This window comes from Nymphalis io, chromosome 6 (assembly GCF_905147045.1).
Source record: "Nymphalis io chromosome 6, ilAglIoxx1.1, whole genome shotgun sequence".
NCBI classification, from domain to species: Eukaryota; Metazoa; Arthropoda; class Insecta; order Lepidoptera; family Nymphalidae; genus Nymphalis; species Nymphalis io.
In genome coordinates, this window is record NC_065893.1 from 7,511,383 (window position 1) to 7,655,561 (window position 144,179).

Consider the following 144,179-nt stretch of genomic DNA (forward strand, 5'->3'; position numbering starts at 1 on the left):
TTCAGTGAAATTAGATACATGCAGGTTTCCTTACGATGTTTTCCTTGACCGTCAAGCACGAGATGAATTACAAACACAAATTAAGCACATGAAAATTCAGTGGTGCTTGCCCGCGCTTGAACCCAGTGAAGTTTACACGTTCTTACCACTGGGCCATCTCGGCCGTTCATCGTTATTACAATTATGATACACTTAATATAAAGATTATGTACTTATATTAAAATAAACGAAATATTGATCCATTAAACAAACATTAAAAAATAATGTGACTCAGTTCTTTAAATATTTAACTTACCTTCGTAGTCGACGTGAATGTAAAGCAATCATTTATACATAAGGGTAGAAAAACGGCACTAAGATGACAAACTTACAAATATGCAGATAATTTATATATAAATAATCTTATTACTTACATAATAAGTAAGTTCAATATTAATTATTTTGCACAATATGGTTGGTAGTTTACTATAATTGTTGGTAGCGTTTTAATGTCAATTTTTGTATGCAATAAAAGGAAGCCACTAAAAGCACTGATTGTGACCATACGATGATGGCTTACAACTGCGAACTTGGTATAAGGAATAAGTAAATATAAATGTGAAGGCTGCACGCTTCAGGAATCGTTTCCATTGTCGTCGTTTCAATTAAGCGTAACGTCATCAAATGAATAATAAAAAGCCAAAAATGTTCTATTATTTTTTATGAAAAATCTATTGCTAATTTTTTTAATGTGCATATAGTGTAAGGTAAAATGTATCGAGTAATAAAAATTGATTGCTTTGAAAGTCACAAAATTATGTTAAACAAAATTAATTTATTTCATCATCGCACTAGAATAAATTATTATAATAATATGTCAGAGAGCAGTGGTTGGCCTCTATGAATCAACCTCATTTAGCATCGCAATACTTCTTAATACAGAGTTTGGTTTGTTAAACTATTTATTGAAATATCGATTCTTGTATTCATTTAGAGCACTGTACCGTCAGTGCTTCTTTTTCACTACAGTAGCAAAGCTATATTAGAAACATAAAATAGCGTAACCTTACATATGTTGATAAACGATTACAAACCTAATATATATATGGAATTATCAGTCTTACACATATTAATTGCTAATTTAAATTGAATATTTACGTAATTAAAACTTACATTAGCGTTGATGAAAATTACATTTAGTAATTAGCTCTCAGATCATTTCACAACACGTTCGGCTTGCAAGCAACCTCGAGTAATTTTGATTTGATAGGAACTATTAATGATTTTAGCAAATCATCATGGTATTTTAATAGTTTGAGCCGAAATGTTATTGCTGTAAGAAGTAGGTCAAAGCGCCTAGCAAAAAAATATAATATTTATTTGAAGTGGTAGGTTCCAATCATAATTTTAATTTCAGGCGCAATTAAAGTTCTTGGTAGATGACTTATTGAGTATAAAAATTGTTGTTTATTTTAGGAACTTATCTTGAAATAATTCAATATTTATACATTTGCCCCTATTGGCCATGACTTTGGCACCAATTTTAATAATTTTTACCTTTATGTATGTTTATTATAGATACCTACTTAATAAGTATGTATTAAAAATAATTTGTAAATTTGTATTTGTAAGTTCTGAAATGAGGTTTTCTTTCATTGAAAGTCAAAAGAAGAATATGGGCTGATAAGAATTAAAGAGAATGTGTTAAAACTCACACTAAAACGTCTCTGCTCAATAGTGAGACGTTTACAAGCGTGCCGGTGATTTACTTTACTGCATATAATCTAGTCTTGGATAATTTTTTTAAATTTTTTCATATATGACATATTAATAAAAATATATACAAATATTATACGAAATATTGGTGAAAATAAAAACGTAAATAAAATGTTGCAAAAGATTTTAACATCAAAATTTGTGATTTGCATACGGCGATGTCACGTAAGGTCTCAGAGAGTTGTCGAATATCTTTAGTGGATTTGCATGTTTTTTATATGTACTTACTCGTTATTGCTGTGCTCTTAGTATTTTATTTTATCATATTAATTTATAAAATGCGAGGAATATGTCAAACCAGTAAGAAGTAGTTAATTGTCTATGAGAAAATCTTAATTTTTAGTTTTAATGTTTTTAATAATATAATATCCTGGGGCATTTTTCACACACGTCCATCTGATCCCAAATTAAGCTTGTACATAGCTTGTACTATGGTAACTAGACAACTGATATACTACATATACTATCTTTCTTTTGTAAATACATACTTATATAGATAATTACACCCAGACTCAGGACAAACAGACATGTTCATGCACACAAATATCTGCCCTGGGTGGGAATCGAACCCACAACCTTCGGCGTGAAAGGCAAGCATCCACCAACCACGCCAACCGGCTCGCCAAGTACCGTATCTTTATCTATAAAATTTGATAGTACACTAGAATCCTATATATGAGTAGTGCATATTTCGGATACCTCTATTATAATTAATATGTATACAGCGAATTAATAGATAACAAAGATAACTAGATAAATAGAATAGATAATAAAGAAGACTAATAGTGATAACAAAACAGAATACAATTTCTCGTCAAAATAATATGATTCCACACATATCGCAAATTAAATATAAAAATAATAATAAACAAAAATATATCCTTCATGTGTAGATTGTCAAAGTTGCCTGTTCCTATTGAAAGGGTGATTAAAATTTTTCATGAAATTTTTCAGTAGGCATTCAGTTCGTCCTGGCGGTACCGGGCGCGGGTCGATCAATACCCGCAAACACGCCACATTTTGTTTTGTATTCATATAGTATGATGGAGTACAATGTCTTTTGAAATTATTTAAAATATAGGACATATCCTAGATTAAAAGAATAGTTAAGTGAAATTATCGAATTTATTTTAATAATCATGTTTAGCAATTGGCCTCTAATAATTAATGTTTTTTATAACCTATTTTATCTTATTCGTCATATTAGTCGTTAGAGTTCATCAATTCTTTTGCTATCTATGACTGGTATCCATCACGACTACCGTCTTACCCTCTAGCCCGTCTTGCTCTGCCCTATAGGTTCTTGCCTTGAACTTACATAAAATGTGTAGGTCAGGCAAATAAAAACTTTAGGTGTTTTTCTCTCAAGAAATTCTCAGTAGCGGTTTAGAGTACCTATAAAAATCAGGAGTGCTTCGGAATATACATCAAATATTTAGCTCTGCGTCTAAAACCTCCGATCTTGTGGGATTTTTGTTCCATTGTATCTGCGCTGCCTGAATCGCTTTTGCAATGTACTAAGCTATATCTCTTTCAAAGTTGGTTAGTCTCCGTTGAGAATGCCGAGGTCGAAATCAGTCAGGACTACCATCATCACGCACTTTCTGGAAAGTTTTGCATAGCTTTAAGGCAAGCCGATGCTTATGAAACTTAACATAATTAGGCAATGATAATGGCATTGTTCCTAATTCATAAAAAAACGTTACGTTCATAACAGTTGGAGTACAGGTACAAAAGGTTCTTTATTCCGTGAAAGCCTTTACCTGGTGGTAGGGCTTCGTGCAGTCCTGTCTGAGTGGATACCATCCACTCATCAGATATTCTGCCGCTAAGCAGCAATACTTAGAATTGTTGCGTTCCGGTTTGAAGGGTGAGTGAGCCAGTGTAACTATAGGCACAAGGGATATAACATCTCGGTTCCCAAGGTTGATTTTTTTTTTATAGAATAGGAAGGTGGACGAGTATATGGGCCACCTGATGGTAAGTGGTCACCAAAACGCCCTTAGACATTGGCATTGTAAGAAATGTCAACCATCGCTTATAGCCAGTGCGCCACCAACCTTGGGAACTAAGATTTCACCAGGTGATGGCGCATTGGCGATGTAAGGAATGATTATATTTCTTAATAATAATTATAATGTCCTCCAGACCGATTTCGGCCACGGCGGCCAATCTTAAGAGAGATTAGCCAACTACGCAGAAGATATTATAGTGTGTGGGACAACAATACGACACGACCGTTCAAGTCAAGAGTTCAGGCGCATGACCAACGGCGTTACGTGCTTTCCGAGGCACGGGAGTGAACACACTTCCAACTTCCAGACTCTGGGCTGCTACTGAAAATTTTCTGACAGAAAAACCCAATAACTTTTTATTGGCCCGACCTGGGAATTGAACCCAGGACCTCCGGTTCTGCGGCCTTACATCAAACCACTAGACCAACCAGGCAGTTATTTTCTTACCGTTCTCGCCAATGTCTATGGGCGGTGGCCACTTACCATCAGGTGGCCCAATTGCTCGTCCACCAGCGAATGATATATAAAAATAAAATAAAAAATATATCATTTTAAGAGATAGATTTATCGTTAACGGCGCTTTAAGGCTTTGTGTAGGCCCGTCTGAATGGAACCCACCGCCTCATTAATTATGCTATCGCCAAACATTCGTGCATATTCCATATTATAGTGTTCAAATTCAAAGTGTGATTAAGTCAGTGTAATTACGAGCACCAAGACTACAACATTTAAGATTCAAATATAATTTATTTTTATTTTGCAATATAATCATTGGTGAAGATGAAGTTCATAGTTTATCTACCTATCTATTCATGCCTTCTGCGCATTTCCAGATAAATGGAAAGAGGCGTTAATAGTTCCCATAATTAGTGGATACCAAAGTCAAATTGCAAGCTACCAGCCAATATCTATTGTTAATGGCATCTATTTGAAACAGTTGTCTGCAGACGTATATATCCAATCATCACCATCTACTTTATCCTACGAGCAGCACGGTTTTGTAATGAAGCGCCCCACCGTGACAAATTTGACTATATTCACTGATTTTTTATCCGTGCAGTGACAGAGAAAGAATACATTTCACTGCCCCTCTCTTTCCCATGGGTGTCGTAAGAGGCGACTAAGGGATATCTGAGCGACCATCTGCTCATCTGGTGGTAGGATGCTAACATCCGCCTGGCTTGTTACCACCGTACGCATGGTGAAAAACTCGTGAAGTGGCTTGCAGCCGCGTTTCGCATGGTGAAAAACTCGTGAAGTGGCTTGCAGCCGCGTTTCGAGGTCAGCCAGCGTACAGCCAGTGCCCGAGCGAGTATTGCCGCGATGGGTGTTGGTCCAGTGGAGACGGCTGTTGAACCAATGCCGGGGGAAACTGTATTGACCTGCCGGACAGGGAGACCCGAAGAAACGGCTGTTCCGCTGGCCGCCCGTGGCATAGTACAGGGGCCCGAGCGTGCCTAACCAGCTCGCGAGGCTGCCCCACCAGGCCACGCATAATCTCGGGGTGGACCGTCGTGCCGGTTGGTGACCGGAAGGTGGGGTCCCGGCGGCCACTTCCGGGGGGGTTCGGGGGCCCTTCCGTCCGGCGGATCAGTATATTTTCCTTTTTGGCAAACATTTGGGAAAACACGCCTCCATACTTTGCCCATCCCTATCGTGGCAATACGTCGCTCGCTTCACGTCTCTTTTCCTAATTTTTCCAAATGGTAGTGCAAATAAGAAATAACGGTCGTTCAGCGGTGCACACCCCCACCATACCCACGCTGTTTGAGGTCGAGTTCTCTAACATCCGAGGACTCCACGCTAACCTCAACGCTGTCCACCACCATCTCGAGACAGCACGGCCAGCAATGTTGTTTCTCACGGAGACGCAAATACTCCGCCCTGCCGACACCAGCTACCTTAACTATCCCGGCTACATGCTTGAAGAATCTTTTAAAGCGAAAGCCGGAGTATGCTTGTTCGTCAGGGCGGATGTTTGTTGTCACCGATTGCGCTGCTTGGAGGACCCCTCCTTCTCCATATTGGTGGTACGTGTGGACCTGGTTCGTCAGAGTCGATTCTACGTGTGCCTCTACAGATCCCACAATGGTGACTTGGAGACAAGCCGATTATTCGACCATCTTAGTCGGGTGGCAGATGCTGCGCAAGAGCAGTTTCCTAACGCGGAATTGGTGTTTTTGGGAGATTTTAATGATCACCATGAATCATGGTTGAAATCCCTCAAAACTGACCATGCTGAAAGAACTGCTCATGCTTTTGCTCTCACACACGACTTGACCCAACTGGTTGATCAGCCCACCAGGATCCCAGACATTGATGGGCAAGCGCCTTCTCTACTGACTTCTCACCCGGTGGAATATCAGGTTGTGGTTCAAGCTCCACTTGGTTCTTCAGATCACGGCCTTATATCTACCAAAGTGCCACAGGCCAAGCTGCCGCCATCAGCGGTATGCAAACGTCGCGTTTGGCACTATAAGTCGGCAGATTGGGACGGTATGCGCGATTACTATGCGTCAGTCCCTTGGAAGGAACGTTGCTTCAGTGGGAATGACCCGACAGCTAGTGTCGCTGCTGTTGCTGATGAGATCGAGTTAGGAATGGAATACTACATTCCTAGCTCAGATCTCATCAATAGGGGTACGCGTAACCGTTGGTTCACGCGTGAATGTGCCGACGCTGTATCATCTAAGCAGGCGGCATATCGCGCGTGGATCAACGGCTGCATTAACGGGGCATCTAACATTGACTCACTGAAAGCAAACTACAATAAAAATTCCAAATCCTGTAGGAAGGCATACACGAGAGCGGATGCACAGCGCATTGTACAGATTGGTCATGACCTTATTTCGCATCCTAGGGGCTCCCGTAGCTTCTGGCGTCTGACCAAGTCTGTGCAAAACAATTTCTGCCAACCTTCGCTGCCACCGCTCAGAAATCCGGACGGATCGCTAGCTCACAGTCCGCAGGAGAAAGCCGACCTCCTGGCTAAACTCTTTGCCGACAACTCTGTGATCGATGATTGTAGTGCGCAGCCACCAACAATACCTTCATGTGGCCACACGATGCCTGACATCAAAATCAGGCAACGTGATGTGCGTGCGGAGCTGCAATCACTCGATATACGGAAAGCTAGCGGTCCCGATGGAATACCAGCCATTGTGCTGAAGAAGTGCGCGGCGGAGCTGTCTCCTGTGTTAACGCGCCTGTTCCAACTTTCTCTCTCTTCGGGATGTGTGCCGGAGGCTTTTAGAAGAGCTAATGTGCAAGCGGTTCCCAAAAAAGGGGATCGGTCTGACCCGGCAAATTATCGGCCAATAGCTATCACCTCAGTACTTTGTAAGGTGATGGAACGGATTTTAAACAACCAACTGATCCATTACCTAGAAGATCACTGTCTAATTAATGATCGTCAGTACGGGTTTCGACCAAAACGGTCCACAGGTGATCTTCTAGCGTACGTAACGCACCTCTGGGGTGAAGCTATCGACAAGCATGGAGAATCGTTGGCTGTCAGCCTCGATATCTCCAAGGCTTTCGACAGGGTCTGGCACAGAAGTCTTCTCTCCAAGCTACCGGCATATGGTCTGCCTGCTCAGCTATGCACCTGGATTGCCAGCTTCCTACACAAGCGTAGCCTTCGTGTTTTAGTAGATGGTTGCGCTTCACAATTCTATGTAGTGAATGCTGGCGTCCCCCAGGGATCTGTGCTATCTCCCACACTCTTTCTTTTGCATATCAATGATATTCTCTCTCTTGGGAACATACATTGCTATGCAGATGATAGTACAGTGCATGGTGGATACCACGGACGCGCAGTGGCTGGGCGGGCGGAAACTGAGGAGAGGCGGGAGAATCTTGTTATTGAACTCGATAGGACATTAGAGCTCATCGCCAAATGGGGTTCTGATAATCTTGTTGAGTTTAATGCCAAGAAAACACAGGTGTGCGCTCTCACAGCGAAAAAGTCACAATTTTACCCTCATCCCTCCCTCTGTGGCACACCGCTGATGATACAAAGCAAAATCGCCATGCTGGGGATGGAGGTTCGCTGCGGCCTTAGTCCAAGGGATTACATCGAGGCTATTATAAAAACAGCTTCACGAAAACTCGGAGTTCTGAACAAGGTGCGGCGTTTTTTCACGCCACAACAACTGTGCCTGTTATACAAAACACAGGTACGGTCTTGCGTTGAATATTGTTCGCACCTTTGGGATGGCTCCGCTAAGTACTAAATGGACCTAATGGAGGCCTTGGACCGGTTGCAGCGACGTGCAGTACGCATTATTGGCGACGTAAAGGTCACAAACACCCTTGAACCTTTACAATTGCGTCGCGAGATAGCAGCACTGAGCGCTTTCTATCGTCTGTATCACGGCGAGTGCTCTGAGGAATTATTCTCTCTAATTCCTGCTTCCCTCTTCCTTCTTAAGTCCACGCGAGCTGGTTCTCGATGTCACCGCCTAACTGTGACATCAATTCCATCGCGCACAAAGAAATTTGGTAACTCCTTTCTTTGTCGCACTACCAAAAAATGGAATTCCTTACCAGCTCACGTGTTCCCCTCCTCTTACAACCCGGGTTCCTTCAAACGAGGCGTGAAGAGGCATCTTGCGGGCCGGCAAGGCGGGGACGGCTAGTACAGAACATTCTTCCCGACTGTACTGGCCGTCGTCGCGTTTGGACTCTACTACCACTTACCATCAGATGGAGTAGAGTCATTTGCCATCCCGGGGCATATAAAAAAAAAAAAAAAGATTACTTGTTAAAGGATGGATGAAAGATGCTCATACACCTAATTACACACGCATAAGCACACAAACACAGTCACACATCCTATTATTTATTTAGTTTTCATTTATCATTATCAAAAATGTAACTCCGTTCAATAATAAATAAATAAAATAAAAAAAATGAAATGAAATGGTTCTTGGCGCATTATTGACGTTATAAGTACACATACAAAGATTTACGCAGAGGATAAAATCACTCAAATGGAGCAATGGTGTGGTTCTAGTATTAAAGGTCTTTGACATCTAACGTTTATTTTTATTATTATTTTCACTGTGGACTAGAACAGAGGCCGTGTATGTCGTTAAGTCCAAGGGAATTATTGTTGTGTTGTCAAACTAGTCTACCAGAAAAAGTATTTCCATGACTTTGAAGCCGGCGGTCAGAAAAGCCTGTTAAATCCCTTCAATACACTTTTGACACTGCACCGCAAATTAATAGTCCAGGAGTTTTAGCTTCGATAGCTGCTTTTGTGGTGGTAAAAATAACGAAGACTTTGGAAATTGAATACTTGTATTAATGATAAATAATTATAAGATGAAGAACTGATGTGTGTCGCGCACGCGAGTCGAGACGACAAGTGAAGTTAAGTTGGTAGGCGCGTCCCCGCACCCCGCGATGATAGATAGTGAAGCGCCGCAACATACTCCCCGGGGTTGAAGGATTCTTCAACAGCTAGATGTCTCCGGAAGAGGGCATATGTTATTGTACGCTCTCCGAATAGTCCCTTTTTTGGTTAGAATCTCAGCGACCCTCTTCACCCCGTCTGGTCCAGGATGAAGTCCTGTTATCCTGCCCAAGACCCATAAGAGCGGTGGCTGAGTCCTGTCCCGGACGAGAACCATGGAACCCAGTTCCAGGTCCCTGTTGGAAGACCGCCACTTGACCTTCCGTTGCAGCGCAGTCACGTATTTGTGTGAGAAACGCAACAAAGGTAGTTCCATTGTCTGAGGAGATGGTTGCACGATGAAGAGCAGCTAGAAACGATTCTTTTGATAAATCTGTCACAAGCTCCAGATGTAAGGCTTTAAGAAGTCATGATGCACGGATTCGGTAGATGATGAGTCATATCTATGACGGATGTGATCTCGTTTCTGGCGCTCTGCATTCGTCAACGATGTGGCTTGAGCCACAAGCGAATAATATTTATTCTCAAATTGTATACGCTCGTCGAACTTCCCATCTCCCTCAGACAATATCTCGAACTCCGTTCGATTATTATTTTTTGTATCCGTGTTGCTCACAAGGGCCAATGTCCACTTCTCTGTTATATTTTTGTTTCTGTTAGTCAATCCCGTCAAAATATTTTGTAAATTTGTTTCCACTGGTGACTTGAATGTTGTTGTAAAATTACGTTGACTCCAAATTGTAGACGTCGCGACGTCGGCGACGACGGGTCTTAGGTAGGCCACGTTTTATATGCTTGAACTGGATTATCGTCAATATGAAATGATCTGCTTCGTCTTCCTTGAATATCGGACGATGAAAAGGTATCCTCGATGTAGAAAATTTGCCTTTCTGCACAGGTATCCTTTGTGTGACTTGTCCACGTGGGTGCGCGTGCGCGTGCGTCGATAAGATAAGATAATATTTCACGGGCGAAGGACCAATTTGTTAGCTTCGATAGCTGCTTTTGTGGTGGTAAAAATAACGAAGACTTTGGAAATTGAATACTTGTATTAATGATAAATAATTATAAGATGAAGAACTGATGTGTGTCGCGCACGCGAGTCGAGACGACAAGTGAAGTTGGTAGGCGCGTCCCCGCACTCCGCGATGATAGATAGTGAAGCGCCGCAACACCTACTACTCGAATTTTCGATTGGATTATATTACTGGGTACTCCCTAAGTATAAAACCGGTCATCCCAGACCGCGAGCGCTAGCCGCCTTCTTGAAAAACGTCTTTTTGCAAATATCTCGGAAACACTCAGTTTTACTTTAAAAACAGTAGAGACCTTTTTTGTAGAGGATTAAATTTCCCATCGTAACTTTTTTTAATTTTTTACTGTGTTGTTAATATTTTCCGAAATATAGTCAGTTAAAAATACCAAATTTCGTAAAATATCTTAATAATTTTATGAAATAAGAAAAAAAGTCCCGCTAATTTTATGCAGAACAAATTTTTAAAAATCTTGGACTGAAATAAGAGGAAGCGAATGACGAAATGTCATATTGAGGAAATTACAGTGCGTAAGTACGGCATTGTTTAATAGGAAATATCATAAAATAAATAAACAGGAATATTAAAATAAAACAATATTTTAAGTAATGTTTATAAAATTATTCGTGATTTACCATTTTACAAAGTTAATAAAATAATATTTACAATTAATAAAAGCTATGAATATGACTACACATACATATGTAAATAAAATTCATTGACTCCCTTTTAACATTACAATGTACATATTATATCATCTGTAGTACCTCAACTCCTAGCTGACGCAATGACTAAAATAAAAGAATACGTAATAACTAATAACATTATAATTATACATTTTTATAGAATATTTTATTAAATCGTAACAGGTATGTAATTATATATTCATTTGTCTTTTATTATATTTATTTTTAGTCATTAAGTCGGCTTATTTTCAAAATAGCTACTAATTATTTATGTAAAATGAAAATATTATTTTTATACAATGATCTTTAAATTTTCTATCGTAATATGAATAATTTTCTTCTCGTCGTATTATTTACAATCAACAGCTAAATAAAAACTGTTACTTATTTTCGTTACTTAAGCGTTATTGTCAACGTCGTCCCATCAACGTTGCGCACATTCGTACATCACTATCAAATTAATACTAGATAAGAACATACATGTAAACCTCTACTACGCGCGTGTAAACTAAAGAATTTGAGGTAATCGGTTTCGAAGAGAACGCGGGTAACTTATCCAATGACTCAGTATTTACAACGTGCAAATTATAATTTAATTGTAATGTCATTATGACATAGCCAAATAGTTGGAAAATGTAACGCTGTTTTAAATATGAAAATAATTCAAACACTGCGCACGCGCAGTTGTTTCATAACGCTATACTTAAAAAGAAGAATTGCACAAAAACGAAGAATAAAAACATGGACGTATATAACTAGTATATCTATATACAAATTCGTCTAGGTTATATAAGTAGACCTGCTATAAATTTAAAGTTGAGCATGATATTGTACACTTATGTACAGCGTTATTTGGTAACGAGTAGTCACAAACACGCTAGTCTAGTGGCTTGTATCGGTCGCAGGCAGTTTACGATGAACATGACATCCAAAGGAAACTTAAAGTAAATCAGGTCACATAAGTGAGGGAAAAATATATTTGTAACAAATAATAAGAAAATTACATATGAAATAAATAAGTCATTCATGTCGTGTGATGAACTCGGCGTCGAGTGTTCGATTTACATATGACCTTAAACTCGATTCGCCGTCTAGCACTCGACGAAGTATCTACTACGCCTCTATTAACACATCATCTCACACACTTGACACTCTACACACGCACACATCACCACAGTGTCCAAACACAACTAACTCACACACTCATATCTTATTCATATAACGTCATTTTACTTTCTAAAAGGTATCCAAAATTCTGTACTACGTCGTTCGAACTTTTAACCGATTAAAGGTCACGGGTAATACGTTTCCACTTCAAGAGCACTTAGAATTTCACGCGACGGTGACCGCACACGTGAGGAAAAGTACTCTGAAGTTATCGACAAAGGAGGTTCGATGGCGAACACGCAGGCGATACGATATATATACACGCCGGCTGAGAACCGTGGATGCCTTTCGGTGTCGCGTGGAGCGGAGACGCGGCGGCTACTTGATCCTGTTGAGCACAAGGTCGGTGGTGACCACGAGCCCCTTCTGGTAGGGCGAGTCGGCGAGCTCGGCCGCCAGCCGCGCCGCCTCCACGCCGTGCTTGCGCGCCAGGAAGCGCGTCTGCTCCAGCCCGCGCGACTTGTGCACGAGCTCGAACGCCTTCTCTACGTCGCCCGTCTCTTGGAACCGCCTCATTATCATCGGGTTCAGCTCTGGGTACTGAAAGTTTTAATTATTTCATATAGATGTATCATAATATATAATCGCGACATTGAAATTTATTTTTTAAGGTGCGAAGTCAAAACTGTTTTTGTTTCTTTTTGCTGTCTTATATAAAATAATTATCTTTAATTGTGAAAATGTATCGAATCCAAATGTATCGAAATTTATATGATTGAAGCGTTTAATGAGAAAATTGTTTAAGGTACAGACAAAACTTTTCGAACATAACTTTTAAAGTTTTTCCACGGATACAACAGTTATTCTGAAATAACCTTTAAATATGTTATGTTATTGCTATCTCAACAAACTAGTATGCATACCTAAAATCTTGCTCATTTTCACTTCATTTCATCACTTCACCCAGAGCACAGTGGCTCGTGCTAACATATCTTGCCTCGTCCATTTGCTTTTTATATGCGTTTATTATTAACGCTTATTAGAAAATTCGAGTATTCCTTTTCAACATTCGTTGTTGGTTTTGTTATTGAACAATATTTATAATTTTATTTTTCTGTTATCATGTAATAAAAATTATTTACATCATCGCGACTAAATTATGGGCAAAAACTATATTTCCTTGCGAAAATGATTGTCGAATGATTAATGATTTTAAAGGAATATATATTTTATACATAAACAAAGCAAACGTAAAAAATGTTTACGTGGTCGAATACATACTTGTACATATTATTATGCATAAAATATAACGAATCTAATTATTGTTACAAGCTAGCAATTAAATTAAATAACATCGTAAATACCTTTTCACATGCGAACAGGACAGGCGCAGTGGCCAATCCGAGCCTCAGATCGGCGGCGGTGGGTTTGCCCATAGCCTGCGCGGAGGAAACAAAGTCCAGCAAATCGTCTACCAGCTGGAAGGACAGGCCGAGGTTCCTTCCGTACTGGAATGCGAGCTCACAGGTATTTTCGTCGGCACCACTCAGGAGTGCCACCTAGAACAAAGACCATTAATTAAATATATGACACTGTTCAGTGTCAATTGCTTAACACACAACACGGTAAATAAAGGAAAGACATTCCTCCAGAACTGCCTTCTAATCTCGGACTCATGGCACTGGTAAAACCTGACGAAATACTCAAATGTGTTCGTACAATGAAGAACCGAAATACCGTAGGCCCTGACGACTTGCCGATTGTAGCGTGGATAGCGATGGGTTTTCATGGTGTGAACCTACTTACTGACCTTTTAACCGAATACTTACTAGCCGGAAGATGCCCAACTCTTGGTCATTGAGCATTATTACTCCAGTATATAAAGGCAAAGGTAGTGTACAGGACTGCGAAAGCTACCGCGGTATTAAGGTTATGTGCACACCATGAAGCTCTTCGAACGCGTAATCGATTTAAGGTTCCGGCCATAATGTGCTGTCGGAATGCCAATATGGGTTTCGTCCAGGCTATGGAATCATAGACCCCATCTTCGCTTTAAGAATACTGGCCGAGGCCCACAGGGAAAAGAAGAAGCCGCTGTACATGGCGTTTCTAGACCTGCCTAAGCCATTTGACTGCGTCACCCGCTAAATTATGGTGGGCTATGAAGATGAAGAACGTGCCACAAATCTATATTAACATTATTCGAGTAATGTTACATTATTGAGTAATTCGGAATCAATAGTATACCGCCGTTGGCGACACACACCCTTTCCCGATTACTGTTGGTGTCGACCAAGGCTCGGCGCTGAGGCCTTTTCTGTTTAGTGTAGTGCTTGACGTTGTCACAGCGGCAGCCCATGAGCCGTCTCCCTGGCTCATGATGTATGCTGATAACATTGCACTGATAAATTGGGACAAGTAGGTATTGGAGCAAAAGGTGAACTAATGGAAGGGTGCGCCAGAGAATGGCAGTCTGTAGCTAAATGTTGCGAAGACCGAGTATATGGTCTATGGTAGTACGGACCCCGAACCCATAAAGATAGGCGGAGAATCCGTTATCAAAACGGATTAGTTTAAATACATCGGTTCCGTAGTACCCGAATCCGGTACAATCGACGTCAGAGCTTAAGTTACAGGGAAACCGCCTACGTTGGTTTGGCCACATTAGCCGCAGAGCGCCGGACTATGTCGAAAACCGATGCCTGAACTTTGTTGTCGAAGGCCCTAGATCCCGCGGCAGGCCCAAGAAGCTGGCTCGATGTCGTGAGGAACGACACGAGAAAGCACGATCTCACTAAGGAGGATGTTTTAGATCGGACAAAGTGGAGGAATAGATGTAGAAAAGCTGACCCTGGCGCTACTAGGCCGGGAAAATACTAAGCAGAAGAGGAAGAAGACACTGTTAAGTGATCAGCTCATTACATTTTTTTTTTATTAATAAAGTTTCGAAAATTTTGAAATAAATTTGAATATTTACCGCTTTAACAGAATTAGCGATGAGCGATGCAGTTTTTCTATACGTTTTTGTTAAGTAATGCGCGAACCGTTCGTTCTCAGTCTCCTTGCTGCCGAGCTGCATGAACTCTCCTTGGACCAAATCTGTGACCACCTGAATTAAATGAAATATATATTGTTTTAAATAATTATTATCGTAAAATATATTCGGGTTTACACACCAAATGGAGTCTAAAAAAATGCTAGAAATGTCAAATCAAATCAAAATTAATTAATTTGCTTATATTTATTTTTTATCTGAATTATTTTATAATCATCACATTTAAATTACGAACTGAGCTCATTCTAGAATCTAGCTAATCCAAGTAGAGCCTGCACGCGTTCAAGTAAAAAAAATAACTATGTACAATAAAAAAGCGACGAATTTAATAGGTAAAGGCTAAAGTATATATGCATATATATACTATATGCTATATACGCAATATAATTTAATAAACAAAAAAAATAGGAATACTTCAAACTGTATTTAACATCAATTTGATAAAAATAACAAATAAAAGGTTGATTAAAATAACAAAAATATTTTAAGGTTTACTCAATCTAGATGAGTTAATTTATAACCTTTTTTGTATTTTAATAGTATGATGATTTATAAAGTAGAGATCTAATGATCGGCCTCGCAATGAACTATGTAATATTCATAGAAATGTTGTGTAAGTACCTGACTGAGTACAAGAGTAACCTCGTCACTTCGTAAGCGAGCTATCATCATCGACGCCACAGCGAGGATGAAGTCGCCAGCCATCGCCACCTATAATACAGAGAAAAATATATTAGTAATTAATCGTTTATTATGTAATTATTTTAAGGCACATACATGTGTGGACAGCACACGTTTACAATAAGTCATTATATAACGTTGATAGTAATAGTTATACAATTAGCAAAAAAAAATTGCTAAACTTATTTATAGTAATATTATAAATGCGATAGATGCGAAAGTAACACTGTCTGTCTGTCTGTTACGATTTAAAAAAAAATGTTAAGGAGCAAGCTTGAACCCCAAAGAAAGGGCATAGGCCATCTGCCCACCTCCCAAAACGAGGACGAAAACTAGTCAAATATAAATTCGAGGTAGATTTTTTTGAGTTCGAAACATAGACTAATTGTCTTACTTTTTTATTTAATCTTATACTATTTATTTAAATGCACAATATCCTAATGTACCAGTTATTCTATAATTAAAATGCGTTATTTTATAGTCGTAGGTAGTAAGAACTCCTTTAATAACATAGTAATATATAGCGGCGTTAGTTTACTGTCTGTATTTTAACGTTATCGTAAAAGTTAGTACCGTAACATATCTTGAGCTATTTTATCGCCGATTAGCAGTCAAATGTGTTAATTTTATGATAATTAACTATATATTTAAGTTCAACGACAATATGGAATGTATAGATTTAATTATATCATTATAAACACAGATTTATAATGATATAATTATGTTTATGTTATTTTAGATTAATAATATATTTCTTGTAAAAAAAATCATAAACTCAATCCAATTCGCAATTATTCATTATCTTATATAGCAAAAAAGGTAATATTTAACACCAATATTCGTTTATATATTACAATATAAAAAAATACAATCAAATAAAAATCACCACAGGACTAAATAGATACTGAAGTCAATAAATATTACATTAAATTATGCTATCAATGATTATTCTATACACCGGTGGCGCTCATTTCTCCGACTGCCACCAAGAATGTGTAGAAAGTCGTGATGCCGTCGCATACTAATACAGAGCGGGCGTTTCGCCGGACGCTCCGGCGGTGACTCGGCACCCGGCTTTCGGAAACACACACTGTCCATTAACAAACACTGGACACTGGTTAGCCTACATCCATTGACCGGCTTCGATACACCTATATATAAACCTGGGTGCGACCGTAAAGAAGTTTGGAAAGAAAACACGTTCATTTTATATTCCCATTTGATGTTTAAACCGCTTACCAGCTTAGACCGATTGTTTGTCCTTGGTTTTGCAGTTTACTATCTAAATATACAACGAGTAACAGAGTATAATAACCGCTTCAAATATTATGGTACGAAATAAGATTACGAAAAATAGTATAAATATTATATGTAGCGAGTGCCTATTAAATACTTTCTTATAATAAATACAAAAGGTGAAAGTCGAATAATGATTAACAAAGTTTGCACACAAATATCTAGGATTTAGACATTTTTATTGCATTCACATTTGTATAATGTTTATACAATGAATCTCAATTTATTTACATTTCAAATTCTCACTTCGAAGTATTTATCGTTGATTTCGAAGGAAGATCTTTTAAAATAAGTGCAAAATTTTGAAAACAGTAAAGGCTATCGTCTAGAGCAACATGGGCTAAAGTAAAATCGGTCTAATGTCCAAATTTCGTATTTTTTAAGAAAGTCTATGTACGTCAAGCAGCATGTTCATATGCACGTATTTTTGAGCACTTTTTTAAATCCCACATATCTTGAGTGCAAATGTAGATAATAATAAACTCGAAACTTATCCAACGACGTTTAATTGCGGCATAAATTGCATAAATGATCATTCGCTTGCCCTTTAGGGTCTGCGCAAAACACTGCAAGAAAATGAATTTAGCAGGCTTTTACAGCTATACAGATATTTTGAATGAATGCTTTAAGCAACGCAAAAAATGCTCTCATTCTCTTTCGATAACCATAGGTACGCAACTACATTATCTCTGAAGGCTCTCTGCGGACATCTAGTGGTTCAAATAAAAAAAAATGTTGCTAGAAGGTGAAGCTGTCAATCATAATTTTATAGGCGAGTTAAAAATATATATTTGTGTTTGGGCGGCGGATGAAAAGCTAAACTTTATGCAAGTCCGTCCACCCATCTTTATCAATAATTCTTTAACCAAACATAATAGTTCATTATACATCCCATGATTGGCCAAGCTGTACCAAAGGTAGCCGTTTACCATCACGTAGACGACGTAGATCGACGATATTTGCTAAAATAATTGCAATTCGAGCTCATATAATAAAAAAAAATTTCAGCATAACCACTAACCTATAGCCAACAAATAGAAAAAAATGAAGGTCATTGATGAAATTGTCGACTTTACTATCACCGCACCTATTTAACCTATAACGTCAGCGGTCAAAGAACGAAACAATATGTCCTTGAACCTTGTAACCTTTTGAGGTTTACCCAAGCACTCGTGGAACTCGGTTATTGGGAAACAAAAGCCACACGAACAGTACACTCAATATTACGTTCAACAATTTGCTCGTAGCTAATCTTTGTAGTTCATACATAATTTAGTTCTTTATTCGTACTCTTTCGGAATATTAGAGAGATGTCGGTTTTAGAAACGTATCTATATAAGTAATGTTTTCTGAGAAAATATGATATTAAAATATAAGTACGTGGAAAACGGGATTGTTGACGGGAACGGTCAGTGAGGCAGGTGACGGTGGCGGCGCGTGTCGTTCGTGCTTCGTCGAGTAAAACATGTACATACATATTAACACACTTTCAGCCGCTATCCGAGCTAAAAACATATCCGTTATACGTACGCTTCATCGCAGCTGACAGATACGCGAAACTTTTACAACAAAAAACAGTTTATTCAATTTCATCATACGAGTGTATTTCGTGAAATTACAGGAAACCTATAAAGGCTTGTACCGAGGTACTAGCCAATAATGTGGTACCTAATACAAATAAAACTCTATTCGATTGCAATTTTATATAATGATAATTAAAAAATAATTGTTGGCGATAGCTAATTTGCTCGTCATACGTGCTTACGGAAGAGACTACAGCTAAGAGTGAAAGGCTTTCTAGCGAAGTCTTGGAAAGTATACCCATCGCCACATGAATAATTTACCAGAAAAATCTCTACGATTTCACGCCAACTGTATTCCGTATGCGTTTGAGTTTCTATTAGCAACTCATTTACACCAACAAGCTCTTGTGCAACGTCTTATATGACTCAAAAAGTTACTTTAAAAGTCACAAAAATCTGTCTACTATGTTAAGCAAATTCTTGAACGACTTTAGTTCGTCGTCAAGCTTTCGACATTTATGAACATTGTGAGGTGTATTTAACTATACTCTATCATTTAAATATTTATGATTGCACCACAACGATTGTGAACTTGAAACCGATATTGACATGATGAGAATAATCTATCCAATGGTAAATTGCGAAATGAATTTTTCACAAGTGGGTCTCGCGTAAACCGAGTTCTTCGCGTGTGTATGTAGTCGAAGTGTTCTTTCGCAAGGCAGCCTTGACAGTGGTGGTGGGCAGGTGGCGGACGGAAGGTGAATGTAGTGGGATGAATGTATGTCACGCGGACGGCCTTGAATCCCCTCTTAATGGTCTACCACTAACCGACAACTTTTCTATTTAAAATAAACTCTTAAAAACATTACATTATATGCATTTGCCATTTATTATTATAGATATGCTCAGATTTCACACTACACTAACTACACGAGTAATTTGAACATACTAAAAATGCAACTTATTATTTGTGAAATAAAAAACAAAAATAGAATTCTAATTATGATTTATCTACGCGACCATATATATACGTATGCATATCACCATCGAGTGATGTTGTAATATGTGTTTTTTTTTTTAACATACGGTATTTTACTCCGAAATAGTGATATATTCATTATCTGGCCAAATTTTGTGACTGCCAAAAGATAAACATGAGTGAGTATTTATAACATTATATGAATTTTATTTATGTTTACAATATTCTTGATAATCTCTAAAACAAAACTTATTATCATATCACCTCTTAGAATTTACATTATTGCCAAAGATTCGTCTAGAAATTTTACTCATACCTCAAAAAAGTTCAATGAATTAATAATGTCTACAGGTTTAAATCTTAATTAATTTAAAAAAGTTTTATAACGAAAGCAAGTAAACTATATAAATTTTTAATTACGATTCATTGACTCGTATAATTTAAGAATATATCTTTATCTGAATACTTCTTATTCTTAGACTTAGTTTATTGTATGGTTCAGGTCTAATATTTAGTAGAACTGGTACTACACTGTAATTTTAAAACATGTTGTATCGGAATGGTCAAGATTTATTCGAATGAATGTCGATCGAAGTATTTCGCATCGAGTGAGTGGTCTGTCCAGTGGTTGCAACACATGCAGGCATGCTGTGGCGATTAGTAGCCAACGAGTGGGCCATCGTTTCAACACACCTGCATAAAGTGACGAAGTGGCACGTGTCTTGATAGAAATTTGGTTACTTTTTGCATTCATAATATTTATGTACAAAAAAACTGTATTATAATAAACCTATTAATATTTTAAAATTAACAATAAATACGACCAATACAAATATAGTAAACAGTGTTCTAGCAACCGCTTCGTACTCATAAAAATCATTATACAAATATTATTGACTTAAATTAATCTTTACAATCGTTCGCAGATGTCAAATGCAGATGTAAATGATGAAACTGTACTAACGTTTAGAAGTTTTCTATATTCGCAGAAAATGTTTTGGATATTAAAGATAGGAAAATGAGTGACGAAGATCGACCTACATCTTCGTTCGCCACGCGGTACTGTTATGAAGACCAGTTTAACTTCGCTCATAATTAAACACAGGCAGGTCAGATGAAAGTGTTGAACGAATTTTGCTTTCGACGAAAACTCATGTCACACGGTATTTTAATAGAAAGTGTTAGGTTTACGTTTTTATTTATTAAAAGAAACCTGTTCGAAAGACTTTTCTATCTTCCTTTCTCAGATCAAAGGAGAAAAGAATAAGATTTCTGAATTATATCTTATAATCAATGTAATGATATCATATAAATATTCATAGGTTACTACGTATTTGGATGCAATCTTTTGAACTTAAAAATTAAAGTTAAATTTTTGAACTTTAATATTTCGTTGCGAAATAATGTTGTAACATGCAAAAATAACACCGATATAAAGTAATTTGTATATTCGAGTACATATTTAGTGCAATTTATTTTTTCAAGGCTTACTTCTGCTTTTTTTTATATTTCTTTTAGTTATCAACCGTAACTTCGTCCGTGTGTGATGGTTGGAATAAGCACGTTTAAATAAACTCACTTCTCATTATTAATTATTTCTAATATTAGTCAGGACTAGTATGGATGTATTATTACCAAAATCAGTGAAGTAACGACAGTGTAAGAGCCGAGATAGGCTAGTGATTAGAACGCATGAATCTAAACCGATGGTTGAAGGTTCAAACCCGTGGTGCTTCACTGAATTTTCACGTGCTTGATTAGTGTTTATAATTCATCTCCATCCATGTCACCACCAACTCGCATTGAGCAACATCGTTGCGGAATAAGCTCAAAACATCCTTTCAAACTTAGATGAGCCTTTACCCAGCAGAACAACATTCAAAGGCTTGCTTGCTTGCTTTACTTTTAATTTAATGTGTTATTTTAAATAATACTTATAGATTTGTTTAATACAATTACAATATTTAATTTTTTCATAATGGTTTTTGAAAGTTATCAAGTTAAATATTGAAAACATATATTTATTTCTTAATTATGATAATTTTAAATGCAACATTCGTTTCATCCAATTTTTATTTAAAATACTGTGATTATATATAAGAAACTCAAAAGTTGAATCACACGAATTGTTATTATGAAATAAAGTGAGATGTGAAAATGTGACAGACTATAATTAGTAATGATTACTCAGTATTATTGGAGGAAAAATATAATTTATTTAAGCGGTTATAAGATAAAGGGCTGAAGAGAAAATACACTCGCCAAATTCTTCATGGTTGCAAAATATTAAAATGAATTAAGATAAATATAAAAAAACAAAATCATTATAATTGGACCATCTGTTAAAGTGCAAAATTAATTAAAATAAATGTTACTGTAGTGTTACAGTCGAGTGTCCGTTTGTAGGGTTCCGTAGGAAAGGTATACCTTTTTTTCATCTACTTGTATTTTTTGTTAAAAATTCAAAGCTTAAATTTAGTCGAATACATAATATTCAAATTTATGAAACAATTATTATAATAAATATTGATTTTATCAGATAAGAAATATAAGATTTAAGATTATTGTTTTTTCTATTTTTAAAAGTAAATCACACAATAGTAATGTTGCATTTGATGTAAAGTACATATGAGTAAAAATTGCAAATACGTTCATCCGTTTGCAATTTTTTTGATTATCTTTTTCATAACAGAATAAGATGCCTATAACAGATAATATATAACACGACATAAACACTAATATGAAATAAGTTCTTATATTAAATACACTTAGGTTATTTTACTTTTTAAATATTTATTTAATATTTAAAAAAAAAATCTATTTAACTTAGACGTGAAAACAATGTCGTAAGCGTCAAATTAAAACAGTCTGCCGGATAAAAAGAGGTGGTTTGATCAATATTAATCCTTACCACGACAGTGACAAAAATGTACAGCGTGTGTATTTAATGTCAAATTTACCTCTTTATGTAATGCCAACATACTCTAAGATATGTTTCAAAATGTAAGAAAACTAGTTTTTTTTTCTGCAGACACGATTCTCAGGAGTATCACACAATAGGTACTGTGATCGCCGCTATTCAATAATATAAAGAATATATAAATATTCCAGACGCGTACGGTCCTGATTAAAACTTGCAGTTCTACGGCGACGACTTCGAAGTCCAGCGAACAATAACTTACGAGACTTATTCTGAACAATGGTCGCAGAAATGATAGGAATCGCCAATTATTTGACGCTGACGTTGTATTTCGAATCCTTGAAGACCACTCCTATTGTCGCAGGCGATTATGCGCACGTAACAATGCATTTGTAGAACACATATTTACAACAAAACAAAAGAATGGGCGAAACAAAAAGCCGAAGTCAATAACCGTGGCTTTAAACTTGATAATATTTTCACGGTAACCATACAAAACATACGTATATATATACTAATAGCTTATATTAGATACATATATCAATAAGCTAAATATATTGAGTAGGTTATTTAGTACAAATGTATTATTGTAGTTAAATAATAAATATGTTTGATAATAAAAAAAAAAAACAAAATTATATGTTAGACGAGAGTAACTTTTTTTTGGCACACGATCTTCTTTTTGTACTAATACATTAAACATTGCGTTAGACGTATAATAATGCAAATTTAAAGTCATGAATCTCACAAATGTCGTTACGACACATACCCGTGTCCCATGTACGGTCATAGTAATACGATCATTAACGTTTAAATCAAACAGACACACCCTAATATACAAAGACATCACTAAGACAAAGCATATATACTTAACTTAAGTACATACATATATAATAAAATTCTTAATGTTATATGAATAATTCAAATTAAATAAACTATATATCTATTTGAAAAAAAAAATTAGGTACATTTGAACGTAATTGAGAATATTTTTTAAATTACACTTTATTATAAAATGTATACATTTTTATATAGTAATTTTGATGATGATTAACGGAGACGTTTTTATTTATTGTCTAGATATATAAGGTAATAATTTATTAATTTCATGTATTCCAAAAGTTACATAAGCAATAAAAATGTTGAAATCAATCCTTTTATATTTATATAAGTGACACTCGCGAGATGGTACTATGAAAAAAAATTAACAACAATTTAAGTACCAGCAGCTGAAGGTCGTATTTAATTGAAATGATGGTTTTATGTAATTACATATACTGCATACTAATAAAATATTAAATGTACTTAATGTTCAGCATCACATCGCCGGAAGATGTAATGGACATTTAGTGCTTTATATGTGAAGGACAGACAAAAACACGCAATGCATACTAGTAGTATTAATAACATAATAAGGTATGAATTTACAATCTCTCTGCGGGCTCTTGTTGCATAGGTTACGTTACTTGTTTTCAATTAATCTATATTTGTTTTTTAAAATATTTATCATGCTTATAAAAAAATACAAATTTTGATATGAACGATATATAATATAACGATAATTACTTACACTGAGTTAAGTGTATAATGATATTTTATTTTACTATACATATATATATATATATATATATATATATATATATATATATATATATATATATACGAACAAAGGACATAACTTATATTCGATATAAGACATAAGTTACTCGAATACTAACTTACCTATGTTCTTTACTGTTTTATGTGAATTCACTTTTCATCTTAGTCTTAAATATAAAAGTCATTACTAGTATTAACTTAATTACAATAATTTAAATAACAAACATTTCCCTTGAATAACACCCAATCTTATTTCCTCCACTAGTGTCAGGAGGGCTGATTCATATTTCGAATCGGAATTGCGAAGCAACGGGAAAATGCTGCTAACCTACACTGGCCGCCAAAAAAATCGACCCACCCGTATTTTTTTACTTACAAAGTTGTTATCTTAACTATGCGACGACCTAGGTGGATTGTTTTACTTATGGGACATACATTTAACATTTTATTACCCACTTGATATTGATTTGGAGGAGTTGTAAGTGTTATTGAGGATATTTGGAATATTTTTAAAGTATTGATAAGAAAACGTTACTTTGTGCACGAAGTGCATGGTTAGTTTATTTCCAGTTCTTAACGCGGAGTCATCTCGGTTCGATGTTTATTATTGATTAAGTGTATGAAACTTTGTTGAAACAATAATTTTAATAAGTTTAAACATAAAAAATGGATACTACTGAAGCAGAAGCTGCTCAAGTCTTAGCTCTTATTCATGAGGGGTTAAGTCAGCGAAATGTGGCTAGAACACTAAAATTAAGTCGTTCAGCGGTGCGAAGAGTGTACAAACGCTACTTGGAGACTGGGGAGTATCGCCGGAGACCAGGATCTGGCAGGGGGCGTGTCACGAACCCGACCGATGACCGTTTTATTGGTTTGACGTCTTTAAGAAACCGACATCTTTTGGCTGTTGACGTTCAAGGTAGACTCCGAGAAAGTCGTGGAGTGTCTGTGAGTGAAAATACTGTAAGAAGAAGACTTCGAGAGCAAAACTTAACCCCTCACAAGCCAGCAACAGGACCAAAACTCACAGCATCCCATCGACAAGCAAGACTACAATTTGCTAGGCAGCACGTCGATTGGACACTGGACCAATGGGAGACAGTATTGTTCAGTGATGAAAGCCGAATGTCTCTAGTAGGCTCTGATGGACGACGTAACGTCATGCGAAGGCCAGGAGAACGCTACTCTCAGTGTTGCATTCGAGAAACAGTCCGATTTGGTGGAGGCTCTACAATGTTTTGGGGAGGTATTTCTTTGACGGGACGCACAGAGCTGGTTTTTTCCGTAATCGTGCTGTTAATGCTGAAACTTACATAACGGACATTCTGGAGCCTCATGTGATGCCTTACGCTGGATATATTGGGGATAATTTCCAACTTATGCACGACAACGCACGACCTCACGTCGCTAGAATTGTTAAAGACTATCTCAGGGAAGTCGAAATTCCAGTTATGCAGTGGCCAGCCAATAGTCCGGACTTAAACCCGATAGAGCACCTCTGGGACCAGCTAAAACGTACGGTTCGAGCACGAAATCCAATTCCAGAAACCCTGAATCAACTGGAAGCTGCCCTAACTGAAGAATGGCAACGGACCCCACAGGAAGACATTAAAAAGCTAATCAGGTCACTTAATAGGCGTATGCAGGCAGTGATTAGGTCAAGAGGAGGAAACACTCCCTATTAAAGTAAGATTTAGGCACTCAAATTTAAAAACAAACGGCATAATCGTTTTGTACACAAAAAAATAAAATTGCGTAAAATTTTGTGTTTTCGTGTTTTGTCACATATTTACCTAAAAACCTATTTTTTGCGCACTATTTCTGTTTTTGTACAATCCTACAATTGCATTTTTTCATTATCAATCTTAAAAATATAAATATGTGGTAGTTTAAAACCATACGATAGCTTTTTTACAAAAAATGTAGGTGGGTCGATTTTTTTGGAGGCCAGTGTATTTATAATATGATATACGATAATATTGAAAGACGGTTCTGGGGTGAATTTAACCGAAAAATCACCGGTTCAAATTCGGGCAATAACTACTTCTCTGTATGATATCTGATGGTAAGTTGTCACTTTCGGTTTATATATATATATATATATATATATATATATATATATATATATATATATATATATGTATAGTAATAACACTATTTAATTGAATAAAATTCTTTTACGCGGCTTACAGCAGAGTGATATTATATATATATATATTACTATACTATATAAGTTTGATAAATGGTTTTATCATTTTTAACTAATTTCAATTTTCGCTATTTCATTATGCGACATTTTCTGCCATTTCACTCTACTGTAAGCCGCGTAAAAGAATTTCATTCAATTAAATAGTGTTATTGCAACCCAAATATAGTATGTATGATTATTTTACTAGTATTAAATCAAGTATACACAACATATCGTTGTATCTCGAGCGTTTTGGAAAGCTGTTAAATCAAACCTTTGCCCCGATGCGGTGGAGAGATACGATGAGAAGAAAAACCTGACAGTCAAAGGAAAATCACTTTGCTATAATAAATATAAACCATTCCTAAATTATCAATACTTTCAACCACAAGATCTAATGTTATATCCATTTGACTATACAATCCCTAACTCGCACATCAAACCGGAATAAAAAAGTTTAAGGTTGCTGTTTGGCAGCTGTTAATAGCGCAGTCAGCTTGGGCTTCCAAGGAGACAAGCAAAAGAGATAATATCGAAAGCTTCTTAATTAAGTATACATTTTATATGATAAAAACAATAACGGCGTTTGGAGAAAAGACACCGAAGTGTCTGCAATTTCGTTTTATTTTATATATAGAAAAAAAAGATAGGCTATATAAAAATATTGTTATTGCTATTAGCAAAATGTCCTTACAGTGATGTTATGTTATCAGAATAACATACCTAACATTGTGCAAAGACTTACGACAACTACCTTGGGAAAACTAATGACCATAATACGTTTGACAAATATATTCATATAAGGGGGAAATATTACACAATACATAATTTATAAATATATGCGTTGCTCTCGTATATATTTGTTTTTGATATATATTACAAAAAGAGCAGAAAAGTTTTGGGGTCACCTAGACCTCAAAACTTTTATGAATGATTTGTAATCATATTATATACACTGAAAATTTGTTTATTCGTTGTTCATAAACAACCGTCACTAAACTCCTTGAGATATAGTTTTATTATAATAGATATAAGAAAGAAAAACATATTGATAGATATAAATAATAACGATATTACTTCGAAAGTAAAATTGAGTTCAAGTAGCTATAAAAATATATTCTATAGTTTTATGAATTTATGTAAAGAGTATCTACTTATAATAATATCGTCAAGAGGCTTAGTAATATATTGTTATAATTCAGTACAATTATTTGAAGCGATTCAGCACTATATGATGAAGTATAAACGAGGCGAAATCAAAAATTATAAAACGTGAGGCCACGAGCCCGACTTGCTTGTCGCAGGGCACTTTCACCGGAGGTCGTCAGCTTTCGGCCCCTTGCTGGCATCTCGAAACTCAACTGACCACCACTCTCGCGGCTCACTACGTACCGCGTTGTTTACGTACGAAGCCACTATACTCCGGCACTATCTCTGTCTCGTTCTTATAAATGTGTTAGTGAAAGGTAGCATCGTCTGCCTGTATCGTTAGGTGTGAGCGATGCGGACTACTTCCCACAATTTTTATTATTCTTTTTTATGTAGGACAAGAACCTGAACGTGACTTAATGATCTAAATTCTTTAACTCTCTTAAATTTTGATACAACGATGCTATGACTATCGATTTTTAGTTTAATTTCTTTGGGTACTCAGAAATACCTTTGATAGCCTAGATCTTGAAATGATTTCCTCATTCCGATCTACAAATAACGTACTTACTTGATGTAAAAGTGCGCTTTCTACATTAAATTTAATTGGACATGACCACTCCAAAAATTTTAATATTTACTTGTTGTATGTAAACTTAAATATTGTTATGTCAATATATGTTCATGAGATTATAGCGAAATCGTAATACTTTTTCAATTCTTTTAGTTCTATCGTACCGAAATCTCGATTGAAGCGGATGTAGAAAACATTGTACCTTACAGAATAAGGACAAGTAAAACGGTTTTGAGATTATATACACTCATCGTAAAAGTATTCCGAGATGGCAAGGAATCGAGATATGAAAGTGTCCGAGCCATAAGAGATTAATCATCAGCTGTCATTTAAGAATTACAAGAGTATATACAAAAACTCAAAATTACATCAAAAATTTTAAGCTTAGAATATATTGTTACTGTTTATATTTTACATGTTAACAGTTTCATGAGTAATTTTAAAACGAATATCAACCTCATACATAATCGATCGTTGTAACAATAATCGTTTTTTTTAAATAATTGATATTTAAACTAATATGGTGTACTTAGTTATTATATAAATTAGGTTTGCCGAGCAATTGTTTAAAGATCTACCTTAGCAACTGCCTTAACATACATATCATTATATCGACGACGTCATTCATAGCATTTGATTCTTAATGGGAACGACGTTCTATACATACATAAATAGTAGGTATTTTGGGTTATTCCAAGACAAAGAACTATAACTAGGAATGTATCTCGAATGATCATATCATATTTAATGTTGTACGGGACACACAGATATATATAATTTATTATTGATTTATAATTAGAAAAAAAAATTTAAACCAATATTAAATCGGAAAACATCATTGCAATCTCATTTATTCTATATTGTTAGTAAAATCTTATTAGATAAAAACAAGTAAATTAAATAACTTGATCTGATTGGTTTTTAATTATTTTTAATTTTCAAACTATTACTTAGTTTACGAGAACATAAATCTCGGGAAAAGTTTTAAATCATATAAATTGTCTACTGAATGTTGTGAATTCTTTTTAGCGCTTTTAAATAGAAGCTTGTTTTAAAAGAGTTTTTTACTTTTAATTTATTATCTTTTTCAAAAAAAAAACAAGTTTAATTAAGGCGTTTGTTTAAATAAAAGTGAAGCTCACATCATTCATATGAATCAGATAAGTGTTGCATTAATCGTGTGGACGAACCTTAAGACAATATCGTTTCATTGTTGCAGCGGTGAGTGATGTAATTGCGCAATCGGCCGGTGAGATAATTGACACATACCTTTTTGTGGTTCCAGAGCACGTTGACGGAGGGCTTCCCGCGTCGGAAGTCGCTCTGATCGATGACGTCATCGTGGATCAATGAAGCAGAGTGGATCATCTCACTGATCATGGCCACATGCCGCTGAGAAGGCAGCAGAGCACTGGTGAAACAAACAAGTATTTAAATTACAAAACTAAGATACTCCAACAAATAATTTAATTGAACCAGACAATTATTTCAATAATAATTATTAATAAGGTAAATGCAAAGTAACAAAAGTATTGCACAATATTAATAAATTGTTGTATATATAGACATATTATTTTTATATTTGAAGCTTTATTTACCGCCCTTATGCTGTTGAAAAAAGTTACAAGAATATAATCAAAGAAGCATCCATTGATATATATTTAATAAAAAGCAATTTTATAATACATATAAAAAGGAAGAATTAGGTTATACATAATTAGCGATCAGAATCGATAGAAGAATTTAGCAAAAAATCGTTTTTAATTTTACATTTGACATTATCGCTGTAAGCTAGTTGTGAAAACATTACGTAATTGTATCAACATCCTTATGTAGCAATTTAACAGAATTTTAATGATATTTACATTTATAACAAATACAAATTTCAAATTAACAAATACATTACTATTTTTGAGTGTCGTAATAACTCGCCCATCTCGTTTATTTGGAACTTGTTATAGGGTAGAGGACTTGGGCACTATGCCTAGGAATAATTTTTGCCAACATAGTCGGTTCTTACGATACCAACAGTTTGTAATATTCTAATATGCGTATAGCTTTTAGTACTTGTCTTTTTCGAAGCCGAAAATTATTATCAAAGGTGGAATTAAGATATTAAGAGATAAATCAATGTACACCCATAAGCGAATAATCGAAATGATATTTAGTTTGCACCAAGTATGCTTAGCAACATTAGTTTAATGGTTGTACCATTAGTATGTAAATATCCGGATAATGAGTATACAAAGTATTAGACGAAGATAACAGCCTCCCTTATGTATTATGGAACACAATGGTGATATTATTTATACGATTATAAATAATTCTACACGCAGCTAGTGCGCACGCATCGCACTTATCATGTTCCTTACATATTCTTAAAGTGTATAGGGCAGTCAGCGGCGAATCATAGGGGCGACGTGAATATACTGCATAATTAGAAGATTTATTATCTCTGTACTGAATTCCTTAAGTCTTATCTTTAGGGAATTCCAGAGAAGTAACTAATCGTGAAGGATGATGTACTTTATATGCTTAACAATTTAAAGCAAAGCAAAAATTCTTAACTGCACTAAGATATGCAATCAAGGAAATCATTGACATATTTAACGTTTAGTACAAGTAAAACGGTAAGAAAAATGAATTCTGAATGTGTAACCGGTAACGACTTATTTTTAAGGTTATTTGAAGAAAACAAACATAACTTTAATATGTCCAATTTCAATTTTGCATATTACTGTTTCACTAGCAAACTAGTGTTTTCTATAATTTTTAATATTTTTTGTTAAAATTACTGAAGAAATAAATAACAAAAACGCTAAAATACTTGATAAAATAATATAAAATATCAGGTATTTTAGCGTTTTTGTTATTTTTTTTTTATTTTATTACATCTAATAAAAGAAATAATAATATGAGATTTGTTTCAGATTGGAATAGAATAGAATACGCTTTATTATACAACAAAATAGTCACAGAAAAATAAAGTAATTAAAGTAAAATTAAACGCATTATCTGCCAACAACAAAACTTTTTGAGAAGATATCAGCTGACGTTTAAAACCACAAGATTGTCTAATGCGTAAATGGGACAAACAATTTTGTCCCCTTTTCACCTTCAAAGTCTGGGTTGAGACATTGAACTCTTGACATCAATTTGAGAATTCAATCGTATAGTTTTGCAACGAACATTAGAGCGAACGGAGCGCTGAGCCTTAGCTGCTAAAAAGGCCAAACGATAAGCAATTAAATAAAACATAAATACAAAAAGTTACATATTCAAGTATTCTTACTTGGATTATTAACTTACAATCGTTTACTACGAACGAGTATTATAACTGACTTTTAATTGATACTTTGATGCAGACTTATAGTATCGGCCTCAATCCACTTGACAAATAGTGGGGGATATCTCGTCTACAATATAAAATCGGGTGGTCGTACCTAGCTCACTCGACAAGAACCTGCAGTGTAACTAGTGAGATTATATATTACATTTAATTATTTTTATTACTACTTTATGAACTGTAAACAAATATAATATTATTTGTACAGTCTACCTACATTTTGAAATTTCGTATAAAGGTTGCCCTTTCTAAAAGTAAGCACGCCACGCCAGTGGCTTGTATTCAAATTGATAAGATATATAATACATATTTTTTTATAGAATAGGAAGGCGGACGAGCATATGAGCCACCTGATGGTAAGTGGTCACCAACGCCCATAGACATTGGCATTGTAAGAAATGTTAATCATCGCTTACATCACCAATGCGCCACCAACCTTGGCAACTAATATGTTATGTACCTTGTGTCTGTAATTACACTGGCTCACCCACCCTTCAAACCGGAACATAACAATATCAAATACTGCTGTTTTGCGGTAGAATATGTGATGAGTGGGTGGTACCTACCCAGACGAGCTTGCACAAAGCTCTACCACCAGTATGCAATCGTACATATCATGTCAAATGCCGTAACCTTACCTATTTTCTCCGTATACGTGATAGTTGACAGCTCTTGCCATAAGTGTAGTCACCATCGGCCTGAGTGCTTTGCCCTGTCCGTCGAAGTAGTATGTAGCTATAGTGTTTAGCTCGGGCTGGTTTGTGTTTCGTTCCAATTCCTGTTGACCAAAAATATTACAGTCGAGTTTGTAACATATTATGAATAAAAAAAAAAAAAATTAAATAACTTTTATTTTTAACATTAATCCATATTGTTATTTTATACATTCATTGCTAATACTATTACATTTGTCATTTTAACTAAGAATAATAAAATAAAGATAGTGATTCTGGCCAATCTCAGTTTGTCTAGTCGTAATTGCTTCATTAATTTTAATTCACATTCAATTATAAATTTCAAAATTTTCTCACGCAATTAATTTAAAAAAATGAATTATGCATATCAAAATATACATTTCAACAGTAAATATTAACCAATATGATTTATTTATGTTTCGAACACGATATGTCAAAAGGTCAGTCGTTCATCTAATTTATGATAATCTTTTTTTCTATTTTATGAAGTAATAAAAATCCGCCTCTTAATATCATACATTTAATTACAATTTTATAGTACATACCACTACCAGTATATGAGATAATAGTAATAATTATACGCCCTTAGTAGAGATTTACTTAAAATATCTTTATTATATAACGCTACTACATAGAAAAGAAAGTCGGAATTGTTGTATATTTATAGTCTACACTTATATACGTTGTATATACGAAGGACTATTATGTAATGTATATATCTATACAGAAAAATATGTTGTTTCTCGTTGTAAGTAGTTTTTATTATATTCATTGCATTTAAAACATAAGATTAAAAATAATTAAAAAATTATGTTATAGTCACTAAAATCCTATCATTTTTAATAACAGCATCGATTCATACTAGAATACTAAATGAACACGCAGTCGTCACCTAAGGTTGTAAAGACGTGTCCTTGTACATGATGGTTTCGGTGTGATGATGTTTGATGCCTTAATGATAATATCGGTAACATAATTTTACATGTTAAAAGATCTTTTATGTTGTATTTATTGGATCTTAAAAATTGAGTCTTTTAGCATTACATTTATAAATATTGTGTTTTCGTCAAATATAATTTGAATAAAACCTACAGCTAAGTGCTGAGACCTTAATCTCAAGTGTTTTATCACTGCAAACAGGATCACCCAATTGTTTCAACAATCATTACTAAATATTGGATTATTTTTAGGAAACCAATATTATTAACGATAAAAACAGTCTCCGATGTTTTGTGTAGGAATATCCCTTATATGTACATTGTGAGAATGAATAAATTCTGGTTCTCTACCAGTATCATGTTTTTTCTTTTTAAATTCATAATTGGATCTACAAACAAAATATTGTAGATATTTTTATTGTCTTTGGTGAATCTATTATTTGGATTTATTTTATTTAATGAGCCTGTATGTTATTATTGTAATGTAAATCGAATTGACGACGACATTTTCTAATAAGTCTTATTTCAAATATAATATTGTGTAATTCTTATAAATCTTTTGTAAAAAATTATGAACAACCCGAAGAAAAAATATATACATTATTATAATATTCGATGTTGTGAAACCTTACATCGTGGATGTGTGGAGATGTGTTTAATTATCACAATTATGGATCTCCTTAGTATAGTAACGAGTAGTTTTAGTAATAATATAACGTCGGTAATTATCCGATATAAATCATATAAAATAAAAATACAACGTGACATTAACAGTATAGTAAGTATTAGTTCTAATTAGATTCCGAAAAGAACATCTTAATGTCAAGTTGCAACATTATTTGTTTAGCATGTAAATGTGTTGATTAGTTGTCGCACTGGCCGCATCACAACTGATCGAAAATTAGACGAGAAGGTTAAGTTTGGCTGGGTTAAGGAAATGTACTGTATGTAAATGTACTAACATTAACATTAGTTTTTGCCATTTCCATTGAATTTATTTAAGTGTTATATGTTAACTCATTCATAAATTCGTAAATAATGCCAGTCATAGTCAGCATTTTTCGTAATTTATCTATACAAACGCGCTGAATAAAGAAAGTGTTGTTCTTGGTGGTTTTCTTCATAGCATTTAGCCCCGAAAGAAGGTCAAACGCTCAAGTTTCGCGTGGTTTCACACTCCGCACTTTCCATCGTTCGTTCTATCGCAATTCCATCCATTACTGGGATATAATTGACGGAACTAATATTCATCTCTCAAGGTTTTGTTTTTAAACTTGATTTGTCACGTTAAAAAAAAGTAATAAACTGTTTTAAAGCCTCAAAAACTTCACTGGTTAACGGATGTTGGAAATATGAAATGTTTTTTTGATATTAACAATATAAAAACCTAACACACTTGGTATATAACCACGATATGTATACATAAGTTTCCTTGAGGTGTTAGGTACCCTATATCCTTTTCTGTACAACCCTATATCCCCTGACAACGTATATGTAACATTTCATAATGGTCGGTCAAACAAACGTAATCTCACATTTATAATATTAGTAAGGATTTATATCTACATGGTTGGTTGGGTTATATATATAACAAATATATAATGATACTTGGCGTGCTATAAAAACTGAGGATAATATTACGTTTAAAGTTACCTTTGAAGTTAAAAAATATTCAAAAGACTATCACGATTTACTACCACGTCATTATTTACTGAACATCTAACATTTATTATCGGTATTCGTCATTTATAACAGCTCAACTATAAATTAACGCATTGCATTTAGAATCCTTAATATTGTATACAAGACACAAGTAGAAGCATATTGTATAGAATTTTATTAGGTTATTTATCTTCTTTATAAACTGTTTACTGTCAAAGAACATTTGAGTCAAGGACTACAAAATCAACATCCGAAACGGATTTTCGCAACCGTGTTATTGCAATAACATGTATGTTCATTACAAAACGACAAAACATCTCATATACGAACTTATCTAAATAATATGTCAAATCTTTATTTCACTACTCTGACTCTTTGACTGTTTCAAAATAGTAAATCCTCAAGATGTTTTTGTAAGCAAGGCATTGATGATATATGCAAATGGCGGTATAGTATTCCAGTTATAGGCTTATCAACACAAAAATAGGTAAGTTAGATACTACTGTTTATGGGCCGAGGACGAACTTTGAACGATTAATGATAGAATGATAATGAACGATAACATATTTTTGGTGTCTTCTATCAGTCGCGGATTCAATAATCAATCGAGATTAATATAACAGTAGATGTGTTATAAATATAACTAATATTTTATTTAAGGCGAACGAAGCGCATAATCTGTACTTAGAGTTAAATATTATATTATATGCTGATTTGGTTCACAATTACTATACGATATCTATAAACAATCACCAGTGATGAGCGCGTTGCTCAACCCTCATCTGCTCGCGTGTTGGCACGTCATGACTTTGACACACTTAGCGATCAATGGACACCAATACCGACGATCGAGAGTAATTTAACTGACATAAAAATCCACGTAGTAAATGCAATTACGTGGCCTAATAAATAATTATACATTTCAAATATGTCCTTTAAAATTTATATTCAACTTCTTTAGAAAGTTTATTTAAAAAAAAAAAGTGGTTTTTATCAAGCATTTCTGCCTGTACATGTAACCATAATACATCTATTATGGAAGTTCTACATTAATATACTTTTGTCTATTTTGATTTATCAATACGGAAAAAATCTAAAGATACTCTTGATGTATGTTGACAGTTCATTATAAATATGTAGAATATTTTATTTTACTTAGGTCATTTTATCTTTTATAAACTCGTGGTCAATAAAAGATGCATCTATTCTATATATATAATGTATTTAAAAAAAAATTAAAAGTGTAAATAATTACTTGCGGGTTTTGTTATATATTTACGCCACTTAAAAGGGATACATTGCTTTTACATGGTATATTTAGTGGTATATTTTCTATTTTTATCAATTTCATCATTTCCTGAGTCCGATCCGGCAGCGACATAGATTGACGAATAAAACGAGAAAGCTAATTTTATCGCTAACATTTTTATTACTGCATTTGTTTGTATTTTATACTAATAAAACATTAATATAAGATTCATTTTAATACGCATTCAATCATTGTTCATACAACTTACTGATCGTATATCTTCATATATTCCGTTAAGGTCGTCTTCTAGCAAGCGGTAGGGGTCCACTATTTGTGTTCCATAGTCTGGTAGGGATCCTGTGCTTGTGCTTTGTAGGCTTGACGCGAGTCGCCGCGCAGCGCCGGCCATTGCACCACTGCCTGCTGACCCGCAAGCAGGACCGCATGTTGTTACTCGCTGAAAAATACATTAAAGATTATTTATCTCATTAACGTATATGACGCTACCAAAGAAAAATTAAAAAAAATGGAAGTGAAGTCGTTTATTGGATTTCTTTTAGTGTATTTTTTAAGGAAACAATGTGTTTTTCTAAATGTAAAGATTTAAAAAATAGATGTGCAATAATAGCTGTATACATTTTTTTAGAACAATTTCACAACATCAGTGAACGTAGTCATTTTAAGGTGGATTAAAATATCTATAATTAACTGTACTTGTAATCGTAGTAAATCATAGCTTAAAAATGTACTTATTTAAAAATGCTTGAAATCAAGACCAGACGCTACAGTAAAACTTATGATTAAAACAGTTCGTTATATAAAAATTAATAATATTATTATAATAAAATACTTCTAATAAAAACCACTAAGCATTGCTAAAAGTTTGCACAACCTAAATTATTTACGATACCTGTCTAAAGTTATTACAAATTATTAACAAAACATAACAATTTTTCATTTTAAATTCAAATGTTAATAAATCTATTAGATAATTGCATCGGTAATATGTTCGCCTTCATAACAGTGCATACAATGCTTTATGAATCTGTTATGAAACAAACAAGCGTTATGTCTATCCAGAGACGCTGAGTAGTAAACTGGCGAATATATTCATTGTTAAACCCCTATTATTTTCTATATATCGTAAATCATCATTAATAATTTATATAATCACGTCGTCAATCACTATCATTATAATGTTTTAAAAGTCACCTGGTTACCCATAAAAGGTAAAAGTTATTAACTGTTTTTATATTTTATAAACAGACGAATAATGGTTTAATTAAACGGTCGCAGATCTACTCAGTTTTAACACGTAATTTTTTTTTGTGTTTTGTAAGTTTTTCATTATAATGTTTTTATGAATGTAAGTCCAGTTACTCTATTTTAGCTATCATTTATTCAGATAGTTTACTCAATAAAAGTTTAGTCTAAATTAATATATACAATTTATTATAAGAAATGATATCACATTTATTACTCACGTTTGTCATATGTTGTCGATTATTAGAGAAATTATAAAAACGATAATATTCCTCATGTGACAAATATTTGAATGATTCAGTTACGCCTGATAGTGAGGGTGCGGCAGGTGCCCTTAGCTCAAAAGCGGCAGTGACCGAGATCCGTGTTTCGCAACTGTTTATGCAACTACATGCGAGTGGAGTCCACACCTGATGGGCTACGACCGGCCGTTGCAAAACTCGCGAGCTACGACCGATGCTCGATGCACATTCGTATGTGCAGCGCGTATTTTACATACCTACAAAGTGTTTTTATACCTTTTAAATACGAAAAATAAATTTATTTTATAAATAGGCATATTTTTTTATAAATCAGATTGACAACAAGTGAATACAAAATGTTTTAACGTGCTGCATTTATAGATACACGAGAGGCTGAACTATGTGTAAGCAAAAGTAAAACGGTCATATTTACATCAACATACAAAACATATTAGGAAGATAATTATTTCTACACGAACACTAAATCTCCTAATGGTCTACAATTAACAAGTTAATCAGAAAATTTGCATGTCACGTATCAGTTTTCTGAAAACAATAGTGAAAATTGTTTAAGGCTCCAGATACATTAAAAGTATTAAGACGAAGTCAGTTTTGTACGTTCCAAACTATAAGTGACAAATTGCGTGTTCTACTTTTCAAATTGTTTAATTTGTAATGGTATTACCGTGTACCTTTACTTTACAAACACTACAGGCCATGTCAGCTCATAATGGTTAATACAACAAATATTTGTGCGATTTTCAAATAAGAAAAAAGATTTTTCATTATTTATTAATTTCTATAAATGATCAGAAAACCCCTTTTTCCCTATATTTATATTTTTAATCATCTATATTCGTATATTTTTTTTTATATTTCATTATAATAGTAAAAGTTTATTAAAGTAAGAAGCTGTTAATATCCAACTGCTAAGGTAAGGCCTCTCATAAGGAGAACGGTTTCAGCTTATTCCAAAACGCTGTAATAATGCTGGTTCGTAGATATATCTGGATGAATTTTGTCCAAGACAAAAGTTTCATCATGATTTTTTCCTTCAATACAGAGGACACTATACTACTAGAGGACATAATATCGCTCAGGCGTTATTCCGTAATTTTCGGTTGAGAATAACATAGAATACGTTCACAATCAAAATCACAAGGCCATCTCTGGCCTCTAATAAAATAAAATAACTCATTTGTTTCACACTGATATTCGAATTCAATTGAAACAAAACTTCCGTTATTTAATATGCAACGTATGACTCGTAACACCATTCATAAGACACCGCAGTCAAAACTGGCACATGTGTAACGTCATTCATACACTAGTCGGATGATACTTAACCATAGAATTGATTTATTTTCTTTCAAATAAAACAATTAAAATACGACTTACTGTTAATGTTAAGTAACACACCTAATTCAAAGTGACGCCCACGCGTAGCATAATAATTACTTCCATTTGATTTCACGCACGTCATTACGATGTTTAAAGAAAATTTGATTCAATTATAGTAAAGCCGAGATACGATACACGACATTTTTTTTTTCAACAAAATAATTACGAATAATATAATCATTTTGTTTATTTTTATATCAATAACAATATAACAAGTCATAATTCGAATACTGCTAGATATGTAAAAGAATTTAAAAATAAAATAATCTTGTTTTAAATTGCAATATTGTTACGATGTGTTATACAACGTTATAAACGGGAATATAACAGACGGAGTTCTAGTAATAGACGTAACTTAGTTGCATTTCATCGAATATTTAATAACGAGATTATATTTTTTTCTACCTAACAAATCGTTGGAGATTTCCAGATAAAATTTAAGATATATCTGAAAAATAAAATTAAATAGCTTAAGTGAATTTAAGACACAACGATTTTCTTAATTAGACACTTCTTAATTAACCTAACCTATAGGTTGTAATACAAAAGTAAACCTATACTATAAAGTTAAGTTGTTACAACAATAGGACAACAAATACTCTTGTACTCATACACTCCATGAGAACAAGGTTAAGCGTAAATATTAGGTCCTTACATATGAAATTGGCGTTTTGTACGGGAGGAATATAAAGTCAATTTTTTTTTGTAAAATATATTTAATTAATCAAAGTATGCACCGTTGTTATTTATGCACTTTTGCCATCTCATAGGTAGTTCATTGATCCCTTTACTAAAAAAACCATGGGGGCGAGAATCAATAAACTCATTGAAGGCGGGTTGGACTGACGCATCGGAGTTGATTTTTTTTTTCTTGTAAGAAGTTGTCTAAATTCCGGAAAAAATGGTAATCTGTTGGAGCAAGGTCCGGGCAGTACGGTGGATGTCACAGACATTCCAATTATAGCTATCTAACTTAGTGGTCGTTTGTTGTGCAGTGTGTGGTCTTGCGTTGTCGTGAAGCAGCAGTGGTCTAGAGCGATTGACCAATCTCGGTTGTTTAACAGCAAGTTCTTCCTTCATGGTTTGCAGTTGCTGACAATAGATATCTGCCCTAATCGTTTGGCCAGATTTTAGAAAGCTGTTGTGAACGAAACCGGCGCTAGTCCACCAAACACTCACAAGTAACTTTTTCTGAGTCAATTTTCGTTTAGGGCAAATTTGGCTGGGCCTCCAGGGTTCAGCCATTGCGACGAGCGCTTCTGATTATCGTACAGTATCCACTTTTCATCACAAGTAATGATTCGATTTAAAATCCCTTCATTATTGTGTCGGTTGAGCAGTGACATAGCAGTCGACGCGTGTTTGCAAGTTCGATTCACTCAATTCATGAGGTACCCATCGTTCAAGTTTTTTTTACTTTCCCGATTTGCTTCAAATGGATTAATACAGTTTTATCAATTACCCCGAAGCCTGCAGTTATTTCCGAAGTGCTTTGTAATGGATCTAGTACCACAATAGCCTGTAATTCTTCATTTTCCACTTTGGTCTCCGGCCGTCCACGGGGTAAGTTCTAAATTTCGAAATTTCTAGAACGAAAACGTTGAAACCAAAAACGTACTGTGCTTTCTTTTGCGACACCAGCACCAGCGCCGTACACATCATTAATCCTTCGAGCTGTTCTTGCAGCACTGGTGCCACGGTAGAACTCGTACTCGTAAATATATTTCATGTTTTCCATTGTGCGGTAATAAGCGACGCCAAAGAAAAATATAATGAGAAAAAAAACAAATGAATAACTGTTTTCAAAACTCAAATGTATCAGCTAAATGAATTTATAAATTTGAATATGGAATTCTTAACCAAAGAGGAGATATTTCAGATCAATTGGTCAGTACGACAACACGCTAATTTCATAAGGACCTAATAGTTGTACGTTGATATCGTTTTCAAAATGAAAACTATGCTCTATTTCACTCTTCTGGTCTTTTTGCAATCCCGCCTGAGTAGATACAACACTCACAATTTATTCGACTGCTAAACAACACTACTTAGTATTGTTGTGTTCCGGTTTGAAAGAGGAGTTTAATTTCAGGCACGAGGGCATAACATTGTAGTACCCGTGTTGGGTGGCGTATAATTATTTCTTTCAGCACCAATGTATGGTGCATTAATTTCAAATTCAAAATCTGCTAAATATATATATATGTATAATATTTTCTTTTAATTGGTAATTTTATCTGTATATATATTACATTGTCTGTTTATATTTGGTACATGAAATATATATATATTTCATGTATGTATAAATATATATATATATATATTTAATGTAACATTTTTATATCATGGTAGAAATGCTTACGTACTCGTATATATACAAGTAAATAAAGTTAATCAAAATTCGTAAACCGTTATTTACATATTTTTTATAATCTGTTATTAAGCTTGCAAGTTGTATGATTGTATCAAACACGCAGTTTGTTGCCGAGTTGCATTCATAATTATCTTCCTATGCCGACTAATGTATGAATAAATTTCCTATTCATTTATTAATTACTAGGTGTGCGGAACAACGCGATTTTAGCTACGTTGTATTATGTACATGTTTAAATATTAAATCTCTAAACTCCTAATTCGAAAAATATGTTTCACTTAAACAAATATGTACGTAAATTTACAGTTGTTATAATTTTTTATAGATTCAACTAATTTTAATTAATTAAAGAGTAACGGTATCGTATTTCAATACTCCCTATTATTCATTATATAAATATATCAAATATAGATAAACAATAGTTTAATAAAAGGTAAACGGACGGCAAGTGGGCCACCTGATAGGAAATGGTGATCACTGCCCAATAGATGTCAGCATTGTAAGAAATATTAACCATTCCTTACGCCACCAAACTTGGGATCTAAGATGTTAAGTCCTGTAGTTAAGCTGGCTCATGCACCTTTTAAACCGGAACTCGAACAATACTAAATATTGCTGTTTGACGGTAGAATATCTTATGAATGTGAGGTACTAACATGGACGGGCTTGCACAAGGCAAGGACCGCCACCAAGCACCCAAACGGATGTACACAAAGCCCCACCTCCTAAAGCTAAACTGTTCTTTTAGCATCAATACTTATAAACGAGGAGACGTTCTTTTTGTAATTTCTAACTAACGAAAAAACTAATATACATACTATTTAAACCAAAAGATGCAGCACGTTCTCGATAAGATTTATGTACATAATATCATTATATAAGTGGCTGCGCTTGTTAGTTTCACTCGATTTAATTTTAGACTGTTGACGTGACGTCATATGCTTGAAATAAAAATACCAGCAATTATATTTTTCCTATGTGAAAACTGAAACTTTTGTAGTCCCAGTTTTCACAAGCACCAAACAATTTATGATTTATATGGTAATAAATAACGATATATAAATTAACGATAAGTTAATCGAATATTGCAACTTTACTTTGAGTACTGCCCTATAATAAAACGTGTTAAACCAAAGGTAGTATTTGGAAATAGCAAAACGCTAATAACGTAAATGACGGTGAGCATTGCCGCACGTAAAATTGCATGTGTCAGCCTCGACCGCACATAACAATTATTAATACGAGGTAGAAAGTGAGCGTACCAAATGCCCTGTGTGTCTAAAAATAGAAGTCAGAACAATTGACACGTTCGATTGATTGAATTATATACTGCCACGGCGTAATCACGCCAATTAGGACGTTGGTAATTAATTTTCAAGACCTGATGTATCCATCTACTTACGGAATCGTAAAACCTGAACATTGAAACTTAGGTACTCACTTCTAAATACAAATCACATCGTTTACATACTGTTTCAGTGAAATAAAATAATTATAGGATTACATCTTAGACAGGAACGTGTCGTATTTTTTTGCTTCAATTCTTCTTAAAACTACACCTAAACTAAAAAAAAAAAAACAATTTTTCTTACATCATTAATGCTAAATTATAAATAATAAAAAAAGAAAGAAAACCCTAGAGAAAGAAATGGGGTTTTTAAATATATTTTTTTATTATTTCGCGAAAGATATTTACAGATACATTGTTACAATGTTGCACGCGACCTGAGCCGCAAGAAAAAGATTTAAACGAGCGCATGCGCCAGCGCAAGTTACAGATTATAAAAAAAATTTGGTGTCATAAAATTTTTGTTTACCTAAAAACATTGAATTACTATTTACAAACACAAGCGTTATTAACTATAATTTAATAATAAAAGGCAGTGTTGTAATCGCATAACTAGAGACAAACTTGCATGCAGGATTAGATACTTACAAAAATATCATGATTAATGGTCGAAGGCCTTCAAGAATTAGAAACAAAGTTCAATGTACTTTGTCACTTTATACTTTAACTGGAAACTCTTGGACACCTTGTTATTAAAAAGAAAAATAGGGATATACAAATTCGTATAAAATGCAGAATGTTTGTACCAAACGTCTTGATTATGAATCATTCATAATAAAAAGACAAATAAGTTAAGGCGCTAAGTTTTATGGAAAGACGACATTAACTCCATTAAGAATTTTATTTTTCTATTTTTTTAATTAGCCTTGAAACTCTTCTCCGATAGTAATTATTTATGCAGGTCCCATCACTTTATAATAATGCATCAAAAATAATTGTTGATCCATAAAAGGATGTGAGATTTTTTTTACTTCGTTTGCTCTGTCATTATTTTGCATACTTGAAATAAAATATTAATTTCACCGTGTAAAAATCTCTACAAAGACAGGTTCCGGGTAGGATCATGAGTTGACATTTAAAAACATTCTTGTAGAGAAAAACCCCCGCATGTTTTTTTAAAAATAACCGCACTGGCGAATGCTTTACTTAATAGGCATTAATATTAAGTATTGAATTTGTATTCTTTTAAAGAAAGAGAATAATAAAAATTCTCATATTCATTAAATTATTTACATGTACGATAAATTATTTACCAGAGTGACGTGACATATAATATATTTCTTCTTTTTATTCCTTTACATATTACACTGATTTTATTATTTCATGAGCTTTTTGGCACTTCCTTGAATTTAAAACAAAATTTAATGTTAAATGCTTTAAATTTACGATATGCGACAGATACCGTAAACAAGACCCACACTAATTCCTGCTCGGAGCCGGCAAGAAAATTACAACTTATCCAAATTTAATGGTAATTCCAAATTTGAGTATCAGAAAGTAATGTATCAAACTGTAATGCTTCTTGCTTCTAGAATTTTGATATGATTTGACACTGATCATCTCAAGTACTGAACGTATTTCTTCAAATGGATGCAGCATCAGCTTATAAATAAATTTATTAGGACATCAACACTACAACAACACTAATACATTTTAAAATTATACTAATATCATAACGAGGTAAGCTTTGCATCCTGAAACTATATCAGATCGATCATATTTTATAGGTTATAGTTTCAGGACGGAAATAAGTATGTGATTATATTTATAGATAAAGCTTCGTTCGTTTGATAAAAAATAGATGTGTTACGAGCGTTTTTTAATTTATTTGTTTAATTTATTTTTAACTTATGATTTGAAGATTACCGAAGTATCTACTTAAAGATCCATAAATAGACATCATATATCTTTCTTTTGTAGAGTAATTAACTGAAACCGTTTCTTTGTTATATATTTTATTGTCAGTTTAAAAAATAGTAAAATAATAACTTTAGTTAAAGTCATTTTTACGTAGTATTATAGCAAAGTTAATTAATTTTATCCGCTGTTTCCTTATTATCATAAAAATCTTTAGAAAATTAAGTTAATGTACAATTGAATAAAACAAATAAGGAGGACAAAGTTCTACCAACACCGAGGGTCAAAAATCAAGGCCGCTATGAATAAACCAACGAGTTAAAGGCATAGTATTTTTTCGAAAGTCGCAAATAATTTTGTAAAACCAACTTGAAGTCTCCTTCGATTCTTTACATTCCTTACAAAATATATATGTTTGACTTTATGTATTTATAATATTTATATGATAAATAAAACCGTTTGTTTACTAAATTTTTACATGTTTTTCAACACTAACATCCTACATTACACATTACATTAAACAATTTTAAAATATTTATTATTTACACAAATAATATTTATTTTTTTGCCGAATAATGCAATATTTTTTAGTCAGTGAAATATATTTAATTCTTATTTAATATAATGAAAATGAAATATGTACAACGCATTACGTAAGTTATCCCATATAAGGATTTAAGGAGAAAATATATATTACAAATATACATTTCATATATTTACGATTCATTTTATATTAAGCATCTTATCGCGAGGGTGTTTTGGTTGCCAACTTAATTCACTAGAATAATTGAAATTATATTATATATTATATAAAACAAAAACGACAACAATGTTAGTAAAAACGAATGGTAAAAACGAATGAAACAGGCTTAAAGGATTTGTACTGTAAACCTTAAATTTTAATTTTTATTTTTTACGATGGTATATATCACTAAAAACTGTTTCTTGCGTTTTATAAAATATAAAAAAATATATGTTTATATTTTATATGACCCGTCAGCATGAATCTGAATCAACAAATGCAGCTAACTATCAAAGCCAGTTCGTTACAGTGATAATATACATTACAAAACATGGAACGGTCACGCTCTCAAAATCCTAAATACCTCGTTATTACCTTTAACTTATATGTTAGAGCTACAAATATAATTATCTTCCAATATTAAATTACCCTAAATTATCTTAATAATAAACTCGAACTATACCAATTTCATACAACAAAACATTGTATAATAGCGTAAAACCTTATGGGAAATTGCCACAACTGTATCACCCGCTCTGAAGCAGCGCCTTTAAATAAGCTTTGTTTTATCAAAAAAGAAAGTACTAGCTCTAGGACATTAACGTGGTATTACTGTATTGCATTGTAAAGAACATACCGAAAAAAATGCTATCACAAACATAAAAAAACAATTCTTGCAAATATGAGAGACTAGTAGAGTTTATCTAAAACTGGCATCATAAGACCTGTAAACAGCAATTAATATTGTTTCTACTGACACTGATGAGTTCATTGTTTGCAAGAGTCGACCGAAACACTGGCTTGCTCAATAATTATACCAGACTGAACATTCTTGATTTCAATGATGTTAAGTAACAAGGGAATTGGTGACCGCTTCCAAAGTAAATGAGTATATTTATAATCAAATTATATTATGAATGAGGTTTTTCAATTGCATCAGTGGATGTTTAATGACAAATTAAAAACATATCGAGATTTTATTTTTATTATGCATATTTTCTATTACTTATTCAGCTATTTCATAAACTACCAAATAACTACCAATTTCGAGACAATCACTTGAAATTGGAATAATTAATAAATCATACAAACATAACCAGCTGTTATTTGCTCTGTAAAATTTACGTAAGTTATATTTAATCTATTCTTGGTCGCGATTAACAAACTGAATAATGTGATGAGTTATTACGAAAATCATTTAAAATTTTGATTCATGTGGCAATAGAGAAACGTATAGACTCGCATATATATAAGGATTCATTTGCATATCACAAAATTATGTCTATAGAATTATACAAAGTAATTTTCTATTAGCGGCGTTACTTTTACATTGTAAGCACGTAATTTGGGATCGAAAAGAGTGTTGTAATTTCAAAATAACATATGCTACGACGTGTATATTGCTACAAACTCTTATACAATGATGTCGACTGGACAAATAGTTATGTGTTCCGCATTTCTAGTAAGCATCATTTACGCAGGATGTTACGTGCTATACGATTTACTCGACCAATTCAAGTACTTCAATAATAAACATGTATTGTATGTACATGTATGTATTACTCGTACAGATATTTCTTCGAACATTTAAACTATAACTCATTGCTTCAGCGTATTTAAGTAATTATTATTACGAACCGTATAGTCTTAGGTTCTTAGACTTTTTATGATTATAGCAAACAACCAGCCGCTCTAGCCCACTTATAAAATTTACCAACATACTCTTCTGGTTTCAGCTATAGCACACCCTAACCACAGTAAGCTCTCCGTTAAAAAATCTGTTTGTAAAAAATGTTAACTTAAACTATGTTTGTCACATATTTGTATAAAATCGATTTTATGATATAATATAATGATATAAATTTACTAGGTAAATCAGATAATATACGAGATCGATTTTAACGACTTGAATGAGCAATGTAATAAAACAAGTTATTAGTTTAGCCCATTGCTATTTTTAAATTTGATACTAATTGAACTATTGATACTAACCAACTTTCACTAACAACATATTTGTAGTGAGAACTGCATAATTTTTAATTAGCAAATAGGTGGTTTCACTAATTTCAAACTATCATTGAATTTAAGTGCAAAAGTCCTGGTTTTAAACATTAATTAATAAAAAAAGAGGGAATTAAATCATTTGCAGATTTTTATTCCCAGCAATTACTTTAATGTATAAAAAATATTTATTTGACATATAAAACAATTTGCTATTTGTTGAATATGTATAATCTGAAACTTAAAATTTTGATAGTTTACAGGAAAACTTTCATAATGGAATGGTGCTTAAAGTAGCGAAATTAAATATTAATGTCATACCCACATAATTGTTGCTTAGAAAGTTTTGTGTGACTCGTCAAGATTTTACATTGCATGCTCGCACGCTGCGCGAGAAAGCACGACGCGCTGCGCGGCTCATGACCGCGCCGTTGAATCTTACGGCGCGGCCGCCTTCCAATAAACTCGTAATTCATATCAATTATGTACTTTGACTCATATATTTTACAACCGTTCAGGAAATTGTAACAATTATTGACTTAAATTGTCTCACACTACAAATTGATTTCAAAATAATCCAGTTCATAAGAATTCTTATCAATTATATTTATTTGACGAAAGTAAGAGTTATTGGACAAGTGAAATTCACAGGGTAAACTCAACAAACCTGTGTCGCGGAATGACCTACTAGCCTCAGACTTGTGATGATTTCACTTTTAGTATTTTATTTATCGTATAAGATATCGATGTTTTTTTCATTTATTTAATAAATAAAAAATATATTTAATTCAACTACATATGCGAAACAGATCAGCTGACTTATAGGTTAATGTCATGCTGTTATGTAAAAAGGATTTTTGATGTTGTCAATTCAGAAGTTATTTAGCTTGAAGAAATATTCATATTTATTAACTTTTATTAAATTTACTATCTTAGTAAATATTAAAAGCGGAATAAGGATAAATAATAATTTAAAAAAATATCTAACCTGGCAGGTTTTTCCAAATATTCGCAGTGGAGATGGTCCGGGAGGTTTCAGTTTCACAAATACAGTCTGCCTTCGAACTTTAGGTCCGAATTGACACATTAACTTATCCTGTACACGAGCACAAAGCCTACTCGAACTTAAACACGCCATAGCTACAACTGCAACGAATCGCTTGAAGACACGAACTACATAACATACTTAGCACATAGTGATCGGCCTTTTCCTCCCCACTTTCGACAGCTGATTGTCAATCTTAGAAATAAATTGATGTTGCCATTTTATTTAATTCTCTTGTAGTAAATTTTTTTAGAAGAAACTGTGTTTCAACTAAATCATAACATACAATTGAAATGAAAGCTTGAAATAAGATGTGAAATTAATAGGTCTATTTTGTACAAAACTATTTTGTTTTTTGGACTACATTATTAGTAGTTAGTTAGTAAGTGATTGTTAATAATTATTAATCTAGACAGTCAAAAACATCTATTGTCTACTATGAAAAAAATATTTTAGTAGTAATTAGTAATGGTAATTGCAAATTAAATAGCAACACCGTTCTTCATAGAGCATAGACCGAAGTCACTTCAGAATAAAAGATAGGTTAGGTGTAACCCTTGCAAGTATTAACTGCTTATTTATATTAAAAAGCCATTTCCTACGAGGTAATAAAAAACAACAACTTTGACTTCTTGTTTAAATTATTACTATAATCGGTTTTTGTGATTAGATTATTAAGTTCCTTATTTATTTGTACAGCAATTTTGTAGTCATGAGCAAATTCTGTAGTTCTTTTTAATGATAAATTAGTGATCAAATAAATAAATTTATTTACACAGTTTACAGTCTTTTAAAAAATATGTTCTTACGTAAAAAAATATATCAGCTTACTTTAAACCATAAATTACACTTTCAGGCCAATATGATTCCTCGTCTCACATATGTAATAAACATTCTGAAAAATTTGGAAAAAAACATCATACAATCATTTGGTTATCCCCCAAGAGGTACCTTAAATCATATTCATTTAAATGATTATCATTGGTTTCTGATAATTATTATACATTTTTGAAAACTTTTCTTTTTTAGATTTGGCCTTAGCTTATGTTCATGAGAAGCAAGTACCTCGACAATCAACAAAATTTAGACTTAATGATCTTGTTGGAGATGGTATTCTTCTAGCTGTACCAAAGTTTAGACGGACTATAGAAAAAAGGTGGAAAAGAAAGTTTGGAAGCCCAGAATATGTTTGGAAAATGCTTGTACCAAAAACAAATATTGCAGTATGTAATGAATGCGGACATCATCATGAGCGTGGACGTCTTTGTGGTATATCTATGAAATATAACTTAACAAGCCTATAAGCTTAGTTATAAACATTAACAAAAAATCTTTTATCCTCATCACAAATATATTATTATTGTAATATGTGACTAAAGATGTGTGTATATGTATGTAAAGAATGATTATTGTATTATTAGTTAAAGTTCTGTGAAATCGTTACCAAACAAAATATTTGACATATATGTGTATATATTATATTTTCCAGGGAATTGCTATAAAAGAATAGAAACTGAAACAAAAGAAATTCAAGCAAAAATTGAAGAAAAACTGGGAAATAACAATCCTATTGAAAATGATGTTATTGTATTATACAATGGAGAGAATCTTCCTGATGTGGTAATCATAAAATAAATAGTTATTTATTTCGGTAAAAGTTTTGAAACAAAATTAAAGCAAAGTAAATTATCAAAGAGCATTTGTCCCAATGGTTAAAGAATGTGTGAATTCTAAGGGAAGACTTCTGGTTCAAACCTGGGCAAACAGTACTGAATTTTCATGTGTTTATAATAATTAGTTTGTATTACTGTTAGGAACAAAAACATTGTTAGTAAATTTGCATGAATTGCATAGAATTGTTTTGCATGATATTCCAACTCATGTGCATTTGTTCACTGCATTGGAGCATTGTGATCCAGTAAGTTCCAATCCTTCTCTTTAAAAAGAGAGATCTTTGCCAAGCAAAGTGGGATATTTACAACAAAGACAAAATATTTAATGTAGAAACATATCACTTGCTTATTTGTCATATTATATTATAAAAAAAATGATTGTTTAATTATGGACGGGCCGATGGCGTGGTTGGTAGATACTTACTTGCTTTTCACGCCGAAGGTTGTGTGTTCAATTCCCACCCAGGTCAGACATTTGTGAACATTTCAATTTGTCCTGAGTCTTGGTGTAAATATATATATAAGTATGTTTTTTTTTTTAAATCTGCAATCAACCCCTTAGGTTTTAATCAGATTTGTTGAGTATGCTTTTCTCAATTTTGAGAGTGCACATCTAATGATGTGTCATCTCTTACTTTATTCACTTCTAAGAGTGATCAGATCGAAGCCAGTTGCTTTCTCTTTAATCGAAATGTGCAGTGCAGCATGTTGTTTGTATTTAAAAGGTTCGTAGCCAGTTGATTGATATGTCCTTCGAGTCTTTGCTTATAGGCCAAAGAAGACTTTTCTACTTCTTCTTTAACTATAGGTATTTGCAGATACTTATGTACTTCCTTGTTTAGTATGAACCATGGTGCATTGCTTAAGACCTTTAGCACTTTGTTCTGGTAGCGCTGGAGGATTTCTATATTTGAGTGACTTGCAGATGCCCGGAGTTCTATGCCGTACGTCCAGACTGGTTTTATAATACATTTGTATATAATAAGTTTATTTTCGAGACTCAGTGTTGATTTCCTGCCTAGTAGCCAGTACATATTTTTGAACTTTTTGTTTGCTTGTTCCTTTTTTGCTTTTTTGTGATCTCGCCAGGTAAGTTTTCTGTCTAGATGCATACCTAGGTATTTAACAGTCGTATGTTTTAGCAAAATGTTTCCATCGAGTCTCACAGGTGGACAGTCTCCTCTTTTTAAAGTGAACGTTATGTGAACTGATTTTGCTGGGCTGGCTCGGATTCTCCACTTCTTTAGCCATGCTTCTATTTTGTCTAGGTGTTCTTGCAGTTTTAAAGAGGCTATGTTCGAGTTTTTATTACAGGAGAGAACTGCAGTGTCATCTGCATAGGTTGCGGTCATCGATTCTTCAGAGGTAGGTAGATCGTATATAGAATGGAACCCAAGACGGATCCCTGGGGCACTCCTGATTCTATTTGGTGAATAGATGAGAAAGAATCCTCGCATTTAACCTGGAACATTCTGTTTTGTAGGTAAGACTTTATAAGCGTATACGCACTATTTAGTAGGTGTAACTTTAGCTTACAGAGGAGGCCCTTGTGCCACACGCGATCAAAGGCCTGTTGTATGTCAAGGAACAAAGCTGAGCAGTATTCTTTTCTCTCCATCGCTTGCCGTATTGTATGTGCTACTCGGTGTATTTGTTCAGTCGTTCCATGGTGTGCACGAAAACCAAATTGGTGGTCTGGTATCACTTTTTGCTCCTTTAATACTGGAAGAAGACGTCTTAAGACCACTTTATCGAAAACTTTTGAAAGTATGGGGAGGAGACTTATTGGCCTATATGATGTGACTTTTGTAGGAGGCTTACCCGGTTTGGCAACCATATTTATGATGGACACTTTCCATAGCTTTGGGAAATATTGTAATCTCAATATTGCGTTGAAGAGGATTGTCAGCAGGACGATGCCTTTTTTTGGTAATTGTTGAAGAACTTTTGCTGTTATCAATCAAATCATGGTGCCTTTCGTTGTTTTAAATTTTTGATAGTTTTGAATTTCTTCTTCTGAGTGCGCAATGTCATTTGACGAGCCGGTTGGCGTGGTTGGTAGAACAATTGCCTTTCACGCCGAAGGTTGTGGGTTCGATTCCCACCCAGGACAGACGTTTGTGTGCATGAACATGAATGTTTGTCCTGAGTCTGGGTGTAATTATCTATATAAGTATGTATTTACAAAAAAAAAGTAGTATATGTAGTATATCAGTTGTCTGGTTTCCATAGCACAAGCTTTGTACAAGCTTAATTTGGGATCAGATGGCCGTGTGTGAAAAATGTCTCAGGATATTATTATTATTATTAATGTCAGGTTCTTTAGGTTTAAATACATCTTTGAGAAAGTTAGCAAATAACTCAGCTTTGTCTTGGGGTTTTCGTGACCAGTTGCCGTTAGTTTGTCTTAGCGGGGGAGAGTGTTCCTTTGGCCTTTTCAATGATTTTGTCATTTTCCAGAGTGAATAGTCATCTGCTTTATACGGAGATAGGGTCTTTAGTTTGTCTTGCAAGGTGCTATTTTCATTTTCGCTAAGCTGTTTCGTTAAGCTGTTAGGTTTCGCTGAATCTGTTAGGTCTTTTTGTGCTTTGTTGAGTGCCTTTTATCTTGTCTATTTCTACTGGCATGCCATTGACGTCTTAGCCTTCTCTTCATAACTATCAGCTCCCTTATCTTCAGGAGGATATTCTGACTTTGTGTTTTGGATTCTACGTAAGGGGTTGATAGCCACGCTGCTTTTTGTATTAGTTTAGTGGTAAACCACGCAGTGTCTTCTATGTCATCTTCCATTTTAAGATGTATATACAAATTAGCATTCTCTTCAATGTAATCTCGAAAGGCCTCCCAGTCAGTTTTATGATTGTAGAGGGTTTCGCGTGGTTCTTTCCAGATGACTGTGGAGCTTAATGTAACAATCACAGGTGTGTGGTCTGAGATGCCATCTAGACATGATTCCACATCTGTGTAGAGTCCAGACATCCCCTTGAAAACAAAAAAGTCAATGAGGTCCGGAGTTTTGTTGGGGTCCGATGGCCAATAAGTTGGTTCTCTTGTTGATATTACATTCAGGGTATTGCTATCTATTGCCTTTTTCAGTTCTCGGCCTCTTGTGGTCGTTAGTCGGGAACCCCAATATGTGTTTTTGGAGTTCCAGTCTCCTGCAATGTATTTACCACCAAGTGTATGAAAAAAGTCACTAAACATATGTTCATCTGTACGATGTTTTGGGGGATAGCACACTGCTGCCACATTGAGTGATCCCTGCCAGTCGACGGCGGCCTGTATGTGTACATATCTATAGCTTGGTAAAATGTGGTGTCTTATATTTTCTTTGACTATCACAGCGGCTCCAGCATGTGACGTCCCGTCTGGATGATTAGCGTAATATATACTGTATCCTTTAATTTTAATTACTCTATGGTCAATCATATGTGTTTCAGAGATTAACAGAATATCTATTTTGTTGTGATTTATGAATAGCTCGACTTCTTGCTTATTCGGGGATAAGCCATTTATATTCCATGCGGCAATCCGCAGGAATTTCATTTTTTCTGCTGGGCTATAAGCGTCGTTAGGAGACCCATCAAGGTACCTATTTGTTGTATGAGGATGTCTATTTTCTCATTGTTTTATTATAATTTGTTCTAGTGAACTTGTTGATTGAGATTGTGTATTCTCTGTTTTTCTATTCCAGTAGTCTTTGTTTGCGGTGTTGATTATGTTATCATTTGTATACCCATTGTCTCTTTCCTGGTTGTTGGTAGATTGCTGTCTATTGTATCTGCGGGGTTTTAGTGGAGGGAAATCGCTTATTTTAGGTGGTGGTGTAAATTTATTTATGGGCTTCTTATTATCTGGTGGGATTTTCCTGTATATTACATGTGCCATTTTTCGGGCACGAATCTCCTTGTATACTTGACAGTCTTTGTAATTAGCTAGATGATCGCCCTGACAAAGAGTACAGGTGGCTGGCGTTGTCTTATCCTTTTTTGGGCAGTCCGTAGTTTTATGTCCTTTTGCACATTTGACACACCTGTATGGGCGCATACAGTTGTTTTTGGTGTGCCCATATTGTTGGCACCTGGTGCATTGAGGAATTTCAGTAGATTTCCTTGGGTCTTCAATCTTTACTCTCGTGTAATATATGTATTCTATATTTTTTATTTCTATGTTATTGGGACTAGGTTCTATGTTTGCAAAGAACATGTTTAGAGGCTTTTTGTTTTTTCTGGATATTGCGTAGACTATTTCACCTCGTACCTTGTTCCCTGATTTTTCAATTTCTTGTATTATGGCCGATTTAGGAGTGGTGTGATGTAAATTTTTAATTACAATTCGGTAACATTTGTTTTGCTTCGGGGTGAAAGTGTGACCGATGAGACCATTAGTACGGATGAGTTCTATTAGATCTTTGTATGTTTCGGTTGATTGTGTCATCACTCTTAGCTGGTCTCTATTTATGATTTTATAGAAGTATTTGCTACTAGGTATAGTCTTATTTAATAAGTCTGTTAATTTAAATAGGTCTTCTATTCTATACAATATAATAGGTGGTGGTTTGCTAGTTTTATTTGGGATGAGTGGGTGTATCTTCCGTTGACTCCTCAGTTGGATCGACAGGTAATTCACTGTATCTGTTAGAAGTGTTGACTCCTATTTGTGTTCTTTGATCTGGTGCGATCTAGTTATTGAGTGTGTGGCGGGCTATTAGATAATCTTTTCCTTTTGAGGTGACGGTTTGTGGGTATTCTTTGCCAGAGGCCTCCCCTCCGACTCAGCAAACATTGCTGGAGTCGTCAGCTGTAGTATTTTTGGCTGGAGACGCGATAAGCAAATTCTTTGAGTCACTAGTGCTGGTATTTCCCATTGATGACGATCTCGGTCTTGTGATGAATAGGCTTGGATGGAATGCCTGCTGTGTGAGTTTTTTATTCGTGCTGCTGCCAGTAGCATTAACTGTCACGGGGGCCTGGTCGCCCACTCCCGCGCAGTTTTCAGCATATTTCACACTCGCAGGCCCGGGTACTTGCGAGCGCCAGGTGTTAGCCGGGTCGCATGACAAATCAAAATTCTTATCACTCATATTTCCATTGTTTTAAGAAGTGGGACATACTCATGACGCTTTCCCAAGGCGACATGGCCACACTATTAGAAGGTTTAAAATATGCTATAAGGTTTAATAGGTAATTTAATCCTCCTTGGCCTGTGGTACGCCAGTGGACAGGTTAATTAACCGCCGCCTATTGCTCGGCGTTGTTGCTCATTTGGCACCACCCAGGGGGCACGTGTAAGTTGGGCCTAGGAGAAGGTGGTAAATCCTACGGACGCGAGCAACATTGCCCCTCTAAGTATGTTTTAACAAAAGAAAAGTAATATATAATAATAGTATATCAGTTGTCTGGTTTCCAAGCTCTGCTTAGTTGGGGATCAGATAACCATGTATGAATAATGTCCCAGGATATTATTAATCTTCACACATAAGATTATTTATCTTAAATTATGTAACAGTAACAGCCTGTTAATGTCCCACTGCTGGGCTAAGGCCTCCTTTCCCTTTTGAGGAGAAGGTTTGGAGCTTATTCCACCACGCTGCTCCAATGCGGGTTGGTAGAATACACATGTGGCAGAATTTCAATGAAATTAGACACATGCAGGTTTCCTCACGATGTTTTCCTTCACCGTTAAGCACGAGATGAATTATAAACACAAATTATATATATAAATATAAATTATGTATTAACAGCAATTATCAAGCATATAAAGTTTCAGGACAGATTTATGGAACAATACAAATAAAAAAAACCTATTGTGTAAAATAAAATATTTACATTTTTTTACAGACTAAAGAATTCTGGCAAGGAAAGAGAATTGTAGAAATGAAAAAAGAAAGACCACAATGGTTTAGTAAGAATCTTTTGCAGAAAACAACCCAACAACCTTCAGAGTCAAAAGATGTGAAACCGACAGACTTAGCTTAGTTTTTTCTTTTACTATAAGTTATAGAAAGTCAATAAATAATGTATATTAGCATCAGATAAAATGTAGTCTTTATTTAATTTTTATTCCATTCAAACATATGGGTATTTTCGAATATATAAGCTTATACATGTTTTATTTTTTAAAGAAAAAGCCAATACATATCTGTTATTAAAAATAATGCTTATTACAAATTCATCTGCTAAAATAGTTTATAAATATAATAATAATGTGTAATTTTTTATAAAAAATATAAATTAAACATTTTATGGAATTTTTATATAATGTTGTCTAAAGAATTAGGCAAAGTATCTAAGTTATCAATAGAATCAGCTTCATTTTCATTACCAATAAAATGACTCTCTACATGTGATTGAAAATCTGTAAAAACTGTTTCCTTTTGAAATGTTTCTCCACACATAGGACACATTTTATCATATGGTTCCGAATGGATTTCTTGTGCTGAACTTATTTTATTAACTGACATATTGTTATCTTCGAAATCATTGTTATATGAAATTGAATTCAATTGATTTTCATCATAAATGAGGCTATCACTGGTGTCTGTTTCTTTATGTGCGTAAGTTATTTTTGATTTATTTTCCAGACATGTTGGGCAATTGCGGCCTTCTAAAACAAAATCAAGATTTAATACTATTAAAACTGTATATTATTATTCTATCAATGTTCTAATCAAATTATCATATCAAGTTGGCATACAAGTAAAAAGTGATACATAAGTATTTTAAAAAAAATATTAATATTATGCATTAAATTTATTTTGGTATAATAATATAATTTTGCATTTACATTCATTTAAGTACTATATATACCTTACCTTTCATTAGAGTTTCTATTCTTGAAATAACAATTTTTAAATCTTTTTCTTGTTGGGATAATTCCTTTTTTAGAGATTGTAATTTTTCAGTTTGGCTATGAATTTCCTTTAGTGAATCTGTAACAGGATCTTCCATGTAAGTAAATCCTATAGAGTCCACATTCAAAATATTATCATCTTCATCTTGAAGCTGAGCCATCTGTTCATATTGCTCTACTAATTGTGACTTTTCTTGAATGTAACTGTTTATTAATTTTAAAGATATTTCTTCTAAGCTTGAATCGGAATATTTTTCTTGTGATTGAGAATTATATTTTGGGGTACTATGTATATAGGTGTTTGTACGCACTAGAGGTTGTTTTGTATGTTCTTGTATTGCTCTATCAGATCCTTTTAAAGAGGATAATTTATTCCACAAGTTTTTGTTTTCACAAGAAACCATAAATACATGATGAAGTAGTTGAGACTTTTGCTTGTTAAGTTCTGCAATTTTTTGCTGTAGAGATAGTTTTTCATCTTCTTGCAAAGGATTATAGGGTGACTTTTCGTTGGTTTTAGTTGTGTCAAGTTTTAATCGCATGTTGTCAGTTTCGAGAGTATTTATTCTACGTTGAAGCAGCAAGCATCTATCTCGCATAGCATGAAGCGCCAACTCATGAACACTAACATTATTATAATCGGCTTTTATTGTTGTCTGGTATGTTGAATCGTTGTTAAAACTGACTATTGATGAAGAGTCCATGGCAATATTTTATACAATGTTTAGCTTTAGACTAGTATAAATAAGATCCAATCATTCCATAGAAGGAAACTGACAGTTTCATTTGAGTGCTGACACTGACAGTTGAGAGTGACAGATCCGTAGTGCAACTTAAATAAGAAATCGGTACATAAAACCGTATTTCACGTACCGTATTTTTGCAGGATACCCTTACAATCTAAGATATTGTACATGCAAAAAGAAGCAGATGTATTAACATCATTATATTCAGACTTGGAAAAAATTTAATCAGCTTACTTTATTGTTTACTTTCGTACACTTCAAAATTTTAAGCCGATAGATCTTATTTGTGTCATGTCTTTTATACTTGACATTGGCATTATGTTATGCTCTCATGCTTGTTAGTTGAACTAGCATTAAAATAAATATGTTAAGGATGAATACAATTTTTTCCCAGTTCTAGTTATTAATTGAGTTGAATTGAACACGTTTAAATGTTATCACAAGGTCGTCAAAAGGTTCATAAACTCGATTTGGAAATGTAATGTGCTTGTAATAATCAACCAAATATGTCATTTACAATTCCACTTTTAAAATTTATGGCTTTTTTGGTATGTATGTTTTCCATATTTCTTAAAATAATTAACTTGGAAAAAATGTACAAAACAGAATAAGATATTAATAAATTTTTAGAAACAATCTCTCAAACTCTTCATTCAAAGTTTTAACACCTAATATAAATATAAAATTAAATTAATTACTAAATTTAACTCTTAAAATGATTGATGTTATGGTAATTCGGTTATCACCCCTCCCGATTTCAACGGCGTCCTAAGCCGAGGTCCGGCCTCACAGGAGGCACCCTTAGGACGTCCGACTACATATAATATCCTCTCTAGTTGTTTTTTTTTTTACAAAAGTTGTTGCACAAACATTTTATTTTTGAATAGTTATATATTATAATTAATAAATTAATTTTCAGGACTTGCTTGCAGTAGGCCTTATAGTGCCTTTAATTCCTAACCATGTAAGGCAAATGGGTGGTAATCATATTAACATTGGTCTTCTTGGTTCAATTTATGCAGGTTTTCAGCTGGGGTCAGGCCCCTTCATTGTAAGTATTGACAAATTTTAATAAATAACACATACAAATATATGTATAGCTTTAAAATAATTTATATAAAAATTAAATTAACATGTCTAAAGCAGCTTTTTCTGTTGTATATAACATAATATCTGTTGAAGTTAATATTATAGTACTTAGTGGTATGCACAAAGTCAATAGACAATTGTATCATGTAAGCTCATTTTGCTTTTTTTTGACCCAACATAAAAATAACATAATATTATTTATTTACTAGTGTTCGCAACTTTGTCAATGTTAAAGTAGATAATATTATGTACCTGTATTACTTTAATTGGTAATTTTTTTCACTGTTGTCCAATTTCAATGAAACAAAACACAAATTTTGCTCCAAGCTGAACTTTTTTGGCCAGACACGGTTTCTACTGCTTTATTATATTATTAGCTAATCACCCCAGCTTTGCATGGGTAGATAAGACGAAAAATGTATTTTCGATAAGATTTGCATAAAATCCATTCTTAGTGAGCATCTACGTTGGAGGAGTAACTGTGACAAATTTCAAGCCAATCAGGCGGATATATATACTATATGTATAAATAATTTAATAAGGAGCATAATATATTGTTATATATAAATATATTTTCATAACATTCATTATTTTTCCATGTTTTTTGCTTTCAGGGTAGTCTTAGTGATATAAGAGGTCGCAAAGAAATACTAATCTTAACATTGTTAGTATGTAGTGTTGCTTATATGATACTAGGATTTACAAATTCAATTGCAATAATTTTTATAGTAAGAGCAGTTTTGGGTGAGCATATATACAAATGTAGGTAAAATTTAAAAATAACATCCCAGCTTTTATCTGTGTAATGATATATTTTAGGTTTATTTAAACAAACACAACTATTGACAAAAGCACTAGTACCAGATTATGAGAAAAATGAAAAAAAGCAGTCTAATATTTATGGAAAAATGGCTGCTATATCTGGTATGGGAATAACCCTAGGGCCTATAATTGGTGGACATATTGTTGAAGATTATCCTATTCATGGATTCAGTTTTATTGGTGGAGCTGTAAGCGTATGTTTTATAATTAATGCAGGTGAGTGTTTTAAGTTCTTAATTTCTAGTATATGTATTCAATTATTTTTTTAATTAAACTGTTGTTCCAGGTCTTGCAATGTTACTACCAAATGTGAATACACCTGTTAAAAGGAAAGTTGACAAAAACTCTTCACAAAATGTTTTCTTAAAATTGTTATCATGTACAAAACAATCATTTGTGGAATTGTCAAAAGTAAAATGGTCAAAATATTGGACCATATTTATGTTTCAAGCTTCTAATAGTTTTGCTATGGGATTGTACTATTCGAGTTATGGACTTTACTTAAAAACTCAATTTGGTCTTACTCCTAAACACATTGGTTATGTGGTTTCAGTACAAGGAGTGATAGGTGCTGTGTCAAGCTTTCTTATTGGCTATATAAATAGTTTTTATGGTCATGATGAGGGCTATACATTAAGAAATTATCATGTATTTCTCCTTACTACTTCATCATTGTTAGGAATATGTTTATCATTGAATGTTATTATGTATTCTGTTTTATTAATTCCATTAGCTATAGGAAATGCAGTAGGCAGACTGGTAACTTTAGAAATGGTATTAAAGAGAAGTCAAGGAGATCACAGAGGAACTTTAATAGGTGCCTCAAACAGTGTTAGGTCTTTGTCAGGAGTGATTGCACCAATGATTGCAGGGATGGTTGGTGAGTTTTTGGGCGTGGAGTATGTTTTATATCCATCATTCCTATCTTTATTAGTTGGATTAATAATGAGTTATAAGTACAAAAACAGACATATGAAATTAGATTAATAATTATTTAAACATATATTTTGTTTTATGTTATTAAAATGTTTATAAAATGTTGTTGATATTTTTATTTAATTATTTCCACTTATTACAGCCTCACTATGTGTACATATTTTTATGACAAAGATCATTGTAAAGCACTTTTTTAAAATAATATCAATAACAGTTATAATCTCAAGGTTATATTTTTACATTATAAGTGTAACTTAGTGGATTAATTTTAATACACTCCTAACACACTAATTCATTCTTAATACAATACTTTGTATGGTTATTCTAATCCTAGAAAATTTCTAATACTAGAAAGTTTAAGTAAAAATTGCACACAAATACAAAAAGAACACAACTCTTTTTTCTATATGTTTAAACAAACATATTTGTTAATTAAAATAAGTAAAGGAAATGCTTTTAATCGTAAATCAAAAGAAAGTATTTTCTATTAACTATATTTAAATATTTACAAAGTTACTTATTTTAACACAATCTTGTCGATTTTACTCTCTTTCAACTGCTCTCAACTGTTTCTTCCTCATATCTTGAATTAACTTCTGTATAGCTTCTCGATCCTGCTTATTTTCTGGTGGAAATATTTGACGCTTAGTATTAGTTACCCATTCCTCAAAATAGGTTGGTTGGTTAAAGAAAAAAAAAAGTGCAACGGGGAATGATGTGTACATAGCCATTCTGCCGACTTCTAACTTCCAATTGCCCATTGTAATTTAATTCTTTAAATTGTACTTTTTATCGTATTGATAGTCTTACTGTAAGTACCCTACCTAACTAAAAAGATAAAAAGTCAAAGTGACATTTTCGAAGTTTTTACTGTCTATTTGACAAGCAATAAATAACTTTTTAATTTATTAGCGGCTTTGGATTCAGAACGTAGACAGAGAAACAAATAGACCAAGGGGCCGTAAAACCGCGATTGAGAGAGAGATAGTTTGTCAATGTTGCGTATAATGCTGCCATAGTAAATGTATTCTCCTTTTGGGAGATAAATAATTTTCAGGATTTAATTAAAATAAAATAAGGTTATTAAATTTTACTCTTTAGTATTTATTATTAATATTTTTTTGTTTTCCAACTACACCCAAAAACCGTTGCATTGTTTGTTTTTGTTTCCGTTATCAATAGTATTTCAGCATCTTTATATGGTACTGGATTAGCATTTTCCTCAGATGTTGAAATCTAAAACACTCAATTAAATTATTAATAAAGAATGGTTGCCACATACATTTCTATGTTAACCTCTTGACTTAGAAACTATTAATATTATAAATTCATGAAGAATGTTAAATAATGTAGTCGTTATGAAATTATAAATAGGAGAACGAATAAATTAAAATAACATATTTACATATAACGAAGCACTTTAGGTTATTATTGGACTCCGTATTTATTTGTTTACAATGTCGACGAGTCGATACTTTTTATCAAAAATCGGGACATTTTCTTTAGCCGACGCCTGTAAGTGCTGCCAGCACTTACATAATAAATAATTATAGTTTATGAATGATAAAAACTGAAAAATCCTATTATCTTCAGGATTTTAATGCAATATAAGGTTCCGTCATGCTATGGCATAAATAAACATCACTGAGAAACTATATTTAGGGACAAAATAGTCGTACTTACGCGTGAAAACACACGCCGGCAATTTTCTTCTTGATATCGCTTTAACATGAAATAATACGACAATGCACCATTGTATAACCTTCGATATTATATAAGGATTGTTTCTCGGCCTTTTCACTGAATAAGAATCGTTTTCTAACATAAAAATAAGCGAAAATTGAACAAAAACCACAACGAACGCACCAACTGTCAAGTTGGTTTTAGTGTTTGTTTCGCTACTCAAGTAGCGAAACAAACACTAAAAATGGTTACGCGATAAGGGACAAAATATTTGATAATTCTATCTCTGTCTAAACCATTTGTAACGTAATTTTCGTTCTCTTTCTTGTGTAAGTGAGAAGGAAGTCGTCATTGCGTCTATTAGTTTCTCTGTCTACAATACAGAACAACAAGCACAAAGTTTTCTATGCTTAAAGACAATTTGACTATTGATATCGCCGGCATCGACAAAATTATTGTACCTATACGATGACGCATCCGCTCTTAAAATATAGGTATCATAAAATTTGATAAATATTAAGTTGGGTTCTGATGAATAAATAATCTTGCAGTTAGTACTTATATAATCATTATTAGCCTATTAATTAATTGTATTTTTATGTTATTGATCCACAGATTAAATTAAATATTTTTAAGCTTCAAGTATTTACATTTAACATAAACATAAAAAAAGAACTTAATATAAGTTTTTCAGGAGATATCAAGCACACATTCATACAAATCGACTGAGGGAAAATAAAATTTTAGCCTGTATGATTGTCGTGTTTTCTTTTGGTTGATAATAGAAAACTACTAATTTGTTTACAGTATGCAATAATAATAAATTATCTCTGAAAACGTATAACAGATATACGTAGTTCAAATAAATGCTTTCATCGTTCCTATTTTATCATATATATATATATATTAAATTACTGAATACCTTTACTTTGCATAAAAACTATTTTCGTTCGCTGCTTCGTCCGCATGTAAAGGTGTAGTGTCCTCCTTTGTAATCCTGCCAACGTGTATGCAAAGTTTTACAGATCGTTTGGGTAGTGAGGATGTGAAAACGTATCAAGACAAACAATATCACTTTTGCATTTATAATATTAGAAGAAACCTATCCATAAGTTTACAGAAATATATAGTAATGTATGGATTATGTACAGTAGCATATTAACTTATTAGAATATCATGTTTAAAATTATTAGAATGTGTCAAGTTTTAAGTCGGATGTATGGAAAAGGTTATATGACCGTTAGTACGACGTTGAGAGATGACTAGTCTACCACCAAGTTCATGCATACATACAACCGTTATCAGCGGACACATAAAGATGTCCTTGTAAGTACGGAATTAATTGATCATGGGCTAGGGTAGTGGTTTTAAGACCGGTCCAGCCTTCGGAAGCCATGTTAAGCTCGATCGTAAATTGTTATAAATATTAAGTAGTTCTTACAATCTTCGTAGTTAAGATTGATAGCCTATGAAGTAATTTAAAGAAAAATAGTTGTTAATATTAAATAATTAGCAAGTCAATGACATCGATTGCTTTTTAATTTCCATTAGACATTACAAACTATTCTGATAGGTAACTAAGTAATACAACATTTGAAAGTTATTCGATGAATAATATTGTTACCTAATTTTTTTCACTTTATTTAACAATTTAGGTTAAACAACTTCATAAAAATATTTAAAAAATAAAAAACTTAAAAACCAAACTTAATCAATGACTTAAACTTTGAAACTGAAATAAAAATACATACACCTATAAGCTTATTGGGTACATGGGACGTGTAGCCTATTCCAACCACAAGAGGAGTAAACCCAAACAAACAACTTTGACACCGAATTGTTGCAATATCATTGGTTGAGATCTCGAATAATCTATGATAATGATATTCACTATGGATTCGTGAAAAAATTGGCGTTTAAAGTTAAATTAAGGTGGTTACAACTAGTTATGTGGAATAGTGTTATATTATAAATAAAGGTAAATTAATAATAAAGAACTGTTGTAGTGCATAATACAGTAGAACAATTAGCAAATCACATAATTTTTTTAGAGCCGATGGCCCAGTGGTTATAACGCGTGAATCTTAACCGATGATCGTGGGTTCAAGGCCGGGCAAGCACCACTGAATTTTCATGTGCTTAATTTGTATTTATAATTCATCTCGTGCTTGGCGGTGCAGGTGAAGGAAAAAATCGTGAGGAAACCTGCATGTGTCAAATTTCACTGAAATTCTGCCACATGTGTATTCCACCAACCCGCATTGGAGCAGCGTGGTGGAATAAGCTCCAAACCTCCTCAAAAAAGGAGAGGAGGCTAAGGCCCAGCTGTGGGACATACACAGGCTGTTACTGTTACCTTTACTCCTCCGATTGGAAAAGGGTATACGTCTTTTCATCTTTACATAGTTCGGAAGGAACGATTTGCGATGTTAGTGATATCTCTTGTCTACGCCAAGAATACTACTAAACAGTAATAACATGAAATACTGAGAGGGCATTATGGCTGCATTACAAGGATATCAGATGCCGTGCGACCGGAACGTGCCGCCTGCTAATGTGAGTCCGGCACGATTTTGATTCGTTATCATCACCATTGAAACTTAAAATGTATAGATGCTTTTATGGTTGTCCATGTATTAAATTGTAATTGCATTTGCAAACTTTTACCCTCAGTGGCGCAGACTGTAGTTTTACTGTAATACATCTATAGATATTTTAATGTATTTACTATGTCAATATAATATGTTTAAAGTTTTTTGTGTGTAGACTGAGTTATTAATCGTATGTAGTGTATAAATTATACGTGTATGTTAGTATATTTTTGCCAAAAAAATATGGTTTGTTGTTGATCAGATTAATTGCAAAATGCAAACTATATCCAAATTCCCTTACTGGCTTGGAATAAACTTTTTGTACGAGATAACTCATTCGGGAAAACTGCAATATCTCTGACGACTCAATTTGACGAATGTATGATGCACCCTTGTCGAACTTAAGCAAATTGTACGAGAGCTAGCAATAAAACAATATTTTAGATTTTCTGGTTTTTAGTATATATTTTTCTTCTTATTTTAGAAGAATCTAATAAATATTGAAGAAAGTTTATTGTTTTTAGCATTATACATTAAACTGAAAATAAATTTATTAAATTGTGAAAAATATGAAAGAAGAGGTACTTTCTGTGCTTATAATGTAGGTAACAATGCCTAATAGGTAACAGATTAGAAAAGAAAAGAAAGAAAGGCAGCTGGAGCAGTTTCATTGTATTATTTTATAATATTAAAAATTAATAATTTTGTAAACAGTTTAAATTTGTATTTTGTTGACAAATCTTACATTAAGCTTTTAAAATTTACGAATATTCCTTATTTTATTTATTTAAAAATGGCAATAATTATCTAAATATAATAGATTTAAACAAAAAAGAAAAGCAAGTTTACTGTTAGGAAGAGTAAAATAAAGTTATAATTAAATTACTTACATATTAACGACAAAAAGTGACAAATTTAGCTGTTTTCACAGACAATGTGTAAAGATCATGAATAAGAGATGTTAGTTTAATGTGATCTGTGGAAGAATTCGAAAAAGTATTTTATCGTGTATATCACATAATCTTAATCCAGAAATTAAACACACTAGGAATAAGCGGAACACAACAATATTTCATATCATACATGGACTATTGATATTTGCAGATGATAACAAATCTTCCTCAGAATACTTAACATGAGGTTTGTTTTACGTTGCAAGAAGATTTGATCGGCTCAAAAGAATACTAAGCTAACAAAAAGATTAAAAAATGCCACCATATAATTTTGACTCGTAAATTAAAATCAATAGTATTCGGCTACAAGATTAACGGTGTATACACAATTAAAGTAAATACTTGCACAATTTGACATTAATGACAATATTGATATACTCACGCATACTATTTTTTTTTTAATATAATATAATACATTTTTATCACATTTTTATAAGATTTTGTATTGTGTAACCTGTATGGGATTATTTAATAATTAGGGAACCAACATTGTCCAAAAATAAATTGTTACACTAAATATATGATACTAAATACTATATCCGCATAAAAGTAGAGCTTTATAAAATAATGTTTACATTTAACGACAGCTAAAGATTCTTATTTTTGTAGGTGTTCAATCTAAAGAATGATGATAATAAATTATAACTTTATAGGGCCTCTTTTTAATTCTAAAACTCGGTTTAATTTTTAAAATAATATGTACTCTAATCCTAAATTCCATCAATAAGACAAAACTCGATAATAATCGTTGATGTATTATTATTCCTTAAAAGTAAAAAAATAATAATCGGTAACCATTAAGTTACAACTTTAACAGCTTCCTATGATGCAAAATTTGATAATTACACTAAGTAATAACAATTACAACTAGTCGCTACTGTTTGCCAATCGGCGAACGATATCGATATCTTGGTTTGATGCGTAATGTTGGCAGTTACTGTCTTTTTGAATTTGATCATATTTGCGCATATATTGCGAATTTTTGTTTGTTGTGTATATATCGTAGACAGAGAAACTAATAGACGCAATGACGATTTCCATCTCACTTTGACAAGAAAGAGAACGAAAATTACGTTACAAATGGTTTAGACAGAGATAGAATTATCAAATCTTTTGTCCCGTATCGCGTAACCAGTCTTGGTGTTTGTGTCGCTATTTAAGTACTTGACAGTTGGTGCGTTCATTGTGTTTTTTGTTCAATTTTCGCTTATTTTTATGTTAGAAAACGACTCTAATTCAGTGAAAAGGCCGAGAAACAATCCTTATATAATATCGAAGGTTTTACAATACAACTTCAACAAGTTGTAAGTTTGTAATGGTGCATTGTCGTATTATTTCACGTTAAAGCGATATCAAGAAGAAAATTGCCGGCATATATTTTCACGCGTAAGTACGTAGTCGTACCTAAATATAGTTTCTCAGTGATGTTTATTTATGCCATAGCATGATGGAACCTTATATTGCATTAAAATCCTAAAGATAATAGGAATTTCCAGTTTTTATCATTCATAATCTATAATTATTTATCATGTAAGTCCTGCCAGCGTCAGCTAAAAAAAGTCCCGATTTTCGATAAAAAATATCGACTCATCGAGAATGTAAACAAATAAAAACGGAGTCCAATAATAATATTAGATTCCGAGTCAAGAGGTTAACATAGAAATATATATGGTAACCATTCTTTATTAATAATTTAATTGTGTGTTTTAGATTTCAACATCTGAGGAGAATGTTAATCCAGTACCATATAAAGATGCTGAAGTACTATTGATAACGGAAATAAAAACAAACAATGCAACGGTTTTTGGGTGTAGTTGGAAGACGAAAAAATATTTTAATTAAAAAAATGTATAATAAATATAAAAAAGTAATATTTAATAATCTTATTGTTTTAATTAAATCATGAAAATTATTTATCTCCCAAAACAGGGAATGCAGTCACTATGGCTACATTATACGCAACATTGACAAACTATCTCTGTCTCATTCGCGATTTCACGGCCCCTTGGTCTGTTTGTTTCTCTGTCTACGGGTTGTGAACACTGCTTGCAACTGTCAAATTGACATTTGACATTTGCTTGCATTAGGCTTTTGCTAGGTATGTAGGTACCTATTACCTGTTTTTGTCTTAGCGGGTAGCTATACCGAAATTCATCATAATATAAGACCTAAGATGACTAACTTTTGTATCGATACCATTGCTGAAAAATGCATAAACTTGTATGATAGTCTTCCAAAATCAGGTAAACCTTTAAAAAATGAGTGGACTGTATTGTCTTGTGTATTACAATATGATAAAGTAACATCTTCTTACGACGTGGTCTCATTAGGCACTGGTTCTAAATGCATTGGAGCCTCCAAAATGTCTTCTGCCGGCAATATCTTAAACGATTCGCATGCCGAAGTTTTTGCACGACGCGGCTTTTTGATTTATTTGTATGAAAATATAATGAACACATTAGAAAACAAACAATCCATATTCCATAAAGAAAAAGAAAAATTCAGATTAAGAGATAACATAGAGTTTATTTTTTATTCATCACAGACGCCATGTGGGGATGCATCAATAATGCCCAAAGTCGAACAAGAAGATAATGTTGGATATACGATTCTATCTCATAAAAGAGGAGCTCAGGATGACAATTGTCAAATAGTAATTAAAAGACAAAAACTGGACATTCATAGGACAGGAGCAAAATGTTTACCTAACATGAAACAAGATCTACAATTGCTAGGAGAACATTATCATTTATTAGGACAAGTAAGAACAAAACCTGGCAGAGGTGACAGAACTCTCTCTGTGTCATGCAGTGATAAAATGGCTCGTTGGATACAAGTTGGAATACAAGGAGCTTTACTGGACATGCTCTTATGTGAACCAATCTTTATAAAGTATTTCATATTTGGTGCAGGTGTTCCGTACTGTGAAATATCATTAAATAGAGCTCTCTTAAAGAGAAATTCTGATGATGTTATTGATAGAAAACTTGCATGTTTTCCTGAATTCTATAAATGTTCAAAAATATTTCCTCAGATTAAAAGTGGAGATGAAATGAAGCCAACTCCTGCAAGTATTGTTTGGATTAAAACAAGACAAAAGTAAGTTCAAAACTCAGGCTCATTTGTTCTGTGTCATGTCAAATAGTATAACAAAAAAAATTGTCATGCATTGTATGCCTTAAAGTTAAACTTTTTATAATGCGATTTAAAAAAATATGTTTCTAATTTCAGATTAATAGAAGTTGCTATTCAAGGTAAAAAACAAGGAGCAACAAAAAAGAATGCTAATTATCTTAATAGTTCTTTGTGTATCAGTAAATACAACATTTATAATAAATTTCAAGAAGTTTTACTTAAACACAAAGATTTATGTAGAAGTATCTGTGGTGAGGAATTGTTGTGTAACATTGAATACAACAAAATGAAGAAAAAGGCTGACAGGTATCAAAAAAATTGGTGTGAAACAAAAGATAATTTCTTCAAAATATGGACAGTGAAACCAGATTTATGGAATTTTTGTATAAATAATAAATCAATTTAAAATCTTTAATTTTCTTTATCTAAAATACAGGCCTATGTTTTCGAAATAAATTAATATTGATAAGTAATATGTAGTTCTTATAAGATGAAGTAAATTTGTGTAGATCAACTATGTTATTGTAGCAATAAAAAAAGGGTTGGATGTAAATGGTAGTAACTGTTAATTAGGTAAATTAAAGAAGCAGTATTGTAAATCTTAACCAAAGAGTGTTCAATGTCTTTGTTTTCATTAGGAATCATAGCTTTTATTTGGCAGGCAGATTTTTGCTTAAGCCACTCTAAAATCTAGTGATTATTTATTGGTCCTGTGTTGTAGTTTTAGCATAAAATGCACCAAAGCTGTGCAAAATAAGATTGCAAAAGAACAATCTTTATTATTTTTTTTTTTAAACTATTATACCTATTTTTGTTTTTATTTACAGTGTTATGTATTCAATATAATATTTTTATGAGAATTGAAATGAAGGCCTGTTTAAGTAAATCAGCCTCAGCTGCACTTCCACCAAATAAATTCAATTGAAAATAAATTGAATACATATGCATCATCAACATGCATTGGTGACAAAAGTCTTTTTAATTAGCTTAGTATTTATTTATTTAATAATGTGGTACTCCAACAGAAGTACATATAAAAATACGTGTTTAGTGTTTAATTATGGTACAATTTTAATTACTGAAGAAAACAATAATATGCACCAAAATAGTGTTGTAACAAAATTAAAATTCATTAATAAAAATAAAACTATATTCATAAAGAATCCAAATGCTGCAAAAATATTTGATCGCTTGTCGAGTGCATCGGGCGCGATGCACGTGTGTCGGTCACCTGATGTGGTATCAGCCATGAGCCGGATTCACGCACCCGCGAGAGGGTTGTCAAAATTACTTTATTATGTTCTGTTGTTTATAAATGTATCGGCAACATATTATATTACATTGAACTTTGGCTAACTATTTAATCTACAATGCTGGACACAAGTAATAGATATTTAGTGTTAGGTTTATTTGATTACTATTTTAATCGTAAAAATATACGGTAACTTCTTTTAAAAAACGTCTGCAAATAATATAATTATTTGCAACCAAAGAAATAATAATTAATTATGTTAATATTTTTTGCATGCTGTGTTTGTATCTAGTAGGAAACAATTAATTATGTTATTTTTATTTATTGTGTAAACGGATGTTCCATCTAATCGTATCCAATTTTGAGAAAGAAATAACTTGTTCTACTTATAGTCGTTTTGACAAATGGACACAATTTAAGGTGGTGTGTTTCGTTACATTAACTTCGTGTCACATTAACTTTTTCGAACAAATGTCTACTGTTGACTTCATAAAAGAAAAGTTTTTCAAAGTTATATTAAAAAATACCTTATACAAATTCTCGACTTTCTTATCATGCCCGTCAATGTCTTATTTCCTTTACAGGAGAGTTAACTGAGAGTTGAAGGTTTTGTGATTTTTAGCGATTGTCAACTTTTTCTATAGCACTAACTGGTGGTGCAACTCTACCAGTCCGCTAATTCAGAATTATGTCGCAATGATCTAGAAGTAAAGAATAGAATTACTTTGGGTGAACGTCATTACGGAAAGGTTTTCTCTGCGATCTTGTGACTCCAACGTTTATCTTAAGCTGCACGAGGAAGATTATAAAATATCTAATAACAAGCTTGATGTTGTTATGTATGAAATAATTGTTGAGTTTCGATGGTATCAGAGGAAAGGCGAATACATTTAAGTAACATTGCTGAGAGGTGGAGTGGACAAGGACGGATTGAATATGAAAACAGTATGCAAGAGTAGGTTTAAAATTGACCCCAGGTTCAGGAACATTACAAGAAGCCGGTTATCATAGTATCACTAATGCGGATAAAATTAGTGTTAATAATTAATTATTTTTATCTACTAACAAGTATACTTATTATTAAATATAATTATTTATTAGATCAGTAGGTTTTTTTTGTAAACGGGATTTGTTTATCATAAATACCTTTGAGACTGGGTTCATAAGTTTATATTTGCTGTTCGCTGTGACAGTACAATGCCTATTCTAGGGCATAAATCATAGCAGGTGAGCGCATGCGCAGGTCGTCCGTAATCTTTGTGGGTATCATATGTTATTTGTATAGCCGATATAACATTATAAACTCACCTAAGTAATCAGGTTATGTAGTGGTATTGAGATTGTTTTCAGCATTTTATAAGTAACAAATTTTGTTTCAATTTACAGCGATTTTTTACTTTGTAATGTTTCAAAGCTTCTTTCGTTAAGTAGGAAGAAAATCGCTATTTTGAATCACCTTAATATTCAAATATAAGCTTAAATTTATTTTTAGATTATGTAACTCGTATGACAATATGATGAAGATATTTGTATTGTTACAATAAGTAGGTTCAGGAAATATTGGTAATTTTGTTACATTTACATTTTTTGTATACAATACTTTATATATTATCAATTTATGTTTTTTTTTAATTAGTAAACTATAACTACATATTATACAACCATATATACCTAACTGTTGATGGTACAATAGATGATAATAATATTAGAATATATTATATTGAATTATTGCTATTATTTTATATTTAAATAGGTTATCTCCTAGATCTGATCCTTGAAAAACACAATTGAAATCGTAATTATTATTTTTAATTTTTTTTTTATTTAATACAAGGTAAATTTATGTAACTATTTTTATTTATTACAAACTATAGGTTATTTGCAAATCAATTTTCTTCAATTCGTTGTTAATCTTAATGCAGATAAATATGTGAGTTACCTTAGGCATTAAATATAGATTAAATGTATCTTGTACACCATACCTATTTATTCATTAGATGATATCATAGATTCTTAACTACGAGCAACCGAAAAAATCGTTCGCTGCAATGTTCGTTGCGGATAAAATTTTGACAAATAAACTTATTTTTCCTTAGTACGTAGTAATTGGAAATTTAGAAAAAATTAAGTTCACAATTTTTATGTAAAAGTAAAGAAGTCCAGTCGATCTCCAGTCCATGTAAGTTATTTACAGTTAGTTACCTTAGTGGCTTTTGCTCAACGGTTAAGGAGGATCAATATTCAATACTATCAGGCATTTCAACTTGAAGGAGAAATTTAAAATATGACTGGGTGTAGTCATCTGTTTCGTTCGTGTACGGTTTGGCACTTATAGGTCAATGTATACTTAGCAGATAAAAGAAACGTGTCCATATTTGCGATTAAATTTTTCACGATAACCACAAGAAAGGACGTAAAATAAATGTAAATACTTAATGGTAATTTTCACAGATTTTTCTAGTAACATTTAAGATAAAGTATCAAAAATAATAGATACCTATATAGGTGTAATGTTATGACAGTTCTTATTTGTAACTTTTCCTTTATTCTTCTTATTGAAGTTTAGTCTTTTATAATATTTAATATTTATGACGACGGTTTTTATATGAATTGTTTTAATTTTTGAAAATATTCTATACAGATTTATGATATAGTAAAATTAAATTTACGTATTTTATCTTAAGTAGTCATTCTTATGAGGACAATAAAATGTTTTTCATATATTCATAAATAATATGGTAAGTTAGGTACATTTATAAAAATTTTATTAACCGGGGTGAAAACAATAAAACAAACCACACAATGAATGTTTGTATTGCATTTACACTTTATATAACAAAGAGAAAAACAATGTGTTTGGCGCTCGGCTCAATCACCGACAGTAAGTTATTGACGATTTCAAAATAAAAAAACATTCGTTACATCAAGGATATTGCCATTATAATAATTATTTTACGATTTTATATTTCCAATAAAAGTATGTTTATTAATAACTGATATTAATTGAACAATTTTAAAGCACACGAATATCGTAATAACGCTTAAGAACCCCATATTAGGTGCTGTTGTTTTCCATATAAAACTCTGATTGTCACTTGATACATTCACAATTTTGAAATTAGACTGAGAGTTACATGATTTCGTTAAATAAATTATATTACTTATGAGTTAAAAACATTGTAAAATTTCCGTGTATTTTGAATTTAATTTAACAACTTTCAAATGAGATTTAGACATTTTGAATGTATTTTTATCAAAGGTTATTCTTATGATAACTATCACTTACCGGTCTGCAAAAAGGCTCTACGTCAGATTCGCGTATGTAAAACAATAGAAAACATAATTTTCTATTTACTATATTGTAACAACCCCCTATATAAATACCTGTATACGTTTCCGCATCTCAAGCCAGAAGTACCTATCGCCGGCAATCCAAGGTCGGATCCAGTCTGGAGATTAACATAGTCGTAGTCGAGTCAAGCTCCAATTCGATGGTAATAATAAATCTAAATTATGATTTTAATTTAGATTAATTGTGATGAATGATGAATGAATGATGAAAATGAATGATGAATGAATGATGAAAATGAATGTAAATGAATAGTATTTTATCTCTTTACTTAAATGAATATGTTTTTGTGAACTATTTGGACTTCTATTGACACTTCGCCAGTCCACAGGCGTTCTCCAGCCATGCTCTAAGAATAAACCCATGAATAAAATATTGCATCATATAATTATATGTATTTAATAGTAGCAAACAGTCGTATCATGCGCATACAACGCATTTAGTCTACAAAACGTCATTCTGCGCAAGCATTCGTGGATAATTTCGCAAATGTATTTCATATTTATTATTGTTGCAGTATTAAAATTTTCATTTGTCATTTTATAATTGCATATATGATTATATTACCTTTCTAGAGTAGAAAGACATGACCAAAGTAATCGGAAGATAATGCGTTTCGATTTGCTTTTGATACGATAATGATCATTTGGTATAATAAAATAAATTACCTTACACAGCCTTGATGAGCTTTCGATCAAAGTAATTTAAAAATAAGCAATGCTTTTTTGTAATCATCTTTCATTTGTTTATGGAAAATAAATCACAATGCTCGTTGCAAAATATTTAATGTAGATAATTAAGTGGGACAAAGAATAGTAGAAATCAATGTTGTAATATTTGATAGGCAGTTTTATTAAAATTATAAATTGATATTAATTTAATGTGAAAATTAATTTTAACTTATGAAATTAAAATTTAATAATTTTTATTATGTATACCTAACGTTATTTCAGTCTTCTTTTTCAGAAAAATAGCACATTGATTTTGTTTTTATTTATTATTGTTAAAGTTGGAAATTTAAACGCTAATTCGTTCACGTATTTCAATGAACTTGATTGGAATTTTGAAAAGAATCGTAAATAACGTCCGAAGGCTATCAAGTGACCCAATCTCATTCGTTTTAACAACTACGTTCCCATCTCCTTGCGACCCTGTGAACTTTACGAACTGTTATGACAAGTACCTACTGAAATCATTAAGTTTTAGTAATGCTTTCAAAAGCATATGTTAATTAATTAGCATAAAGTTGACTTTTGACTTAAGTAAGAAATTGATATTCAAAATTATAATATAAAAAATATGCAAAATCTCAAAACAGTTTCGTCGTAAAAAGTCTTACTGAGATAAGTAAATCTATTAAATACTAGTCGTAGTAAAATAAGAATCCTAGTGTAATTTTTAGGTTTTTGCTTAAACATAGAAATTAAGAAAAAGAAAAAGTTTAGTTGCTTACACGACCATATGATCCCAAATTAAGCCTGTACAAAGCTTGTGCTGTGGAAACCAGACAACTGATATACTACATATATTATTTTTCTTTTGTAAATACATACTTATATAGATAATTACACCCAGCCTCAGGACAAACATGTTCATGCACATATATGAGTATGTACTCCATTTCAGAGTACTCTATGTGCCATGATTATAATTATAATATCTGATTATTGTTATGTTTAATATGCACAGAATATAGTACTAGAGCTAGTGTTGCTTAGGCAGAAGAGCATAACACCAGATCATGTCTTAATCAACAAATTCCCTTGAGAATGAAATAAAAACATCTTTATGTATCTTTATGTGTTATAACGCCAACATGATAAAATAAACACAATTTATGGCTTATTGATACATAATGAATTCAATCTGTCTCCAGAATACCACATAAGGGCATCACCGCTGTGTTTAACTGTTAAATAAAATTTTTGTAACAGGTTTCTTAATAGTGACATAGTACAGATGCCGGTGCATGTTCTAACTGAAATAACGCCCCTTAAAAGGTTGAAAGATGGATAGATATGTATTGTTTAATGGGTGAGTGTGAACGTTGCCATTGTTAAGTCAAATAAACGAGTTTTGACACGCGATTGTATTTGCGAAATGTTTAACTCACGACTAAAATAAATAGCCGCTTATTAACATTGTTATCTTAGTTTGTGATATGTAATTAAATTAGAATGATTATGATGGAATATTAAATTTGTTGAGATTATATGTCTAAATTTCAAAAATAATTAAACAAGATTTGCACTTTCATTGCTTATGAATGATAATTGGTCTTACGAAAGAATACAAAACATGTTAATAAAGGTTGTAAATAGCGATAAACGAAGGTAATAAGGCCAAAGTTTACATTCAATCGTGTTATAAATGTTTCTGTTATCGTAAAATAGTCAGTTTGTTGAAAACTTTATTTATTCTTAAAATTTGGAGGCCATGTAAAGCGATTTCTAATAAAGTAGATAAAATATAATTCAATTTAAGTAACTAAAAAAATTAAATAAGTTTATATTTCGTTTATGCTACTATAACTAACTATTATAAGCTATTGATATTGCCAAAATCGTAAACATTTATTTCAAAGTTTGTACTTTATTAGTTAGCATTACTAATATGAAAACAACTAAGAGATGTCAATTCATAAGCGTAAAAAAATATTACGTCGTTCTATGACGAAACAAGAAGAAGGCAAGGTCGTAAAAATAATATGAGTACTGTAGCTATAAATATCCGAGACGGCTCAAAAGCCAGTTCATCGCTATGGCGACGATTGCATAAATACAGCGTAGCCTGTTCGAGGAAGTCTTAGTAATGAGCAAATTGCGCCGGGAAGCCGCCACGACGCATTTTTCCAATTCAACTTTCCGTAATGAGCTGTGAAACTATGTACTAACCTTTTATGCAAGTCTTATGTGGAATACGTTTAGGCAATAATTATGAAATCATTATTTACATATATATATTTTTAGATTGCATGCATTTTAAGATATCTTTTAACTATATTAAACGTATAGTATGAAATATTAAGTTCTCTCATTTAAAGTTAGACAGTTTAAAGATGACAGTTGAGAGATAGAGGCTGTTATTTTTTGTTATATGAATTCGTATTAACATTTTTCTTTGTCACGACTTAACTGCTCAACAAATCGTAAGTAACGTCACCTTAAGAAAGACCACGCGTGTACGTCTTAATACGTGCCTTTTGTGGAATGTAGAGGAGCTAGTGTGGGTGGAGCGGACAGATCCAATTACATGGCATGGCGCGAATTAATTTACAGCAGAAGGCGCCGCGGCGTCGCTCTTACCTTGACATGTAGACGCGCCCAATCTGAAGCCCGGACCCTACGACAGGTTTGCGCAAGCCCTTAACGCGGCTTAAGGATTAGCACTCGCGCTTTCGCTCGCTTTCATTTTCATCAACCTCGTAAACTATTTATTATATTTAATTTGTAAAGTATAGCAAGTACACGAGCAAAAAACCTAAAATAAATTTATAATAACGATGGAGCGTTACAATTCTTTAATTAGAAATTGGTACGTATTTAAGTAATATATAAGTTCATATTATCAGTAATATCTTAAATACTACTACTATTTCACGTATGTGTTTTATTAACGTTGAATACGGGGAGAATGATATGATTAAATTTGATAAAGCGTGGTGATATTTATATGAGATAATGATAATGGAATTCCGCACAACATACGCATTCGTGAAACTAGAACGGAGGCTGTATAATCGGAGGCTGCGCACGCGCTTTTGATGCAGCGTGCGCGCAGATGCCGGCAGTCGCACAGGTAACGTTGCGGCAGATAGTCGAGTTAATGGTGCGCTCACCACCGCTATCGGACGCTTTCTCGAACGCATTTACGATATTTTTACGAGATTAATCCAAATTTTATATATGAATTAATCAGTGTTACGTGAAGAAAGTGATTACAAACTGATGTGTTAAATGATACGGGTATAATAATCATGTCCGTTTGATTTTTTTGTTTTATTTGTTACTCAAAAAGTCAGTCCAAATGAAGATGACTGTAAATCGCATAAGGGTAGTCGTGCTTGGGAGTCCTCGGAGTGGGAAATCGGGTCAGTATATTGTAATTATTTTTATTTTGTTATTTAAGTAATTTAAAGATAAGGTTTGAGGAGACAAACATAATTTAAAACGATAAGAAATAATTTCTTTAATATTTCCTAATAATAATGAATGGTGGTTCTATAAGCGAATAATTTTATGATTTTTTGATGTATTGATTACTTATCGATACCTAACTTTAATAATGAGTTTTTTCTATTCCTTATAAATATAATAAAAGAATATTCATAAAATGTATGTATCTATACACAAATATCTACTTTTGTATTTATTTAAGTAATTCTAAGTACGACTTTTTTAAAAAACTTAAATATATTACTAATCTTAATTTTGACACTAAATATGAGATTTCTTTTTCTTTCAAAAATGTTTTTAAAATTATAATTATATATACTTAGATATTAGCTAAATTCTTGTACATCATTTCATTCACCTCTATATACGTACAAAAGTACTTAAAAAATATATGCCTTAGTAATCTATTCAGTGTTTATTTATTTTATATTCAAAAACACTGTAAATTTATTAGATACATTATTAAAAACACATTACTTATATTTTAAAAATTCTTCGTCTTGCAATTTTATTATAAATATGTTATATTACTTAAATAATACTTAATTGTACAACACACACACACACAATATATTATACAAAGGGTGACAAGTATTCTTAACAAACCAAGTTGTAATCTTTATCATTTTGTCTTAAACTTTTGTGTAATTACATCCTTTATTACTTGTCAATACGAGAAAATGTAAAAAAGTTATAGTAATTTCTATTGTATTGTATAAGAAAATATAATAACATATCTTAAGATCATGGCTTAGATTTGCATTGTCTTGCTGTTGATATGAATAAATGTTTATTGAAGTTATCATTGCATTCCATTCGGAGGCAGACTGTATTGTCATAACCAAACATAATTTGATCATGACGCATTGTAAGAATATTTTACTCTTAGCATCTTAGCACTCTTAATTTTATAATTAATGTTTATTGATTTAAAATTAACATTAATTATTGATACAAAAAATAATAGTGAAATACTAACATTTATTTTAAAATAATATTTGGTCTATTAAAGAAGAAGAAAGAATTTTCAGAAGTCCTTGGCGACATTTTATTTATTTTATTATGTATAAACATTTCACTATTATTATTTCATACTTAATATGAATTTTATTTATTTATTTTATTATGTATAAACATTTCACTATTATTATTTCATACTTAATATGAAATAATAATAGTGAAATGTTTATACATAATAATATAAATAAAATGTCGCCAAATAGAATGTGACAACTATTATATTGCAAAAATAGTGCTGAATAATGTATGAATGAATATATAAATTGACATACATTCCAGTCAGTCAAGGTTAATTTCTAAGATTAAAGAAATTTGTCCATACCGAGTAACACTAAGATAAGAGCTTTACTCACAAAACCAATATTTAAAAAGTACTAACTAGTGCCTATTTAAAATTAAAATTTGCCATAAACACTTTTCTTAGTCTATTTCATATTATAAAATTTAAATAGCAATAGCTATAGATTAAATTATCTTTCAAACGTATTGCAAACAACTTATTTATCAAGCGCTCAATTTAATGTGTAGGTTTGAAATTACTTCTACGTATTACGCAGTTGAAATTTATATAAAAACGAACTTTGAACATATACATTATAATGTAGATCGGTATTTACTTATTTTATAGTATAGCTAATCGGACGAGCATATGGGCCACTTGATGGTAAGTGGTCACTAACGCATATAAACATTGACTTTGTAAGAAATTTTAACTATCGCTTACATCGTTAATTCGCCACCAACCTTGGGGACTAAGATGTTACGTTCCTTTTTGTGCCTCTAATTACACTGGCTCACTCACCCTTCAAATCGGAACACAACAATACCAAGTACTGCTGTTTTGCGGTAGAATATCTGATGAGTGGGTGGTACCTACCCACACGAGCTTGCACACCCATCACCAGTAAAAATAATAATAATAATAAATGAATAATAGGCAAACTTTACATATAGTATAGTGACCGTGTAGGTCTAAAATCTTTGACGTAAGCTAATATTTCAAAAGTGAGAATAAATTCAACATGTCTCTTACATAGAACATGACGACGATTTTGATGCTTGTTGGATAAGGAAGTAATAAATAAAGTGATCACGGCGCCTACCGATGTTACTTAACGGATACTTTACTGCATATGTTTACGCTTATCTTGTTATTTATATTATATCTTTTTAATTTTATCGGTATCGTTATTAACGATTGGTTTCTATCAATTAAATATATAAGTTTAATATTAAATCAGTCCTTACTAATATTATAAATGCAAAAGTAATTTTATTTGTAACGCGTTGTGAGGAGGTAGTATAAAGGGGATAAAGGCAAATAGACAAACGCAGAGATTTGGGGCTTAATTTAAATATATATAATACTATAACACACTTCCATGTATGTATGTGATGTACACACTCGCACATAAGTTTGTATGGAAGCTGTTGAATTATCAAATAAATGATTAACAATACTTAAAGGTTAAAGTTAATTTCGATGGCACGATGATATTTTTTAAAGGATTTGTGTTTCAAATCGTATTTTTATCGCTCCTGTAGGCAAAATTTGTAAAAATTATGTTACTGTATATGTCAAAATTTAATTACAGCAAATAAAGCAATGAAGCATAAAGTTTTAAGTTAAACGAGAACAAATATATTTCGTATTTGTATTTAAACGACGGTCTCTTCTTAGGTCTTATTAAGTCTTAAGGCGAACAGTAGTACTAGAATATCTACGCGCGATCTGCAAATTCTATGCATACATGTAGATCAACGACCTCGACTGTTAACGGCTGAACGGACGTTTAAGTTACACAACGTGGTCTGCTGGCGCCAGGCGTTGCTGCCGTCGGGAAATCGCTTCTTGACCCAGCGGCCGAGTCGCCGGCGACTGGTTGTAATTGCGCCGCCCTAATTGTACCCGACTGACGGACCGGCCTCAAGAAGCATGCGTTTGCTATTCATTACAACCGTAGATCCGACATGCAAAATTGTTTTTAAAATAGATCCTGTCTATGTCTCCGGGTAGGAGTGGCGGCCTTTTCACATATGCGGCCGAGTAACATCGTTAATCTTGTTTAAAGTACGTACGCCATTTAAATGTATCTTCTTTTTTACTAAATAATCTACAATTTCCATTATCTTTTTAGTTCATTAAATTAATACCTTTAGAATTTACTACTCATTTGTGACGTTGTTTTTCATACGCAGTAGTTACATATATTTTTGTTATGTTCATTCAAATTTCAAAAATATCTATATAATAAAAATTACGAAAAAAATTGAAAAATACAAACCATTTATTTAATTATTTGCACAAATTATGCATAGGCAGGCATAATTACAAACAGCATTTATACTAATTAACCATGAGAACAAAAAATAAATATTATAAATAAAGGTAACAATAAATGCATGTACACACAAAACTCAAACTTAAATATAATGATGACAAAATTGAACATACGTTTTTGTTATAATAAAAAACCATATAAACAAATGGACTTTTAAACTCGAAGGCTAAAACTAAACGAGGGCAGAAATTGTGTACAAGGATATTGTCACGTATACATGTTAACTACTCAAGAGATTCTCTGAAAAGGATCCTTAACTATGAAACTATAAAAAATTGGATTTACACTAAAATTAAATGTCATGCCTTTGCGAACATCAATTTATTTTGTTGTTATTTATTGCAAGACGAGCGATAATAATGGTTACAAGCACGGTTACAAGCATAGCATGACAAGTCCGCTCGTTAAAATAAGAAAAATACTTATATCAGTTATAATTTCATTGATAAATAACATAGTTTCTAGGCCCATTTTCTCCTTTAAATTATCTATTTATTATTATGATTATCAATTGAATTATAGAAAATAATTATAGAAAAACACGGTGTGAATATTCCATTATGTAGGTCAAGTAATACGATATGCATCACAGTAGGCGCTCTGTGGTTAAATATTGATCGTGAATTTTATTAAGCACGAAAGCTTTTGACAATAATTGAGTCTGTACACAATATTTTTTAATTGTCGAGTCCTTTGGAGGTCGTTTTTGTCGCAATACAAACCGTCCCTTTAAAGTGAAACGGAAGATCAATTTACACGTTTTCACAAGCGTTAAATTGATTTTACAAATATTATGGGACATTTTATCGTCGTTCAAGATTTTGTGATAACAACTTAAAAATAAATTACACAAATTGCTCATACAAGGTATATTTCATTTGAATAATAGTATCGATTAATAGTAAAGGATTTGTTTTAATGGTGAATAAATTAGACAATTTTTTTATTTATGAACGAGCACTCGATACTTCTTTAAATGAAGCGATAGTTGATCGATGATACCCTTAATCAATTAATTACTTATAGATTCCTGGAGCTCCGACACCTATTGTTTCTTTTCAAGGCGGATCATTCATCACCTTGTGAAGTGCCATGTTACTTAACCACGTTAATTTGTCTTCTGCCTCAGTGATCATAAACTTTGATGATTAATTTAGAAAAATATTAAACCAGATGATAAACTTTGCTGTACAATATCAATTATGTAATATAACAAAAAAGCTTGCTATATTTCCATGAAATTATTTTATTATAATATATAATGTTCGCATGAAATGAGTTTTGAATTATAAAGAATACATGCGTAATCTGATCACAGAGAAAGTATAAAATGTTTACATTTTAATACCTACTTATCGGAGGCGGAAAAAAGGAATGAATCGAAAACGAGAGTGTGGAATTTGACATGCATTTCATAAATAACGATTACAGTGTTGTAACGTAAAGGTATTTTATAAATTACCATTAAGATTCAAATTTTATAACGACCGTCCGTACATTCAATTTTGTTTAGACGATAAGAAACTTCTGAGTAGGTGTTACGGCTACTGATCTTTAAATTATAGTATGCTTTCACTAAACGAGATGATAAATATATTTATAGAACTTTACATTAACCACTATATGCAAGGGAGTAGACTGGAATTCGTACAAATACATTGATCAAAACGATGACATTATTGTAGCGAACAACAATATTTTGTAAGGTTTATAGGACTATAAACCTTCCGAGATTTCTGTTCGTATCTATTATGTCTAAATAGATAATTTTTAAAATCTATAAAAAAAATGTATTCAAATAAGGGGTAAGTAACGATAGAGGTTTTATTTTAAACGTACATGTCATTTTCATAAAATGTCGGTAATATTATAAACGCGATTTTTGTTTTGTAATTGTAACTTTTATTTGTGTCACGCTTAAACGGCTTCAATGTTTAAAGATTCAAATATCATATAAAGCATAATCTTATAAGATATGACATTTAATTATTATGAAATAAAGTAATCTCAAGTAATAAAAAAGTTTAAATAATGCTTAGTAGTCTAGAAAAAGTTGTTTAATTCATATTTTTGTGTTTCTTTTAAATTAGTCTTCTTTTATTACAAGTTTGTCTCTTATAATTTTTCCAGCGATCGATACGAATGGGTTCAAATCGGTTGCTTATAGATTCTCCCAATACTTTGACAAACTCGATCGTTTCATTTAATGTACAAAATAAATATAACATATGGTAAACGGGAAATTATCTAGATAATTGATATTGGATAAATTTTATAATTAATTATAGTAATTCGTTTTGTATTTTAAAACAAATAAAATTCTTTTCTGTTCGAATACCTACTCTTTAATAAATTTTCCTTTAACATATTTTTTGTTTTATTATCTTGTTAAATTATCTTATAACGTGTTCGTACGTACCGATTGAGATTTAAACATTACGTTTGCGTATGGAAACCATTTCAAGTCCATTGTCATGCGGTGATTGGCCTCTGTTGCATAACATAAATAATATTGTTATGGCATTAGTTTGATGTAGGCCCGATTTAGCTCGTGGTTCGATTGTCAACTTGAAAGCTGAACGCTAACAACGGCTCCCTCAGGAAATATTCCTAGTGACAGTTCATGATTCATAATAATGCTTATATAACCGACCAATGTTCCACCAATCGCCAGTGTAATGAATTAACGTGCAATGGCTTTGAAATTTATTATTATGTTTTGCGTTGACTGTTATAATAATACAGGATTTATGTGTATCTCTAACCTATCTACGAACTTGTATACGTGCACAACCACAGATGTCTTTATATATACTCATGTATAAGTAGTGCTTTGTGTTATTGTAAATTTAGACTTCGATTTAGTATGTAAATATTAATGCCATACTAAAATATTATTAAGAGATAAGGGTTGTTTGTTATTAATGCAAAACTACTAGCGCGATTGTCCTTGATCTTTCATATTATGATAGGTTATATTTTCAAGACAAACACATATAACTACCCTATAGGTAACACCCTATGTTATGTGATATGTAGGTTTTAAAGTAATTATAGCTTATTATGCCAACGTAGTCGTAGACATAATTGTCGATCTGTAAAAAACTATAAATTTTACACGAAAACTTTATATACAAAGTTTATAGATCTCTTATACATATATCTGTTGAAAAACGACAGTACACGATTACAACAATTATTTTATAATATGTAATAGATAAGTAACAGTAACGACTCCTTTTATTAAAAAAAATAAATAACTACGTTAGCTAAATGTATTTGTCACACAGTATTAATCCTTATCGAAATGAATAACATAAACATTTAAAGCGGTTTTGTAAATTAAAATACCTTGTAAATTGGACCAGTAGTATTCAATATGTATTTTGCCTTTTATTTAAAAGAATTAGCTTTCCTAATACACAGTACGGAGGAAATTGCATAAATTGATATTGGTGTAAGATATACAAATATGTTCTTATATATAAAAATATAATGTCCCGTAGCTTCAACCTTATCCGTATGAAATTAGATATTAATTATAATATAAAATTGTAAGCGAAAAAACATTCATTTATTTGTAAAATATATACTGGGTGATACATAATAACATTTCAATTGTATTCAAAATGCATGTTCCTCATAATGAAAGTACGTTACCTCCACGTAATCTAACACAAAGTCGACAACATTTCTCAAGGTGCTCAAGGCATTGTCAGAGAAGTAATCACCGTCTCTAATACACTGGGTCCTTTTGATGTTGCTAGGATTCTACACTTCGTTTTGTCGGTAGCCTACGCGGCTATTCATGTAACTTGCTTCGTCATCAATGTTGATTGTGTATACCCTTAAATGGGAATTCCAGGAGTGAAATACACTACGTGAAAAGACTAATCTATGATACTCCAGTAGAAAGTTCGGAGTATTGACCTTTTGATGACTTCTTACCAACAAAAGGCTGACAGGACGTACTATTGATTAAAACTTAGCCCGTTTTGTACATATTATACTTATACTCTTTTTTATAAATAATATGATGGACATTAATTATTATTTAGTATTATTATTTTTTAAATATAATATTTAAATTTTGCTTCTTTTTTGCAGCGGTGGTTGTGCGTTACCTTACAAAACGCTATATTGGCGAATATAGCTCGACTGGAGGTGAGTTTTTGATATAAATATTATTTAATTAAAAAAAAAAATTAACTACGAATCGAGTATAAGACAACGTGGTTTTAATAGCCAGATCGTAATTTTGCCGTCGTTTGCTTTCCACGTTACATTATTATTGAAAGTATTTCAGAAATGTAAACAATAATACAACTTAATTGACGTCACTTTACGTAAGAGTTTTTCATTATTTCTTTCTTTTTATTTGTAAAAGGTAATCATTTCCTTCCGACCTTAAGAAACTATAAGATTTTACGTAAATGCAATGACGTATTAATTTATTTATTAAAAACAGTAGCTCTTAGATGCAAAATTGTTTCCGTACAAGTGAATGCACGAAGGTTGACATTTTCAGTTGTTATCTTTTACAACGCTAATTGTTATAAGGTCGGACTTGACGTAAAAAAGTTAAGACGGAAAAAAGTATTCTAAATATTCGGAAACACGAATTAATAAAATATATTTTAAAAAACTTAGAAATGAAAGTGCCAAGTGCATAGAACACGTTGGTTTTAACCGAAGTTGGCGAGCTCAAATCCCGTCCAGCTTTTCAAATTTTTTATGTCTAATTTGTGTTTATTATTTATTCGTGTTCGGCAGTGAAGGAAAACATCACGTGGAGACTTTGCATATGTCAGATGACTTTTTGTAACATGTGTTGCCATCAAACCGTAATGGATTAACTTATTAAGCTTATCTTTAAGAGGAGAGTAGACCTTTCGTGACATTAAGCATTTTTTAGTTATAGTTTTTATTGCTCAAACTAAAAATATCTTTATACTGATTTATTTATTCTTATTAATTCTTGACGCAATTTTAACGTTCTGCTTGTATGTTTTAGATTTCCTCTACCAACATAGAGTGGCGTTCGATGGAGCTGTGTCGGAAGTAGAAATATTGGATACTTCAAATTGCGCAGTAAGTTCTCTTTTATTTAAAATATACAATTATTCTAATTAGATTAAAGAATTAAATATTTATGTTAGATAATAATTATAATGATTTAGGATATAAAGTAACCTCGGTATATAGATCCTAAGAAAATAAAAATAAAAACATTTAAATAGAAAGTAAGTAACAGTTGCAATATTTTTTTTTATGTTAAATATTTGTAAAGAGAACATAAATAAATTGAGATGAAATATAATTGCAATAAATCGCAACCTCTAAATTAACTTAGTAGGGGAATATAATAATCTCATAAAGTAATATCTATATTAAACTGGACATTACGTAGTTAAGAGAGATTTTATTACTTCAGATAGGAAGTGCATAATCAAGAGATAGATGGGATAGAACTTAATTAAACAGCAAACAATGAAGATGTTAATCTGACAGCCTCGGCTCGCGGCGCCGCTTGAAGTACTGCGTACGATTTAATTGCACCAAATTTATTACACGGCCCAAGTAGTGAGTAGTTGTATGATAAATTCTATGACAGTATAAGCCGTAATTTAAAACAGATTAGTAAGCGCTGCATTGGTTAAATTATTAGCTGAGAACAATACACGTGGTATTTTTCGTTGTTGTTGTACGTTAATCATAAAAAAGATAATTTAGCGTCAAAGTTTGGTACTTTTACTTTTACAAAAAAAGCTTATTCGCATTTTCAGTCATTTATTCTTTTGATTTTGTTTTTATTAGTATGTTTTGTAATTTTAACATTCCTGGGATTAAAACACGTTTCAATTTATCTGAGTGAAATCATTTGACAGTCGGTCAAATATGATTGCGAGTTTGTTTTCAAATATTAATATATTACTAATTTGTAAAATCAGTTTCAAATTATTGTATATACATTTCATATACCGTTGTTGTCTATAATTTCATATACCGTTGTTGTAAATATGTGTTAAATTATATTTGCGTTTACTTTTTGCTGTATACATTTCCGAAGCTATGGTAATAGTGACGTTAAAGAATTATTGATGTCTATATAACAATTCATGTTTTGCCTGTATATACCTAATATAATGTTTTAGGCCTAGGTCAAATTTTAAGTTAAATGACATAAAAGCAATAAAGGTACTTAAGTTATTTTTTCCGTAGATACGCGGCTGTCTTGGTGATCATGTGCGATGGGGCGACGCGTTTGCGGTGGTGTACTCGGTGTGTGAACGTCGCTCCTTCCTGGCGGCTGCTGAGCTCCTCTCACTCCTCGAGCGGACTCGGCTGCCAAGTTGTGCAGCCATTACTCTCTTGGGCAACAAACGTGACCTCGAACACGCCAGGTAAACAGACGTGTTATATAAAATAAACATAATATTCGATATATTTTTAAATCTTAAGTAATAATCTGAGTATGGCAACAACAATGTAACATTGCGTTCATTATTTGCTGTGGTTGTATGTAGGGAGGTCCACGCAGAGGAGGGTCAAGAGTTGTCGCTGCGGTTCGGCTGTCAGTTCTATGAGGTATCCGCTGCGGAGTCGTGCGCGGGCGCCGCGCTCGCATTCCACGCGCTGCTACGAGAGGCGCGTGCTCTCGCTTTGTTATTGCCCGCGCCTCGTCGCAAGCTTGCCGCCTACTCCGTTTCAAAGGTATTTTTTCTACTATCTATATATGTGTTTAATCAAGTAAATAATTTGAAATGTTTTTAAGCAAAATCATTCTACGCGCGATTTTACTAGCTTCGATTAAAATACTTTCTATATTAATAAAAAAAAACTATTATTTACTTTAATAATTATTTCCAGGTAATTGGTACGATATTCGGCAAAAACAGCAAAAGTGTTCGAAAGAAACGACCATCGCTTAGTATTTAGGATTTAATATATTTATTGTATAATTAATTTAAATTGATAGACTGCTATATGATATAAAAATAAAGTAAGAAAAATCTCTATATTATATGTTTTCAAATAAGATAAAATGTAAATACTTTGAATGAATTTTAAATGACTTCTTTAAAATAATACGATAGGTCCTACGATTATCTTTTGTCTTTAATATAAATATCTACTTATGAATAGTAAAAACACATCAGTATTAAATAAATTACAAGCCGTCCAACGATGTTCTTAAATTTACAGTGATTACAATGGTAGTTTTGAATGTTTTTAATTTAAAACGTAATCAATAGTATTCCGACTTAAACGTTGTTGAAAGATGTTTAATTAAACAAAGTGTTTAATAAAATAAAGTATATAATATTACATACATAAGTGTAAATTATAATAATATTGACTGTAAATATAATGATATATTTTATATGAAGCCTCGCATTAAAGTTGTTAAGATTATGTATTAATTTCTGATAATAAATCATTATTATCTTGTAAATATTAATTTTATGAAACGTTAGCTATAAAATTTAATAAAGTTAAGCCTAATAAAACGGTTTATTATTAAATTTATTGTTTTATTTCAATTTTCACTTTAATAATATTTAAAGAAATTTCAAAGTATATGATAAGTAAGAATTTACTTTAAATATATATAATACAAATATATTTATAATAAGTAGTACTAGATATCTCGGCTTAGAAAAAGTAAAATTAAGGTTTTACCCTCCGGAACATCAAAATTATTGTACAAGTGAATGATGATGATGTCCTCCTGACCGATTTTGGCCGCAGCGGCCAATTTATAGAGATATTAGCCAACTGCGCAGAACATATTATATTGCATAAGAGTGTGCGCTAAAAAAAGTGCACTCTCTATTCCTTATCAGTCTCATTTTTCGACGGGACGGCAATCCGACACGACCGGAAAGAGTTCAGGCGCAGAACAACAGCTTTACGTGCTTTCCGAGGCATAGGATTGTGCACGCTACCAACTTCGACAGAAAAACAATAACTTTTTATTCGACCTGGGGTTTGAACCCAGTATCCTGGGATCTTCGACAAGTCCAAAAAGGCAGTCAACAAATATCATAATATACACAAAATTATATAACCTATCACATATTTAGTATGTAGAATATATGTAGTAGTGCTTACAATATATATCGATACCTAATGAAACGTGTTCGGAGACTGTATCAAATGACACAGTCTTCCACATCTTAAAGCACGCTCTTCGTCTTTTTTATTCATGTGATAGTTAAAATTTTTTGTGATATATCTAAAACTGCTATTATCGCTAATTTTACCTTAAAAATAACATATTTTGATATAATGAATTAGCGACGTCACACAGAAAAGGTGAATACCTACTATTTAGTATGCTAGTCTTATTAGGTACTTTTTTAATATTTTGACGCGGTGTATTATTTTTAATACAAGACGGATTTGGAATACGAAAGTAATGAAACTTTTCAACTACGTTTTTGTGGAAGCTCGTCTATAGGCATCACTAAGGTATTCCACACCTATAACTTAATTGCAGTTTAAACACAATATTTTTTACTGCTGTATTCCAGTTCAAAGAGTAAGGTGAGTCACAGTAATTATGGCCACAAAATACATTGCATCTGAGTTTTAACGATTGGTGCAGCATTTGTTACATAATTATAATTTATATTACATTTTATAGGTGGAGTTGAATTGAATTTAAACTTATTTCGTCTCAAATAGGCACCTATTTTGAAACTTTACGTACCTATTTAAAGACTTGCGTGGAATACATATCATGTGCTTACTTGAACATATAATGTATACGCTAATGAAACTATTATCAACAATATATGCTGCTTTAGTTTGAATAGCGTTCATTGGATGAGCGTTCACATCGATTGTTTTCTCTCCTCTTTCGGGAACTCGTAACAATGGACACAAATATAATTAGAATGTAAGGTGAAAGAAATTTAACTGACCCGCTGTTTGTTTCGATTTCCCGCAAATACTTGATTAATTCGTTTCATTAAACAACTTATACAAAAACATATTGAAAATTAAGACTAAACTTCAACAGCATTTTTTATTATTTACGTGTGCGCTAGCGTTGCATCCAATACAATTGATTTTTTTCCTTACTTTTTTACAAGCGGCATTTATATTGGATTGGGACCATTTATGCATCTTACTGCTCTGTATTGATTATGCATTACCAATTAATTATATTAAAATTTATTGTATCTAATAACAATCGATAATGACTTCGGTAGATAATTGATATATCCTAATATGTTGTTGGTCTATCGTGTATGGCTTGTGGAGGCTAGATAGAAATCAGTTATTTATGAGAACCGAGCTATATAAAAATTGTTTCGAAACGAAGGTAGGTATTTGTACTTAATCGCATTAAACGGCACTGCAATTTAGTATTAAGAATCCCGCAAAGTACTTATAATTTAATTATAATGATCATTTCGCCTTTATGAAAAGCGTCAACATATCTTAGATAGCACTAGTGAAGAGGGCACAACTTGCAAGTACCAAGGAGATTCTTGATTACAACCTAAAATGGCGAGTAATAAAAATTAAAGCATATTCAAATATATAAATGATAAGATACACCCAAGGCACTGATGACACGTGGAGATACGAATACAAAAAAAACATGTAGTACTAGGCCCGACGTATTTAAAAAATCAGTCTGTAAATGACCTACTGTTGAATACACATGTGGCAGACTTCCTACTATACATGAAGGATTACTCACAATGATTTTTTTACCGTAGAACGAGAGACGAATTATAAATACAAATTAACCATTGATCTAAACATGTGTATTATCAATAGGCGTAATATAATAAAAACAAATCAGTCAGGTAAGCAAAAAAAAAATCGATTATCACGTTATTGATATATGAAACAAAATCCATTTCTCCTCCTTTTAGTTGGTTAAAAATGATAACTCTGTAAGTAAAGAGTTAAATAAGTTAGGAGTAACGATTTGTAAAACTAACGATATGGTTTTAAACAAAGCGAGAAACGGACAACTATGTATTTGCCATCGTTAAGTTGAAATACGATAGGAACCGGTGACCCACAGCGCCCCCGAGATTAGCGCCCCGAGCGTGGGCAATTCGCCCCAGATACTACCCAGTACATCTTTCAAAATAGACACTAACAAGGTGCAAGTAGACAATAAAACGGTGCAATACTTCTAAGCTTTGATAAACGGTTGTTTTCATAGGCGTGTCGCCGAATGGCTAAATTTGTTGAATGTAATGATTCAATTCTTGCAGGTTCTTTCTTGACATGGTATTTCCCCCAGATTTTAAGGTGAGCTTATTATTTATAGTTTATGGCTATTGTGTGCACATGATTATAGAATAGGCAGAGGGCTGGGTAAATGGGCCACCTGATGCTAAGTGATCATCGCCCCTCATAGGTATAGGTTTTGTTAGAAATATGAACCATTCCTTACATCCCCAATGCACCACTAACTTTGGAAACTAAGATGTTATGTTCCTCGTGCCTGTAGTTACACTGGCTCACTCACCCTTCAAGCCGGAACACAACAATATTAAGTAATTCTGTTTTGCCGTAGAATATCTGATGAGTGGTATCTACCCAGACGAGATTGCACAAAGCTTTATCACAAAGCAAAGATTGTATTGTGTTATAATTCTCATGAAAGAGTGTAAAGGAGCATTACTCTGAAAACATAATTATTACTGAAACAAAATCCATTATCACCACTCAATATTCATGCGTAATAAACAACACTTATAATTAAATTATACACAAATGATCTTAGCACATACGAATAATATAAGCGGATATATTATTTGCATAATGTAGTATTATACATAGTACTTTATTATTTTTATCAATTATGAGGTCAATGACATTTTTTTAACGTACCTTTCGTTTAAATATATCTCTAGTAATTTGTAATAGATCATTAGTTCTGAGAATTAAAGATACAATTATAGTTTCCAATAATAGTTAAGTATATAGTTAGCTATTCCTTTTCTGAAGCTAGTTTTGTATGGCTTCAAGCACCCACACCCACTCGCCATGCGATCCGCTGATAACTTCCCACTACAAACAGAATGTGACGGTACTAGTTCACAACATGTGAAAGCTAGCGACAGGTGCAAATTTTAAGGCGTATCAGAGAAATTTCGCAATATAATAAATTGTTTGTTCGTAAAAATCGACTTTATTGGATAGCAAAAGGACATATTTAGAATGTTGTTTGAATGTTGGTAATTTGTTGAAAACAGCGGCAAGTTCAAGAGCAGGTCGATAAATTAACTGGAGCCTTCCGGATGAATGGCAACACGAAAGCAGTCATTAATTAGCGACTGCAGCTATTATATAAAACATTTGAAATTAATGTTCAAGAAGCAGAGAATAAATAACTCACATAATTTGTTAAATTATTCCATTTTTACATGATATATTAATTAATGCAAATTTGGCTTGTCCCTTTTTACGACGAAGCAAATCGACAATGGCGTAAATCAATAGTTGCAATAAGACAACACAATACTGAAGCTCACTTTCGAGCACCCACGCGAACAACAAATTTGTTCAGATAAATTCACGTTTACCAAAGATGAGTTATTTTTGTTACCATAATTTATATAATAATATCCTGGGACATTATTCACATACGGCCATCTGATCCCAAATTAAGCAGAGCTTGTGCTATGGAAACCAGACAACTGATATACTACATACACTACTTTTGTAAATACATACTTATATAGATAATTACACCCAGGCTCAGGACAAACAAACATGTTCATACATACGAATGTCTGTCCTGGGTAGGAATCGAACCTTATGGGAATCTTCGGCGTGAAAAGCAAGTATCTACCAACCACGCCAACTGGCTCGTCAGATATGAAACTTAAAAGATATGAAACTTAAATGACGGCTTTCTTTGTATCCAAATGATATTATCCAAAAAAGTCTGTGTGCAAATTGTGTTTTGTGTAGTCGCCATCTTCTTTAATCGGATTCAATACAGGTGTATCAATAATAAGTAAGTAACTAACACTCGTAAATCCAATACTGTGATCGCGATAGCGGCGCCAGAGTTCCGTTCGTTCTTATGTCAGGCCGTGAAATGGTGCGCAGGAAGAGAAAATAAATCTAGTTTTCTTGCTTTTATATAGCAACTTGACATCGATTAAGGTAGTAACGGTATAACTCAACAGTAAGTTACGAACCAAATGGCTCTAACAAGGTATGTAAGCGATACGTTAATTTGTAAAAAAACATACTAAACAGACCATTATTTGTCAATTGTCAGTTCCAGTTTATAAAAAATATGACTGGAGACTATAATGTACATATAATAAAAACAATTACTAAGCTAAAACATCAAAATGAAATTATCATATTCAAGTCTCGCTAATTGAATTAAAAGAGGTCAAAAGTCTTATGACCTTTTCCGGTATTCGCGAATTTAGTGTCAATTATAGAATATAATGAATCTTTATCGATTGCTCAGTGAAAGCACTTAACATTTAACCAGGCAGGATACATCGTTTAATTATGAAGTCTTTTTGATGAACAAACACGATTTAACAATCAATAGATAATCAGAGAAAAGATAAAGCTATTGAAACGATATTTGAGTGCTTTTGTATCTCGTGATGGCTGGCTGTGATGGCGTGGTTCTGATATCATTCGCCTTTAAGGTCTGTCAACAAAACACATCCGATGACCTGAAGGATTTTGCATTGCATTCATATAAAATAGCCTTCGTATCTTTAACGATAAGAATACCCTTTAAGGAAATCAAAATACGTTCATAGAGTCATAGAATGTAATACGTCGAAATGGCAGTTTAGATGTGGTGCAACGCAGTGACAGGAATATGACATGCGGAGATAGATTTCGGTGTTCGTGGCGCGTTCTTGATGGATCTGATACAGTCTCTTATCGGTCACTTTCATCTCTCGTTCAGATCAATGATTACCAGTGTCGTCTAATTGCTCGTGTTTGTCTCGGACGGATGAAGGCTTGCGCATGACTGGACGTAACGCACACCCGAACGATTATCTAATACAATGTCTTCTAATGTTTAGTGACAATTCATTTTGTCTAAATTTAGGTTCCAACACATGGGAATTTTAAATTCTCATGCAAAACCAAACCAACAATGTCATACATTCAAAATATATTTTCAAAAATTTTTACTCATAAATTTATTTCTTTTTTCTTCATTTATTATTCTAATAGGTTGAAACTTTTTAAAGTGTTTATAAATGCACCATTGACAATACTATTACGGAGTTCCTGTAATTTAAGTATACCTACGAAATATATCATAATAAAGCTATAAATAGAATGTTAAGTATTGATAGCTTGAAGGGCGCACTATTAAAATAGCATTCCATATAATACGATCATGTGGTCAATTGGTTGAATCCGATAGCTGAGGTAACCGCAGCGCGCCCTCGCGCCCATCTTGTCCGCATCTTTATGTTCAGTTACGTAAAATAATAAAAGTATCAGGTTTATGTAAAACAAAGTATTTTTTTTAATATAATGATATTTAATAATACAACGTTTATTTATTTATGTGGATTGGTGGCAAGAATGCTAGTAGCGTTTCCCCTTTGATTTTGTAAAATGACGTTTATTAAATATTTTATTTTTATGTTCATTTATTAACAACATAGGTAAAATAAGTATTTTAACTCGTGATATTTCTTAACCAAAAAGATATAAACATTCGCTAAACGATCTGTGCTAATGCGTTTATACCTTACAATATTCCTTTTTACGCTGTTATTTCGTAATATTTCTACAACTATCGGTTCGAATATCTTCCAATTCCAAAACGATTAAAATTAATATATTTAGTAGGTACATTTTGTTGTTGTATAAAGGCTTATATAATCTACTTATAACCAGACCAGACTGCACTTCATGGCGTCGCTGTTGGTGTCATTTCAATGACTTTAGTTTGGTGTAAAAATAATGGGTTTTTGAGGGAATCGATTGTTCGAAGCTCGAAGAAGATTGAGTTGCTGTAACGCTACCCATTAAACCATAGTAAGCTAACATTACAACACCAAAGTTGCCACTACATTTTAGAGTTTAAGAGATTCGTTGATAAATAATAATAATTGGTCAGTCAGTTAGTAAGGTCATTGTCATTTGTATGTGTAACTTATTAAGTAGTTAGTAGATGGTCGACACGAAACAGTTTAAAAAAAAAGTCACAAATTGAATTATTTTATCTATTTACAAAACTCTATTCTCAAAGCTCAACTCAAAGCTTATATTAATGTTCCTTTTCAATAATAAAAAAAAAAAAACAAATAAAAACAATTGTTTTAATGTCAATAAATATATAAGTATATATATTCCTCACCAGTCCTGCAATGTAATTGTATATCTGCAGACAGGTGAGTTAAATAGTATCGAGTTAAACACTAATGGAGCTTAATGTAGATAATCAAAGATCACCTTGTCTAATGGTTGACGAATGAGAAGTTGTGGGACAGACTCATCGGGGAAAGTGAAATAATGATTGAGTTAGAGTATCTAGAAATGTTACCGCATCGTGACTTTGTGTGCAGGAAAATAATTACAGACAATTTCGATCTTCTAACACGGGTCTCTTTAATATCACTATAGACGATAATTAAGAAGCGCCCCAGGTGTTATATAGTAGAAAACTTGTTACGCTTGTATTCAAGTGATGTCTAAAAATGTTTTAATTGCTTATATATTGCATTGATTACGTTGATTTATTTGTTTTAAGGCTATTTGGTTTTTTATATGTCCGATAATCTAATTAAATAACAACATGATTTCTACATATCACGAAGTCTGAGTAATAAATTAGTGGTGTGTCTAGCTATATAGCTTAATGATAATGTTTAATGTCTTTTCTAGATATGTTGAATTATATATCTTTAATTATATAAATAGCATGTCCATCACTTACAGTAAGCTCGCTGATAACACTAAATGGCTAATTTGTATTTGTAAGCCACATATTGCGTAAATCATGTCAAGTTACGTGCCTACGTACGAGAGTGATCGGTAGACGGTAGATATGATAGAACCCGCTATTTTTTATGTATTCATTACAGGTGACTGTCTATAATAAATTACGGTAAATATAAATGACGTATGTTATATACTTTCCATATTGATCGCTCTTCTACTGTTGCTGTTATTTTAGAAATCATAATATTTATAATTGGAATTTTGATATTTGTAGTACTAGAATAGTATTTTGATATTTGTAGTACTGGAATAGTACTACAAATATCAAAATTAAGTAAGATTTTACTTCATTACTCAAATACTCACCCGTGAAATGTTGACAATCGACTTATTATTATATTCTATTTCGATGCATGTATTCGTGAAATGTTATGATTATTATGATCAATTTATCATATAAATTTTTGACATTTGACGACCTTTTTCTGTTATGTGTTTTTTTTACGTTTCGAGTTTGTATATACAGAATAGTACACTGTACCTAATGCTCGCGATTCTTCGCCTGCCGTGACTTTTTATTGAAAATATTCATTGTAAAATTATTACATTTGTTTATATTGACAATTTATATATAATAACTGTTAAATTTTATAAAAACAATTCAGTTCACAAATTTGTTTATATCGTAATTTGTATATGGATATAAACAAAATCGAAGTGTCTGTCTGCGATTTCAAAATAACTACCTCTTTTCAAATTATGCGAGTTACCAAAACAACTTTTTTTATTTAATTTTAGACCGCTGCTACGCTATCTTATAATTAAATAAAAATATATCTATGGATCAAATATGATTTGACAAAGATGAATATACATTAAAATGACAGATTTTAAAGAATTTTTGTCACAGCCAATTTTACACTGGCAACCAGCTACGTTTATAATATACGCAAGTTTTATAGTTTCTCAATGAATACAGGTAGTATCAATACTTTACAATTGTCGATCATCAGCATAAAGCTGAAATTTGGAACAAATAACCAATGTAAAATGTTACTAAGAATTTATAAAAACTGAGGGAAAAGCACACTCCCTTGAACAGCACCCGAGCTTACAGTACCTCGATGTATTTGAATGAAGTTTACTTAGAACTTTATTTATTTACACAATAATTACGTTCTTTAAGAAAGTTTTATTGTAATATGAAGTCTGTTTGCTAGTAATACATTTATTGATCATACCTAAAAAGTTTGAGTTATTTGAGTCCAAAGTTATCTATGATATATTGTATAGAGGTAAGCTATTTGAAGAAAGAACGGACTGATTAATAAAAAGACGAGAGAACCAATAGTTTGAAATTATCTGTGATGATATTGACTAAGTTTAGCTAAGAAGCAAGAACTTCTCTCTTTTTCAAGAAAGTTTTTTTTTGAAGCGGCGTGGTATAATTTATAATGCATCAATGGAATTTTCTTTAAATATTGTGCACCTGGTATTGGTTGTCTATACTCATTTGGTTGGTGAGCGGGTGAAATGAAATAAGCTAGTCCTTGGTGGCCTGGGTGAAATGAAATAAGCTAGTCCTTGGTGGCCTGGGTGAAATGAAATAAGCTAGTCCTTGGTGGCCTGGGTGAAATGAAATAAGCTAGTCCTTGGTGGCCTGGGTGAAGTGACTTACCACTACCACCACGTTAACTTAATTTAAATAGAAACTTTTTTTAGATTCACGCGAGCGATTTGTTATTAACAGGAAGCAATAAATCGCCAGAAACATTGAAATGTATGATATAAGATAAACCGGATCTGCATTCGATAGCGATAAAATATGAACTCAAGTGCCATACAATTTCTCGTCGACACCGTCGTCGTTGTTCAACGTTATGATTTCTTTCGAAAGTTCTCTTAATAATGAAAAAAATAATTTCAGTTTATAGTATAGCGTAACTTGTTTTGTAAGTTTAGGTTAATTAGTTCGCCCCAAGTTCTAACTCACAACAAGGATTATTGTAGTGTTATTCTAATTAAATGTTAATAATATGAATTAATGCTGTCTGTTTTGACATAACTAAATTAAATGTTGAAATTAATAGCAAATTTCCCTAAATATCACAATAAACAAATACTGTATGGTATGTTATTGAGTAAAGTAAAGTAAAAGTAAAGTAACAGCCTGTGAATGTCCCACTGCTGAGCTAAGGCCTCCTCACTCGTTATGAGGAGAAGGTAATATTTATCATATTATAATAATACGTTTATTACACAAAACCACGTTTGTACGTTAAATTTTTTTAGAGATAATTGTGGAATATATTCTACACACGCCATGAAAATTTGTTCTCTCTTTGTCAGCATTCATGGAGAAAGAGAATGCGTTACCATTAAACTATGAGCGTACACTATCCGGATTTTGTTATCGTTTTCTCATTTTAAGTGATTTTGTTACATTTTATACAACGTCTATCATTATTTTATAGATACAAATATTTACAAGTTATTACTCTCAACGTCACCCATTATATTTAATATATTGAGAGCCATATTAGAATTTATAGTATTAACTATTCTAAATTTCTAAAAGAGATCCACCCACGTGTAACGCCTACAAGGCATTGAATAAACGTATAAAAACGTAATTAATTAAGTATCGGAAGTAGATGGAAAAAAAATTATTTGAAATCTAATTTGAATTCAAAGATAAAGCTAAGTATAAAATTGGGCGCCAATTTAATATTGAAAATATAAATAACCTATACTTTTCGCTTTAAAATATATTATCTTCTTTGCGTGACGAGAAAATGCACTCAGTTGAGTGGCCTTGAGTTGAAATAAATCCTTGGAAGACGGCTTAAAACAGCTCTTTCCTTAGTATGTTTGACTTCTTAATGGAACTATAATGTTTAACGCAAATTATTATAAAAGCCATACAATACAAGACTACAAGAAAAAAAATCATTGCGTTTCAAAATTATGTTGGTCGAAATTTATATTCTATGACGGAATTATAGATAACTAGCGAATTTATCTCTAATCATTTTGTGCTTTTTCGAATTAGCTTTCCAACTATGTACATAGACGCACCTTCGACTTTGATTCATATTGTGTGATAACGAGTCGCATTTTACAATGCTTATCGCGAATGAAGCAAGTTATCTGCAAAGATAAATAATATATACGTGCAGCTAAAGATCGTACGCAGGATTCATGTCAGCTGTGACGCTATTTTCAGGCATAAATTATATTTTAATAGATGGGGCCACAATTTGTCATATCAAATAGGATTAGAGGATTATTATTGAGCATAATTTAAAATAGCCGCAGTCCGTTGACTAGACTTAGATCTTATCGAGTGTGCGTTTAAAATGGCTGGCGCCAACTTCTATTACCTGTATTTATTGCATGTCTCTTCTGAAGAAGATGTAAATTCAGCTTCTATTTCAAAGTTTATAAAGGCTTATTTTGACGCAACTTTGTACCTTATAGATTTCTCTCGTTTTGATAAAATGTATTTGATACTTCCCTAAAATGAACCTTGCTCTTACGATGTAAAGCTCATTTAAGGACGACCTAATATAATATTATAAATTATGCTCACAATTTTGCTATCGATTCCCGACATCCGCTCATTACAAGGTGCTGGAATGTTGTCCATCGTATTTTACGATATTCATTCCTCATGAGGCAATATAAAAATAACGGACGAGTATAAATGACTACCGTCCGGTGCATGAAGAGTTACTTTATTAAGAAAGGCTCAAGGATTGACGTAGGATATTATGAAAATATTCATAAAAACAACTAAAAAAAAAACAATTTTCTTATAAATCAAATCCCAAGAGCCAATGACAGAAATTTTGAATCTTTTAAAATTACAGGTTCAAAACTGGGCAACCATTAGTATGCTTAGTTTGTGTTTAAAAAAAAATTCGTGCCGTTGAAAGAAAACATCGTGAAGAAACCTGCATCTATCTGATGAAATTTTGCTACATTTGTATCCACCGACCTGCTTCGGAGCGGCATTTAAGTTCGAGAATTTATCTTCAAGAAGAGACGAGGCCTTACTTATTATTCATATTTTTTTAATTAAAATGGATTTTATTTATTGCATTGATAAATAAAGCTAAAGCACATATTTTGAATGTTTGAAAAAACACTACAGACACTTCCTTAGTTTGTAAATATATAAATGAGTGGTGCAAAAAAAGCATTACATAAATAAGTAACTTGGGCATCGAAACATTATAGCCAACAAACGATTTAATGATACAGACTTTTTTAAATCAATATTTGAATGTCTCACATATAATATTACGTAATTTCATTTAATATATATGTAATAAATATATCCGTGTTAGTGACTGTGTAATTAGAACGTGATTTATGAGCCGCCGAACAAACTCGGTCTTAGCGAATGTGTAATTAACATTTCGTTCATTAAGTAATACGTCGCAATTTGTTACTCAATTACTAGAAATTATTTTCATATTATTTACAAAAGCTTAAGAAATATTTCTTAAAATATTGTACGCTATAATTCGCGTTCATTCAGGCGGATAAAAATCAGGGTTTTTTACTCATACATATGTGCTAATACAAATATTTACAGCTTACAACCTTTAGTGGTAGGATTTCGTGTGATAATTGGGTGGGTAGATATCACTCAGATATAATACAAATGTACTTCTTGAAACTAAAACACAATTTTATGATTTTCAAATAGTGGTAATGTGTATAGTAACGGAATTCTTAGACAAATATTAATAATCCATCTTATCGCAGTCAACGTCTGGACAAAGGTTGGCGCTCCAATTTGTACATTTACTTGATTTAAGTCATGGGATTTAATTATTTAAAGGTAAAAATAATAACGATGATTGCTTGCGAGTGGTGGGCTAAGCTGCGTGCTTAAACAAGTTACATATGAAATTAAATAATGTTAAAATGTTAAACGAAACAAAGACGATAGAATGGAACATGTTAATACGTTAGAATTGATTTTTTTTTGCTTGCTGTTTCTGAGTAATTGGATAAAATACATAAAACAACATACGCATCTAATATACAACCGAATGAAGTTGTGTAAAAATAGAAGCAGATTCATGAGAAAATAAGAATTGACAATAAAAAGGGCAATGAATAGAATAAATAAACTCGCTACCAACATTTATAAGAAAATACCATTTACAAACCTTTCGCTTATTTTTCTTTTTTAAAGGAAGAGGATATTACACGGAAACCTCTATAAAACATATAGATTGCATTCAATAAAATATCTCATAAGATAGAAGATGCATATCCCGATGAACCGATACGGTTGCCGCGGGGCAGTAAATATAGATCCGTATCATTTGGTTATCTGATAGGCCGTTTTATATTTTTTATTGATAAAGTACATGTACTAGGTGTCTAAATATGGCATGTAGACTGTAGGCGTATTAACTAATGGAAAAAGTTTTCGAACATTTAGGAAAATCATTGTAAAGTGATTTTTATACAGTAACAGTAACTGTGAATGTCCTACTGCTGAGCTAAGGCCTCCTCTACCTTTTTGAGGAGAAGGTTTTAGAGCTTATTCCACTAAGCTGCTCCAATGCGGGTTGGTGGAATACAAATGTGGCAGAATTTCAGAGAAAATTAGACACTTGCAGGTTTTCCTTCAACGTCAAGCACGAGATGAATTATAATTACAAATTGAGCACATGAAAATTCAGTGGTACTTGCCCGGGTTTGAACCCACGGCATCACGGCTATTTTTATCTTTTGAAAAATTATACAATTCTATACATTTAAAATCATACGAACATTTAATGTATTTTGTTTTGTTTATTTCTTTGATTTCCACATAAAACCTTTTATTCGATTGATATTTTTATAATGATAGTTTAGAGTTTTAAGACGGACGTTGGTTATATTTATATGTTTGCTATATCTTTATAGCACCACTGAATTTTCATGTGCTTAATTTGTCATTATTATTCATCTTGTGCTTTACGGCGAAGGAAAACAATCGTGAGGAAACATGAATGTGTCTAATTTCACTGAAATTCTGCCACATGTGTATTCCACCAACCCGCATTGGAGCAGCGAGGTGGAACAAGCTCTATACCTTCTCCTCAAAAAGGGAGAGGAGGCCTTAGCCCAGCAGTGGGACATTCACAGGCTGTTACTTTACTTTATATCTTTATAATATGTCGACGTAGTCGGAGATAAGTTTGACAGTCCGGTGATTTTCAAGTAAACTTTGTCGAAGCCATAATAAAATAGCCGAATAACGAAAACTTAAAATTTAAGAGAATGAGAAAATATTGACAGAAAACTATTATTACACTAGTAGTACTAGTTTGTATATGGAGAATAAGTAATACAACTTTAGCTTAGTTTTTTTTATCGTTGGGATATATTATCAATAAGAAACAAAATAAATTTAAAAGCGCTATCTCTATATAAAGATTGCTGTTCACACTAAGCACTTTCGTTCAGTAATATTCGACTTCTTTTAAGACTATCGGTTTTACCTCGCATTGAGATGGTGTGATTCCAAAATATTAGGAATATAAGTAAGTAAAAATAACCGTATTAAATTTCAATCAATTTAAAAAAAAGATTTGATATCTTATAAGATTTTAAGTAAATTATTTATGCATATCTTCTCACGGTCATCAAAAACAGTACATTCAGAAAGGTCTAGTCGGCGAGTGAACGGTCAAGGTTTTGTTTGTACGTGAAAACGTAACATGTTTTCTGCAAAATATAATTCAACAGCTACGAATCTAGTTGTGAAATTATCTTTTTATGGAGTTGAGTAAAAAAGTATAACAACGGCAAAATACGATTTGTATGTGAGGTTTTTCCAATGATGTAAATCCGGCCATTGACAGCATTTGACTAAATGCGTTAAAATGACAATTAAGAAAACGGAAAATCCATTCAAAAATCATATTTATATTTTTCCTAAGCTGTAATTTGATATATGTATGAAACGGTTGGAACGACCAAAGTTTGAAGTTTGATTTATTAGAATTTATAATAACTTTTCTAGAATATTATAATCAACCGGAGATGCAAGGCAACCAGCAATTCCAATATGAATGTAGCACTAGATTTTTTCTCCTGATGCTATAGTGATTATAATATAGAAATTTGGTAAATATTTAAATAAGATAGCTTCCATTTCCGTAGCCTATTAAATTTCATTAAAATCGGTTCAATGATGTAGCAGTAAATATACTAAAAGAACTGATAGCGTTGGCATTTATATAAATAGTAATAGTAATAGATTATACCTTGTAACCCCTAATAAATGGAATATCTAACTCCAAAAGATTTTTTCAAATGAGTGTGAGATTAGTGCTTCCAATTATTTATTTTTTTACTCTTCATTGTATAAATTTCGAAAAAATAACAAATGAATATAAAAATATGATATTTAAATAAATTGAATATGGCTTTAGCTCTTATACAAATTGTTCAGCTTTAAAATATATAAATATAGATGAATCTGATGAATGTGTGCGCAATTACGAATGTTTGATATTATATTAATGTTAAATTACACTAATGAATAAAAGCCTCTCAGTCATAACTCGTAAGTTGCGACAAGCATATAGAACGCTGATGAGCTTCAATATCGCAATGCTGAATCGTAGACCTTGTACCCATTAAAGTATTGTCTATTACTAGGGTCCGTAATAAAAACAAAGTTCTTACAATGTACTGTTTTGTAAGTGTTGATGTAGATGACAAGAATAAATTGAAAATTCTATTAAGCAACTTATATAAATGTTCAGCATAAGACAGCGGCTTTGATAAAGCTTTAAATGTTAGATTTACACAGCAACTTCTGTAATATTTCAAAATATCTCAAACGGTTTAAATGATATTAAAACAAAAATAATACATAATACAATCGTATCGTCGTATCGTATCGTAACAGCCTGTGAATGTCCCACTGCTGGGCTAAGGCCTCCTCTCCCTTTTTGAGGAGAAGGGTTGGAGCTTATTCCACCACGCTGCTCCAGTGCGGGTTGGTGGAATACACATGTGGCAGAATTTCAGTGAAATTAGACACATGCAGTGCATTTCCTCACGATGTTTTCCTTCACCGTAAAGCACGAGATGAATTATAATTACAAATTAAGCACATGAAAATTCAGTGGTGCTTGCCCGGGTTTGAACCCACGATCATCGGTTAAGATTCACGCGTTCGTACCACTGGGCCACCTCGGCTTTTTTTATTTTTGGGCCATAATACAAACATTATGATATTCACATAATATGAATGTTTATGATTTTCATATTTCTCTTTTAAATATTTTCGATCTTAATTAAATTATTTTATCATTGGTGTTAGAACTTTTATTTAGATTGCATCATTGTTGTGATGAATCTGAAAGCAATAAAGTTTGAACAGTGAATAGCGTCTGATCATTGCGCAATTTTCTCATTACGTTATTGATTTCACTAAGTTTTGTTCGAAGGCGCCCCGCTGGGAGCCGGCGAGGTGGTCTTCAACACTCGAGGAGCTGTTAATGCATCATTATTATTCGGAGAATTTACTAACGTATTTTAAATGCGAGCCTTTGCAAAACATTGTTGTAGACAAAGACCATTTATGCTAGTATTGTTTAGTTTAATAGCCATATTTTATGTTTGTGGCTTCTAAAAGGAACAAAGTGCATTTTATAAAATATGAACATGTACTTCGTCGTACTAAATTATTATTATTAAAGCGACCAATGAACATTAAACGTTTTTGCTTCGATATTTACAGCAGTTGTTGTACTTATGAGAAGGCTTTTATTTTAACGGAAGTTATATTTGCATAAAGTGTACACAACGCAACTACACTCCTGAACCTACTAGACTTCAATAACAAACAACAAAGGCTAATAAATATTATAATACTTTAACTTTATACTTATATATTTTTACAATATGAATATAATATTATGTGCTTATAGGAAATGTTCGAATAGAGGTTAAGCAATAAAAAATATAAATAATAGTAACGAGTATGATATGTTTGCGTTGGCGCTTATAAATATCCTGTGAAGGAGGCCATCGCCAGCTCCGCATGTAATCTTCTGAGATTTTTATATAATTACAGCTCCAAGGCGTCGAGAGGCAACCATTTAATAAAAAAGGGATCAAGCATGTATGTCGAGACGATATTTATTATTGTTGCAAGCGTTAAGGCGTCTACAGTTATTGTATTCAAGTTTAATTATTTCAATAAACTGCATACAAATCGTTAAAATTATAATAATTATATAAACGCTAATAAATATTAGAAAATGAGTTAGTTAATTTGATAAAGATGAAAATAGACAAAAATAGGCATTGTGCACTGATAACCTTTAATACTGGAACAATAAGTGGCGAAATTGTGAGAGAACTAGTCCGTGAGTAATATTTCAGTAAGTATTCCAGATAAGAAATCACAAAAAGGCAGTGTCACAACGTGAACTCTCTATGCGGAAAGTTTTGCAAGTATCAAGATTAAGTTACTTCATTGTTTGAGATGCCAGGGGTCGTATTCCTTTCCTTTAATGAAAGGTGAAGGACGGGTGTGGAATGTGGAATATCTGAGAAACAGAACATTGTTTATTATGCAAATCAATCTCTTTTAACAACAAAGACTGAAGGATAAGGTGACAAAGATAAGGTTTCTTTCTTTGGCTTGGATATTTATTCTGAGGAGAACGTATCCACGAATACCGATAAAGAACCAGTCAATGTAGCACGAGCCATAATTTTACGATCTTCTGTATGCAATATATTTTGTTATATAAATATACTTAAGCGACATTTTATTATTCAGAATGTAGAGAGCGTGCATATTCAAGGCTTGTGTGAGTTTAGGTTTTTATCTATGGAAGTTGACGTTATCAGGCCATGTTCAACAATGTTTTAGGAATCAAAGACCATATTAAAAAGTAATTTATTAAATAATCGATCACAAAATTTATATTTAGATTCTCTTTAAGATCTATTTAATAGCAATTTTAAAAGCTTAAAATAGTTATCAGTGGTTTGGAATATATATTGTACCGAGAAGAATCGGCCAGAAACTGAGTAGTTTATGCGCGTGCCCATGAAGTTCGGATAAGTTAATTAAATGAATGTAGTAAGTAATGTATATGTAGTTTAATTGAGGACTATAATATATATTTTGTTACCGTCAAGATATTGTCGTTTGTTACTATGATACTTCAATATATTTTGTATGTATATTATATATAGGTACATGCAGGTCCATGAAACTGAGAAGTATTTATTCGGATCCGAGCTTGCAGCCAAATCCCACGTCTGGTTTCTATTGGAGAATAAAATGATTATTAATGCAAATAGCGGGAAAGTGTTTGCTCTCCTTTTTACTTAATCCCATGTTATCAGACCTGTTAGTGGCCGTAAATTTTGATTATTATATGAAGCAATTTTCCCCATTGAGATCGAGTAGAACCTTCATTGTCGCAAACTCTGAATCTAGTAATTGCGGTAATCGACTTTAGTGATGCTTAGAATTTAATTCTATCCCAAGTGATGTAGGTCATAAAGCCTTTCTTAGAGCCGGCATTATGGTGTAACGAAGCCCCGGGCTGCCACGGGCGGATAAAAAGAGAAACTTTCGTGATCTTCGCGCTACCGTTTTCTAGAAAATTGCGTTTCCTTAGTGAAAGCGCCTAATGATGGGGTGCAGGATCTATACTTGTTTTAGGATTACATATGTGCAGCTGCTATTGCCAACTTTATATTACTTAGTGAAAGTTCTCCAAAAACTATAATAGCTTTTCGTGACTATTTCAATGTTATAATCGGACACTTTATCTGTAAATGTTTTAATTTGCTATTCATTTAAAAATAAACTGTTTTAATTTGAGTTACAAAATTAATTTATTAATATACTTTTTGATACAATGTAACTGACTCATTAAATATAAAAAGAACATTAATCTGGTTATCTTCCGCAAGATTACGAGATTGCTTTTGGACTCCATCTTCTAGTAATTTCTAAATTTTAGACATCAAAAAAACATTTTATATTATTGACAGTTTTGCCTTGATATATGACTGGGTCGCATTTTTTTAGTCCAAAGACAAGTCTAACATAAAAATTATATATATATATATTAAATATATCATATTTTTATATGGTTATATTAGTGTTTACTTCCTAATGTACGAATTACATTACTTAATCACAATTACTTGAAGAGAAGCCGAGAAAAGGTGTATCAAATTACTCGCTTAACAAAACACGATCGGCATTACGTTACTATTTTTACTACAAAACAATCCATGTTTACCTAATGAATGTAGGCGTTTGAATTGAATATATACCGGTGAATTAAACGAATATGAATTTTATTTAATTTAAAATAGGACATAAGAAGGAATAATATCATTTTCTAGTAAATTACTTTTATTTAATATATTAAATATGATAGCTTAATACATACATGTTTACTAAATATTTTAATAGTGTCGTAATAATATAGGTGTATAAAATCATCTTTTGTTATACGAGTAAGAGCTTATCGGTACTTCATATATCTATAGGTAACAGTAATTGTAAGGCTATTAATAATTCATACTTCCGTAAATGTGTCATCCACGAGAACCAACTTGCTTAATGACTGTCACGTATAAGATTGCTTAAAGATCTATTGGGCGTATTAAGCAATAAGTACCTGCAGGTTACAATTGCTTAATGCGTGATCGATCGATCTGCTCGACCGCCTTTCTGATATCAGAAATCTTTGAACTAACTTGCCTGAATTTATTTAATTTGACTATTATTTCTATCATTAAACTTTAAATTCTTCGTCCTGAATTATATTGTATATGTTTAATTTCCTTCCTATAAACCATCAACATGCATATTATTTAAGTCAACATTTAAACACAGTCAATAAACATTGTTTCTTATAGATAGACACGTTTCTTGTACTTCCTTTACATTTCGAACATACACCCACAGCGTAATAAAGTTTGAATGCAATGATCTTTATTTTTATATAATTTACGTATGACATGTGACGTAATCTTATTTATCACGGTACTCCTACTCGCTTAGCCGTGAAAGATAATTGCTCGTATGTAGCTCTATCTAAAAGTGCATTATATATATATATGTACATAATCTATTCCTTTTTGTATCTCTTGATGGATGTTACGTGGAATACAAAGCGTCTCTCGTTCCCTGTACGCGCATGTTTGTTTAAAGGTATTACATCTTCTAAACAAAAGAAGATTTATTATGCTTTCTCCTGACGCGTGATCTACGGCATTCATTTTTGTGGCGTTGCCTCATTTATTTACAGCGAGCGGTGTATTCATTTGAAAGAAAGTGCAGTCGAATGCATAATGCAACATTAACATAATATATTTTTAAGTGCCTACGTGTTTACAAGAGTAATTGTTGTTGAAATCGATTAATCATTATGCCATTAAAAACAATAATATTTGAGGAATAATTGAAATACATTAGTTTATAACGTGTAATCACACACGTGGGCCGGATAGAACGGGAAAGTAAGATCAAATGAATTTAAAGTTGATAACATTCGTATGCAGACTAAATTAATTTCAAAGAAAGTTTTCATTTTATCTAGACGATTCAATTTATAACAACAATAGGGAGATAAGAAATTGTCGCTGGGTCGGTAATTACAAAACGGGTGGTAGTTACCCGTCATCAAACCGGTAAAGAACTGTACGAAGACTTTCTAAGAAAGGTACCGGGTACAATTGGCGGACTTTATTATTGAAAGCAAAGATCGTATCAGCCGCTAGTTATTAGCGTGTGATTTAGTGGACTCGCTCCTGCGCCCGCGACCGCTCCACAGCCGTGCCGATGCCGTTCGGACCACCCCCTATTTACCGATAGAATATTGGCGCCACGAACTCGTTCTCAATAAGCCGTCATTTACTTTAACGATGCTATTTTCATTTATTGGTAAAGTTGTGATAAATTGTTTACTCGATTTCAATGAAAATTACTGTTGTATTGCCTACTATTTATAGATGAACTTAATGTATTCAAACGATTACTTTTGATTATGAAATTTCAATTATAAAATGACAGAATAGAAGACAAGTAGTCCAAATTTCTGACTAGTTCTTAATGTTTTAGATGTGAACATGTATATACTCTGCTCTCTCTCTACTATACTAATGATTTTTTTTTAATAGAAAAAACTAAGGGTATCTTGGTATCTGCAGTTTTATAAAGGCTACACACGGTGCGTGATATAATGGACGGACGCCGACCAGCCAGCGCCGATACAGTGTGAAAAGAATATTATCTGTGGAAGTGCAGACAAATCGGAGCCGCCGCGAATTGGTAACTTCTAAGATGCGGTGTAAGAGCCGTAGCGGCAGCGAAACGTTCTTTTTCACTTTGTATTTTGTAATGATAAAATGGCTTCAAATGTCGAGTCCGACACAGACTGACACGCACGCACCGGGGAAGCCATCATAAGGTAGCCTAGGCAGTACTAGACCGATTAGCAGTTACTATAATAACATTATTTGTTGTTGGGATAACATGCTAAAACATGTTTGTGCTCACGCTTATAAACTTTTTGATCTTACGAGTAAGTCGATAGTTAATTATATTACTCCAATTATTGGATCAAGTTTTGGTGTTAGTATTTTAAACACTCGTAGTGCCGATTTCAAACACTAATTCCCGCAGACAGGTGTCATATTACATGTACACATGATATCAATATTGCATAAGTGGTGCAGTAACTAACACAGTTACTAATGTTCTTACGCTCCAATTAAATTACGAAGACCGGTTTATTCGGACACATATTAAATTGAATATATTGTGCGTATAGGGTTGTCGCACAATCACAGTTACGTCTAGGATTAGGATAATTGGCTTTATCCAAAGATTGAGCGATTTTTTTAACTATAATTATTTCTTTGGGTGTAAATAAAAGAATTGTTCTCACAAAATTGATTATCAATAAGAATGTTTTTTAATAAACTAATATATAAGTGTGATTAAGTTGTCTTGTGTTAGTGCAACGATGATAATAAGAAAAAGATTTACCAAATGAATTGTATTTGGCTTACGAATAAAGCATTTAATGCTAAGATAATTATTTTGTATGTAAGACCTAGAATGATGACAGCCCTCTCATGGACCAATCGCGTTCACCTGTCAGCACCTCGTATAGATAGCATAGCCTTTGTTGCCAGGTATCGAGTTCACTGTACTTGTGATATAATAAATGTTTTTTTTCATATTCGCATATTGTGAGAATTAATTTCTTAGATTTTATCCTATTAATTTCATTTATTTAGTTTGTACCGCAAACACAACATTTCATCTCAGTTTAGATTCGTATACTTAACAAACGACTTTAATGGGAATAGTATTTTTTTATAACATTAATAAGGGTTGAATTATAATGCTTTCAAAAGTTTTTTACTTAAAACTAAGAAACAAACTTTAGTTTAATCCATAAAAATTATATAAAATAATTGTTTAAATATGTTGTAATTACTTATTTGCAGACATATTATCTGAACGATGTATTAAAACATAGTAAGATTAGCTTAGGTTTCTGAAAATTCATTCTTCTATTCTTTTTTAAGCACACAAGTAAACAAAACGTAAAATTATAAATCTATTTATTTCTGAATGTCTAATTGGTAGTTTAGTGTTTAAAACATATAAGGCAAAGCACATCCACCACGATAATTCGTAAATCTCTACCCGTGATATTTCGAATTTTTTTAAACTTTGCTTAAAATTAAACTGTTATCCAATTTAATCAAAGCCTATTTAAAACATATATATGGTTAAGTGATAAAATATTATTTTTTATTTTTATTTCTTGGATATGGAACTTGTATGTATTACTGCAATTAAGCAAATTAAAAACGAATACGAGTTATACGTGACAAAAACATTTTGAAATACAGTCCACTTTGGTATCATTGGTAAGGTCTGAACCGTTATGTACACTCTATTCCCGGATAATAAGTGTCCATTAAGTATGTGGTGTGCAGGGAAAAATATCCTATAAGCTTTCACCGAATTGAGTACATTACAATGAAATCGCGTGAACTGGTCCTTATGACGCATTCAAAGAAGTTTCTAAGGTAATTAATATTATTTTTAAACTATGCTGTCGAAAACTATTTTATCTATAAAAGAGATATTTTCCCCTTTAATCTTTACATTAGCGCCTTCCAAGCAAGCAGCTTTAATATGTATGCAGCAATACACGTACAAGTACGTAAGTTCTTAATCGTGTTATCTAATTTCGCACTTTATTGTTGATGCTTCAAGGAAATTGCTGAAAAAAGATGAATATTCCTCTAATAATGCTCCTCTATAAAATCTATATAATGGCAATTTTGTTGTTAAATTTTAGTTTTTTTACTTCATATAATTCTCAAAACTTTAGTTAATATACCTACTGATTTTTACTTTTCGAACTTATATATAAATGTTATTAATTATTAGAAACAACAAATTACTTTTAGCAAAGATTATAAAATCTAAATATAAATAAATACCGTTATACTTGTATACCTTATTTGGGTAACCTTAAAAGTGTAGACAAAGTTCAAGAGAGTATTCAATTTACGTAACTCTGTTCTAGTACTCACAACATTTACAAGTCTTCGTGTTTGAATTTGTTTGGAGAACAATATTAATTACGCAGCATTCATAACACATTTCGCTTTTTTTTAATTATTTGATACTTTTCTATTGTATGTTTTTTTTTTGCTTTAGACTTTAATCCGCCACGCTGCTTCAGTACGTAGATGGATAAACATGTAGCAGTACCTCAACTAACACGCAAATTTCCTCATCGTCCTGCGTCCTGGGGATAAATTGAGCATAAGATAAATTAAAAAAGAATAACACATAAGACTTTAGTGATGCATCCAGGCAATTTAAAAAAAAAACAGTTTCTATGTTTTGTATAAAAATATACATTATTTAAAGAATACTTTTATTTAATTCCATTTACATATTAATAATGTATAGGCTCTGGAACATTAAAGAAATGTTTCTCTCTCATATTGTACACTTTAAAAAGGAATATCTTTTCCAGATCTATAAGGTAATGAAAAAAATACGGAATGATTCACTCCAAAGACACAACTTTACTAAATTGGACATGGACAGGTTCAGAAAAATGGTCTGACTTGTAGAAAAGAAGGACTGCTTGACCAATAAGGGAACATTCACAATTAGGGTTACGCGTGTAAAGGTACAAACGATTTGTGCTTACGGCTTTAGTTTATTGTTTCAAAATATGCGGATGCATATTATTATTTTTTGTTATAGTACATAATTATGTACAAAGTTGAATGAACTTTTGAATTAAATAATTTTTTCTTTCTTTTAGTAATAGTTTAAACGGATATGTATTTTAACCATTCTGTATTAGGATATTGTTATAAGTATTTTGTGACAATTTGTGACAGTTTTGACAGATTTGTGACAGTCTGTGTGTTAGGTCTTTATAGAAAAAAAGTAATTTTTCACAAAAAAATATAAATAATTATTATTATCAGAGCCGAGCGAGGCTCGGTCACCCAGGTGCCTATATCTAAAGAAACGTAGATTAATTGTACACTGTCTTTACATACTGCATTAAAAGTTTTTATCTACGTTTCTTCAGATACGTACTAGTATTTGGACTTTTTTTTTAATTATAAATATATCACGGGAGGGCCCGTGTATTAATTGCGGTTTTTCAGGGTTTACCCAAACCGACTTCAGGAACTGAATAAATCGTTCCTGAATAAATTTCCATCTCTCGTAACTATGACTAGTATTTGTTGTGATTTTATAAAATATTACTCCCTTGCAGAATATGTGTTTTTGTGTCAAAATATTATTTAGAGCGTTATTCTAACTAATAACGCTCTTAATAATATTTTAGTATATGAAAATAAACAATGTTTTAAGTTACGAATAAATACGAGTCGTAGAAACGGTCGTTAAATGTCAGAAAGTTTCATGCGACATTAAAAAACACACGCATCAAATCATATATCGCCTTAAGTCAGATGTCAACATTTCATGTGTAATAAAGCGAGTTCTTATAGAATAGCACTATTGACATTGAAATAACATTTGTGAAAATACATAAATTAAATGTTGCGTCATAATAATAAATTATTATGGTAACCATCTTAGTTTTCAAATAGTCTTAATGTAAAAACCATAGTTCTAATCATTTATAACTAAAGTTTATACAGTCGGTGCGAATCTGCGTAACAGTGTTGCAAGAAAATATCATAAATAAAGCTTGCAGTTTACACTTTGCATAAAACGAACGTTTATTTACATTATTTATATAAATAAATTACGCAATAATTATCTCTATTGTGCGAATGTTACCTGGTTTCACTATTTGTGATACACAAGCCGATGCAAATTATGTTATTATACTTAGCCGTTTTTCCGGACCGTCGACGCTGATTATATTGAATTGGGCTAAAAATATCTCAGAACGTCATTATGTAACTGCATTCGGAGAAATTCATAATATGCTATATTGCTTATATATATCTCGGGAATAATTTATTTTTCAACTTTTAATTGAATAAGTTTCAATAATATTTCATAATGATCATAAAATAATACAAAAAGCCTTGTTACCGAGTGATTTTGTGATATTTTGACATGCTTTACCACTTTACACATGCGGCGGGTTTAAAAGTAAATTAGGTGTCCACAAGGCTTCCATATACGTAGCTCGTAGAATGCTTAACGTATTTTATGGCTGTATGCCATGAACTCGGCGAGAGTCACTAACCCCAATTATGACACTTTTTAATTTACCTAAAATGAAGCCCTATTTAAAGTTTTAACAAAACATCAGATCGTTTAAATAATTGTTTATAGTATACATAATTATACATATACCGATGATAATTAAATTTATCTTGGAATTATATCTCAATAATACGATATTGGAACCGGCTCTTTATATAATTCGACTTTTACGAGTATATGACCTTTTACTTGCTTGAAACTATAAATTAAACGCAAATTTTAACTTACTCTTACGTTTAATCATTACGAATTCCTTAATAACTAATAATAATATTATATTAATAGCATTGTATGTCTTACTATGCCTATACTTTAAATATATGGAGTATATATATATATATATATATATATATATATATATATATATATATATATATATTAGAAGACTATAAAGAGAGGAAAAGACAGACTTCGCAAGTCTCGCAGTGCAGCAGAAAAGGCTTTGATAATACCAGCACGTTGCACCTACGACGGAGAAAATAATAGACCGATCTATTTATAAATTGAATTTCCTGAAAATAGCTTTGCTTTTTCTGTTAATAAGCCGTATTATAAAGAAAGCATCAACTTATAAAGGTATAGTGGAGTCATGCGGCCAAAACAACAATTTTGCTGTCCACCGCATTAAATTTATCGTGTCTCGAATCATCTCAGGGGCGTGTATTTTACAATCCAGTCTATTTTATATTCGCCTTGTAGTTCTAACTTAATGTTGGGAAAATTATGTTATCACTTTTATGTTTAAATATGCTTGTATGATGATTACATTTAATATTATTGCTGGATAAAACATCGACACTGTGTGGAGTGGAATCAGGTAATTTTAAAATATGTTTGGTGTTTATCGTGTTTTACTAATACCTAACTTATAAACACTATAATAAGGCTTATATTAATATTTTTTTAAATTTTTAAATTATATCATTCATATATTCATTAAGCTAAGTTTAAAATATAAGAAGGTTCCAGGATTTTTAGATTTATTCGATAATTATTTTATTAATCGAAAATGTTTATTGAGGTACAAACGAAAAGAATAAGAGACGATTGTGGATTCGTCACTTATTCTATTCGTTCGTAACGTATATTAAGAGTAGAGCTACCATTGCCTTGGAATGCAGAATAACCGGCAAGAAACTTAATAGTTACTCTTTTCCATCAACACCCCCCCTATTCATTTCCATGGCGAGGCCGGGCCCATATGCAGTTGGCTACACCTCTATATGGTTGACAGGGACTGAATATAGATTAAGAATTTTATTTATAAGCTTATTCCTTACACGCGATGTTGATTTTTAATATCATGTTCAACAAATAACGGTTTTATAAACAACTGAATACATGCAATTTGGTATAATAATATTACGAATTTCGCGCCTTTTATCTCAACTGTATGTTATTAAGGTAACGGTCTATAATTTTAACAAATATACCTTTCCACTTTTGTAAAATCGTGTTTCTCAAAAGGTTTTGTTTTATTTTTCATACAGAATGGTTTTAAATGTAAGGCATTATTTTATACTTCGTTTTAAAATAAATAAAGAGTAAATAGTACTTTTCTTACTTGTAATTATACCCACGAATTTTATTACGTTACATAATCATTTGTACTGTTGCTAGATCGTATTTACAAATTTAAATTAAATGACCAGAAAAGGAATCTTGACGTCTGTTGGGAGAGAAAATTACTTGTTGCCAAGTGAGTCTGTCAGACAATTGAAGGGAGTTTTGTTTGCAGTAATTTACTTAAAATGATTTTATTCAATTCATACTAAAGGCGCTTTAGAGATGTATTTTTAAATATAGTGATTATTTTTTGTATGCTTATAATTCGCGATCCTGAATACGTATTTTATACCAACTTTTTTCTTAATTAAAAAACTAGTTTAGCTGTAACAGTAAAAAAGAAATTTTACAATAAAATATTACGTATTCTTTTAATTATACCTGATATATATTTTCTACATTTTCCATATAAGTACCGAGTATGATGTGACTTCAAACTCAGTAATAAGTGAGTTTGAAGTATATCTAAACTTGAATATACGAAACTTTATTGTATTCTGAAATTTTAATTACATTCAATAAATATTTATTAATATTGCAATAACATGACTCAGAAAAAATAGTATGAATATATCGCGTCTATATTATTCCATCTTCTTTGAATATTATAAAACAAAGTTACTTATCACGTCACGTCAGTTTTTTCGCTTAATTCGATTTTTTTTTTGATTTTCGATTGATGAAGTTACACAGAGTTAAATGAATTTTGCAGTAATTTATGTTTTTTCAAAAAACTTAACATAAATTATTAATTAGTAGTTTATTTTGTGTATTTTGTAGTTAAATCTTTAAAGGTTAAGTAAAATAAAGTAAAATTATTTTGAGGCTAGCAAATAGCTTACGTAAACAAAATCTAAAAAGAAACATCATATTAATGCACTACTTAATTACTTATCAAAATGAACAATTAATTATATAACATGTGAAATTGTATTTTTTTATAACTAAAACCGTCATTCAAATCTCGCTATTTTTATCCTACTGGTTTTCTTTTCTTTTATACTTAAAATAATTAATTCATATAGACATGAAAAAAAAAAACGTGCCGTATGATAGATTACCAGGGTGCAAATGGATACAGCACTTTGTGATTGATCCTGATATTATAAATATTGGTTTTTGTCTAATTATTTCAAAAATAACATCAAAATACAATATATAGATGAGTATATATTGTTTTATAATAAACGCAATATCCGTAGCGATTTCTTAGATCGTCGTCCACTTAAGACAAATAAAATTCAAGATACTTATCAATACCAATTAATTAAAACGATAACATCAAATCGCCGTTAAACAGTTTTTTCTTAGAAAATGTATGCAACATGTCATTTAGATTACTTGATTGCAAACTTTCTTCTCTAAATATTTTATTAGTCTATAAACTTTACGTTTATTACATTCGTTAAACATATTGTTACTGTACGGTTCATTATTTCTCATAGTATAATAAACTACAAAGGATTTATACATAGGGATACGTAAACAAACGCAGAAATTGTAATGTTGCTATTTATAAGCCATTAAAAGACATTGCATATCATTAAATAATAATGCGTATACCTCAAAGTTATTATTAACTTGTCGAATAGTTAATGTCTATGATTTTCAGCCGGTCCTGTGTAATAATAAATGAGACCCTGCAGTTTAATGTTAGTTCTACTTGCTAGAATAAATAAAGGAAATGTTGTAACATTATAATGATGTTCGCTAGAAATTATTCTTCATCTTACTTTTAAGAGCAGATCGTACGTGTTTATGATAAATAATACCTCTTATGTCGTTTCTGATCATTATTTAAATTTGTAGTAATAGCGGTGAACCGTTATTGTTGGACTCGTAAGTGTGACGGGGTGAGCATGAGTTTGATAAACAGTAGCGAGAGGATGCAGAACAGAGACCGCTGCAGAAATGGAGTATCGTATAGTATATATATATATATATATATATATATATATAACTATACTATACGATACTATATAGTACTATATAGTAGGCCACTTCAATAATTGACACTAATTTTAAAAAATAATAATTACCAGGAACATAGCTTAAGAAATTAAATCAAATTTATTAATATAAGTTTTATATTGCATTAAATTAACATACAAGATATAAACAAATAAAATAATTAATTATTCTTACCTTAATATGTTGAAAAAGAAAATATATAAAGATCATTTTTTTTTAAAGTGAGTTTGTTTGCTTGTTGCGCGTGAAGGCGCATCTTAACTACTTAATCAGTATATGTTGTCAAGCATAGAAACGGACATAGGGTACCTAACGCCTGCACACCCATGCGAAGCCGCGGGCGAAAACTAGAATTTTTGTATTTTTTGAATATTTACTTTAATATACATAAAAAATAAACAAAAAATATTAACTTTAATTATGTTAACATAACATTTTTTGTAACGCTAATATTATTTACATAATTTATAACATTCGGCTTCATTACTTTATTTTTTAAATAGAAATATTTTATTTAAGCATTTCATGTCATTTCTAAAAGTTGCTCCTTCAGGGATGTACGTAAAGTGCAATAATCGCGATGTAGTAGAGATGGCTCAGCGGGGGCTCTGGCCGAATAAAGGAAAATACCGACTGATTCAAAGGCTTTTCTTGTCAAAAGATTTATTGAAATAGCCAACATACTTTTGAAACTCTCACTTAGATGGCAGAGGCGTTATGTTATTGTTATGTTTTGGATATTTGCAAAAATATACACGAGAAATATTTATATGTTTAAAGTTATGGCTTTTATTATAAAATATGCGAACTCAAATTCTAATCACATATATTTCTTCTTCTAATATAAAGTTATATTGTGACTTAACTTAGAAATTGTAGTTTAAGTCGAAACAAAAAATATAAGACAACAAGATATATTATACATACATTATAGCGACCCAGTTACCTCTACTCATACTCGAAATTTAATATTAATGGGCATCTTTAAGATTCATATCAGATAAGTTTATGGCGAAAGTTCTGCGAATACTATGTGCTCTTAAATTGATCATGTCTTCAGAGACGGAATCGAATCGACGCAAGCGCGTGAGTTAATTATATATTGTTATATTAATCTCAATAACAAACTTAAATTAAAAATAACAATTTTTATAAAAGTGTTTTATAAATTAAAGAGGTATATACACGTTTTGTTTCGGTCATCAGCAACATCATCAGGATCAGCTTGATATGTATATTTTATAATGTTATTCTAACATAATTTTAATATTATAATTGGTAGTTGATTGAATACATGATTTTCATGGAGACTAACCTCTCTATAGAAGGTTACTCTATAGAAGGTTTTATAGTGCACAAATTTGTGTGTAGAGCACTGATAGTACCTACATATTTTCAGTACTCCAGTAGTTATAATGAACAGCCGTATAAAGTAGCCATCAGACCAACAAGTTATTTGTATTAAAACATAATCACATGACAATATATAAGCAATATATTGTTAACGATAAGTAAACTTTGTTATTTTTTGCTAATATTTAGATTTAGTTTTATTTCGTTATAATTCGCAGTGACCCAGTTGGAGTAAAATTTGGCCGATTCACAAAAATGTGATCGAGCGATATACCTCAATCTACTTATGTATTATCAATATGTAACATCTGTATTGGTAATTTATCTGTTCGAATTGACCTTGTTCTAGGATAAATAATGAGTGTTGAACGTAATCTGTCTCTGGCGAGTGCTTGTTAAGCCCCAACGACGTCTCTTGCAACACGATCTTCTGGCACAGGTTGGACTGGTTGAACTCGAAATTAGCTACGAGGAACTGTATATATACATGAGATCTAAAATACAAAGACAAAATTAAATTAGTTCAATAGCTATTAACTGTTTGGCATATACATTTATTAAAATACTTTTGTAAATATTTATCTACGAATTGAATGACACAAACAAGCAGGTTAGTGGAACATACTAACTATAATTCGTTAGAAGTCATGGGTTAAAATTAGTGTTCGCTGTTAAACCTTTGACCAGTAAGTACAATATATCGATTTTGTATGATTATTGACATATTATTACAGGTGATTATAAACATATTGTTATGTATGTCAGTGTATTTTTCAAATATAATATTATATTCAAATAAAAAAGAAAAATTATATTTTTTTTGTGATTGATTTGATCTTTGTGTAAGCCCGTCTGTGTAGGTAAACACGTTACACATTCTATCATCAAACAGCTATACTTTCTTGGTATTATTGTATTCAGATTTGAATGGTCAGTGAGCCAGTTTTATTTTATGGAGGTGGTGACTTACCATCAGGTAGCCCAATCCACAGTCAAAAAAAAAAGTCTGTTCATATTATTTCGAATGTATATAACATAAATTTGTGTTCTGTTTATTTATTTGTAACAAATGTCCGAGGTATACGTCGTTAGCCTTGCTCAATTGGAAGTAACCGATAAGTATGTACTGCGCAGTCCTCTCGCTGTGCACTATGTTCGCGGAGAAAAGTGCCACAGATCTGTTCAGTACAACGTCCATCGCCAACGTCCCGCAGAGATTTATTAGGTGACAGACGGATCGAATCGCGGTTTGCGCGTATCGTTTACGTAAAAAAATAAAAATCATTCTAATTGTTTTTAAAGGAAGAACAAATACTATATATATGATGTACGTAAATTTTTTAAGGTTTTCCGTATAACGATTAAAAAGGAATTAATATAAGTCAAATGAAGCCATTTTACGTATATCCGCGCTTTATTAAGACGTTAGTGAGAACAATCGTGTAAACGCCTGTATAAATTGTAGGCGTCAGGTAAAGTACATAAATATATGTCATTTCCAAATTCGGTGCAATGTATAAAATACATGAAATTATGATGTAAACCCAGACGCCGGTGATGTCACCGCCTGCGCCGAGTAAATCACTTACGTTTGCTACTTAATGGTAACTGTTTAAACGGCTGGAATGTATGATTGCATGTTTTAATAAGGTTAATCAAAAAGAAACGAATTGACTTCAACTTTAACGTTGTCATTTAGGTTTTTAAAGTTCATTATACAACGGTTCACGAAAGTTAAAAATATTATTTGGTTCTTTTAATTTTTTATGTCAACGTCGGTTGATTTTCTAGTACACCGTTGTTATCTATTTATTATAATGATTGTTCTATATACGTATGTCCAATTGTTAATATTTATTATATGTTTCTACTATTACTACTATCCACATAATTTAGGGATCTGATCTGTCCGTGAAGTTACTCTCCGGTTGATGGACTATCTCTAAGCAAAAAATAACCGATCTGTTAATCTCTTGTTTGGTTAAAGAAGGTTGAAACAACAAATCAGCAAACAATCTTTCTCATTTATAATATTATTTGGGGATACTGATATAATTGGGATGATTTTTTACTAAAAAAACATGTTATTTAATATTGTGAAAATAATGACTTTTTTAATTAAACTGTAGCAAGCTTGATGGGTAGTAGTTGTGTAAGCAAGGGATAATGACTTACTCTGCGTTATTATATGTTATAGTAAACAACGAACAAATTCCAAACAATGTCGTAGAATCAATGACTTAATATTGGCTTACATTTTGCATCGGCTGCCTTTGCCCTTGTTACTGTATTTGTCACTGAAATATGTATATTTCATAAAACATTTTCCTTAAGCTCTTAACGTACGCGTAGATCCGATTACATAAGTCGGATGTGTCTGTATCTAACCCCATCTCTGTTATACAAGAATAAAGTTACTATTTTTAATTAACCTCTCAACCCTGAGTTATAACGTTGGCCGACATTCGACTTGAGATCTGACTTATTAGATTATCTGTATCTGTGGTTTCATCTCGGTGAGCTTGGTACTATGCCCGCTTACTTATGATCCGCAATATTTTATACTAAGACCAAGAAATGTTTCAGGAATCTAATTTACATAAATATGTTTAATACGCAACCTTGCATTTATGTACTGTTAGTTGCATACAATTAATTGAATCGCACGTTTTATTTTAAATTTTTGAATTACTGTTTTGTTCAAATATTCTTTTTGTCATACTTTTTATGTTTATTTAAAAAAGTTAGGCAGGCTGGCAAATGGGCCGTCTGATGGTAAGTGGTGACCATCGCCCATAGACATAGTTACTATAAGAAATATCAGCTATTTCTTAGATCGCCAATACGCCACGAACCTTGGGAACTAAGCTAATATGTCCCTTGTGTCTACAGTGGCTCATTCAAATTAGAATATAACAATACCAAGTACAAGTAACTTATTGCTACTTGGAGGTAGAATATGTGATGAGTGGGTGGTGGCTCCTAGACAGGTATGCACAAAGCTCTTGACTTATACATCGTTTGCTTTTTGATCGTTGCCATTTCCAATGTATTACTTATTCAATGACTTTACACATTGCATAAGTGCTGCGGCTCAAGCATGCATCCGATTATCTACCCTAGATATGTATATAGGTAAATATTTGTCTGATAGAATTGATTGTACTTCTTTGGTATGACCTACATTTTTATGGTACACTTTGCTTTAAATCAGATAACAAAATTATTTTCCATAACCAATTCTTCATATCTATTTAGGATTATATTTAGGACAAGTTTATAACCATGAACGCAACCTTATACGCTATATTCGTTACGTATATCATAAGCTACACGTATCTGATATGAATTGAAATGTACTAATTATTTAAGGCATAACATTTTAAATTACTCTAATAGTAAATATACTAACATGAATTGCAATTAGGATTGATTCTGTTTCTGAAATAAGGTTATATGTCAATTTCTTTGTAAATCTTTTTAATTATAATCGTAATGTTCAGATTTGAACTTGAACACTCTAAATTTTAGGGCAAATTACTCAATAAGGGTAATAATCAGATTAAGAAACCATCCATTATTACGAGTTTTATGTAACTGTTGTTATACAAACGAAAGTAAAAGTAGAGACGTAATTTGTCCCTAATTTCCATACGGGTCTCTCACTGGCATTTTGCAGCTACTCTTAGCGGTCGTTTTCGCTAATTACCATCTCGTTTGCAATTTAAAATCGCATGTCTGAACGTGGCAGCTTCTATTAGCGAAAGTGTACAGGGTGTATCAGGTAATTGGCGAGGGTGTGCCAACGTGTGTGGACACGGGCCCACAGCGACTGTCAGTAGTCACGGCTGGCTATGAGACATTATGCAAGTTTCATACAACCGCCAATGTACTGGCGTCGTTTCCTGAAAGATTAAGTGAGATAATATTCTATTACACATAAAACACTCATTATATTAATGAACCGCAACGCAGGCGTCGTAAAGTCTCTAATCAGTCGAGGTTAATACATTTAATAGCTCAGACCAGGACCAAAATGTAAAGTAATATTTTAAGAGTCAGCTTTTGCACGTATTATAATATTAAAAGTTGAATAAACGCCAAGGATTGAATCGTAAATAATATTTTTTCAGGTATTTGCAAATGTTGATTGTGAAATACTGCATTTATTTGTGATTTATGCACAACTTTAACTTCTAGGTGTAAATGATCTACGCTTAACATAGATAGCAAAAGTACGTACAAAAATACATTTTCATAATATACTAGAGTTTCGAAAGGGAATCATTTTTATTTATGTTTAATATTCCCGTAGTATTCCTTATCATAACATCTTTAATACCTGTACATAAAATAGCGGCCCATACGTATAAATTGCAAAACTTGCTATTTATAGACGTAACCACGTTTTTTTTTTATTGATATTAAATTTTAAAAACTTTTCTAATAACCAGTAGTTAAAATAACAAAACAGGGATTGCATAAACTTATTTTGAATTTATAAATATTTATGGAAACCTTTAAGCTTGTAAAATACATAAGTGGAATACGTACAAGTTACGAAACTAGATATATTTTGAAACAATTAAATAGCTCGCTTAGCTTATGAGGGTAGACTCGTGCACTTTAATTGCTTTTTCATATGACATGACAATGCTAACTAAAATGATACATCATTAAAGTACCATGCTTATGTACGATCGCTGTCTATCCACGTCCATGGATGACAGTTGTGTATTGCGATTGGAATGAGCTTGTAGGTAATGTATAAGGCATTAGTCATGTTACATCTCTTCGGGGTCAAATGGCCGGCGCTGGCATTGATGGCGCCGCTTTGTCAGTGCCAGTCGCGATGAAGTTGGATGGCGTTGTCAGTTCCGCCGTTTGTTGTCCTGGGAACGACATAGACGAGCGACAGAGTAAAGCATAGTTTTTGCTACAATTTATATAATGTTGTAATAATTTGATTATTAGTTTTTGATTAGATATATTGATGTACTCTTTTAAAATTAAATATATCAGTAACCTCTTTTTGGTCATAATAATTACATACACTACAATATATATACTCTACAAATATTATCTTACTGAAATAAAAAAAATATCCACAAAAATATAAAATAAAAGTTTATTTAAGTATTTAAATAACTTACTTTCGTCGCTCGTGTAGTTATAACAAGGATTCATGCAATGTCTGTTCATTCGAGTTGCGAGTTCAGACGTTATTGAAGCCGATGAATAGCTTGTTAAATATCACATCTCCAGACCTCCTGTCAGGACTGCAATATTCTATCGGTTTGCTAATAATAGCTCTCTGATTTTATGTCTTAACATACTACTACGTATATTGCGAACCTTTTTATTCCTGCTTAAACACAACTTCATACAAGTTTACATACATTTTTTTATTTGCTTACCAATCTTAAAATTGACCTAAATGCATGAATATACTTAAATTGTCTTTAACATTTATAGAGTAGGTCACCAGCTAATTTTAAATTAGGTCTGCAAGTATTGAGACTTAAGTGACTACTTAAGTATTTTTATTTTTAATGACTTTGAATGGCGCTGTATAAAATTGAAAGACGACAATGCAAGCTTATGCTTAGTGTATAAAATTAAATTTAATTATTTATGTAAAATAATTGTGTAATCAAATTAGATTTACATAGTGTTGGAATAAGGTAGCTTAAAACTTTTTCTAAAACAAAGTAGTTGAAAAATAATATATGGTTTTAATATTTTTTCTTCGGTTAAAATGTTACCCGTTAAGATATTTATTGGAGGTCAATTAGGATGTAATTTTGAAGAATGTAAATGACATTCTTCAAAATTCGATCGAAGAATGCTAACAACTTTCTTTAAAATTTTCGCACTTTGTGTCGCTAATTTGAGTAGGTTAGGCTTTAAAGCAAACTGAAAAACATTTTTTGTGCTACAAAGATTTTCTTGAATATAAAAAAGTAAAGATCTATTAAACTAGCAACGTTAATATTATAAAGAAACTCGGCTCTTATTAAAAGAGGATAAAAATAACCATAGGGTATTTGTTCCATAATGTTCAAATGAATAATATCTGATTTAAGGCTCGTAAAGTCCTTGTGGACAAGGGGGAGGCAATGGTTCTTTATTAATAACCGGGCCGGTATTGCCGCATTGGTACGACGCTATCTTGATATTATAATAGTAACCTGCCGCATATAAAGACTATCTTGAGACAGGTACAAATAGCTTCCTCGTGCCATCATAATTTTAATATTCAATTGCATATGGACTCCATAATTATGCTTCAAGAAATTGCTAGGTATCTAGAACAAAAGCTTGCATATAAATTAATAAATTCATTTCTTAATTAAAAGATTTAATTGTAGTTAATAATTATCTTTAAATACACAATTGTCTTTTACACTTTTGATAAAGGGCAATAATTATTTTCTTTATATATGTATGAGCTATGATAAAAGCTTTAAATTAAGAGCAAGCAATTATTCTGAAATCTGTAGTGTTTCTTTTTATATAAAATAATGGTATAATGTCGAACAACTTTTTCTCCAGATAATTAAATTTATCTTTCCCATTTCAGCTTGTTGTTTGCGAGAATGTTTCTGTTAAAATCAACCTACCCAATTACTGGAACATTTTTTGGTGCATGTAAGCGCTTTCGGCTTACAATGTGGAGTAACAATCGAGATTCTTGTTCAGATATGTCCTTGGATATCGCACGAAAAACGGTACTCGAGAACAGGGGTATAAAATTTATTTCGGAGAGTAACGTTCTGAATATCTTACGAATTTATTACGTCACAAGTTTAACGGCTCCGCGGAAAGACACGAAAAAGCTGTTACAATACAAAGGTCAACTTAATACTGCATAATTGACAGTGATCTTCGAATAACTCGGCAGAATTTAATCGTTTTTGAAATTTTCACGTTACGTTACTGACTTAAGGGTGATTAACGACATGCAAGGTATGATTCGTAATGGATTTCACGTTTCGTTTAATATATAATTTGAAGTATTGGTGTATTTTATTTTTACAGATAAACGTGGAGAAAATATTGTCTCTAGCAACAAACTCTTGCAAATATTGCTTATATATTGTAATATGTTTTATTCATACAAATTTTAAACATAATTTTATTATGTATTAATGAAGTAGTTTATATTTTTTTATGTCAAAACATATAAATATTATAATAAATTATAATAAACCGTACACAATAATATTTGAGAGCGTATCATGATGTTCGAGAAATTTTCAATTCTCTTTTGTCTTAAATATTATACTTATTATACATTACATATTTAAATTTTAATTTTTGCAGTGTAACTACTTCGACTGAGATACGATCGCGTCGAGCAAAGTTTAATCGATTTAGTTTTAAGCCCATTAAAAGGAGATAAAATGCATTACTCGTATTTTATTATAAGCCAGCTCCTATTTCTTTATGCTGTCTGAGTGCGAGCAGAAAGTGACAGAGTAATCGCTCAGGGATATTTGCTTGTCATTTAGCATGAGTTACATCTTTTTTCAATGCAGAATCATGTTAAGCAAGAAATGGACAAGTCCTGAATCTCTATATTATTGATTCGTCAAATTATTATTTGTTATTTTTTACGTTTAGTATTTATTGTTAATTAAATATAGTGATATATATGTTTATGTATACATATATATATGTATTTCTGTAAAGTGATAATTATAGGGCGTAAATTCCCCTACTGCTGGGTAAAGCTAAAGTCTAGCGTGGGTGATGGAATACCGACATGTTGCAAAAGAAGAAGAAAAGTAGACACTTATTGTACGTATTTACTTTTAATACCTCATTGGCCTAGTAGCTAAGGGTGGCGACCCCGAGGTCTGATTTCAATTCTGGGATCCGGATCGCGGATCGGGGCTTTGAAAAGATACTGAGTATATGAAGTTGGCAGGTTGTAGGCTTCTCCTACTATTAATACTTCTTTTATAATAATATATATTTAAATTAATTAGTTTTACACCTTCGTAAAACATTGGTTTTTTATAGTATTAATAGTTGGAGAAGCTTACATGGGTTATACACCCGTACCTCGAAAATCATGTAAAAATATTGCTCATCTTGGTTTACCGTCCCGTCAGATTGTGAGTAAGAAAATAGAGGGTGCACTTGTGTTTGCGCACACGATTGTGCTTTATTATGTCACCTGTGCAGTTAGTTAGTCTGAGTCCCCTGATAATGGGGGCCGCGCCCGAGTTTTTTTTTCGGAGGAAACGAATATCATTATAATTACGTATTCAATTACCTAAGAAAATGTTTCGTGTTCTTCGGCCTTTCTCATACCTAGAGAACAAATTATATCTTCATAAAACCTATTTAAGCCGACGTGAAGTAGCGTAATGAAAACTTCATTGTCTTTTTATTTAATTCGATAAGGTTGTTTATTCCTAAAAAAAAATATAAAAGTAGAAATATATTCTCGGCATACTGTCATCCAGACCCAGTAATGTATGAAGTTCAATATCAGTTAACATTCATGTGCATCCAGGTTTATATTTACTTGGTGCTAGTGACCGCATATTGCTTTTTCGAAAATATATTCCATAACAGAGACAAATATTGATAAAACACAATGTATACAACTGGGTTTGTTTATTTTTTTATCGAGTTAAATGTTTCATCAACTGGCGTAACCTTTAACAAGTTCGTTTCAAAACATCCGTCGGTAGGTATCTCAATGCAGATCGAACATTATTTACAGTGGTGCTAACGCAATGACGCAATGCACCGGCTGCGCGGAAGGTCAGGTTCTTGGATTTATGGTACACGAACTCTTTGTAGCGCCCGCACCGACACCGACGCACCTCGCAACTCTAACGGATTCTGAGCCAATAAGAAATATCGGTACTCGTACAATTGTTTATTTTCTTACATGTAATGATTTCGAAACTATCTGAACAAACAATATGAGAGTCGCCAACTTGTTAGTGCTTGCTTCTTATTTGTTTAATTTTATTAATATACCTTTGTGCATAATATTATTTTCTTGCGATTTAATAACAATGTTTTTTTATATCTTCCCAGACGCAGTGCGTTATTTATTTTAAAAAAAGACAGAATAATATCAAAATATTATTCAGTATTTGTATTTGTATTTGCGTCACTTAAAATAAAAAATAAAATAAAATCGTATTTCATTTTATTTTATACGTATCGTAACGTAATGTCGGTTCATTTGTAAATGATATTTTCTTATTCATTTACGTTATTTTAAATATGTCAGTATTATCAATACTCAGATAATTGGAATCATTCATCGTGTGAAAAGAAAGTATATGCGAGTCCTGAGACTTCTACGATCTTCTGACTAAATAGTCTCATATTTCAATGTTGTCGAAAGTTCAGAGTCAGTTTATGCAAATTATATTCATATTTTGAGTCAGACTATATTTTGCTGTAAACTATTAATTTTAAATGAAATAAAGGTTCTCCGTTGACATATTGACTGTACGACGTCTATGCAGATTAAAAACAAGATTCTAATGTATGTATAAGCATGTAACTCATCAAAAAATAAGTTAAAAAACAAAAGCTAAAGTATTATATATACGTCAAAAATATAAGTATTTCATATTTAAAAGATGATTAAGTTATTTTTGTGTTTAGTTATGTTATTCCTATATTATGTATAAATTATAAGATACTTATAAAATAAGTTTATATGACAAAATGTTAATGGGGAATGTTGTGTACATACATGTATGTTTTTTATTAGTGTAATATATATATATTGTTCATGTCTCTTTATTAATAAATAAAAATAAATTTAATTCGCTCACTGAGTTTTATGTTGCATTAAATATACAAACTTTATACAAAATTTATCCATTTAAGTCATGTAGATAAAATGTATAATCACGATGAAACATATTTAAAATACAAATTCAACCATTAAATAAACATCGAAAGGAGTAAAAATAAACATATAAACAACCTTTATGATATTATCATAATCATTGAACAAAAAACACCAAGGAAAGATGCATAGAACTAAGAGTATTCCATACAATTCACTCGCCTATCCGAAAGTTCCTCTCACTGCTAACAACAGTGTAAACGATCGTTCCAGTAAAGCAGTTCTCGTGTCTTCTTTCAGCTTCGTGACTCGATAACATAGTACATACTGTTGAAACAGCGATACTGTCTTGTACTTCGCGAAAGTTAAAAATACATTAACATGACATTCAAACTTGAAGATATTTATTTATCTTTAATATATTATTATCGTATCGTCAAAACATAAAATAGTATGGACACTTATTTGATTTGAATTAAAGTGTACCTTTATAATGAATATTTAGAGTATTAGACATTTAGGTATGTTATATATTTCAGAGTGACTGAGATGGAAGTAAGAGCCAGTGTAATTACTGTCACAAAGGACATGGCATCTCTGTTTCCGTGGTTGGTACCATAGGTGGGCCATTTGCATTGGCAAATGGACCAATAATTCTTTTGGTTTGGTTATTGGTTCGGTTCAAACCTTATAGCTACATCCGATCAAGCTACCCACTAGACCAATTAGAGAATTAAACGCTCTAAACATATGATTTAAAGATTATAATTTTTAATTATAAGCTGGCTTATTATACATTTCCGAAAGGCTATTTAGATATAAGGATAAATGGTTAAAGGAATGCTAATAATATTCAGCTATTATTGGTATCATAATGGATTATAATAAGCATAGAGAGCGTGAAGATCGCAGTAAGAGATTTCTTGAAAGCAATTTTAGTATTTTAGAGTAAGTTATGGGAGGGATCAGATAATTTCTTGGTTGCATTTCCCTCCAGAGCGATAAAACTAGAGATACCCTCTGCGGATTTGTGAAATGTCTTCTAATGTTATGTTACAACTTTGGCCCGCGGCTTTACTCTCACTTAGATAATGTACTATTAACTACAACCAATTCTCCTCTGTGCAACTCAAGTGCAACTGTGTTCAAGTGTAAGTAAAAATGAATTAGAATGTTTTAAAAGTCACATTTTACATAAAAAATGTTAAAAAGTAAAACTGACTGTATTTAAAAACTTAAGTTTTCCGTTAGCCCATTTGTTCAAAGTCATAGAAATCTGTAATTTCTATAGCTTTTTGTCATTTACTAAGATGTTTTCACTTTTTTCGGTAAGCACACTTGAATTAATAGCCTGCTTCCAACAACAAGTGTGTGTACAATCAATATAGTAGTGTTTGACACCGAGACACACATCAAAGAATGTTGATTCGAGCAATATACTACAAAAAAGCCCACATTTGAAACGGTCATTAGCTTCTAAGAAACATGGCGCTCAACATTTTGCTTGAATAACCTGATACGATTAATAAATACTTCACTCGGTACTTTAATAGATTGCATTCTAAGAAAGAGCGTCCGATAGCGTAGCTAGCATGAGTTAGAAACCGTTTCGTCAGCTACTTGTTTATTATTTTATTGTATCCCTTTGTTTTTCTACCAAACGATATTGAGTAACAAGAAGTAATCGCATGACTAATTGAAATGGCACAGACCTCGTTTTTGATATATATTTTTTTCTTGTTATAGTTTTTTGAACGGTCAGATTTCATAATTACGCTTCGAAACTGCGGAAGTCCGTAAAGATTTTTTTATATAAGTGTTGAAATTTAAGCCGTCTAAAAAAACCCTATATGAGAGTTTATGTTTTGGTCGTTTTAACGACTTTATGTAAGTAAGGATTAGACGAACTTAATTAACGGTAACAACAAACGGTAGAAAGATTATTATTATAATCATGAAGTCATACAAAGCAACTTAAGTTACCTAATTTTTGTTACTATATTTTGTGTCAGCTTTATTAAAAAAATATCGTATGATCAAATAATATAAAAATCCGTATTCATTTATGTTTGTTACAAGATATCATTAAGGATTGTATAGAGAATCTGCAGTAAATTCCCAATTGTCATGACGTGTTATTCACATTATAATACTGATTTAATGTATTATTGCAGCTGTACTTTGTATTGATAACAAGAGGATTGAAGGGCGGTGCCTGTCTTGCGATAGTGTCGATTCTTCCTGCGCTGGCGCCTGCGTATTTATAGTCTTGTTGCGCACACGCATAGTGTAATGTTTCTTTTGATAAATATCTTTTGAAAAAGCAAAGCCATTCTAGACAAGAGCATGTTGAGAAAGATAATCTTATGATAAGAAAAGACTTGGCAAATATATTGCGGTTTTTTCTGCCTTCGTTGATTATATGGTATCATATGTGTAGAAATTGGACTTTCTGAATTAAGATATAATTTCAGTGCTTAAAAAGTTACTTCTTAAAATACTCCTCACATCTGTTATAAATATCTATATACTGTCTACTTTTTAATCGATCGTTTTATACGTCTATAGTTCAATTTAAATCATACATATTATTACAAAACGAACAGTATTGTGTTACAGTGAAATGTCAGTAAAAAGATATTTCTTGTGCTCGCAATATTTATGTCAGCCTTTGATAGTATATAAATGTTAACCTTTTGAATCTTTACGAGGCGCGTTGAAGATAAAATACTGACCTTCTTGCGTCATGAGAAGTCATAGGGTTCTTACACAAATATGACCTGGAAAACCCGTCAAAGATGAGATAACTTCCTTCGTTTTTGTAACATCTTAATAAGTTTACAGTTTACTCAAATGACTTATTTTACAAGCTTTTATTTTACTTGCATTGGTTGTTAGTTTGTTTAGGTCAAATCTTGCAAGCTGAAAACCACTTGCTCTTATCCTTCGGAGTTGAAATTTTACACGATTGTTCAGTTCCGATAACACGCATGTTTATATTAAGACTTAGATTATTTTAGACCTAGGATTAAATGTAGAAAAAGAACCTCCTTAACGGTCAACAGCATAGACAAGAAATTTTGAATGCTTGTTTTTAAGTAAATACTTAGAATCGACATTTATAAGTCATTGAAAATACGTAGATTGGAGTTATGTATCTATTTCCTATATAGTATCTGGAATGTCGTGGCTTCAAAAATGTATGATTATGTAATCCACGGCACCTATTGTTAGAAAAAGAGAGAGGTATTTCGTTAATTATTATTTCTGTTTGCGCGCTCACTGTCTATCTAATCTACGCTGAAAATATGGTTATCGTATACATCGAAAATGTATGTCACATTTGCCGTTTTACAAAATGACTCGTATTGGAACTAAATAGTTAAAAGTGTTAAATAAAAATTAGATACTGGAATTCATAGTATTGATCATTTTATTTTAAATCAAGACAATTAATACCGTTTATGTTTGTGTGCAAAAAGTACTCATCCTCTTTGATATTTATTTGAAAATGTAAAACTGAAATTTATAATCCATATGTACTGTAGAACAACTTGCAGTATCTCGTACTGAATATTTACTTTGAATTTTACGAATTAAGTTCCATACTTTCTCCGTAAAATATGTTTTTGTAGTTTTATTATTATTCACTAATCAAGCCTCCAAGTCTTCTCGTAATATGTCGAGAATTCCGCAATAAATAACATAAGTATTATATAATACGGACGTGTTAATTCTGAGCACTCTTGAGTTATTATTAAATTAACAGTAATATTCGAAAACATTATTATTATTTTTTATATGCACATTCTTCTAAATGTACTGTACATTTAGAGGAATGTGCAGGAAATGCAGGAATAATATATGAAAATCAAAATCAGGGCTTCAATAGAAGCAGTAATTTGTAAATAAAAACGCTCTGTACGTATTTTATTACAAACGAACACCAACATTTAATTGTATTTTCTTAAAATAAGCGTCTGAAAATTCAACAGACCTAATTCAAAAACTGACTTTGATATGACAAGTAATTACTTTTATGAGACTGGTTTTAACTTTTTGTATGTGAGATATTAATCTTATGTTCGATTCAAGTATTAAATATAATGTTACGCTTGGCAATATAATTTCAAAGACATTGTGTTGCGAATGTAACGAAACTGCATCGCGTGAGATCAACGCATTACTTGAGGCTCTTCACGTGAGCTAATTACAGTTTTTTTAAAGTCACTACATATGACATTTTGATTAAATATATACTGCAAAATGTGTCGTGCGTTAGCGGTTTCTTTGAGCTATTTTAAAAACGAAATAACAGGAGTTCTACCAACATGTAAGTAGTTAATTCTTTTTTAGTATATTGAGCGGAGATGGCCAAGTAATTTAAGTACAACACGTGAATTTTAACCAAATAATTTCTGGTTGTATTTTCATTACTTATTTTGTGTTTATAAATTATTTGTTGCTCAGCGATGAAGGAAACAATTGTGAGGAAACTTGCATGTGTCAGATGAAAATCTTCCACACGTACAGCTAGTTATATTTAGAATAAGCATAAGGATAAAATAATTTTAGGTGCAAATCGACTAATTAAAATATAATTCATGCAAAAACTTTTTATTATATGTGTTTTATCATTACATATTATAAATTATTAGAATCAGGAGTAATTTCAAAACAGCAAGTCATCTTGACCCATAAGAATGTTGAACTCGTTTTCGTTTCGTTTTAAAAATTTCTTCCTTTTGTAATACCATTAATTTTATTCGTAGAAAGTACTCTTGTAATGTTAGCTGCAATATAACAACAACTATTCAAATCAATTTACTAATTTCCTTCATATTGAACGCTATAGAGAAATCGCGGATATGACGGAGTCCGTGTGTACATTTTATAATAGTGTTATTATGAAACAAATTTCTTTTTATTGATTTTATTTTATGACGCATTTCGTTATGAATAAACGACTACATTGGCGAGTACATTAAATGACGCACACAGTACAAAGATCATGCTTTATCGTAAGTTACTTATAATACAGTCGTTATATAACACGCTACTAGCGGAAGAATGTAATACGTCAATGACAAAATTGCTTTGAGCGTAGCTTAGTCAATGAACTTCAAAATACTACATTTGACATTTCAATATATTGATTATTTTGTACGTCGAGCCGGTACGATTTATTACAAGTACTTTTACAGTGTATATTACATCTCCGTGTTTATTATATTATATAAAGAAATCCATTATGCATTAAATGCATATTGCATTTTTGATGTAGATAATATTATACCATATAATCAAAAACGCAAATGGGATATCAAACTAAATATAAATATGTACTAATAAATGATGAGATATTTGTAATGCCTTACTGCAAAAAACTGTTATACCTATATTTTATATAAATTTTATACTAGAACATGCAGCGCGTTTCGGAGATGGTTTATATATATATTGTAATATTATTATATAAGTAGCTGCGCTTCGCATTTTCACTCGCTTCAAATTTAGACAATTGACGTGATAAGCGTGCATTTCATGTTATACTTTACGATAATTTTTCTGTCTTTGTCATTTAAATACAGTACATAAAATATTTATTTTGAAACTAATTCTTTTGTTATTGAAAAAAGTTTTTTGCTATTGATGTCATATTACAGAAAACGTTGTGACAAATTGATTGAGCTAAAGAAAACTATTATAAATGTTATAAAAGTTTACATACAATGATTTATTTTATCTACTATATATTTGGCAGCGCTAACTTGCATAGCCTTATTACCACGCGCATTACCTGATGTTATTTAATTAAAAGTAACCACTAAGTTTTTCTAAGTTAAAATTACGATTCAAAGTGCTTGTAGAAGCCGAAAAAGCCTTTAATAAAGTCTATTTTGATTTTAAGATATATTACAATATTTTTATTAAATAGCGATTTTATTTACTGTAATAAATATTGTAAATACAGTAGAATTAAAAAAATCAACGGATGAAAATACGTGACAATCTTATTTTATAATATTTAATAATGTTAGTATCATGTTTTGTAAACAATGAGAATGTAGATAAAAACGAAAAAAAAAAATTTAAATGCTCTTTAATTAATCCTTTCACTTAATATAACTGAGTTGAGTTATTTATAGCTTTTATTGATTTCGTTGCTAAAATATTAGTGACGGACAATAAATTATAATAAAATTATTCTAGTCTAGCCTTACTTTCTTTTGCAATTTTATGTCTTAACTTTCTTGCTAATACGCAGATGAATTGATATTCAAATCTTGGTTCGAAGTGACGTAAACATTAGAACCGAGTTTATCCTTGACTTAAATTGGTTCATATTTCGCTACTCAGTATCTACTTTTACGATTAATAGAATATTAACGACGCTAACAAAATTAGCAAATTATGTTTATTTTTTATTTAAATTGCAATATGGGATTGAAATTGTATGGTTTAACAATCTATTATAATTGCGATTATGTGATAGGGTTTTCCGTTTTAATATTTCATAAAACATACAAAGTTTTTCTATATTTGGTTGTTTACTTTCGTTGATTATTATTATTTATAAATAGTTTTGATGAACAATTATTGTCCTTAGCAGAATAGAATAAATCTTTACCATCACAACCCGTGGGCGTCGTAAGATCTGATTAAGGTAATTTTTGTAAAGTACATCTATCATCTAAACACGTAGTCTCAACTACCTTGTACCTACGTATAAGTCAACTCTAATATGGAGGCAAGACCTACCAGTAAAAGCATTCCAAACAAGGGTTCATGTCAGTAAGTTTCATATAGTAGATAGATTGATGATTGGCTATGCCTCAAGTGATTACTTGATTTTATAAGGAAAATCAAAAGTTGGAAGGAATTTAATTCACTTTAGTAATACAAGCTCATATGCATGGAATTGTCTTTCCAAATAATATTTTAATGAAAATATCGGTAAATTATACTTAACTACTACTAAGCCGTTAAATAAATAAAGGTCATGCTAGAGTAAATATTCGCATGAATATCCATTATATATGCTATTACTAGACTTTACCAAAATATATACTATATAATGAAATAGAGACGATTTTTTTTGCAATGCCTAACTTAAAAAACATCTGAACTAATATACATTAAACATACAGAGGAGGTTTTAAAATACATTATGTAAGTATCAGTTTCACCAGCGTTAAATTTAGACTTTAAATTGGCGTGACAAGCATTCTTAAAATAAATCATTTTAAATGTATAAATATTTATTGTACTTAAACATAAATATGTTATTTATTTTATGGACAAACGAAATTTTACGATTTTCGTTTTATGTGAATTTGCTTCATAATTGACTGATGGAGATAAATGCGTATACGATGACCTGTTCGCAAAAACTCGAAAGTAAAATTAGGGCAACTCTCAGAACTACCTTACAAAGTTTTGCACTTTTTTTGACCTTAATTTGATGTTTGTGGATAATTAAGAAAATAAAAAAATGCGTCTTGTCTGATCAATCGGTGAGGAGAAAATTCGTTTAAATTTGACGGTAAAGTAGCTTTCAACATTTTGCTATACGTAACCCTATTAAAATATGCTAAGCTAAATTAAATTCAAGCTGAACTCAATATAGGTTTACTTAAATTTAACAAATGTATATTATTTTCCATCTCTTACTCAGAAGTCGTTTCACAATACTTCTCGACAAGTATCCGTGAAAATAACAATATTACAGTGTAGTGTTTTCTTAAAAAATTTGCGAACCGATAATAATTGCTCACAAGTGTGTTGATTTGAATCACACATTTGAATGTAACCTTATTAAAAAACCAAAGTATATTTATCGTATTTAATGTAACTATATACAATAATATTTAGAATATAATATAAAATTCTGCCTCGTTGGTCTATTCGCTTGATGTAAGGCCGTAGACCCGGAGATCCTGGGTTCAATTCCCAGGTCGCGCCAATAAGAAGTTATTGGATTTTTTTGTCAGAAAATTCGCAGGAGCATCCTGGAGTCTGGAAGTTGGAAGTGTGTACACTCCCGTGCTTCGGAAAGCACGTGAAGCCATTGGTCCTGCGCCTGAACTCTTTCCGGTCGTGTCGGATTGCAGTCCCATCGGATTATGAGACTGAGGGAAAAGAGAGTGCACCTGTGTTTACGCACACACTTGTGCACCATAATATCTCCTGCGCAGTTGGCTAATCTGCCTTGAGATTGGCCACCGTGGCCGAAATTGGTCTGGAGGAAATTATTAATATTTAGAATATGTAGTGTTGAAATGTGTCACGTGACTTTAATAATTATGATATATATGTATTTGAACGATTATCTATTGTTCATATACATATATACCAAGATCGCTTCAAGCTCTTCGTTCTACTGAGAAGTGACATCAAGATATGCCGTAATTACCTACTTTATTTAAAAAAAATAATGAAAAGTTGCAGTCTGTATATCAATACATATATTTTTTCCCAGCTACATCGTCTGATACAGAGTAATAGGATTTATGAAGTATTTCAGCTAATATTAGTTGCTTTATTTATATTATATTAATCATTATAAAAAACGCGTACGTATCCATTGCAATTTTCGAATTGGTAATAAATATTAAACATTTGAAGGATAATCATCGGTATTTAGAACAGTAATGAGATGCAGTTTAACGAAACTTTATTTTATATAAGAAGTAAAAATAAGAAATAAAAATATCAAGTATTGAATGTCGGTATGGCTACCAAATATCTTTGGCTTTGTAACAGTAGCCGTGGTGTCGCATCCGTCACGTCGCGCGTCGCGATGAGTCCAATCATGTAAGCAGTATAATACTTCTTTGAAGATTGGTAAACAATTGTTGGACTATTAATGCGCATAATTACTAAAACTTAATACGTTATCCGTTATATTTTAGTAACATCAATTAGTTTAGTTGAAATTATTTTAAATATTTTTATTTTATTTGCATTAGCTATATGTATATAAAAATAAATAATGGGAAATATTCGTATTAACTGTCTAACATTGAGTAAAACATGAGTTTATTTAAAAAGTATACACTTTATAAAAGTAGTAGTATATAAAATTAAATCAAATGATTGTACCTTTATAACAAGTAATGTAAAATATCAGCCCGTAAATTAAAAAATTTATCCAGCGACCTTTGAAAGATTTAAGATCTACTTGTACTATTCACTGAGCCATATTTTCTCATTTATATATGTTATAACAATATTATATGTATTTTAATTTAAAAGTTTCTTTTAACAACCGATTTGAAGTTTTTGCAGTATAAAAATAAATGAAGGGTGGTTTGAAGGGTCTTTAAAACCGCAGAGAAGACGTACAATCTCCACAGGTGTCGTCTGCCCGCATGTTGTTGTCCACTTTTTTATTAAAACGTACAAAATAAATTGAAATGTTACATGTAAAATATTTTAACTGTCGTATAAATTTTACATAAAACTGCTCTAGATAAGGTTATCTAGAACAGTTGTATGTAAAATTTATAAGTAGTGAAATTATATATAATTAAATATCTACTGTAGGAAACACTACTCATATTTGTGGTACGGTTGTCAGGGTGAGAGATTTTAATTATTGGCAAAACGGATAGATTTTATTAAAGGCCCATTGTTGGTAGCGAATTGACGAATTTAAGAATTATTAATAATTTTATAATTGTTTATAGGCGGTATCATCTGGTTGCATATTTCCCCTTTGTCGTTGTTATTATATTCTTATGTTATAATGAGGTAACGTTTGTAAATATATAATTTTACAGTACAGTAACAGCCTGTTAATGTCCCACTGCTGGGCTAAGGCCTCCTCTCCCTTTTGAGGAGAAGGTTTGGAGCTTATTCCACCACGCTGCTCCAATGCGGGTTGGTAGAATACACATGTGGCAGAATTTCAATGAAATTAGACACATGCAGGTTTCCTCACGATGTTTTCCTTCACCGTTAAGCACGAGATGAATTATAAACACAAATTAAGCACATGAAAATTCAGTGGTGCTTGCCCGGGTTCGTGGGTTCACCCACGATCATCGGTTAAGATTCACGCGTTCTTACCACTAGGCCATCTCGGCTTGCATAATATAATTTTGAGTCTTGGAAATTGTACGAAACTACTCATACGATTTTAGAAATTCTTTCACCGATATTTAGAAAGAACCTTCAGGGTGGACATATGTTTTATATCCCGTTAAAATAAAAGATTTTCGTCGTGATCAATTTTCTAAAGCATGTCGAAGAAAAAACGATCTAGCGAATATATATCTTGCGGTACCTTAACGGTAAGATATATATATATATATATTCATACTAATATTAAACAGACAGGACCACATTTACCTAAAATCACTACTTTACGTACATATTGATGTGTATAATTAATAGACGATATTATAGTTAAACATCATAACAATAAATTTACCTAGTACTAGTAATCTCGCATTAAAATGTTCAGAAAAATAAAAAATATTCTTACGAATATTAACAGAATTGGCATTTGGTAGAATATTGTAAAACTAAATACAGGTATATTTTATGTGATTCTATATTACCATAATATATTTGAGTCACATTTTTGGATACCTATTAGGATCTCGTAAAGAATGGCCGAACAGTAGAAAATGTTTAAAAGAACTTGTTAAAATTCTTTCACTGCAAACTACTTTAGTGATCTTATTAAAATAAAACAAAACATTCTCTTTTGACGGTCCTTTTCTTATTTATAATATTTTATTTTGGATTTGTGGTTAAAAATTATTTCATTAACTTGTATTTAATTTCACGGAACAAAGAGAAGTCTCTTATTACTGTGGTAAGTAAAATGTTTGTTTTAAAAAAACTATTGCAAGAACTCGTTTTTAAAGATATCCGTATTGGAAACTACGAGTATTAATTATGAGAAAAACTACAATTCTGTTATATAAATAAAAGTTTAAGTACATTGAAATTTATACCAACGACTTTATATGCTTTCCGAGACACACGAGTTGAACACTGCCTACTTCCTAACTCCAGGCTGTTTCATCCACATTGAGAATAATTTGACAAAGACAAATAATTTGAAAAAACTAAGACTAGTAGACAATATATCAGTAAATCACGTATAATGTATAATTATAATATCGAAACAGTAAAATACATTATTATTTTGTATTGAAGACAAAGATAAACCGTTATCGTTTTTCCATTGAGCAGGCACGCTATTTATTGAAGATTGGCATAGATTCGTCTGGATTAAGTTCACTCACTGCTCAATATAACCGTAATGTCTGCTGACAAACTTGTCACAAATATTATTTGTATTTTTAATTTGGCTAATTGAGTTCTTATCGAGATTAATGTTTTTAAAGACGCAGTGACGGACGGACTGTAAACTTTTTGCGTGATCTATTTTTTATGTTACATTTTTATAAGTTTTTGTGTGCCTTAATGTTCCTTCTGAGAGATTTAATGTTAAGCAATTAAAGTGCCGTTAAAAGGATTAAAAAATATAAGAAGTAATATGTTATAAAATTGATATATTATATTTCATAGTATTTTTACATCTTAACAGTTTCAACTTTCTTTAATTTTATTTTCATTGGTTATCACCAATTAATGAGAGTACTTAATCGTGTTCGTTAATTTAATACATATAAGTAAAGTATGTGACAGTTAAGAGTAAATATTATTCAAATAATTTACTTTTCACTCGATAGGTGGTGATGATTGTATTGCGACTGCGCTATGCGCTAATTCGGTTTGTCGCTGCAGTCGCTCACTAGCAGGTGCGTTGTGCGCGCGTGCGTCGGCCATCTTTCAACAGCTGATTGGCGCCAACACGATCGTGTTCTATCCGTTTAGAAATATTGAAATTTATTGATCACAGTCGCGTTAAATGACACATTGAGACATTCCACAGTGCAGTGATTAAAGACAAATGAAGATGACAGTTAATCGAATAAGAGTGGTGGTCCTCGGCAGCGCACGCTGCGGTAAATCGGGTGAGTCCCTTTACTAAATATATTTAAGAGAAAAGCTGCTTTATATTGATGGAATAATCACGACTTCCTGATGTCGTTCGTTTTTGTATATTGATTTGACGGGTAATATAAGTTTAATGACGCTCCTCAGAATCTCGCCTTAAACTATTTTTTGTTGTCTGATCCTGGTCAGGATGCCGAAATCAATTACCTCTAATGGCCTGGGAAAGGTGCTTTGATTTATTTTGGGATCAAACACATGTAATTTAATAGCATCATAATAACAGATTGTTAAGGTTTTTAGTAATTAATTAAATTAGTAAATAATAATAGTAATTAAAGTCTTTCGTTCAGTGGCATCGGAAATATATCCAAGTTTCTTACTTATATGTATTTCTTAATTTATGTAAATAATGGTATTTCCTTTTGTTGCTTCTAACAGCTAAATAAGTTTTAAATATAAGTTTAAGTTGTCTTTCAACTCCGCTCATACGGAGTCATGATTTTGATTAAATGTTAATAATATATTTAACTAAACGCTTGATAATTTGAAATCATATCAGATAAGCCACCATAATAAATTACTTTATATAATAATTCAAAATAATTACATGAGTTCAAAACAAAGTTGTATATTAATTTAACATTAACAATATTATTTAAAGCAACCTTTGTTGCCGCTGCATGCTTCAATGTTCACTGGGTTATTCTTATCAGTCAGTTGATGTCTCGTATACCTGTGATAGGAAGTATTGTGTCAATAGGCTGGCGGCTAATTCCATAGAATTATCGCTGTGTAAACAAGATAGTAAATATTTGTTATGATTTAAAAACAATGAGCAATGCAAACTAAATGTGGCGCTATAATGCAATTTTGTATTTGTTATCCCTTTGCGATATTGATATAATAATTTAAAAATGTTTTCAACAAAAATATACCATATTTTAATGTAAAAAATATTATTTATTTATTATTTTATTGTTGTGCACACTTTTTCTAATTAAAATTAAATTGTGGTGTAAAAATAAGATAAAAAATTACCTGTGGTTTCGCTTCAACGAAGCGTTATTTAATTGGGAAGTGAGAGATTCCTCGCTGGAATGAACATTGTCTTATTTAAAAAAAAAATTGCACCATTCAAGCGTAAATCGGAGTGGCACAAGGGTACTAAGGCCTATAAAATAGAACGATTAACACTAGGAATGCGGGCCTAGCAGTCATATTATATCACTTCGGGTTTTGGGATATTATTAAACATCAACGCATTGAGGGGGCGACGAGTTTATTATACCAAGTATACATAGACCGTTGACTCATGGATTTTAAACTTCAGCTACCGGTTTTCACAGTACGAAAATGATTTGCTTGTTTTAGTTTATGTGACCAATTAAAGTAATAATCAATTACTGAAAACTAGATTTAAGCGTATCAAAAATGATTCGATATCGAAACTGATTCGAGTTTATAAACTCGCCGTGATAAACCAGTTATTAAAATGATTGACTAATAATATATTATATTAAGTTTATTATTAATTATATTATACAGACACTCTAATTCAAATTATAAATTTTATAATAATTAAAATGTTTTAGTATTTAATATTACACATTAAATAATATAATAGAAAGTTTTTGCAATTTTACGATACATGCGTGGAATTTGCCTCGTTTTTGTGATAATATTATCTATTCAGACTTTCGATTTTAAAAAGGCGGTTGTGTAATAAATATTTTCATATCAACCGCCTTTCGTTGTAATTTTCTTGACTTATAATATAGAATATTAATTTTAATAGAATATTTATAGAACATTAAAAACAAACCGAAAGTTTGGTATACCTATATTAAAAATAATGAGGACACTGGTAATGTAGTTATTGCAGTAACGTGTACAGTTAGTTATTTATTTAAAATGTACGTTTACTATGTAAAAAGCATAAATATGATGGTAAAAAACAGTTATGCAAATTACATAAGCCTAAAACTCTTGAACTAGGTAACTGTGTTTCAGAAACATTTACCATTATATATACACGTATATAATAGTTCTATTAAATTTCTGTATGTTCACGACATAAGTAATGAAAGTATCGGACTGTGTCAATATTATTAGTTTTTTTAAAAATCATTGGACGCGAGAAGTCTGGGGGTTAAATCCAATTTAATAAAACAGTAAAGTTAAATATACCGTTATGATCATATTTAAAAAATATAACCTATAAGGTATACTATAAGGTTAGTTATTTTAGGAAAATTTCTCCGAATTCATATTACTCCGTACTCGTAGCTTTCCACAAAATAACTGATATTTTTATGACGTTGATATAATAAGCTATATGAACGAAATAAGACGTAATCCATGTCTATCCTAAAATTAAAAAGTTCGTGACGTGTAGTTTCATGTTAATTGGTTTAGACTTCTTGAAAGACTCAATACAAAAAAAAAAGTAAATTACGGGTACTTATATCATACTAATAAATAATAATACATAAATCAAACTCTACAGAGCATTTGATATTATCATATCAGTATCAGTGGAATATAATTGTTAACAATCTAAGTGAGCTATTCGTAATAAACCTAGTTTAATAACAATCATTTATTTTATCTAATGCATGTGTTTTTGTTTTAAATCTTATAAGAATTCTCATACGTAATAAAAATAAACTATCACACATTTTCAAAACACATAATTATGAATCAGTATAGGAATAGGAACAATTATTTTATACTTCTTAGTTCGTTTTTAAAACGTAGTGTATGTGTAACGTTTGTGAAATTTTACGGATAAAATTTGTAGAGTTAGTAATCGTTGATTTTCATGCAGGATAAATAATAATTCAATTGTATTTAACCATCTATGTAATTTGATTATCGAAATAAAGTAAATACTAATTATTCTTGCCGGTTCTTCTCGGTAGAATCTACATTCCGAACCGGCGGTGGCTTTAAATTTAATCTAATCTTGTAAAATAACGATTTCACTTGTCATTTTCAACTCTTTAGCCCGTTGGGAAAATAGTTGAATTTGTGTGCAAAATATATACCAAACAAACAAACAAACAGACTATTTTATGTTAAAATTTGAAGTTTCTATCTTTATTTATTTCTTATCTTATCGGGAAGTTAATTTAGAAGCGATTGTAATATCAGAACAGATGAACAAGCAGTGACATAAAATTTATAATTTTTTAGTTTGGTAACACCCAAATAAAAACAACTTAAGAGTTGTACGTAACTCATGAATATATTCTAAATGTCTAACCTCAATTAATGGTAAAAATGTGCTCAATATCGCAAACTCGTGTGTATCATAAACATTTTCGCTTCCGTAAGACTAGACGCTAGATTTATTGAGTAACATGTGTAACGATTGATTAATTTACGCTTCGAGTAATATTTAATTAGATGTATATTTTATCAAAATATTTGGTTAGTCATAAGTAAGTAAGTTTTGTGTAGTGATTATAAAATATTGCTTTATATTATAAAACATATCAAGCGAGTCTTAAAGTAAAGTTTTAAGTTACCTTTCAGAGCGTCACGGTAGCATGCGCTAGCGATCCTGTGGCGCTCCTCGAAAAGACGCTGGTTTTTTAGCGGGTATTCCGATTTTCGGAGCGCATTAGGCGTCTTGGTGACCGGCGAGCAACCCCACGTGGGGGACACTCGATTTTCAGCCAAAAAAATATACTTTATGGTATAATTAACTTTGTTCCTACCTACTTATTATAATACCTATTGTAGTTAGTATTGATGAGCATGAGTTCTTCCTAAGTCCTATGAAATGTATACCTACGCGAAATAGACCCCTCTATACGCATCATTTCAAGAGCTAAGATAATCTTACAAATTTAATTTTAAATTAAATTTTATTTAACTTCTTAACAATTCTTCACTACGATTCGTAGCTTTATTATTTTTAAAAGGAGTTAATAGATAATACAAATTAATT

The 144,179-nt window shown here is 31.9% G+C and overlaps 9 protein-coding genes across 12 annotated transcripts in view; 5 read left to right on the forward strand and 4 right to left on the reverse strand.

Annotated features, from left to right (window-relative positions):
* Positions 1–335, reverse strand: part of LOC126768949 (uncharacterized) — an 11,026-nt gene extending 10,691 nt beyond the window's left edge. Inside the window, exon 1 of the mRNA XM_050487433.1 lies at positions 296–335. Coding sequence (XP_050343390.1) covers positions 296–327 — 32 coding nt within the window. The 5' untranslated portion in view covers positions 328–335. The remainder of the gene's footprint in view (positions 1–295) is intronic.
* A 10,494-nt stretch (positions 336–10,829) lies between these two features.
* Positions 10,830–48,319, reverse strand: LOC126768967 (all trans-polyprenyl-diphosphate synthase PDSS1). The gene is made up of 8 exons (XM_050487470.1): positions 48,090–48,319; positions 36,142–36,330; positions 31,968–32,107; positions 29,253–29,394; positions 15,693–15,782; positions 14,994–15,125; positions 13,381–13,575; positions 10,830–12,616 (listed from the first exon to the last, which is right to left on the reverse strand). Exons 1-8 carry the CDS (start codon positions 48,237–48,239, stop codon positions 12,395–12,397), a joined length of 1,260 nt encoding a protein of 419 aa, XP_050343427.1. The 5' UTR covers positions 48,240–48,319; the 3' UTR covers positions 10,830–12,394.
* A 335-nt stretch (positions 48,320–48,654) lies between these two features.
* On the forward strand, positions 48,655–55,860 carry LOC126769040 (39S ribosomal protein L32, mitochondrial). The gene is made up of 5 exons (XM_050487584.1): positions 48,655–48,751; positions 49,003–49,093; positions 49,176–49,415; positions 49,636–49,766; positions 55,661–55,860. Exons 2-5 carry the CDS (start codon positions 49,009–49,011, stop codon positions 55,796–55,798), a joined length of 594 nt encoding a protein of 197 aa, XP_050343541.1. The 5' UTR covers positions 48,655–48,751; positions 49,003–49,008; the 3' UTR covers positions 55,799–55,860.
* On the reverse strand, positions 55,851–57,462 carry LOC126768984 (protein spindle-F). Of its 2 annotated transcripts, none has more exons than XM_050487504.1 (2): positions 56,635–57,462; positions 55,851–56,423 (listed from the first exon to the last, which is right to left on the reverse strand). In XM_050487504.1, the coding sequence occupies exons 1-2, from the start codon at positions 57,374–57,376 to the stop codon at positions 56,074–56,076; spliced, it is 1,092 nt and encodes a 363-aa protein (XP_050343461.1). In that variant the 5' UTR covers positions 57,377–57,462; the 3' UTR covers positions 55,851–56,073. The 2 variants fall into 2 exon arrangements, with proteins under 2 accessions (XP_050343461.1, XP_050343459.1); XM_050487502.1 differs by having other exon boundaries at positions 55,851–56,426.
* Positions 57,463–57,763: 301 nt separating this feature from the next.
* Positions 57,764–60,370, forward strand: LOC126768972 (major facilitator superfamily domain-containing protein 9-like). The gene is made up of 5 exons (XM_050487482.1): positions 57,764–57,966; positions 58,338–58,469; positions 59,122–59,251; positions 59,327–59,545; positions 59,616–60,370. The coding sequence occupies exons 1-5, from the start codon at positions 57,925–57,927 to the stop codon at positions 60,314–60,316; spliced, it is 1,224 nt and encodes a 407-aa protein (XP_050343439.1). The 5' UTR covers positions 57,764–57,924; the 3' UTR covers positions 60,317–60,370.
* Positions 60,371–60,727: 357 nt separating this feature from the next.
* On the reverse strand, positions 60,728–61,114 carry LOC126769067 (protein PET100 homolog, mitochondrial). The gene has a single exon (XM_050487622.1). The coding sequence runs from the start codon at positions 61,024–61,026 to the stop codon at positions 60,808–60,810; it is 219 nt and encodes a 72-aa protein (XP_050343579.1). The 5' UTR covers positions 61,027–61,114; the 3' UTR covers positions 60,728–60,807.
* A 6,454-nt stretch (positions 61,115–67,568) lies between these two features.
* LOC126769007 (tRNA-specific adenosine deaminase 1) lies at positions 67,569–69,042 on the forward strand. Of its 3 annotated transcripts, none has more exons than XM_050487543.1 (3): positions 67,569–67,590; positions 68,038–68,591; positions 68,724–69,042. In XM_050487543.1, the coding sequence occupies exons 2-3, from the start codon at positions 68,062–68,064 to the stop codon at positions 69,031–69,033; spliced, it is 840 nt and encodes a 279-aa protein (XP_050343500.1). In that variant the 5' UTR covers positions 67,569–67,590; positions 68,038–68,061; the 3' UTR covers positions 69,034–69,042. The 3 variants fall into 3 exon arrangements, with proteins under 3 accessions (XP_050343500.1, XP_050343501.1, XP_050343499.1); XM_050487542.1 differs by lacking the exon at positions 67,569–67,590 and adding an exon at positions 67,604–67,735; XM_050487544.1 differs by lacking the exon at positions 67,569–67,590 and having other exon boundaries at positions 67,598–68,591.
* Positions 69,043–76,974: 7,932 nt separating this feature from the next.
* LOC126769036 (ras-related and estrogen-regulated growth inhibitor-like protein) lies at positions 76,975–88,179 on the forward strand. Its single transcript, XM_050487574.1, has 6 exons — positions 76,975–77,318; positions 84,873–84,929; positions 85,780–85,856; positions 86,988–87,169; positions 87,293–87,479; positions 87,636–88,179. The coding sequence occupies exons 1-6, from the start codon at positions 77,255–77,257 to the stop codon at positions 87,702–87,704; spliced, it is 636 nt and encodes a 211-aa protein (XP_050343531.1). The 5' UTR covers positions 76,975–77,254; the 3' UTR covers positions 87,705–88,179.
* Positions 88,180–139,977: 51,798 nt separating this feature from the next.
* The window catches only part of LOC126769035 (ras-related and estrogen-regulated growth inhibitor-like protein), a 13,011-nt gene continuing 8,809 nt past the window's right edge, over positions 139,978–144,179 (forward strand). The window contains exon 1 of the mRNA XM_050487573.1: positions 139,978–140,241. Coding sequence (XP_050343530.1) covers positions 140,178–140,241 — 64 coding nt within the window. The 5' untranslated portion in view covers positions 139,978–140,177. The remainder of the gene's footprint in view (positions 140,242–144,179) is intronic.

What these genes read in the sequence shown, in the direction of transcription:
- LOC126768967 (XM_050487470.1), bottom strand. Translation starts at nt 48,239, where the DNA reads ATGGCGTGTTTAAGTTCGAGTAGGCTTTGTGCTCGTGTACAGGATAAG. An exon ending in CACGTATACGGAGAAAATAG is followed by an intron (nt 29,395 to 31,967) that starts GTAAGGTTACGG and finishes TTGTTTCACCAG; the next exon opens with TGCTCTGCTGCCTTCTCAGC. An exon ending in TTACTCTTGTACTCAGTCAG is followed by an intron (nt 15,126 to 15,692) that starts GTACTTACACAA and finishes CATTTAATTCAG; the next exon opens with GTGGTCACAGATTTGGTCCA.
- LOC126769040 (XM_050487584.1), top strand. Translation starts at nt 49,009, where the DNA reads ATGATTCCTCGTCTCACATATGTAATAAACATTCTGAAAAATTTGGAA. An exon ending in ATTTGGTTATCCCCCAAGAG is followed by an intron (nt 49,094 to 49,175) that starts GTACCTTAAATC and finishes TTTCTTTTTTAG; the next exon opens with ATTTGGCCTTAGCTTATGTT. An exon ending in GAGAGAATCTTCCTGATGTG is followed by an intron (nt 49,767 to 55,660) that starts GTAATCATAAAA and finishes ATTTTTTTACAG; the next exon opens with ACTAAAGAATTCTGGCAAGG.
- LOC126768984 (XM_050487502.1), bottom strand. Translation starts at nt 57,376, where the DNA reads ATGGACTCTTCATCAATAGTCAGTTTTAACAACGATTCAACATACCAG. An exon ending in AATAGAAACTCTAATGAAAG is followed by an intron (nt 56,427 to 56,634) that starts GTAAGGTATATA and finishes ATTTTGTTTTAG; the next exon opens with AAGGCCGCAATTGCCCAACA.
- LOC126768972 (XM_050487482.1), top strand. Translation starts at nt 57,925, where the DNA reads ATGTCATTTACAATTCCACTTTTAAAATTTATGGCTTTTTTG. An exon ending in TAAAATTTATGGCTTTTTTG is followed by an intron (nt 57,967 to 58,337) that starts GTATGTATGTTT and finishes ATTAATTTTCAG; the next exon opens with GACTTGCTTGCAGTAGGCCT. An exon ending in TGGGGTCAGGCCCCTTCATT is followed by an intron (nt 58,470 to 59,121) that starts GTAAGTATTGAC and finishes TTTTGCTTTCAG; the next exon opens with GGTAGTCTTAGTGATATAAG.
- LOC126769067 (XM_050487622.1), bottom strand. Translation starts at nt 61,026, where the DNA reads ATGGGCAATTGGAAGTTAGAAGTCGGCAGAATGGCTATGTACACATCA.
- LOC126769007 (XM_050487544.1), top strand. Translation starts at nt 67,666, where the DNA reads ATGACTAACTTTTGTATCGATACCATTGCTGAAAAATGCATAAACTTG. An exon ending in TGGATTAAAACAAGACAAAA is followed by an intron (nt 68,592 to 68,723) that starts GTAAGTTCAAAA and finishes TTCTAATTTCAG; the next exon opens with ATTAATAGAAGTTGCTATTC.
- LOC126769036 (XM_050487574.1), top strand. Translation starts at nt 77,255, where the DNA reads ATGAAGATGACTGTAAATCGCATAAGGGTAGTCGTGCTTGGGAGTCCT. An exon ending in TCCTCGGAGTGGGAAATCGG is followed by an intron (nt 77,319 to 84,872) that starts GTCAGTATATTG and finishes TCTTTTTTGCAG; the next exon opens with CGGTGGTTGTGCGTTACCTT. An exon ending in CGAATATAGCTCGACTGGAG is followed by an intron (nt 84,930 to 85,779) that starts GTGAGTTTTTGA and finishes TGTATGTTTTAG; the next exon opens with ATTTCCTCTACCAACATAGA.